Below are 144179 nucleotides of genomic sequence, written 5' to 3'. Positions count from 1 at the left end.
GTGTGATCACCGGATATCCTATCTATGATCATGCATGAGCACAGAAAATGATATCACGAAAGGAGTTAATCAATTTAACTAGAGTAGAATCTGATTACCGAGGACTGAAACTGAATAATGTCACTGATGCAGAACTTAAATTTGCAATTAGAGTAATTGGTTACTGTTTCTTCCAATCAGCAAGGGAAAACAGTGTACCCTGTGCAGCAGTTGACTTAGCCTATAAAATAGTGAAAAAGGGAATGAAAGTAGATTTATGTGAAGTGTTATTTAAAAACTTGTTTGAGAACTTGAACACAATAAGGAAGCCGAAAAAGAACAACTTGGCAAATACACTGAAGTTTGGTTCACTTCTTGTATGCATGTTTTTCTACTTTGAGAAGTTCTTTCCCTCAGTCGGTAAAGTAGTTTGGGAGCTACACTGACCTATCACTCATCAAATTAATAACTTTATCAAGAAATTGGGAGATAATTTTAATGACATCATGGATGACTACTTTAGCAAATTTCAAGAAAAGATGCACAACAGGTACCGGATTCCACCACAACTAGTAGAGAAATATAAGGATGATATATGTTTTGAGGTAGACACCGATTACTACTATGTGAATGTTGTAGAACCTAGGACTCAATCTTTGCCACCAATGGGTTACGAGATTGCCTATGATATCACACAACAACAAATTGATGCATATCTTACACTGCCAAGGCATGCTACTGAACTAAGATATGGAACTTATGAAGAAGTTAAGGAAAAGGTGAAAATGAGCATTGTAGTACCTAAAGCTACAAGAAAGGCTACAAAGATGATAAAGGTTTTATCTGATAAATTCAGAGAAGAATCCTCCTCTACACCTGTCAAAGGCACTCTTGCCATTACCGAAGAGGAATCTAAAGCTCAAGAGGTGGCAATAACATTGAGTACCGTGTTGCCTAAGGGAAAAGTTTTGAAAAGAAAGAAACTGGACACTACAAAGGCCCTACCGACTCCGCCAACAAAGAGACCCAACACTAGAGCATCAGCTGCATCACCAAGTAAGAAACAAAAGAGTGTTACTGTTCCCAAGGTAGCCAAAACCTACAAGAAATCTACTCGGAGACTCATTTTGGCAAAAGAGTCTAGTGATACAGAATCAGAAGATGCCAACAAATTCCAGATTGTAAAAAGCAAGAAGGTAAATATTCATAGTGTTGAAAACTTCTGTGCAAATCTGAAAGAATATGGTGGATTTAGTTCATTTAGATTTGTCAAGTATGAGACTAGGAACAATGATGAGAAGAGACAAATTGAAGAAGCTATCATCTGCATGCTTCTAAAGTTCTGATTAACTCCATTAGAACTAGCAAAGTCACTTCCAGATGAACTTTATTTGCATATTAACAATAGGTGGAAGTATGCAATGGACTCAGAGAAACAAATAAGAGAAAGAAGTCTAGTCCATCTCTTTCCTGATATGTCAGTAGCTAAAATAAAGGAAAATCTGACAACCTACAATTCAAGGTTTCTTGTCAAACAAAGAGCCCTAAAACTGATGAATGGGCTATACATTGACGTAGAAAATGAGACAAAAGCAAAGTGGAAAGAAATTTTCAAAATCAAGGATGTCAGTGAACAATCTCAAGTTGAAATTGTTGATGTCACCGAGCAAGGTCCTGATGCTACCGAGCAAGACCCAGTTGACACTATTCAAATTGATGAAGATGTCATGGATGTAGAAGCACTGAAGCAGGAAATGATAGAAGGCACTACCTATGCAAAACTTGTATCTAGTGAATCTGTTTTAGTACAAGTTCAGCCTTATCCACCGATTAATCAACCTATCTCTACTGAAGATCCTAAAGATACAGCACAAGGCACCGAAGGTCACAAGTCTGCAGCAGTAGAAGGTACAACTAAAGATCAGACCTCTCAAGCACCGTCAAGCACTGAAAATGTTACAGTTGAGACCCCCAGTATGAGACACCCAAGGACACCACAACGACTATAGGAACTGACCACAGTGTTGCGTCTATCGAGCAACCTATCGAGGGTCAGCAAGCCTCACAAGCAATTGTCTTGGTACAACCAGCCAAAGGTAAAGAGAAGAAAGTGAAAAAGCATAGTTTTAAAGTTGATTTAACTAAACCGATAGTGTTGCCCAATGTGGATATCTCAAAATTAAAGGGGCAAGCACTTATTGATTTCGATGAACTATGCAAAGCAAAGGCCGAACAAGAAAAACATATGGCCATTCAAAAGAAGAATAAAGTACTACAAAAGGTGAAAACACTGCTAACAGAAATGCTACCATTAGCTACAATGTCAACCGATGCAGCCATCCACATTCAACTAGATGAACTCCTTAATCAAATAGAAACATCTGGAGTTGATGCATCTGAGTACTTGAGCAAGCTAAAAGATAAAGAGCTTACTGCAAAAATGATAGAAGAGGTACAAAAAGCTCTAGCTATAGGAAAAGTCAAGCTTGTCAAATTCATTGTTGAGTTGTCCCCTCAACTCAAGCATATTCTTTATTTATTTCAGAAACTTTGTACATTTTCCTTATTCATTAAAGATCAAGAATAAAACTGATGCAATTGAGAAAGAGATCACCGATCTCTCAACTAAGTTGACCACAGAGCCAAATTCAGTTCAGAATTTTTATACCAAGCTTCAACAGCTCATGGCTCAATAGTTAGAACTCAGAAATGAAGAGCATAAGATTAGGATGGATATAATGACCCTCCAGACATTATTCCTTCCTCATCTTTCATCAATTCAAGAACAGATTCATCGAGCTACACGCCTATCTACTACACAAGAGGGAAACACTTTAGATGGCTTAATATCACTATTGGCCGATATTAATGCACACAATTCTTTAATGGAAAGTGTAAAGGATGCACTCTCAGTCGCACTCACCGATGCCCGAAAGAAGTATAAATCTATTTTTGATCAGTTACCGCCCTCGGCTAGAAATTAAGTTTTTAATGTTTGACAAAAAAGGGGAGTAATACGACATAAGGGGAGTAATATACTATATTTAGGGAGTGATACAGTTTTGATAATACAGTTTTGAGTATTGTATACAAGGGGAGTATACCGAGCAGAGTATACAGAGTATGCAGAGTAAGCAAAGCACACAAGCCACATAACCGAGATTGCAAAATCAAAGTTATGTATAGTATAATGATAAGGGGAGTATATCTGAATATACTATTTCATTGACTATTGTATATATTCTCAAGTATAGTCATTTTGCAAAGTATATAGATTTTTGAGTTATGACTTTGAAAGTAGTTTTTGTCAAACATCTCAACTAATGTCAAAAGGGGAGATTGTTACTACTTATCAAGTTGCCATTAGTTTTATATTCAAAGTCATACTATACATTCTAGTCGGTTAAGTACTATCGAATCATGCAGTTGGTATACACACAAAGAAGTCGGTATGCACAGTCTAGTCCGTTATAGAAGAAAGCAGTTACAGAACACGTATACACCGAGCTGTCTACCGAGTATCTTTTTGAGACTACCGAGTTGACATACACCAAGTGAAACGTGTTACCAGATACATTGAACCTAGACATGCATATGAAAACATGTTACAAGATCGAGGCACATCTAATCATTATTACATTGGAAATTGAACCAGAAGATTGTGTATGATTACAAGGACAATCTAACTAATGAAATATTTTGTATGGTTAGTCATTCAATAAATCATGTTTGTAAGATCGAAGCAAGGAATTGGATCACCATTTTAAGAGATCTATTTATACAGCATGAGTTAAGAGCGAGGTGTGTGCATGTATGAGTATGAGAAGACTGTTACAGAGACATAGAGGTCACTGAGAAGGTTTTCAGAGAATAGTTGAAGAACAGAGTAAACAGAAGGGTTTACCGAGTTACTATATGGGTTATCGAGGTATGCTATAAGCAAGGTAATATTATTCTGAGCACATAGAATCTGCTATAACATTTCAAATGTAAAGTTGCAGATATTTGTAATGATTTTATTGTAATATTGTGAAGTTGAAAGAGAAACCTTTAACAGGGTAAAAGACTCTAACCAAGTCTATAAATTGTAAAGCCTCTAACCAGGTGTAGCATTCAGAATAAATGTTGTAAAATCCTTTAGCAAGGTAGATCTAATAGATCTTAATACTCCTAATAGGGTAAGCTATCAGAAATAGCTAAATGTAACTCTAACTGGGCATCTTTATTATTGCAGTAGTGAAGTTGTGGGTGTCATCCCCACCGCAGTTTTTCTCTCTAACCAAGAGTTTCTACGTAACCAAAATACATGTGTTATGGAGTGAATCATGTATGATTGTTACCTATTTGTTTTAACTTTATTTTATGTTACTGCACTATTCGGTTTATGCATAACAATAAAGTTATTATTCAAGAAAAGTTTTGAAGTACTGATTCACCCCTCCCCTCTCAGTACATTAGCTTTCCATATTGGGCCTAACAATGTCCTATCTTATTGCAGGAAAAACATTTTAAAGAAAGCTTACCTCTATATTTTTCAATGCCTTTTGGAAGTCTCTTGGCAAGAAGAGCTTCAAACTCCATCAAAATCTCTTCATCATCCATACCTTTGCTTTGCATGGCTTCATAACTAGTACTTGTTTTCCCTTTCTAGTTGGTGCAACAGATGCTCTAAAAGTTGACTCAGTCTTCTGAACACTGCCATCATAGCTATTCAACTCGTATGTAGTCAACTTTGCAATGATAGAGTCTAAGGATACCTTGGTTTTGTCAATAGACCTTAGTTCTTAAATAGCAGCAACACTGATTGCATAGACCGGTAACAATGATCTCAAAACTTTACTGACAACAGTGGCATCATTAATTGTTCCACCTATGATCTTGATCTCTCCAACAACAACCTTGATCCTTATGCCATATTTCTGAATGGTCTCACCTTCAACCATCCCCATGTCTTCAAATTTTCCTCTAAGGCTCTCTTCCTTAGCTTACTTGACATGCTCATCACCGCCATAAATAGTTTCCAGTGTGTCCCATACATCCTTAGGAGTGTCCTTATCTTGTACATCAATGAGCTCAATATCGAACAAACTGCTAATAAGGGCTTCCATGAGTTGCCCATTTTCTTGAATCTCTCTTTTCTGATCATCGGTTAAAGTGCTAGTGGGGATTACATAGCTCCAATGTTGAGCACCCAAACTCTTGATATAGATCTTCATTCTATCCTTCCATATTTTGAATTTATCTCTATTGAACTTAGGACCTTCCCTCTTCATCATTAAAGCAAGATCTTTTACCTCAAGCAGTTAACCTTATATCACTGAGGACCTAGAGTTGCTTTGATACCAATTGATGAATAATGATGAACAATAAATATCCTAACTAGTACTGAGACGGGGGGGGGTGAATCAATACATACAAAAAATTCTCCACAACTTATCAAGTTAAAATAATGCTAACCAGTTATCTTCATTACTGAACTTAACCATTCCAATACCAGTTAAACACAGTAAGACATCAGACAACTTAAACCTATAAAACTGAATGCTTCAAATATCATTTAATACTTGATAACTAATTCACCCATACATATGTGCAAGTGTTGTATCAGTAATACCATAACCATTACCTCTACATGCATTGTCACTCAAACAAAGAATACTCAATCATCACATGAAAAATGCACAACTCATGACACACATATTTTTCACATGGAAACCCAAATGGGAAAAACCATGGTGGGGATGAATACCCACAAGCTTGTTTTGAACTCTTTTGAAGCTCGCTTTGTTAGGAGCCTAGTCCAGTTAAAGACTTAACAATAAGGTTCTGCTAGGAACCGATCCTATTAAAGATCACCTGGTTAAGGGATGGCTATATACCCTGTTAAAGGTTGAAACCCTGTTAAAGGTTACCTTGCTAGAGGATTTAAAGAACTCAATGAACTTGAGTCACCTAGTTAGAGGTTTTACAATAAGCATGTTAAAGCTACCCAGTCAAGGGATTTTCCTACTGTTGAAATAGTTAGAAGACAACATATAAAGCTCTGATCTGATAACAACACTACATACTAAGGTAGATCCTTTTCAGTTCCTATACTCTGCAATCACACTCTACAGTTTTCACTCACTGGTCTGGCAAGTATCTCATCACTCAGATACACACACAACTTTTTCCAACACTTACAATAACAAACATCATCAACCTTATAGACAACAATTAGGTCGATAACATAAACCTTAAACCCTAAGTATTTAGGTTTACTATTACAAGCGGTCCAATACTAACCGTCCAAACACATTACATAGAATGAAACAATCTCAAATAGATCACAAGTCATTCTGCATAGTCCATTCTTTACCGCACATAGAAATCAATAACCCATCATGCTTTCTTCTCATACCGCTAAGAAGTATGTTCATTCCCAAGATAGACATTAAATGTAGTCGATCTTCATATGCAAGATCCTCAAGGAAATCCTTCACGTGCACAAAAATGACGTGGCATCTCAATCTCATCCTTATTTCTTATCTAACTCATCACAAAATGTCACCAATTGCATTGCACAAGCTAGATTTCCAAACCGAAAACCCTAGAGCTAAGACTACCAACCGGTAATCACACTTAGCGAAACTCTGACACCAGTTCACTACATCTCTTCATACCGGTTCTCCAACTTGATCATCAATAACAACTTCTTCCAATCTTCATACCGGTTGACCTGTACTTATTAACATTAATGACAACATACATTATTATCATATTATCATACAAGTTCATCATATGCCAATAGAGTACACTCTAGGTAGTGTGTCTTCCTGCATGTGTAGGCCCCTTATTGTATCACATACTTTCTACAAAAGTATCATCTGACCGTGGGTAGGATTCCCACCATAGTTTTTCCCTTTATTGGGTTTTCCACATACAAATCATGGTGTCATGTGGTATGGTTGCATTGTGTTAATTCTCTATTTCATTCTTAACTTTTATTGCTTACTGGTATCTGTTTCTATTATTTCGGTATTCAATATTTATGTGCTCGGGTTAAAGGTTATAAAGTGGTTTGATTAATATAATTTGTTGACAACTGATTCACCCCCCCCCCCCCCCCCCCACCTCTCAGTTGTCCACTAGTTATCTTAACAATTGGTATTAGAGATTTGGTCATCTTTTGCAGAAGCTTAACCGCTTGAGGTAGATCCTGTGGCAACTAATACTTCAAATCCACTGGCAACTATTTTTAGAAGAGAAATCCCTAAGCTTGATGGAATAAATTATGGGATATGGAAAATCTGAATGGAGACTCATCTTAGATGTCTTGGCAAGGATATTTGGGAGATCACTGAGAAAGGATATACACCTTATGATCCCGCATCTAGCAATCCTGCTCCTACAGACTTGGACAAGAATATTGAAAATGATTGCAGAGCTAGAGAAGCCCTCATGTGCACTTGTTGATCAACAAATCATGGGATTGACTGATAAATCATCGGCAAAGTTTATGTGGGATAAATTGCAAACTTTGAATGGAGGTGATCCTACTGTCAAAATTGCTAAACTTGATGGTTACCGGGTAAGGTATGAGAACTTGAAGATGAAAGATAATGAAAGAATTGCTACATTTATGGAAAGAGTAAATGAGATTGTTATGGGAATTCAATGTTGTGGATGATCTCTGAGTGAAGATAAAATAGTTTCCAAAGTCTTGAGAGCCCTTCCACTAGCTTACAAGATGAAGGCTACCACAATTGATGAATTGAGAACAATGGCAAACACTTCAGTTAACAGAGACATTCTAATTGAGAAATTATCTGCTTTTGAGCTTGAAGAATTCAGACCCTCTGGAGCTGCAAAGTCTGAACCTGCTTTTCATGCATCATCATCTACCGACAAAAGTGATTGGAAAGCCTTATATGCAAAAGAATTGGAAGATATGAGGAAAGAGGATGAAGAATTTGAGCAACTTGAAGCCTTATTTGCTAGAAGAGTACTTGAAGGACCGACATGAAGTAAGTATGAAGGAAAATCACCTTTTAAATATTTTACATGTAATAACATTGGTCATTTTGCATCTAGATGTCCTGAAAGGAATGCAAGATTTGAAGAAAGAGTTAAGAAATTATTTAAGCCTAATCAAAATAGATATAGATTCAAGAAAAGAAAACAATGCTACATAGCGGATGAGGAAGGAGTAAGTGATTACTCTGAGGATGAACCGACAGCAGACTCTGCTAGTGGATCCAGCAATGGAAAGGAATGGGTGTTCTATGCTTTAAAAGAAGATGAATCGGAACCAGCTATCAAGAATGACGAAAAGGCCTTGGAAGAAAAAGTTGAAGACAAGGATGAATGGGTAATTGATAGTGGATGCTTGCATTATATGACTGGAGATAAAAGAAAATTTATGTCCCTGCAAGAATACAATGGCGGTCAAGTCAGATTTGGGGATGACAAAGCATGTATGATCAAAGGTAAAGGTATTATTTCTCTGGATGACAAGCATAATACTGATAATGTCTATTATGTAGAAGGTTTAAAGCATAATCTTTTAAGTGTTGATCAATTGGTGGACAAGGGATTCCAACTTCAGTTTAAAGATAGAAAATGCAAAATCATTAACAAAACTAGTTTGGAGATTGCAACCGGTACTCATACTGGAGGTAATATCTTTCACTTGAACACTGGTAATAAGACACGTTCGATTGCTCATATTGATGAGAGTTGGTTATGGCATAAGAGGTTGTGTCATGTTAATTTTGATTGTATTGTTAAGATCAGTTCAATAAAGGCAGTTAGAGATATACCTAAGATTATAAAGCCTCATAATCTGATATGTAAGGAATGTCAATTGGGAAAGAAAGTTAGAACTTGTTTTAAGAGCATACATGATAAATCTAATGATGTTCTTGATTTGATTCACACTGACTTATGTGGTCCAGTAAGGACTAGACGCTTTCAAGGTGATAGATACTTCATGCTGATAATTGATGATTATTCTAGAATGATGTGGGTGACTTTTCTAAGGGAGAAGTCTGAAGCTTTTGATAAATTCAAGATCTTTGAAGCAAAGGTAGAAATAGAAATTGGATTGAAAATCAAATGTCTAAGATCAGATCAAGGCGGTGAGTTCACTTCTCATGAATTTAACAGTTATTATGAGATAAATGGAATTAGGAGACAGTTATCTGCTCCCCGGAATCCTTAGTAGAATGGAGTAGTGGAAAGGGAGAATATAACCATTTTGGATGCAACAATAACTATGATGACGGAAGAAAATTTGCCTCACATCTACTGAAGAGAAGCAGTGACTACAATAGTCTACACATTCAACAAAGTTCACATCAAAGGTGAAACTGGTAAGACCCCTTATGAATTATGGTTTGGACATACACCTACTATTAAATATTTTAGAATTTTTGAAAGTAAATTTTATATCAAAAGGGATGATTCAATTGGGAAGTTTGATTGTAGATGTGATGAAGGGATATTTCTTGGATATTTAATTCAAAGAAAATCATATAGGTTTTATAACAAAAGATTGCAGAAAATTGTGGAGAGTGCTAATGTGAAAGTGGATGAGCAATACATAAATCAATATATATCATATGATAGGGAACTGACAGTGGAAATGATCATAACTGGACTGACAATGTCTCAACTGGTACAAGACATTGAGACAGTTACACCAGTACAATCAGAAAATTCAACTATGACTGATGATCAAAACAGTGAACCTGAAGTTCAAAAGACACCAAGGTATGTAAGGTTAAATCATTCTGAAGATCAAATCATTGGAGATAGGAACAAGGGAGTTATGACAAGAAGAAGAATGGCAAATGAAGAGGTATGTCTTATTCTCAAATTGAACCGACATTTATTATTGAAGCTTGTAAAGATAAACATTGGTTAAAGGCTATGGAAGATGAACTAGATCAAATAGAGAAGAATGAGACTTGGACTTTAGTTCCCCGACCTAAAAATAAGAATGTTATTGGAACTAAATGGGTTCTTAGGAATAAAATAAATGAGGATGGTCAAGTTGTAATAAACAGAGCTAGACTGGTTTGTAAAGGATATTCTCAAATGAAAGGAATTGATTATGGTGAGATATTTGCACCTGTAGCTAGAGTTGAAGCTATTAGACTATATCTTGCCTATGCAACATATAAGAACTATAAGGTCTATCAAATGGATGTTAAATGTGCATTTTTGAATGGCGAACTTGAGGAAGAAGTACACATTGAGTAGCCTGATAGATTTTCACTGACAGATGATAAAGATATGGTTTGCAAGTTAAGGAAAGCATTATATGGATTGAAACAAGCTCCTAGAGCTTGGTATGCATGGTTGGATAAATATCTTTTGAAGATTGGTTTTACTAAAGGCACTGCTGACAATAATTTATATTACAAGATCACTAATGATGATATTTTGATTATTGAAGTATTTGTTGATGATATCATTTTTAGAGGTAAAGATAAATTGTGCATGGAATTCTCTAATAATATGAAGAATGAATTTGAAATGTCAATGATTGGTGAGATGAGATTTTTCTTAGGTTTGCAAATTACTCAAACTGACAAAGGTATTTTTATCTATCAAACTAAGTATCTAAGGGAATTGTTGAAGAAGTTTGGTATGGATAATTCCAAACCAATAAGTACTCCTATGGTGACAAGTGAAAAATTATCTATCAAAGACACATCTACATCAGTAAATTCGATAAGGTATAAGTCTATGATTGGTGGCCTGCTATATCTAACTTAGACTAGACTGAATATTATGAATGCAGTAAGTATTGTTTCAAGATATCAAAGTAATCCTAAAGAAAATCATGAATGTGCAATAAAGAGGATATTCCGGTATTTGCAAGGAACAACAGAATATGGCTTATGGTATTCTAGAGATGATAACTTCACTTTATGTGCATACACAGATTTAGATTGAGTAGGAGATATTGATGACAGGAACAACACTTCTGGTGGAGCTTTCTTTCTTGGAAAGAAATTGGTTTCATGGATCAGAAAAACACAGTCATGTATTTCTCTATCTATTGCAGAAGTTGAATATGTTGCAGCAACAACTAATTGCACTCAAGTCTTGTGGATGAAGCAAATGCTTAAGGATATCAAGGTAAATTATAGTGAACCGGTAGTTATCTATTGTGATAACTCTGCAGCTATTGACATGTCTAAGAATCTAGTATTTCACTCTAAGATTAAACACATATCAATAAAATATAACTTTTTGAAGGACAACGTGGAAGAAAAGGAAGTCAAATTGGTCTATGTGAACACTAAAGACAAGATTGTAGATATATTCACTAAACCACTATCTAAGGAATCATTTGAGTATTTGAGAGATAGGTTAGGGGTATCTACCCCTTCGACAAAAACTTAATTGATGGAGCAGATCATTAGTTCAGTATGCATCATCAACTTTATCCTTTGCTCCGAGTTGATGTAGTGGTGCTACTACTTAGGGGGAGTAGTCAACTTTGAGATTCATAGAATTTTGATATCTATGTCATATATTTGGCATTGATGTCAAAGGGGGAGAGTTATATGTGAAAAATAATGTTTATGGGAGAAAAATTCAGATCAATTTTAGATTGGACTACACTCCTCGGGGGGAGTTGTTGGGATTTTTTCAATTTTTCATTGTTTAATCTTCTATGAGAAATGTTTGGCACTTTTTGGCACTTAGATGTTTTATTTTTTACATCTAGTGTTGCCATCAATGCCAAAGAGGGAGATTGTTGGCAATATAATGAATTGATTATGTGTTGCATTAATGTTTTGTCATTGATGTCAACACTAGCTGTTATGGTTGGTTTCCAGTAGACAGGTTTTGGTTACCGGTAGAAGAACTAGTGTTACCGGTAAGAGTTTAAGGTTTTACCGACAGAGCTTTTACTAAGAATCTTTGACAGGATGTATAAGTGGTGTTGGTGCGGCTTCTAGATGGAATTCAAGATGCAGAAGGTGATCCTTGATCATGCCTCGACTGATTGGAGACATCACTTTAGCGTGGTGGACCCAGATTAGGTCCACTACCTATCTAGGTTATGGACCGGTATCATGTTAACGTATTCTCTACAAGTTACCGGGATGATTTATGGATTGGTTAATGTTGTTTTGGTCTAAAGCCGACATGGCATATCATTGTAATATGGATGTATGTAATGATCTTATTGTAATATCTTTTAGGTGGCCAACCTAATTGGTTTAGGCCTTAGGGTTTGTATAAATTGATGTAAGATCTCATTGTAGATCATGGTGGAAAAATATGTTTGTGGTCATGGAATGAAATATCATATGCGAAGGAGATTTGGTCGATCATAGGTGATCAAATTGGGTTTAAGTAAGAGGTCAAAGGCCTCCGGTATTGAGCTTAACCGAGACTGTAATCAGGCATGGTAGATGCTATCTCTGGCAGTTCATTCTTCTGGATTGTTGTCCAATTATCTTGAGGTGGTTATAACCTCTCTATAGTCAGCAAGACTCCTTTGTAATGAGAAGTACACTCTAAGAAGTGTGCCTTCCTGCATGTGCAGACCCCTTATTGTATCACATACTTTCTGCAAAAGTATCATCTGACTGTGGGTAGGCTTCCCACCATGGTTTTTCCCTTTACCAGGTTTTCCACGTATAAATCATGGTGTTATGTGGTATGGTTGCATTGTGTTAATTCTTTGTTTTATTCTTAAGTTTTATTGCTTACCGGTATTTGTTTCTATTATTCTGATATTTAATATTTATGTGCTCCAATTAAAGGTTATAAAGTGGTTTGATTAATATAATCTGTTGACAACTGATTCACTCCCCCCCTCTTAGTTGTCCACCGATTATCCTAACAAGTATAAGGAGTACCTTGTGAAGTGGAAGGACAGACCAGTTGAAGATTCATCTTGGATTTCTCAGGCAGAGGTAGACCGCCTTGGTTTTCCTCTGACCCTAGCAAAGTGAGAGACTCACTTTTTTTCAACAATCTCAGATGTCTGATGCAGGAGTATCCCTCGTTCATTGCAATCTTGCATAAACCAAAAATATTTCTTTTCTATTTTTGCTTTTTGTTTGTAGTTTCAACATTTCTTTCTGTGTGTCTCGGATTTGGCTCACCGGAACCTGTGGAGTTGGATTTTAATTGAAGACCTAATCATCTTCCTTGTTTCCAAATCATGGAGCATTTCGATTGTTTTCCGACAAGTTATCGCTACCGATTTTCAAGATAGTTTCTTGTTACCGATTGTGTGGACCTATTTGTATTGGTGATCTATCGGATCCCTTCTATAGCTTGCAGAGCCCTAAGCGTTGATTCTGATGTTCCTTAGCATGTGGCCGACCTTTTCCCATGATCTACTCTTCATCCTTTGGATTTTCCAAAGGAACTTTCTTTGGCACTGGAGGCCGACCTTCTTGGTTTTGCACGTTAGGTCTTGTTCTTCAGGTTTTGATCCCTTTTTGAGCCAACTGGATCCCCTTGGATCGTATAAATCATTATAATAGAGCATTAGAATATAACTAAGAAGTGAGACTAAGCTTAGAAGATACATCTTGAGATTTGAGGTCCCGGTCATGACCTATTTTGTACTTTGAGCATGTTTTAGCAGGCCTGTGAGCCGGTTTCTGTAACCCGGCTATTGTCAGTTGGTTGTAATCAGTTTTCATGTTATAATTTAATCTAAACTGCATTGCCTCCATCATGTCCTTGTGTTTCTGTTGTGTTTACTCTTGCTAACCGATCCGGATTTATCTCTGTGAGGTCCCTCCTAACCAATGATTGCTTCAATATGATATCACTAAAAGGAATGTTATTCTAGAAGGAGATTTCAAACTAATCATTGGCTGCCTCAATAATGTCATATCTCCTCCTTGGGATATTAGAGAGATAATAGATAAATGTAAATGGCTAATTGAATTGTTTGAAAACATCAAAATACAACATGTCTACAAAGAAGGAAATAGGTAGGTTGACCTCATTGCCAACTAGAATCTTCATATGCTGGATGGGCAGGTCTTTAAGTTTGAGAATAGCTCTAGAGAGTTGAAGGAAATCCTCGCGCGGGAAAGAGGAATCATAAAAAAGAAAGCGGGTAGTGGGATTACTGACTTGTTTGAATGAGTTTTTTAATTATTTTATTTTATGCCCGCGCTTTCAAAAAATTTGAATTGTTAGTTGGGCCCAGACATGTGGAGGGCTTACAAGGTGATGACTCAGCACCTAGAAGACTAGGGTTACGTCAATAGCTGGATGGCCTACGTGGATAATGTTCTGGGATGGAAAAGTCTCGATAAAAGCATGATGGTGACAAATGATATCTATGCTTGGATTTGGGATGATAAAGTATGTATTACTAGGGTTGTGAAAAGGACTGATTTTCCACTTCTGAGAACATGAAAATGAGTGATTTTCACATCACCTTATGGGAAATGATGATCTCGGGTGTCACAATTGCGAGAAATATCATTTGAGGGATATCGGGAAAGGGATTTTTAAGTTCTTCCCTTCCAAAATAAGTAAGAGTTCTCAATTTTGTTGCTTTTTGCTCGGTCGCTTTCATAGAGTCTGGTATAGGTGTGCTTTTTCCTTTGTCAAGATGGGGGGCCCTCTGAAACGCACTGAACCGAGTAACTATGTAGATTTGAGAGATAACAAAGAGCTATGGGAGCTCTTTCAAATGTCGGGTTTCACTCCTTTTTTCCTGACCATGAAGGACTACAATAAGGAGCTCTCGGCTAGGGTTTGAAATTCTTCGCAGAATGGTGTGGTTACAGTGGGAAGAATTACCTTTACTATATTGCATGAGTACATAGAGAAGGTGATGGGATTGCAGAATGAGGGAGAGAAAGTTGAGAAAAAGAGCATGTGAGACTACAGAGGCTTCATGAAGAAATTCTTCAAGAAAGGCAAAAAACGGGTCCCTTTTCAAAATGGGTAATGATCATTCGACCCTTCCTAAGCCTTTTCCTTTGGTTAGTTATCATGTTATGAAATATTTTACCTTTTACCTTAGAGGGTTGTTATCCTACTATCCATGGCTACCACTTCCCCATTTTCAACCACATTAGATACCATGTTAAGATCAATATGTCGTTCTTTCCATTTTCATCCCTTGGTGCCTATATTCAAAATGGGGTGAATCTGCCTTTACATCAAGGTTTAATATACATAATGTACAAATATGTTGTTGATCATACCCCCACCGCAAGCTGTATTGCTTCGACCTCTGGTAGTTAGGGTAGCTGCAAGAAAACCCCTAAAAATACTCCCAGTTTAATTTCTAAGAACCCTAGGGATGCATCTAACCTCTCAGGTCCTGTTAAAAGCATGGGTAAAAGCCCTATTGTGACCCTGGAAAAAGAATTCCTTTGAGCTGACCTTGTTGGACTTAACCCTTGATAAGAGGAAAATTGAAATGCTTAAAAACACCTGGAGGAAAGAAAAGAGGTCTGGTAGTGAGTCAGTGAGAAAGAGCTTTACCATCGACCTGGAGATTTAGAACTCTGAAGATGAAGATGTGAAAGGAATAGAGAAAGAAAAATTTGAGAGAAGCTCAGGGAATAGAAGGTCTGCTAGGCTCTGTGCCAAAGAGAGGAAACAACCTACCAAGACTGAGGAAAACAGGACTAAGACTAATCTATATGAAATTTATGACATCAAAGATGAGGAAGACTCTAAGGATAACTCTAAGGATGAAGATGTCAATGTGGATGATGAGGAACATATCGAAAGACCTGATGAGAACATGGATGGAGAAGAGGAAATTGATGAAGAGATCAACAAATCAAAAAGTGAACAGGTGTCTCCTTTCAAAGATCACAATAGCCCTGACACCTTTGAAGATAAGGAAATGGTGCCTTGTTCACCTATGAGGCCGACCCAGGAGGCAAACAACAATGTTGAGGAGCAATTGAACGATATGAAGGAGAAAATGACAATGTTGAAAAATAATTATGATGAATAGGACAGGAAGATGAAAATTTTGTGTGACACTTTTACTTCTCTCTGCACTATCACAGAGGATAATGAAGAATGCGGTCCTAGGCACAGTTTCTGGTAAAAGTAGACTGAAGAAAATCAGGAAGAAGAATGGAAAGAAGGGTATAAAAGAGATGACCGATGAGGACGAAGAGGATTGGCTAGAGACATAGAAGCAAAATGTAGGAAGACTTGAGCAGGAATGGAATCTGATAAAGAAGAAGTAATGATCTCTTTGTTTTCTATGTGTGGTCTTTTTGTTATGTTTTTCTTCAAGTGGTTTCTTGGTGCTTGCGTGCCCAATTTCATAGAATTTATGTTAATCAATTATGCTAAGGCTGGCTCGGTTATGGTTGATAAGGATAATGCTAGAAACAACATTAGTAGTATAGTTTATGATAATAGTTACTATGATACTAGCATCCATAGAAATAGTTTCAGGGGTAGGAAAAATTTTGACCATTTTTTATTATTATTGGTTTCTTAATGCTAGATGTTTCATAGTTGGTGTTTGGTTAATGTTGTAACTCTATTTCTTTCTTTTCGGTCAAGGTCGTCTCTCTGCTAATCTAACAAAAAACATTGTTGCACACAACATATAAAATGTATTTTAGATCATCAGAGTTTTGTAGTAATGTGGATATGGATTAACATATAACTTAGAAATGGGACGCATGGTGTGAAAAAATTACATAAGTCATGTGTTTTTCTATCTCAAGTCAAAGAATTAAGACAATTTTCATAATCTAATTATATCCTCATGTAGAGTTTCATCCTTATTTTATGACAAGGGTTTCATTGTATACTGTAATCATAATCTCTAACATCAATTGAGTTCTCAAGTTTTGTAGAAAATCAATTATTATTCTCTATTCTGAGTTGCATGGAGCTGCATGCTAGAGCAGCATCACTTATCAACATTTTCAATATAGTGAATGTCTGCTTCGTGCTTTCCTTTGTGCGCACAAGATGCTCATGGAGGGGGATGCTGGATCACACACTGCTTATCAAAGTACCGGCACTTATTAAAAACATTGACTGAAGTTGTGCTTACTACTCAAAAATGTCGTATGGCACGCTTGGTAATTTGTGCCACATGTTGGTAGGTGCAATCTCACATCAATCTTCATTTCACACAGGCTGGTAGGTGCAATCTCACATCAATCTTCATTTCACTTATGCTCATTTTAGGCTGGTAAGTGCAATCTCACATCAATCTTCATTTCACTTATGGTCATTTTAGGTTGGTAGGTGCAATCTCACATCAATCTTCATTTAAAATCTCAGATGTGCTTTTTTTTGTTGTTGTAGCTATTGGGGCTACAAAACGTTATGCCCCATTAGGCCATTAAGCCTGGAATTTGACAGGTTAAATGATTGTGTTTTTACTTTTGAATCGTATTTGACAGCTTAAAAAATTAGTTGAACGTATGCATTGAAATGCTATTTTTTTTTTTTAAACCTTATAGATGACACTTCAAATTATAAATAAACCGTAAAAAAATATAGTAGGTAATATATATCATAGAATATTATAATTTATAATATTGATATATATTAGTTAGAATGTTTATTATAAAAATACAAATTTATTTAGAATATTTTGAAATGAAAGGATGTAGTTGTTTCTAATTTTATAATATTTTAATATGTTTTTTTCAGAATAGTTCTATTTTTTCATATGAATTTAGAAACTTGTCATAATTGAAATGATAGAATATAATTGATAAAATATTTTAATATGAATTTTTACAATATATTCTATTTTTTTATATTTGAATTTAGAAACTTAGTCAATTTAATTTTTTAAATGTATTTAATAAGATTGTTATAGAAACTTGTCATAATATATATAATTTTAAAATTTTAATATTTATTATTACTAAATTAGTAATTATTAATTGATTATCATTTAATGTTAATATATAATATATATTAATGTATTAATTTAGAAACTTATTTAGTAAATTTAAGTTTTTTTGCATATATTACTAATTTATCATTATTTTCTCATTAAGATAATGATTTTCATTTCTTCACAAGAAAGATGTGCATTGCATTTTGGTGTGGCTTCAATCTTCTATATTTATATTTTTTGACAATTGATATTTTTCTTAAAACGTCAAATGAAAGGCATTGAAAAAATTGTCATCAAAAATTCATATGACAGGTAGGGTTGACCATCAAATTCCAGGCCTGTGCCCCATGCAGTACATCACAGTAGTCCAGACAGAATCTCATAAGCCCAGTACTCGAGACCCACCCTTGACGTGGACAGAACTTGGGGTCCCATGACGTGGATGATGTTGTCATTTTTGTTTCGATGGAAAAGTTTCCATGAGGGTACCGCTTCGCCGACCCTTCTCGCAATTACAAGGACCCAGCTAAAATTTAAACCTCATTGCTCTCGTGGTTACAGGCACTGCGTCACGTATGCTGAAAAATTATATTTAAAAAAATATAATGTCCAACCGATAGAAAGAGTCAATAAAACAATCATTTGAAATTTTCAAATTATTTTCGTACGCATGTTGCATCCACGATGTGAACGTTCCATCACAAGGGATTTTGAAATCATCTCGATCGTTCAGGTTGAATGTCCCTGATTGAATCAAGAAGCCGTTGAATCACGGAGCAAGGGACCTGCGTATCCAGTGGAGGTATTTGCGAAGGTGAGGACAAAGTCGACCACAACAATAAGGCGAGTTGTATGAGATTATTGTTATCACCTGCTAAAACACGTGTTTTTCATGTGCAGGGAGGAGGTATTGTAGCGCAGGTCTGGGTATGAGGTGTCAAGATCGGCGATTTGGGTTTGGTGACAGTGGTAAGTTCAAACCCTAACAGATAACATGAGTATTACTCAAGTTGTGAGAAATCTTTTCGAGTAACACTCAAGTTGTGCAAAAATAGTTTAAACCATAGCACATAACATGACATTTTTTTTATTTTTTAACATTTACCTTACCATGTTCATAATGAATTTCATGTTCAAAGAAAGTAGTTGAAACCCTAATGGATAACATGACATTCTTTTATTTTCTAGCATTTACTTTGTTCACTGTGAATTTTATTTGTAATTTGAAACATTGAAGTGGAGGCGTGAGGAAGCTGAGCGTGCATGTTTGTCTGGTGTCTAGGTGAAGAAGAGTATAAAGGTGTGTATATTTGCCTAATCACATGTGCCAGTTTTCCATAGTGAGCGGAGTTGTGAAAGATGAAATGCCATTTTTTTTGTTTTCTGTATGTTAAAATTAAATTTTTTTGAAAGTGTCTACTGTTTCCTTGTGCCAATCAAACAGAATGATGTTGTTTTATTTGTCGAAAGGTTGGATGATAGGGCCCAACATGTTTTATTTGTTATATTGGCTTTGTATAGCTTTTAAATTGTTGCAATGCCTCATTTTTGTAAGTGTTATGTTCCTCTAGCCAGACAACTATGCATATGTTTGTGTATATGTGTATTTGTGTATGTTGTTCTTTCTATATATCATGCATACACACATAAACATACATATATACACAAATGAAACATTCCTCTTCAATCCGTGTGCTCGTTATGAAAGTTATGTTCTTTAATTTTTGGTACTTAAGAAACAAAATGCCACAGAAAAAATCATGTTGATGCATATGTCTGTGTGTATACGTGTTTATGTGTTTGTCATTCTTTCTCTCTATATCATGCACTCACACACACATAAACATGCATATATACACATAAATATCAAACTTCATGATCTCCTCCTTGCCTATGCAACACAATCCTTCACCGGTACAGACAAGTAACTCTCATATTAAAAGCCTACTTAGTAAACCCTAAAGCTTGACACGAAAAATGATTTAGTCTACCTAGTAACCTTGTTGTAATGTGTCATGTTTTTTAGTGTTCTATTTTTGTAGTCATACAATTATGCATATGTATGTGTCTATATTTGTGTGATTGTATGTCTTTCAGTCTCTGTCTATATATATCATACACACACCTGTGTCTGCCCTTGTTGTCACCGCCGCTTGCATAATGCGCATTTGCCCTTGTTGTCATCCTTGCTCGTATAATGTGTGTTTTCCATTGCCTATGTGCTCCAAAACAACTGGCTAACCTTCCTGTTCAATCCATTGGCACTCGTACTTTTAGTGTTCCATTTCTATACTCAGTCAGTTATGCATATGTCATTCTCTCTCTATATGTCATGCACATGGACATGCACAAACATTAACATACATATATACATAGGCAATTATATGTTGCATGTTATATGACATAGACACAGACATATGCATCATTGGATGACTAGGAACATTAAAAATATCTTGTTTTGCCTATCACAAACAACAATCTGTGATTTTTGGAAAAGCCAATAACACGAAGTTTCTTACCACTTATTCTAGACACTCCTCGGCTAATCTGGCTCAAAAAAGGCAAGAAGAGTCAATAACCCAAAATTTGTCAAAAGATTTGAGATGGTTGATTATGATCAGCAGAATTAGGTCGAAAATGGTGTTATAAAACTCATGTTATTGAGTTTTTCAAAATTATTTTAAAAATCAAAGTGACAGCTAATTCTGTCGATCACAATTAATGATCTGTACTTTTTCAAAAATTGCGCATTATTAATTTTTTTGTGTTATCGATGTGCGGTTTTGGAGCCACTTTAGCCTTGGACGACATAGCTATCCGGGCTCCAAAATGTTAGTGTCGTATCGATGGCATGCATAACATACATGAATACCCATGCCCAATTGCAAGTGGGTCCATGCACGGGTTGTGACGATGCGGACTCACGGGAAAGGACGTCCACACAACACGTCATGTTGCCTGGTTTGGAGGGGCGTATAACATAGAATCGATAAAATCATCAGGAGATCGCAAAGTGCTTTGTTGGGCGGGTGGGAAAGTAGTGGGAGATAGTTGTCTCCCACGGCTGATATCATACTATAACACAGGTAATTGGGGACAATAAATTGAGACTTGACTTTGTTAGGGTTAGTTCAATAACAGCGCATTTAATGTTTATCTCTTCATGTTGTGTGGTCAATAGCATGCAAATCCATTAGCTCGGAAGGAAAGAATGTCCATCGCATTTGCAGTGATGATGTGGACATTGCGTGGGCCCTAATGACATGGACTCGACATAAAAAACATCCACACCATACGTCAGGTTGTCGGATTTTTGGGTACGTATAACACACAATCGGTCTTTTGCAAACTGTCAGGGTTGCGACCGGAAATTGATGAGTTTGTAAATTATGGGATCTAGTGAAGCTGAATGTGGATAGATTGTCAATACATAATGTTGCATGATTGCAGGGGCAAAGGACTAGTTGCATTGCAAGTGGGGAAGGAAAACCCAAGATGGGTTACACAGAGACAATTGTGGTTTCGTTATTTTTGTGTTTACTTTTTTTAAATTATCCGTTGTATTCATTGTTCATGGATTGATAATATTTGTCTTTTTTACTCCTAGCTTATTAGGGCACATTAGATTTGTATTGTTTTAAGCACTTATAACAAATGCATTTGTATGTTATCTTCGTCATAGCTCTGGCACTATGGCTAACTAACACATATAATTTTAGTGATATGCATTACTTAGTGTTAGTTTATATTGAATGTTAAATGCAATTTCAGATTTGAACATGTAGGTTAATTCTGTGTGTCTTGAATTGCATTTACTTCCCACTGTAGACTACCACTAACACTAGTTATCCATCCAGGTTGTTCATTTTGAAGGATGATTAAGAAGTCCACCCAAACGTCCAAAATTTCTAGGTTTTTTCTCCCTCTATGTGCTTTGATATTACTTGCATTGTATTGTCTCCTTATTAATAATGTTCAGGGCTTGTGTAATTTCTTATAAGAGGCTTTTTTTATATATATTGATGCATATTATTCTTTCACACAGTAGAAATGTTTCAATAAAATTCATGTATTTTATCAAGTAATATTGATGGTCCTTATCTTAACGCGTTAGTGAATGAAGAAAATGATCAATGCAGTTATGTGTTGCCTTATAGTCTTTTTGGTACATATGCATCTTAGATAATAAGATATTATTCCCCATTTTGAAATCCGTAGAAATGTTATTTATGGAAATTGGCCTCATGAAACCAATGTTAGTTACATGAACCTTATATCTGAATTCCTGTAGATGATGTGTGCATTGCAACAGTTGTTCCGTATATATGATATTCATTTGGATAAGAGAGTTTACATTCATCTAACTATTTGTGTAAATATAGATTAGCATTTTTTCCTCAATGGAAGAGTACCATGTGTTTTTGACATTCCAATACCTATTTGAAATGATATGTGTAGTGCGGTGGGATATGAGGGGATATTGTATGCATGTTTTTGCAATAGTGGAGATCCGTGATCGAGCCCTTCTCATTTGTCTATCATCCTTGTTCTCCATTTTTCTACATTGAATCATTCATATCAGGTTATTAATAATATCCCCATAGCAAGTAAGAGATAGAATCTTTAGAATAGATACTTATTTCAAAAGAGACATGCCTTTCTAATAATGAATCAGTGCTCTTTATTGACATTAATTAGTGTATATGGTGAAAATGGATAACAATAATAATGATAATGAAAGGCTAAATGAATTCAACCACAAAAACCCTAGCCTAACAACAACAAAGATCCACCATAACATATGAAGATTACCTAAGACAATGCAAATCAAATGAAATCACAAAGATTATACCATCACATGTCCAATAGGGTTTTGGATCTCCATTCTTCCTATCTCCATTGATCTTGTTTGATGTATTTGCTCTCAGATTTTATGTGCACAAGAGCTCAACAAAGAATGGAATGTGGTTGCAAGTAGGATCGCATATGTCAAGTAGTCAATTGATCAAGTAGTTAGAATGATTGATTAGGGTTTGATAATGAAGGAAGCATCTCCTTATATAGAAGACACTATATGAAATGGAGGGATAAGATTGAGAGGTGTAAAAGGAGGTCGGCTATGATTAGAGGGTAGGTAAAAGAAATAATAAAATAATGAAAGGGATAGGTAGTGTATGAATTAAGAGATGAATGACATGTGTCATGGGTAGAAAAGGTTAATGAATTAATTAAATAAATAAAGATTTATTTAATTAATAGAAGAAGTGGGATAATTAAATAAATAAAATATTTATTTAATTTAGGAAAAGGATAATTTAAATAAATAAATGTATTTATTTAAATGAGAAATGAGGCTAGAAGAGGATAAATGAATTAATTAAATCAATAAAGATTTATTTAATTAATAGAATAATTAGGCTAAAGTAATTAAATAAATAAAATATTTATTTAATTAGACATGACAATTTTAGGTGTCTACATTTTGCCCCTCTTTGAGACAATGCGGCTTGTCGCGTTGTTTCAAAGAAGATAATATGAACTGATACAGAATTGCCCCAAGATGGGAATGATATGCCCCCTCGAGAGATTGGATGAAAAAAAATGTCTAAAAAGATCGCAGACAATCTCTCGATAAGAAAGATGGGATAGAATGGACTGAGCGGATAAAGTGACAGAGTCACGTGATAATGAAGACTGACTTGGGAAATGAGGGCTAGGGCAGTCTATAAGATAGACCACGAGGGAAATACATCCTCATTGTCATCTACACATCCAAGAGATCAGAGTGCAAAGTGATATAGAGCAGCAACAGTTAGCAGCGATGGCAATGGTTCACAGATTCGACCACGTTCACTGATTCTAGAGGCCAGCAGAGGCAGGAGAGCCAGTAAGTACCACAAAACCTCCTTGTACTTTGTTGCATTTATTGTTGTCATTAATGCATGCTAGGTAATGTAATAAATGCACGTTTGTGTCCAAAAATGTGAATTTGTGTCTTCTAGGTCAAATCGGCAGTTCTGTGATGAACATACGTTGTCGATTGGATAAGCTGCTGAAAGGATACACTCAAGCAAGTCCTCTAGGAAAGACTAGGATAACAAATAGGGCTAGGATTGACAATTCTATGATAGAACATGCGTTGCCAATTAGGAAACTACTCAAGAGGATTCACTCAAGCATAGGCCCTAGGATAAGATAGATCAAGGCACTTTGTGATGAACAGTGAGTACCAAGATATAGTACTTTGTGATGAACAGGGAGTACTAAAATATGAGCAGCACTTTGTGATGAACAGTGAGTGCAAATGTGAGCAGCACTTTGTGATGAATAGGGAGTGCCAAACACGTAGTACTTTGTGATGAACAGGGAGTACCACTAGGATAGAAGCAACACTTTGTGATGAACAGTGAGTGTCACTAGGATTGAGATGATTGATGAGTATTTGCCTGAGTTTTGAGTGAACATGGGATTGCTGACTACACTGGTAGAGAAGTGGCACTTTGAGACTTGCACTTTTCATTTGCCGATGGGGGAGATGATAGTCATCCTGGAGGATGTATATAGGATTCTATGGATACCGATCGATGGGGAGCTGATTCCGTACGATCAAGACAGAGACAGGGATGCCCTTAGATGAGTGTTCTAGGATCTAGGACTGGAGATTAGGGCTGGACACGTGGCATGGGACACGATGACACGGACAGGATTAGCACTACCAGTAGTATTGGCAAGAGTGATCAGTGGGTTTCTCTGTATCAATTTTGTACCATTTTTGTATGATGATGTAGACACCTGCGGGTGATTGTAGCCATATGATTTTGACATCATTGTATCATGAAACTTTATATATATATATATATATATGAGATGATTCATCTTTGCGACAGCTATATGCATGTGTACCTATGTGATAAGATGTTCTTATGTGATGCTTATGATATGGATGCAAATATGTATATGATGCAATGCAATATTTTTTTCTTTTATGTTTTTATATGTGTATGCATGATGTAAATGTGAATGTATGTAATGCAGATGAATATGATAATGCAAATGTAAATTGTGCTAACAGGTGTTGTGTGCAGGATGTGATGCAGTTGTGATATCTATATGTATGTATGAAATGCTAACATGTGGTAATGCAGGTGCAAAAACATGAAATGCAAATGTTTTTGGTGTGTCATTATACTCAGTCATGTGATAGCAGGCTACGCGGACTCGAGAAGGACGATGGAAGTCAATCAAGAAAGGGGGATGGAAGATAGAAGATATGAAAGTGAAAGAGCTTCTTGTGCTTTATCATCATTAAGCTTTATTATGGAAAAATAGGTTATGACAATCGAGGCATATGTTCGACCCAGAAAGTCATTGTACCTGTTTGCATGGAGATAAGATAGTCACAAACAAAGAATGCCCCAGTTCATACTAGACTCACAGTGTCCTCATATCCTTGGACAAGTCATAGCATTACTAAGAGACAATCCACAGACAGCAAATACAAATAGGTGACAATACCCCATCCTTGCTTTCTAGTCAAAGACATCCTAGAGATAAAATCTCTAGTCAGAGACATCCTGGAAAAGCTAAAAGATATGTCACCAAAAGATAAAATCAAAAGAAAACCAAGACTCGACACCAACATCCACTTTAGTCCTCAAGTTTAGTGTCTCTTGTCACTTGTATAAGTCTTATTTGATTGTGGTCACAATGTTTACTTTCACAGAAAGGATAGATAGCACTGAACCATAGGTTGTCTGAGTCTGTTGAAAGATTTGATTTGTTGAAGCCCATTGTTGCTGCTGTGTCTCATCTGAAACTGACTGAATCCATGAAACTGATACTTTATTGTGGAGAAGACAGAATTTTATTGTGGATCTGTGATGCAAATGTTGCTTTATTGCGGATTGTGTGCGGATAGACTAAAGAAAGCTAGAAGAAACTGTACTCCTCGAAACATGTGATGTTCTTAGTTCCACACCCATTACTAGACATAGGATTTGCCTTAGCCACAAATAGGAGCTGATTTATTATGAATGGAAAGGGATGAAAAGGAATATTTATTATGAATGGCGAACCAATCTTGGGTAGATCAATAACAAGCCATGATGGGAATGGGTAAGTTTATTATGGATGAAGAGGTTGTGAGTGTGTGCAAAGTGAAAGGATGCAAGTGAATCCTGAAGGAGGGAGGAACAATGTCTCTACACATGGTGCTGGTGACCCAGTTTTTACCATGGTACTTGCCCAGGGCGCCACCGAAGTGGTTTTCACTGTTGGACGAAATTATTTCTCTTTACTTTTTTTTCGATTTTTCAATGTTTTTTTTTTGTGTGTGTCACAAGGCGCTTGTTTGTCAGGTTTTCACCAAGTAACGATTTTTTTTGTTTTATAATTTTTTTTTGTATTTTTGAATTTTTTTTATTTTTTTGTATTTTTTTATTTTTTTTATTTTTTTGTATTTTTGAATTAGGATACTCTGAAGAGCTATGTGTAAAACCTACAAAGGTGCATGCTATTGATAGGATCCTCCAAAGGTTCACCTTTTGTAGTTGAGAGCTGATATGCCCCAGATCCATATGCTGCTGTAATGATGTAAGGACCAAGCCAATTTGGTTCGAACTTGCCCTTCTTCTCTCTGCCTTGCTGATTTTTGGGGTTTTCTCTGAGAACCAAATCACCTACCTCAAATGTGTCAGGCTTTATCTTATGATTGTAGCTGCATTGTTCTTTGACTGAATGATGTGTAACTCGAGTGACTATCTTCCTTGATAAAGGAATTGAGATAGAATTACTAGTGTGTGGACTACGTAGGCCCGTATGCGTGTCACCTGAAGAAGTTTGGGCATCCCTGATAACAAAGTCCTTCAAGGAAGCTCCATTAAAGGTCCATGATGTATCGCCAGAAGGAGATGGATGTGTGGAACAAGTGGATGAGTTATGAAGGCTTATGATTGCGAAAAGAAGTGAAAGTAGGATAGCATGATGGAGACTTAGGATCAACAAGTATGATTTTTGACTTAAAATTGTAGAACTTTTGCCCCCAGTTATTTTGATATTAGGGGAGATCAACTCTTGTTTTTTTTCTTTCATAGGATTTTTATCCTTGACTTTGATTTTTGCAGAGTCCAATAGCTTTTGATTTTGATTTGAACTAAAGGACTTCTCTCTATTTTTTACTTTTAGATTTTTCCTTTCAAAGCTTGATTTTTGATCCCCAATGAGTGAGGGCTTTTGTGATTCTTGTTGATCCAAGTCTGGGAGCGGAGTGGAAATGGAATGAGTGGATGAAATGGTAAGGCTATGTGAGTTATCAAGAGAGTTGGTGATAGACTCAATAGATTCTTTGTTGGAACCACTCTTAGGACTATTGATATCAAGAGTTGCTTGCACCGCTAGAGGAGATTTGCATTCAGACTTAGTAGCCACAACACTAGGTGGTTCACACCCAATTCCTTGGTCTTGCATATTGCTTGTAGATTGTTCTTGTTGACTGAATGGCTCAGGAGATAGTGGGAGTTGATCAACATGAAAGATATACTCACCACATCCCATGTCTTTAATCTTGAACTTGTCTTTGAGCTCTGCTTGTTTGGATGTAGAAGCTTTCAAGGATTCTGGATCCACATATGTCGATAAAGGAATAGCTTCTCGATTGACTGGTATTGTTATTTCTGATCTATGTCACATATTGTTGCAATATATGAATGGATTTGGATCCACTTTGACAGTCACTTCAACTCCATTGTGTGGAAACTTGATACATCGATGATATGTAGATGGGACTGCACTCATCTCATGAATCCAAGGACATCCTAGTAATATCTTGTATGTGAGATCCAGGTCTAGGACTTGACAAACCACATCCTTGGTAACCGGCCCAACTCTGAGAGGTAAGGTGATTGTGCCCTTGGATGAACACTCTTCATCATCATATGCCTTGATGGTAATTTTGTTTGTAGAATTCACAGCTTTGTCAGAATATCCCAATTGTTTAATAGTGTTCAATGTACAAATGTTTAGACTTGCTCCTCCATCTATCAGGACTCGTTTGATTTTATGTTTGTGTATGAAGGCTTCAATGTGTAATGGTGCATTATGTGGCTGACTTACAGAGGCATCATCGGCTTCTGTGAATGTAAGGGAGTGTGGAATGGAAAGGTATCCCACCATGGCTTGAAACCGGTCCACGTTCAGATCAATAGGATCAGGAGTGTCTCTCAAAATTTTGTTAAGAATGGCTTTATGTGCGTGGGATATGTGTAAGAGCTCAAGTATGGAGATGAGAGTGGGTGTCTTCCCTAACTGTTCTACAAGGTCATACTCAGGTTTGGTTGATGAGGAAGTGGTGTTTTTAGCTGGAGCACCTTGCAAAGTGAATTTACCTCGGCGGGTTGTAACATGACATTCAGAGGTAGGTTCGGAAGAAGATCCAACGCCTTTTAGAATGATCTTGGGTCTCTGGGTAGAATTCTCAGGGGCTTTGTCCTTGATGATAATGGTAGAGACATAATTGTCCATCGAGATGTGATTGATAGTTGAATCATAGTTATAAGATGCTCTAGTATAGTTGGTTTGGTCATCTGTGGCTACAGCTTTTCCCTTGTCATGCTTTGGGAATGGTTCCTTAAACATTTCATGTTTTTTATTGGATGAGTGTCCTTCAATCTCAATGTCACCTCTATCAATGAGATCTTGTATGATGTTCTTCAGTCGATGACAATTTCCTATCTTATGACCCTTGCTCTTATGAAATTCACAATATTCATCATCATTCCACCAATTTGGTTTAACCTTTGGTTCATATGGAGGAAAATCTGGAATTGTGATTACTTTGTTTGCCACTAGCTTCTTGAAAATTGACTCAAGTGGTTCTCCTAATGGGGTGTACTTCCTTTGTGATCTAGAAGTTGTTTGAGTATTCAACTGATTTAATCCGAAAAAAATGAATTTGGATCGCACTGTATTGGCATCCACAACACCATCATTGACTGTGTTCTTGTTTTTATTCCAAAATCTTGGCTTGTCTTTTCCTTTAAAGTCATCTTTGTTTTCCTTGAATATCTTAATGACTCCTTGTTCAATTAGGACCTTTTCTATCGCTAAGCCTTTTTCAATGACGTCCTTGAAGGTGGACAAACAAGCTTTCCTTAGATCATAGCCAATGTCTTTGTTAACATTTTGGGTGAACATTTCTACCATTTGTTTTTGTGGAATTTCACAAGAGCATCTGCTAGCTATATTCCTCCATCTTTGTAAAAATGATGAAAAAGACTCTCCATCTTTTTGCTTGGTGTTGCACAAAGTAGTGACTAATATGTCTGACTCTATGTTGTAGGAGAAATGTTGAATAAATGTCTCTGCTAGATCACCCCATGACTTAATACTAGGTGGGAGTTGGGAGAACCATTCCATAGCTTGATCACCTAGGCTTTGTGGGAATAATCTCATCAAATATGTCTCTTTTGCTGCTACCTCAATGCAAGCTGTGAAAAATTGTCTTATGTGTGCCTTAGGATCCCCTTTTCCTCTATACTTATCAAACTTAGGTGTCAAAAAGTGTGTAGGAAATGGAGGCATTGGAATGCTTTTGTCAAATGGATAGGGACATATGTCTCTCATTGTGTATGTTGGCTTTGGTGTATTTATGTCCTCCATTTTCTTTTGTAAGTCCCTGATTTGTTGCTCCAAATTGCTCTTAGGTGGAGATCGACTTCTCGGACCATACCCTATGCTTGAGGCACCAATTGGAGGAGGAGCATGTTGCATATATGGATGATATTGATCATACACATGTTCATATGGAGGAGGTCTATAATGATGCTACATATATGGACCACTTGGTATAGATTCATGTTGAGAAACGAAATATCTGCTTTGTCCATGTATACCATACTCTACAGGCATGTCATGTTCTAATGTGTTGCCCCCAAATTTGACACGGGGTTTCCTTGTGTCCAAATTTTGAGCATGCCTTTGAATATCCAATTGCTTTGGTGGTTTATCCTTAGCATTGGTATGTGATTGAGCATATTTTTCTGCATAAGACTTCCATAATGGTCTGCGAAGGTGAGTATCATATGCTTGACCATGTGTATGTGGGACCTCTGGTTTTTGAAACAAAGATGATGGTGATTTAGGCACCATATGTGGTCCTCTATTGCCTCCACTATTAGGCCTCCTTTGAGCCATGTTGGAGTGAGTTTGTTGCAAAGGTCGATTTTCCATTATTTGAGACATGTCAAAATCATGAGGTATCTTGGCTCCACTTTGTGCCATCATTTGTAAGAAGTATTGTCTATCTCTCCTCATTATTTCCTCAATCAGTCGATTGAAGCAAGGGTCCATAATGGATTCTTCCACATTTGCTGAATGTACAAAAAAGTTGTCCATATCATCATTGTGTGTATCATTGTTATTTGTAGTGTCCATGCTCTCAACATTTGGAATGTTTCTATAGGCATCCATGTTAGGTAATGTAGTATGATTAGAATTGAAAAAGATATCATTGTCATACTCATAAGAACTCATGTTTGCGAACTCTTGAGCCTCTTTAGTTTCTCTCCTAGATTTGTGAAGACGGGTTTCAACCATGAACTAGGTATTGACCGAGATGTGTGAGACTAGATGAAAAATGGAAAAAGTATGGAAGACCAAGAGTTGGATGGAATGTAAATGAATCTGAAGTGTACTTGCAATGTCCAAAGTGTAAGACCAAGTATGTATGTAGTAGAGTAGGTGTGACTTCCAAAGAGAGGATAGTTTCTCTTGATGAGGTAAGTTGACCTTGACTCTAAGTAAGACCAAATGAGACCCAAAGGTGAGAGACCTTGATGAGGGACCACTTAGCAAAATGTTGTTGTATGTAGTGTGTTGACAAAGTATAGTGAGGACAAGCAAGTGACCTTTTGACTCAAGTTTAGACAAATGTGAATGTAATATAAGGTGTAAAGCAATGATGGATTTTGTGAGACCCAAAGACAAGTTGAATGCTAGATGAAAACTCAGAGAAACAACCTAGGAAGCTCAAGAATGCCAAAACTGACTGTGTTTGTTTGCTGGACTGTAAAAGTTTTGTTTTTTTTTTTCAATTCTCAACACAGACGTGCCTGTATACTACACAAATGTGATTTCTTGACACAGACGTGGTTCTGTTTAACATAGATGTGCTTCTGAGATTTTTGTAAAGTGCACTGTTGATTCTGGAAACACAGACGCGTTTCTGCAAAAATTGTGCAATTTTTTCCAATCTGTGAAGTCATTTTTGTTGTGACCAAATTTGACTGTTTGACTATTTTTCGTGACAAGAGGACACAGTGTTGATGAAGACCCAATGTTTGCAAGTGTCTAGACTCAAAATGACTCCAAGAAAAGTGTGTTGTTTGATTTTTAAAAAAATGTTTTGCATACACTTGAAGACACAAAAGACACAATGTTTTGTTGTTTGGTCTTGAATGTTTTGAATGTTTAAAATAAGTCAAGCACAATTCTTATGGCTAGCCAAGACAATAGTTGTTGATCCCACATGGGGTTTTACCCCCGAGGCTATGTTATTCAGAGCGGATACTTAGATGCTTGACCTCACTGGCTCCACCCTCGGCACTCACTTCTCAGGTCAGCTAAGCATCAGTCCCCACGAAAACTCCCCGTGGTGAAATTTCTATCTCTACTAAGAACCGTATGTGTGTGGGCCGCTACCAGAGGTTCGACCTCCTGCCCCAACAACTAGAAGGATTTGGGCTTCTAAAACAAAAAGGTGCTAGTAAGGGCATCCGCTCGTGTGGCAATACATGCGGCACTTTCAGCTCTGTAAATACAGAAGGCTCCCAATCAGTAGGGGTTACGCCCTACAAATGATCAAATAAATTTGATCAAACGGGTTTATGGGGAGACATAGTGTCGGTATGAACTAATCAGCATACGTTATCCATAGTTTTCACCATGAATACAGTTGTTTATAGTGGTTCGGAAGAGGTGGGTTTTCCTCACTACCACTTGCATCGTTCTCTTCTCACTAGTAGTCCTAATGACCACACGGGAAGACAGGCCCTCTAAAGATTAAACAAAAAGAGCCTATTACTCAAGACACAAAAGACAATGATTCAATTTTAGTGCACCAATTGAAGTGTTTGCTAGTCTATGAAAACAAGGCACACAATAAAAAAAATCCAAAAACCCTTTGCCAAGAACCTGCAATAAAGAGTTGTTAGTAGTTTGGATTGTTTGAAATAATTACCCCTTCCTGCAAGCACACAAGTTCGGTAAATTTTAAATCCAAAAGACTTTGTGAAAATAGGGGCCTTCAACCAAACGATTTTGCTTTCAAGACAAGCTGCACCAATTTCGTTAGCTAGATCTGAAAATGTTAGCTCAAAATAAACTAGATGTGAAACCTTAAATGCAAAACCCAAAACTAAATCAATAACTCAAAATTTGAAACTGGTGCACACAGACGCAATTACCTTAGACACAGATGCGACTTTGTGATGCAGACACGGTTCTGTGAGACATAGACGCGTCTCTAGAACCCAGACATGACTTCTGGACACAGACACGTCTAAAAACACTGCAGATGCGCCTTAGGAACACAAACGCGATTTCTGAAATCTGCAAAATAAAATACTATCGATAACATAGACGCGGTTCTAGATGTCACAGACGTGCCAGAAAATCAAAAACACGATCCGAAGGTATGCAAACGCGAAAATATCAAAATGCTACCGAAAATGTTAGATCTGCAACTTCAAAACACAAAATCTGCAACAAAGATGTTAAATGCAAAAGGGACAAGAGTCCCACCAGGCGTGCCAAAATGTATATGGTGAAAATGGATAACAATAATAATGATATTGAAAGGCTAAATGAATTCAACCACAAAAACCCTAGACTAACAACAACAAAGATCCACCATAACATATGAAGATTGCCTAAGACAATGCAAATCAAATGAAATCACAAAGATTATACCATCATATGTCCAATAGGGTTTTGGATCTCCATTCTTCCTATCTCCATTGATCTTGTTTGATGTATTTGCTCTCAGATTTTATGTGCACAAGAGCTCAACAAAGAACGGAATGTGGTTGCAAGTAAGATCGCATATGCCAAGTAGTCAATTGATCAAGTAGTTAGAATGATTGATTTGGGTTTGATAATGAAGGAAGCATCTCCTTATATAGAAGACACTATATGAAATGGAGGGATAAGATTGAGAGGTGTAAAAGGAGGTCGGCTATGATTAGAGGGTAGGTAAAAGAAATAATAAAATAATGAAAGGGGTAGGTAGTGTATGAATTAAGAGATGAATGACATGTGTCATGGGTAGAAAAGGTTAATGAATTAATTAAATAAATAAATATTTATTTAATTAATAGAAGAAGTGGGATAGTTAAATAAATAAAATATTTATTTAATTTAGGAAAAGGATAATTTAAATAAATAAATTTATTTATTTAAATGAGAAATGAGGCTAGAAGAGGATAAATGAATTAATTAAATCAATAAAGAGTTATTTAATTAATAGAAGAATTAGGCTAAAGTAATTAAATAAATAAAATATTTATTTAATCAGACATGACAATTTTAGGTGTCTACAATTAGCATCAAAGAGTGTTTTTTGAGTTTGGACGTTGTCGCGATGGACACTCCTATTATGTTGGAATCCACAAAGCAGCAAATGCCTTTTTTGGGGAATATTTTGGACAAGTGTTTGTTGATGATGTTGGAGTCAAATCATCCTTTGGTTCTTCACATCATCAAAAAGGTGCTAGGGCAGGAATTTCTCCGTGCCAAGCATAGATACTGAGTGTGTTAATCTTAGAGGATCTGATTAATATTGAGAGGGGGGGTGAATCAGTATTAACAATAATTTCAAACTTAAAACTTGAACTTACAAAACTTCACCAAATCAATCATAAACCAATAATAAACTCTTTACCATTACTGGTAATCACTGATAACCAACTGTTAAACCGGTTTATCAAAACTACTCATTAAGTTTTCATGAACATGCATACACTGAAAGTAAAACATAACAGCACATAAAAACATTCACCATATGAACACCATGTTTTTCACGTGGAAACCCAAATAGGGAAAAACCACGATGCGAATTGGTAACAATAAAAATTGTACACTCTTTCGAAATGTGCCCTATTAGGAGTCTAGCCTAGCTAGAAGCTTACAAAGATGCCCTGTTAGGAGCAGACCCTGTTAGGAGTCACCCGGTTAAGGAATTTAGATGATGAGCCATGTTAGGAGCTTTGACCTGTTAGGACCAACCTCGCAAGAGGATTAAGCACTTAGATGTTGAGCTACCAGGTTAAGGGATTTACAATGAAAGGCCTGTTAGGATCTACCCAGTTAGGGGATCTTGTTGTTGTAATTGTTAGAGAACAGTGAATGATTTGGGTATAGCACTTAACTGCTTGCTTGATCAAATCTAGTTCTTGCTGCAAATCTTTTTCTCTCTGGCAGATCTCATACTCTAGTTCGGCTTCACACTCTTCTCAAAACCACCGACACAACAAACATCAACTGTATCAACATAAATAACCTTCTCAACTTGGTTGGTTACAAAACCCTAAGACTTACAACATAGATCATCACATATTTTTACAACTCATTGCAAATCATCATTGATCATCATATGGATCATTATAATCAATTACAACTGTTGAAAGATCATCACATCTTGATCTGGTACAAAGGAAAACCCTTAGAACACTTCGCTAAGAACTTTGCATATTCCCAAAAAATTCACTCAACAAACATGCCAAAACATCTTTCAAACACTTCATGTGGTTTGTACTACGTCATCACTAACATTTGAGCTTGATGTAGATCACCACCAAACCAAAAAATCATTACTGGTTAAGAGAATTCTTTACCGGTCCTTGAACCCTTCTTAAACCCTAGCAATAATACAACAGAAATCATAAACATGATTTTCAATATCCAAAACATGATGTGGTTCTGGTTAGATACATATTACAATGATACAAACTCACATTCCAAACCACGACACTTAAATCATCACCAATCGCCAGATCTAATCAAAACATTCCTCGTTTACTGGTTAAGGTCCTAATTCCTAGTTCACTGTCCTCAATACCAGTAAGGCATTTTCGGTAGACCAAAAAGACTTAGATGACAAAATACAACATAGTAAATATCAGTTGCCATCAGTTACAACACAAATAACTGATCAAAGTCATCCAATCATGCAATCTCAATCTCTTCATCACAATGTCATCACAAACAGTCCTTTACTAGTTCAGTCATCATTCTTCATCTGCATCAGTTATGTCAATCATGCCAACATTCTCCCCCTTTGACATTGATGGCAACACCAACATAAACACCAACATATTCAATTCTCTCTCCCTTATAAAGTGATATTTCAATTCTATGTGCTTTGTTCTTGCATGTAACACAGGGTTTTTTGAAATATTAATTGCACTTATAGTCACAACAAATAGTTATTGGTTCAGACATATCAAGTTTAAAACCTTCTAACACATATCTCATCCAAATTTTTTGTGTGCAATTCATTGATGTTGTAACATACTCTTCTTCTGCTATTGATTGTGAAATACAAGTTTGCTTTTTACTTGTCCAAGCAACCAATCTACCTCCAAGAAGAAAATCTCCACCGGTAGTACTTTTCTAGTCATCAACATTGCCTACCCAATCTGCATCAATAAAGAAAAATCATTTTTATAAGGATACCATAAGCCATAATCTATTGTACCTTTCAAGTACCAGAATATACTTTTCACTGCTACCAAGTGAGTCTCCTTGGGATCCTTCTGAAACCTAGCAACCAAACCAACAACATGTGCAATATCAGGCCTACTGTGAACAACATAATGCAACTTACCAATCATGGACCTGTATTCTTTTTCATCAACAAAAGGTGAATCATCTTGTTTAGACAATTTACAACCTGTCAACATCGAAGTACCAGCTGGTTTACAATCCTCCATGCCAAATGTTTTCAATAGTTCGTTTACATACTTACTCTGACAAATAAATATTCCACCGTCCAATTGTTGGACCTGCAACCCATTAAAAAACTTAATCTCACCAATAAGAGACATCTCAAATTCTTTCTTCATCTCCTCAGCAAACGCCATACATAAATCATCATCACCTCCAAAAAATTATATCATCTACAAATACTTCAGCTATCAACACTCTGTCTCTATCAGTCGTAAGATATATGCTACTGTCCTCACTAGTACGATAGAATCCTATCTTGATCAGGTGTACATGCAGTCTTTCAAACCATGCTCTCAGTGCTTGCTTCAATCCATACAGTGCCTTATGTAACTTGCAGACCATATGTTTATCCTCAAACAAAGCAAATCCATTTGGTCGTTCTATGTACACTTCTTCCTCAAGGATGCCATTAAGAAAAGCAAATTTAAGACCATCTAGTAGACCTTAAAGCCTTTAAATGCAGCATAAGCAAGTAGCATTCTTACTCCTTCCAATCTCACCATCAGTACAAAGGTTTCTCCATAATCTTCTCCTTCTTCTTGTGCATAGACTTTTCATACCAACCTTGCTTTATTCCTCACAACCTTGCCTTCTTCATTCAACTTGTTTCTAACGACCCATTTAGTGCCAATCACATTCTTGTCTTCCGATCTGGGAACAAGTATCCATGTCTTGATCTTCTCTATCTAATCCAATTCCTCATTCATAGTATTAATCCAATCATCATCCTTCAATGCCTCTCTTACTATTTTAGGCTTTATAGTTGAAATCAAACAAAAGTTTTCTCTTATTTTTCTTCTTGTTTGTACACCAACATTTTTATCTCCTATAATTTGTTTTTCTGAATGATTTGGTTTGACATACCTTGGTATTACCGGTTCCGGTGTCGTTCCTTCTGCTTCATGTTCTTCATCTTCTTCATCACTTTCTTCATTTACCAGTTGAGCACCTATTTCTGCACTTACCTGTTCATCATTCTTTTGTACTTTTGGTTCAATAAACGCAAGTTTTTCTTCATCTAGGTTCAGATCTATTGGTCTTATCAGATTTCTCAGAGAGTTCATTTACCTTCACATTTTCACTCTCAATGATCCTTTTTGTTCTCTTGTTATAACATTTGAAAGCTTTACTCTTTGTAGAGTAACCAAGAAAAATACCTTCATCACACTTTGTATCAAACTTTCCAGTGAAATCATCACATTTAATAAAACATTTACTCCCAAAAATTTTAAAGTAACTTACAGTAGGAGTCTTTCCATGCAATAATTCATAAGGTGTTTCATTGTTACCTCTCTTGAAAAGTACCCGGTTCAAAGTGTAAACAACAATGCTAATTGCTTCTCTCCAAAACATTTTCAGTACTTCACCTTGAATCAACATGGTTCTAGTAGCTTCAACCATTGTTCTATTCATTCTCTTTGCTATCCCATTTTGTTGTGGAGTTCTAGGAGCTGACATCTGCCTCTTGATTCCCTGTTCATCACAAAACTTCACAATCTCATCAGAAGTAAATTCTCCTCCCTGGTCAGATTTCAAACATTTCAAATTCTTCCCGGTTTCTTTCTCAACTAATGCTTTGAATTCTTTGAATTTACTAAATGCCTCATACTTTTCTCTTAGAAAAGTTACCCACATCATCTTTGAAAAATCATTAATGAAAATCATGAAATATCTATCACCAAAATAGCTCTTAGTCCTCATAGGACCACAAAGATCAGTATGAACCAAATCTAGAATATTTTCTGAAGAGAAAGACTTACTCTTAAAAGATACAAAAGTCATCTTACCCATCTGACAATCCTTGCATAACACATTATCCGGTTTAACAAGCTGGGGCAAACCTCTCACAATACTTGATTTACTATCCTTTATCAAATTGTCAAAATTCACATGATAAAACCTCTTGTGCCATAACCAGTTGTCTTCAATCTTTGCCACCAAACAACTATTCACATTAGTATTTAGATGAAATACATTACCTCTTGTCTATTTTCAAGTAGAAACCAATTCTCCATTATTTCCAATAATCCTGCACACTCCACTTTTAAATTCTAGAAGATATCCCTTATCATTTAATTGACCAACACTCGAAAGGTTATGTTTTAATCCATCAACCCAAAAGACATCATTTGCATTGATTTTTCCATTTAATGAAATAATTCCTTTACCTTTAACCATGCAGGTTGAGTTGTTACCAGACCTTACCACACTGCCATCAAATTCTTCAAGACATAAGAACTTGTTTCTATCACTGGTCATGTGGTGTGAGCAACCACTATCTATTATCCATTCATCACTGCTATCCATGTGAGACACCAATTCATTTTCATCAGTCGGATCTTCCTTCATAGCAACAAACACTTGTCCTCATTGTCATCTTCTTCTGATTCTTCATAAGTCACACCTTCATCTATTGCAACATAGTAATGTTTATGTCCCTTTCCTTTAAATTTCCTGAACTTTTCCTTTTTATCACCGTTAGGACAATTTGCAACAATGTGTCCAATCTCATGCAGGAAAAAAACTTCAAAGGCAATTTACCTTTATACTTACTAGTGCATCTAGGAAATCTTTTAGCCAATAGTGCCTCAAGTTCCATCATATGATCTTCATTATCATCCTCACCTCTGCTATTGCCATGACTAGACCTGCAGTCATGATTATGACAAATATCATTTCCTTTCCTAACAGATGTACTAGTTACAGAAGCTTTAAAAGCAGATTCAGACGATTTTGAAACACTATTATCAAAGTTGTTTAACTCAAATGTTGTCAACTTTCCAATAAGAGAATCAACAATGACTTTATCTTTAGAAATAGATCTCAGTTCTTGAATTGCAGAAACTCTAATAGCATATTGTGGTAGGAGAGTTCTAAGCATTTTACTAACAACAATATCACCATAAATCTTACCTCCAACACTCTTATTACCACCTCCAACTTCTTTAATCCTTTGACCATATTGTGCAATGTTCTCACCATCAACCATTTTCATGTCATCACATTTACCTCTTAAACTTTCTTCTTTTGCTCTTTATACATGTTCATCTCCTCCATAAATCAATTCTAACTTCTCCCATACCTCAAATGTTGTTTCTAATCCATGAACATCTATATACTCGGAATCAGATAAAGTACTTACAATTGCTTCTAAGGCTTGAATGTTTTCTTGTTGTTCTTTAAGCTCATCCGGTGTCAAGGGGCTGGTAGTAGGAGCAACATACTTGGTTAACACATGATTCCAATACTGAGCACCCAATCCTTTAATGTATATCTTCATCTGGTCTTTCCATATCTGATAGTTATCCTTGGTAAACTTGGGACCCTCCTTCTTCATCATCTTTCTTCAAGATATTTTCCTCAAGCTGTTAAGCTTTCTGCACACATAGGACCAATGCTCTGATACCAATTGTTAATCTTAGAGGATCCAGTTAATACTGAACACCATATGAACACCAAGTTTTTCACATGGAACCCCAAATAGGGAAAAACCATGGTGGGAATTGGTACCCACAAAAATTATGCACTCTTTCGGAATGCGCCCTGTTAGGAGCCTAGCCTAGTTAGAAGCTTACAAAGATACCTTATTAGGAGCAGGCCATGTTAGGAGTCACCCGGTTAAGGGATTTAGATGATGAGCCCTGTTAGGAGCTTTGACATGTTAGGATCAACCTTGCAAGAGGATTTAAGACTTAGATGTTGAGCTACCCAGTTAACAGATTTACAATGAAAGGCCTGTTAGGATCTACCCGGTTAAGGGATTTTGTTGTTGTAATTGTTAGAGAACAACAGTGAATGATCTGGGTATAACACTTAACTTCTTGCTTGATCAGATCCAATTATTGCTCCAAATCTTCTTCTCTCTGGCAGATCTCATACTCTGGTTCGGCTTCACACTCTTATCAAAGCCACTAACACAACAAACATCAACTGTACCGACATAAATAACCTTCTCAACTTAGTCAATTATGAAACCCTAAGACTTACAACATAGATCATCACAAATCTTTACAACTCATTACAGTTCATCATTGATCATCATATGGATCATTACAATCAATTACAATCATTGAAAGATCATCGCATCTCGATCTGATACAAAGTCAAACCCTTAGAACACTCTGCTAAGAACTTTGCATATTCCCAAGAAATTCGCTCAACAAACGTGCCAAAACATCTTTCAAACACTTCACGCGGTTTGTGTCACATCATCACCAACATTTAAACTTGATGTAGATCACCACCAAACCAAAAAATCATTACCAGTTAAGAGAATTCTTTACCAGTCCTTAAACCCTTCTTAAACCCTAGCAAAAATACAACAAAAATCATAAACGTGATTTTTGATAACCAAAACATGATGTGGTTCCATTAAGATACATATTACAATGATACAAACTCACATTCCAAACTACAACATCTCAATCATCACCAATTGTCAGATCTAATCAAAACATTCCTCATTTACCGGTTAAGGTCATAATACCTAGTTCACTATCCTCAATATCGGTAAGGCATTTCTGATAGACCAAAAAGACTTAGATGACAAAATACAACATAGTAAACATCAATTATCATCAATGACAACACAAATAACTGATCAAAGTCATCCAATCATGCAATCTCAATCTCTTCATCGCAATGTCATCACAAATAGTCTTTTACCAGTTCAATCATCATTCTCCATCTACATCAGTTATGCCAATCTCTATGTTTTTGTCTTTGTGCATCAAAATGGGGGTCGGTAAACCCAAAACAAAGCTATTGTGCCTTAAGCTTTTTTGCCACTATTTTTTGGGGGAAATTGACTCGGTGTTGGACAACATTGATGATCAGAAATGTATTCCCATGGCTAATCAGTATTTAGACCAAGGAACTGGAGGATTTCAACCGGAACAGGCTAGAAAGACAACGTAATTTGAATTTCTTGCTTTATGTGGCAGAGTGTATGATGCACCCGGATTTCTTTGACATGGGGCAGTTTGTTTGTAATGAAAAACTTCAGGGGAGGTAAGATATTGGTGTGATTGAGGATGGTCAGATTGAGGAGGGAAACAATTGGGGTTTGGGCCTAGGTGAAATGTGGATACCCAAGGACATGAGGCTCATTGAAGAAATTGCTACTGGTCCGGCCCATGTGAACTACAGAATGGATTGCCTGGTGATCATGGAAGCTCATGTTGCACAGATGGTTCATGAAGCTATATCTTACTCTCCCGGAAGAGAGAAATGATGTTGGCCCTCTCTTTCCCTATGTTTAGATCTATTACTGTTTCTTGTTGTTTGGTTTTAGAAATTTTTTTGTAATCTTTGGACTTTAAGCGATTAACAGTAGATATGGAGCATGTTGGCTCTCTTTTTGTTCCCTATGCTCACTTTGAGTAGGCAAAATGTTATGGTTTCTTTTTGTTTGTTTTATCGTGTATGTGACAGAGGGATAACAATACATAGACACCTCTGCTAAAATTTAATAATCTACAGGATACAACCTGCACAAGGAGTCTGTGGGCATTTTTTCTTTGATAGAGGTTTTAACAACATAATATAATTGGGTCCCAATACCTTGGGACATGTTTTCCTAAGGAAGTTGGATGCAATTTGAGCTTTATCATCTTGCTATAGGCGCCAAATCACCATAGGCTCTAGCTCTCTCATTGGCAGAGTGACCATATGTTATGACTGTCTTATAACACTATAGCTAGGTGATCTTTGAGATAAGTCATGTGGCTCATTGTATTGGCATACACATTGTTTCTATCTTATGGTAGGGATCTACTTTGTAGTTGGTACCTATAATTAACCTTCTTTTCTTATGTGAGGCATTAGTACTTGGAACATTTCAAAATTGGTAGATGTTTTTTGTATGTCTTTTGGGGACCTAGTGTGTTTATCAAATTTATGAATTTATTTTGTATTCTATGTTTATTGTATGCACTTGCTCTATGTGTATTTGATTGATATGTATTTTCTCCATGTGTGCATGCTTTAATTATGTTTTTTTTTTTTTTTGTGTGTGTGTATACATATTTGAACTATTAATACTAGTACATTTGGATAATTATATGGTGCAAAGATTAGGATGAGTGTAGTTTTATCTTTTCCATGTTCTCTTATGATGACACATAATCGCATGGATTAATCTTTCATAGCATGGGATGCGAGTAGTAATTCATGTGAATGTTATATATTGTCTAGGATGTGTTATACCAAGTCTTACTTTGAGAGGTTAATTTAAAAGGACTAGTAAATTTTTATTAATGGTTTTATTTAGCTTGACTATGTTCATACACTCATATGTGTATTTAATGTGGGAAATGATATGTTATGAGAATCATTTATCTTAGAAGATTTTAGGGAATATGCATGTTATTAATAAAATGTATTAACTGAAATTTATTCCATGTTATTTTTTTTGGATATATCATTTCATGGTATGGCATTTATTACTAAAGTAATGAACTAAGAAAGATCAAAGTTAAAATTATGCTCTACAATACCTTTGGATTATGGATGGTGCTTCTTCACTTAACTAATGAATGGGAAGGGAAGGGGCATCCTCATGGAGAGTATAATCCTTTCTTGATTAGTAGAATAAGCATGGTATTTTAGAGGATTAGCTTGTAGAGTTGAGATTTTTAAGGTGATTATGGACCTAGGATTAGCATGAAGTTATAATAGTATTGGAAAAATGGGTCCTCCTACCCATTTCATTTTTAATGTTATTGGTAAAATGAGTCCTCTGCCACAATAAACTTTTAATGTTTTTAGGTGAAATGGGTCCTCATTCATTATAAGATTTTAATGGAATTAACATTTATATGTGGGTGAATTAATACATGCATCCAAAATTTCAAGTGAAGATATTCATTAGAACATTAGAAATACATACTTGTTATTGGAAAAAATATTAATTACATATGCCTCATTAAGAAAATAGAGGCAAATTGAAATTCATTTGACTAATAATTCATAAAAATAAGGGTGATTTGGCCACCCTATTGATTGTACTTTATTTGCTAATTTTGAATTGATCAATATGAACTATTTGCCAATTGACAAAGATTCACCACTAAAATAATTCTTGATCCAATGATAATATATATCAAAAAAATTCCCCTTGCATTAAGCGTTGATGGATGTCTGTATCCTATTCTTAAGCTCTTGTATTAGTATAGGTAGGGGGTATGTTGCCAATTTATTTTTCTTGAAAGATTTTGAAGTCTTGTTAACAAATCTATTTTTAGGATGTGTGATGGTGGAAATGGGGGTTCACTAGCCTAAACATAGATACTAGGAAGCAAAAACCATTCACAACATTACATTAAGGGGAACAAAATTTGACAAGCTTAACCTCAAGCCAATTTACAAGGGCTAAGCAAGCTACTGAATTCTACTCTTCTTGTTTGAGTTGAAATGAATTTATGATAGAAAATGATGAAAACTATGTCAAATGATGTAAATTTGACAACGATCAGTATAAATAAATATTTTCAAAGTATATATGCAAAAATCAAGTACAATTTGGAAATGAGAAGTAGAGAGGAACCTATGTCTCAAAATCTAGGCTCAGAAATGTGGGTTAGTGTTGCTAGGTGACCTTGACCTAAAGATGCCAAATGTAGATATCGAAAAGAATTCTAGAATTAGGATATCACTATGAGTATCTCCTTGATATTTCATTGAAAAAGTGATAATCAATGTTTCTAGGACCTTGACCTAGGATTTTTCCTCTTTCAAAATCTAGTCTTGTGTGTCTCATTCTACATTTCCTAGATCTATATTTATTTTCTCTAGAATTTGTCACCTGCACAGACAAGAGAGGAGAATGGTGTTGGGTTGATAGGGGTTTGCCTTAGTCAAACCTTAGGTTTGAAATTAACCCTTAATAAAATATATAAATGAAAGGAAAGATCAAAAGTAAAAAAAATTATTAAAGTAAGTGGGCAAGGGACCTAGCCTATTAAAAATATTGCATTGACCATAAAAACTAAAACTCGACCAACCAAACATAAAGACATTGAAACAGAGCAACCAACAAAACAACAAAGCTAGAGGTAGAAAGATTACAACTTAATTTGAAACTGAACTTTGAGACTACTTATCAACCATCCTAACCTTAGATGCCTTAAGAAATAATGTAGGGGAGAGAACCGAGTAGTTGAGCACCCTAACTTCACACTTCTCAAAATCCTACATGGAAATTTCAAATCACTCCCAATTTTTTACAACAACTTACTTGGCAAGTCCCCTACTTATATATATAAATAAGGTTTTAGGGCCACGTCAGCATCCTTTTTGACAAGGTGTCCAACACAGCCCAAAAAAAAGGTGAGACCAATGATCGTGTAAAAGGGAGACCGATACTTGTACAGCTGATGTGGCATCACATGATTGGTTACTTTTAAAAACTATGGGCAGTAAGCATCAACAATAACAACTTTAAAGTCACAACTATTAGTTCCATGTTGTCAAAAAAATTGGACATTAAATCAACAAATATGGGTATTAAATCAACAACTGCTACCACAGCCATTGGAACGTGGTCTGAGTCCTCTCCCCTAAAGCAGAAGTAAAAATTAATGTTCAATCTGAGTTAACAGCATTTACAAAGACCAACTAAATTTCTTATCAATGTTACTAACATTATAACAAAAATTCACATACAATAAATTAATATAATCTTTTTCTTTAAAATGCAATTAACATTAGAACTATTTATTGTGACAGTAATAAACATCATTAAAAAAAAATTCAACATCCAATATTTACAATTAATGCTTTGAAGAAAATAGTATGAAAAGAAGAGTAAGAACCTGTGACATACAAATACGCTGAGCTGTATTCTTAATTGATATAACTAATTATCTAAATACAATTAAATATACTGACATCCTGTCGCACACCCAATTATCTAAATATCATTCAAGACGCTCCACCTTCCCTGTATAAAAATCCATTAAAGAAAATAGACAGAAGTTGCACAAAATTCCTCTTTTAACGGTGCACATAAACTTTGAGCTCTATCGATTCAATCTTTGCGCCGTAGCAACTTATTTGGAACGTCCCATCAATCTTTATTTCACTTTTATGCACGGTCAAGTGTGCAGGGTTATGATACAGTCCCTACCAAAAACTTACTAGTCGGATGGTTCATTATAAACTTCCTAGCAGTCAAATTTTGCTGCGTTTTTTTTTTCATAAATTTAATCATGCTAAATGTAGCCATTTTTCATGAATTTGTAGTAACCTTAATAGTTAGAAGTTGTTTATATTGTTTATTTAAATTTTGAAGACTAAGTCTGTAATTCTTTAGTGTGTAGGAAGAGTTGAGAGGCAATAGGAAACAGAATTGTAGAATCTGCCTGCTTGGCATTTTAGCAAATATCCCAGGAAAGACAAAGGATTCGCTGGAATTGGAACTGGAAATGATTTGCAGCATCAAAATCATACAAATTTACAGTTAATGCTTTGAGGACAATATCTAGCATGGAGAGAGAAGTAAGGACCTGTCACACAGTACATGATTATATAAATAGGCTGAGCTGTGTTCTTAATTGTTATAACCCAATTCTTTAAATATAATTATCCTGGGATCCTGTCACGAACCTAATCGTATGAATCCCATATGAGACGCACCTACCTAGATCACACATTGCATTCTATCAGTCATTAAAGGGCTGTATCTATTCTGGTTCCAAAATGGATCTTTCGTACAACATGTTAGCGACAAGTTAGTCAATCGCAGCCGTTAATTGCAAAATCCACGATGTAAAACGCTTGACTAACATGCATGTTAGTCAATCCGTACTGTCGTTTTGAAACCAAAATAAACGCATCCACATTAAAAAGTATAAATAGACCGAAGTTGGACAGATCTCCTCTTTAAGTTGTTGTAACAAGCGGTGTAAATGAACTTCAAAGCTTTGTCAATTCAATCTTTCCATCGGACCTTATTTGGATGGAATGTCCTATCAATCTTCATTTCATGTCTGTGCACGGTCTGAATGTGTTCAGGGTTATGATGCGGTCTCTTCTGAAGGACCACAACTATTATTAATTTGTCCGACAATGTAATAATCGTGCAATCTGATTTTGCAAATATGTGGTTCGTTCTCACCTTGGTAGGGAGAGGGACCAGTAATCTTACCAAGAGGGACCAGTAATCTTGCTGGTTCGGTAACTATGTAGTATGGAATAAGGTAAGATTTTTGTTTTTTTAGAAATGTAAAATGTACATTTAATTATCTACAATTAAGGTTTTAAGGTGTGACTTATCATACAATTTGTTAAAATAATACGTTTAGTGTGAAGTGTCTAAAAAATGATTTTTTAAAGATTTGACCAGAACTTAATCTAAAAATCTCTAATAATTGACTAAAAAAGTTCATTTGTAATTAGTATAATATCTTATTTTTATGTGAAATATCATTGTTGTTTCATGAGTTGGTTTGATTTAGTTGATTGTAAAGGTTTTCAATATTTAGTTGCTGGTACTCATTGTATAATTGGTTAAAATAGTGATAGTGTCTTATTGTTTTTTCTTTTCTTTCTTGCGCAATCTCTATCTACCCAACCTCTCCCTCTCTCCCTCACTCCAACTCTCCCCTCCACTTTTGTATATCTCACCTATCTCTATCTCACTCCTTCCCTCTCCACCGCTCTCTATATATTTCCTCCCTCTCAACTTATCACTCTCGCTCCCCTCTTCCTCTCTCTCTCTCTTTCTTTATCTATATCTCCCTCCCTACAAGACCTCTATTTCAATCTTTTCTTCTATCTCCCATACCTTCCCTTGCCACTTCTATCACCCTCACCTCTCTCCCCACACTCTCTCTCTATTACCTTTTTCTCAACCTACATCTCTCTCCCTCCCTGCCTATATCTCTACCTCTCTCTCTTTCCATTTCTCTCTACTTATCTATGTCTACCTACCTCTCTTGCACTCCCCCCATACACTATTTATCTAAATACCTAGATAGAGAGGGGGAGAGAGGTGCAGAGGGAAGGAGAGAGATAGAGAGGTGAGATAGACAAAAATGGAGGGGATATTTAGAGCAAGGGAGAGAATGAGAGGTATTCCAAGAGAGGGAGGGTAGATGGAGACAAGTGGTTAGAGAGAGAGAGAGAGAGAGAGAGAGAGAGGGGAAGAAGGTAGAGAGTTAGGGGAGCTAAAAGTAGAAAGGGACGAAGAGAGAGAGGTAGGTAGAGAGAAGGAGAGGGAATGGAGAAGAAGAAGAGGATAAGGAAGAAAAGAAGAAGAAGGAAGAGGAAGAGAAGAAGAAGAAGGAAGGGGAAGAGAAGAAGAAGAAGGAAGAGGAAGCAAAGAAGAAGGCCGAAGTAGAGCAGAAGCACATAGAAGAGGAAGATGGAAGAGGAAGAGAAGAAAAAGAGAGAAGAGAAAGAGAAAGAAGAGAAGGAGAGGAAAAAGAAGGAAGAAGCAGACAAGACAATTGAAGCAATGAAGAGCACACAGATGGAGACTCCTAAGGCAACCGGGAGCCAAGCCAAACCGGCTGCTATCTCGAGTCCTATTGATCTCCAATCTACAAGTGAGTCTGAGCTTATGCAGAGCATCAAGGTTGGCCAAGAGCGCCTTGAAGTCATTCGCAGGAAAAGGGAACAAGATATTATTGGAACAGAGAGCCTTAAAATTGATGAATGGGCTATACATTGATGTGGAGAATGAGACTAAAGCCAAGTGGCAAGAGATCTTCAAACAAAAGGATGTCGGTAAACAATCTCAAATTGAAATTGTTGATGTCACCGAGCAAGATCCAGATGTCATGGTGGCTTCACCAGTGGATAAGGTTGAACTTGTTCTAAGACAGATTCACTAGAGACAAGTTTTGCATAAGTAGTGCCTTCAATCATCTCCTGCTTCGGTGCTGCTTCATCCATTACATCTTCATCAATTTGTATAGTGTCAACCGGGTCTGGACCTTGCTCGGTGACATCTGGATCTTGCTCGGTGACATCAACAATTTCAATTTGAGATTATTCACCGACATCCTTTTGTTTGAAGATCTCCTGCCACTTGGCTTTAGTCTCATTCTCCACATCAATGTATAGCCCATTCATCAATTTTAAGGCTCTCTGTTCCAATATGGAAAGCTAATGTACTGAGAGGGGAGGGGTGAATCAGTACTCCAAAACTTTTCTTTGATAATAACCTTACTGTTATGCATAAACAGAATAGTGCAGTAACATAAAATAAAGCTAAAATAATCAGATAACAATCATACATGATTCACTCCATAACACATATATTTTGGTCACGCAGAAACTCTTAGTTAGAGAGAAAAACTGCAGTGGGGATGGCACCCACAACTTCACTACTGCAATAATAAAGAATGCTCATTTAGAGCTACATTTAGCTATTTCTGATAGCTTACTTTGTTAGGAGTATCAAGATCAGTTAGATCTACCTTACTAAAGGATTTTACAACACTATATAAATGTTGCACTTGGTTAAAGGATTTACAATTTATATACTTGGTTAGTGTCTTTTACCCTGTTAAAGGTTTCTCTTACAACTTCAAAATATTATAATAAAATCATTACAAATATCTGCAACTTTACATCTAAAATGCTATAGCAGATTCTATGTGCTATGAATAAGATTACCTAGCTTGTAGCATACCTCGGTAACCCATAATGAAACTCGGTAAACCCTTCTGTTTACTCTGTTCTTCGACTATTCACTGATAACCTTCTCGGTGACCTCTCTGTGTCTCTGTAACACTCTTCTTTCATGCATACACACACACCCTTATATCTAACCCTAAAATCATGCTGTATAAATAGATCTCTTACAGCGGTGATTTAATTCATTGCTTTGATCTTACAAAAGATTCTTCGAATGAACAACTAAACAAAATATCTCATTGGTTAGATTGACCTTGTAATCATACACAATCTCATAATGCAATTTCCAATGCAAAAACGGTTAGATGTGCCTCAATCTTGTAACACGTTTTCATGTGCATGTCCAGGTTCAATGTATCTGGTAAAACGTCTCACTCAGTGAATATCAACTCGGTGGGTTAACTTTACCACTCGATAGCCATGAAACATTACTCGGTAAACAACTCGGTGAATACTGCGTTCTGTGACTCCTTTCTTCTGTAACTGACTTGACTGTTCATACCGACTTCTCTGTGTGTACCGACTGCATGATTCGGTAATACTAACCGACTAGAATATAGTATGACTTTGGATATGAAACTAATGGAAATTTGATAAGTAGTAACAATCTCCCCTTTTGACATTAGTTGAGATGTTTGACAAAAACTACTTACAAAGTCATAACTCAAAAACTATATACTTGCAAAATGACTATACTTGACAATATATACAATAGTCAATAAAATAGTATATGCAGATATACTCCCCTTATCATTATTCTGTACATAACTCTGAATTTTGCATGATCGGTTATGTTTTGTACTTGTGTGCTCTGAATGCTCTGTATATTCTGCTCGGTATACTCCCCTTGTATACAATACTCAAAATTGTGTTGTCAAAACTGTATTACTCTCCAAATGTAGAATTACTCCCCCTTTGCTGGGTATTACTTTCCTCTATGTAGTATCATAATATTACTCCCCCTTTTTGGAAAATATTAAAAACTTAATTTACATTCGGAGGCGGTAACTGATCAAAAATAGTCTTATACTTGGTTCGGGCGTCGGTGAGGGCGACTGAGAGTGAGTCCTTGACACTTTCCATTAATGAGTTTTGTGCTTGAATATCAGATAAGAGTGATATTAAGCCATCAAAAGTGCTTCCCTCTTGTGTAGTTGATAAGCGTGTAGCTCGGTTGATCTGTTCCTGTACTGATGAGAGATGAGGAAGAAATAATGTCTGAAGGGTCATTATATCCATCCTGATTTTATGTTCTTCATTTCTCAGTTCTAACTGTTCAGCAATGAGCTGTTGTAGCTTTGTATAAAAATTCTGAACTGAATTAGGCTCAGTGGTCAACTTAGATGAGAGATCGGTGATCTCTTTCTCAATTGCATCAGTTTTATTTTTGATATCTTTAATAAATGAGGAAAATGTACACAATTTCTGGAATAAAGAAAGAATGTGCTTGAGTTGAGGGGACAACTCAGCAATGAATTTGAAAAGTTTTACCTTGCCAACAACAATTGATTTTTGTACTTCCTCTATCATTTTTGCTGTAAGCTCTTTATCCTTGAGTTTTCTTAAGTACTCAGATGCATCAACTCCAGATGTTTCAATCTGATTGAGGAGTTCATCCAATTGAATATGGATGGCTGCATTGGTTGACATTGTTGCTGATGGTAGCATTTCTGTGAGTAGTGTCCTAACCTTCTGAAGTACTTTATTATTTTTATGTATGACTAGTTGCTTCTCTTGTTCGGCCTTTGCTTTGCATAGTTCACCGAATTCAGTGAGTGCTTGCCCTTTCAATTTGGAAATGTCTACATTGGGCAACACGATCAGTTTAGATAATTCAAATTTAAAACCATGCTTTCTCACCTTCTTCTCTTTTCCTTTGGTCTATGGCACTAAGACAAGTGCTTGAGAGGCTTGCTGACCCTCGGTAGGTTGCTCGGTAGATGCAACACTTTGGTCGGTTCCTGTAGTCGTTGCAGTGTCTTTGGGTGGCTTGGTGCTAGGGGTCTTAGTTGTAACATTTTCAATACTTGTCTGTGCTTGAGACGTCTGATCTTTGGTTGTATCTCTTGTAGCTTCAGATTTGTTACTTGTATCTCCTGCAGCTTCGGATTTGTTACCTTCGATGCCTTGCTCAATGTCCTTGGGAGCTTCGGTTGAGACTAGTGGCTTCACCGGCAGATAAGGCTGAACTTTTACTAAGACAGATTCACTAGAGACAAGTTTTGCATAAGTAGTGCCTTCAATCATTTCCTGCTCCGGTGCTGCTTCATCCATTACATCTTCATCAATTTGTATAGTGTCAACCGGGTTTGGACCTTACTCGGTGACATCTGGATCTTGCTCGGTGACATCAACAATTTCAATTTGAGATTGTTCACCGACATCCTTTTGTTTGAAGATCTCCTGCCACTTGGCTTTAGTCTCATTCTCCACGTCAAGGTATAGCCCATTCATCAATTTTAAGGCTCTCTGTTTCACAAGAAATTTAGAATTGTATGTGGTCAAATGCTCCTTGATTTCAGCTATGGACATGTCAGGAAATAGATGGACTAGACTTCTTTCTCTTATTTGTCTCTCTGAGTCCATTGTATATTTCCATCTGTTATCAATGTGTAAGTAGAGTTCACTCGGAAGTGACTTTGCTAGTTCTAATGGTGCTAACCGAAACTTCAAAAGTGTACAGATGATAGCTTCTTCAATCTGTCGTTTCTCATCATTATTCCTAGTCTCATACTTAACATATTTGAATCCTGCAAATCCACCGTATTCTTTAAGATTGGCACAAAAGTTTTCAACACTGTGAATGTTTACCTTTTTGCTTTTCACAATTTGGAATTTGTTTGCATCATCAGACTCTATATCACTCGACTCTTTTGCCAAAATGAGTCTCCGAGTAGATTTCTTGTAAGTCTTAGTTACCTTAGGAACGGCAACAGTCTTTTGTTTCTTACTTGGTGATGCGGCTGATGCTCTGGTGTTGGGTCTCTTTGTTGGTGGAGTTGGTAGGGCCTTTGTGATGTCCCGTTTCTTTCTTTTCAGAACTTTACCCTTTGGCAACTCTGTGCTCAATGTTATTGCAGCCTCCTATGCTTCTGATTCCTCTTCGGTAATGGCAAGATTGCCTTTGATAGGTGTAGAGGAGAATTCTTCTCTGAATTTCTCAGATAAAACCTTTATCATCTTTGTAGCTTTTCTTGTAGCCTTAGGTACTACAATGCTCATTTTTACTTTCTCCTTCACCTCTTCATAGGTTCCATAACTTAGTTCAGTTGCATGCCTTGGCAGTGATAAATAGGCATCAATTTGTTGTTGTGTAATATCATAATCAATCTCATAACCCATTGGTTGCAATGATTGAGTCCTCAGTTCAACAACATTTACATAGCAATAATCAGTGTTGACTTCAAAACATATATTGTCCTTGTATTTTTTGACCAGTTGTGGTGGAATCTTGTACCTGTTGTGCATTTTCTCTTGGAATTTGCTGAAGTAATCATCCATGATATCATCAAAGTTATATCTCCTAACTTCTTGATGTAGTCATTGATCTGATGGGTGATAGGTCGGTGTAGCTCCCATACTACTTTACCGACTGAGGGAAAGAACTTCTCAAAATAGAAAAACATACATACAAGTAGTAAACCAAACTTTAGTGTGTTTGTCGAGTTGTTCTTCTTCGGCTTCCTTATTGTGTTCAGGTTCTCAAACAAGTTCTTTAGTAGCACTTCACATAAGTCTACTTTCATTCCCTTCTTCACTATTTTGTAGGCGAGGTCCACTGCAACACATGGTACACTGTTTTCCCTTGCAGATTGGAAGAAATAGTAACCAATAACTCTAATTGCAAACTTTAGTTCTGCATCAGTGACATTATTCAGTTTCAGTCCTCGGTAATCAGATTCTACTCCGATTAGACTGATTAGCTCCTTTTGTGATATCATTTTCTGTGCACGAGCATGATCGTAGATGGGATATCCGGTGATCAGGTGAATGACTTCCTTCATGATCTTGAACGGTTGCTCTTGTAGCCACATGAAATCATCATGTACTCTGCTCAATACAAACTTAACCCACTGGGGTTTGAACACACGGGGATAGATTAGGACTTCAGTTAATCCCTTGATTTTGATATGTTCAAATTTGCTATCCAGTTTGCCATCAGTGCACAGTTCATCATATGTGTCACTAATCTCTACATGACCAAGTTCCTCAACACGACATTTGGTAAAGAATCTGACATCTTCCACTAACAAGACTTGATCCAGGATGAGTGAAAATATAGTTTTATCATCTGGTTCTGAGGCAACTTTGGGAGTTAGAGAATATTTCAGCGAGGGCTTCTCCACATTTTGGACAACTACAGGGTCTTGGATCTTGGGTGCCATGGTAGGTTTCGGGTAAGATTTGACAAGTTATCCTTAGGGTTTACAAGTGACTGACTCTTCACACTCGGTAGACAATAGCAATTTGACTAGATCGGAAAATAGCTTAACAGTGTGAATAGATTGAATAGATTGATGTAAATACCTCGAAATTCGCTTTGAATGAAGTTTGATCGCTTTGATTCACTCTGCTCTGCTTCTCAAAAACTTGGGTGAATGAAAATGACTGCGAAAACACTTTTAAGTACTCAAAAATACCTTATCGAGCTCCGTGCAAGTTAGGTCAAGATATTAAATGCACTCGGTTCACCTTTTACTGATTTACTCCTTTTTTCTGTTTTAACCGAGTACCCAACTTTGCTTCATTAACCAACTTGACAGGTTTCCTGTATGCACCAACTTGACAAGTTTCCTGTATGGTATATAAACTGACTAATTGCATCTTAACTATGCATATTTTGAATTTTATATATAATAGAATAGGAACTGTTATGATTTAACTTTTAAAGAATGCAGTCCCTTCATACCTTTTTTTGACTAATTTGAAATAGGTGCACCAAACTCAGTAGGTAAGGTGCTTTCTTCATTAGACATAATTTCCTTCTTTTTCCAAATCATCTTGAATTTTTCTTTTATCTCTTCAGTGTCTCTTCTCAGTTGATCTCTGCAATCTCCAGCTAAATGTCCAGCTTTGTGACAATGAAAACATGTCATACTAGGATTTCTCCATGATCTCCAGTTGTTCATTCCAAACCTTATAAAACAGTTGGCACTTACATGTCCATATCTTCCACAACATTCACACCATATCCTTGTATTGTAATCCCATGGTACTGTTGCATATTGTCGGTAAGGATCTGTGTGAGTTCGGTAACCTCCAGTGTTTGCTCGGTGTGGATACTTCATGTAGTTCTTTTGCTTAAACCAGCACTTCTCGGTACTATGTCCATATCTATTGCAGTTTTTACAAAACCCTTTGAATTTTGCCTTCTGATAGTTGTTAACAAACTTTGTCCTACATTGGTTAGGTGTGTGACCATATTTATTGCAATTATAACAATATCCATTGGACTTAGAGATATTCGATTGCTTACCTTTTCTGATCTGGCATATGTTGGCAGTATGACCTTGATTTCCACAGTAGTAGCAAATAGGCTTCTTCCTTTTGATGTTATTCCTTTTTCCAGCTTGCTTTGATGATTCTCCTCTCTCAGTAGTATGAATTCCTTTCTCGGTTGATTCTTTTCCTTTGTAACTGAGTCCTCCTTCTTTGTAAGGTCTTCTTATGTTCAATTTCTCATCCAACATCTTTGATGCTTCATAACTTTTCTCCAATGATTCTTTGTATTTCTTCTATGTTTCAAGTTCACCAGTCAACCTTGATACTTCAAGTTTCAATGATTGATTTTCATCATTCTTTAGAATTGCTTCATGATGTGCATAACCTAGTTGATCTGTCATATTTTGTTGAATACCAGTTAACCTTATGATTTCATCATCCTTATCAGATACTAGAGCTTCAAGTTGTTGTTTCTCTCTTTGTAGATCTCTTGCTTTATCCTCAGCTATCCTTAATGCATCTAGATTTTCAGTCATCTGTGTACCGAAATGTTCATGTTCTCTTTTCATTGCTTTTAGTTGATCAACCAATGCTTTGTTCTTTTCTTTCAACATTCCAATCATTTCTTCAATCTCTTCAGATATACTGTTCTCAGATGATGTCTCGATTTGTTCCACTAGCTCTTGAGAATCCTGCAAGTCATCAGATAATCTTCTCCTTACTTTTAGAGATTTTTGCATTTGCCTCTGCATGTCTGCAATCAATTGATTTGCATTATCTAGCTCTTCTTGAAGATGCACAATCCTCTGAGATTGTTTGTAGCCTTCCATTGCTAAGATCTTTCTCTTTAGGTAGTTAAACCCTTTTCCAAGATTCAAGCTCTGATACCAATTGTTAGGTCCAATATGGAAAGCTAATGTACTGAGAGGGGAGGGGTGAATCAGTACTCCAAAACTTTTCTTTGATAATAACCTTGCTGTTATGCATAAACAGAATAGTGCAGTAACATAAAAAAAAGCTAAAATAATCAGATAACAATCATACATGATTCACTCCATAACACATATATTTTGATCATGCAAAAACTCTTGGTTAGAGAGAAAAACTATGGTGGGGATGGCACCCACAATTTCACTACTGCAATAATAAAGAATGCTCATTTAGAGCTACATTTAGCTATTTCTGATAGCTTACCTTGTTAGGAGTATCAAGATCAGTTAGATCTACCTTACTAAAGGATTTTACAACACTATATAAATGTTGCACCTGGTTAAAGGATTTACAATTTATAGACTTGGTTAGAGTCTTTTACCTTGTTAAAGGTTTCTCTTACAACTTCAAAATATTATAATAAAATCATTCCAAATATCTGCAACTTTACATCTGAAATGCTATAGAAGACTCTATGTGCTCTGAATAAGATTACCTAGCTTGTAGCATACCTCGGTAACCCATAATGAAACTCGGTAAAACCTTCTGTTTACTCTGTTCTTTGACTGTTCATTGATAACCTTCTCGGTGACCTCTATGTGTCTCTGTAACAGTCTTCATTCATGCATACACACACACCCTTGTATCTAACCCTAGAATCATGCTGGATAAATAGATCTCTTACAACGTTGATTTAATTCATTGCTTCAGTCTTACAAAAGATTCTTCGAATGAATAACTAAACAAAATATCTCATTGGTTAGATTGCCCTTGTAATCATACACACTCTCATAGTGTAATTTCCAATGCAAAAACGGTTAGATGTGCCTTGATCTTGTAACACGTTTTCATGTGCATGTCCAGGTTCAATGTATCTGGTAAAACGTTTCACTCGATGAATATCAACTCGGTGAGTTAACTTTACCACTCGGTAGCCATGAAACATTACTCGGTAAACAGCTCGGTGAATACTGCGTTCTGTGACTGCTTTCTTCTGTAACCGACTTGACTGTTCATACCGACTTCTCTATGTGTACCGACTGCATGATTCGGTAATACTAACCGACTAGAATATAGTATGACTTTGGATATGAAACTAATGGCAATTTGATAAGTAGTAACAGTGAGAGAGAGAGAGAGAGAGAGAGAGAGAGAGAGAGAGAGAGAGAGAGAGAGAGAGAGAGAGAGAGAGAGAAGGTAGAGAGTTAGGGGAGTTAAAAGTAGAAAGGGACGAAGAGAGAGAGGTAGGTAGAGAGAAGGAGAGGGAATAGAGAAGTAGAGGTAGAGAGGGAGAGGGGATGTATGTAGGGAGACATAGAGAATATATATATATATATATATATATATATATATATATATATATATAGAGAGAGAGAGAGAGAGAGAGAGAGAGAGAGAGAGAGAGAGAGAGAGAGAGAGAGAGATTTAAATCTTGGATGAGAGGAGAGAGTGAGATAGAGAGATGGGGTAGAGAAGAGGAGATGGGGAGTGATAGGAAGAGTGATAATTCTAGAGACAGAGGAAGATAAAAAGAGTGAATTAGAGAGAGAAAATGATAATAGGAGCTTAGTGATTACTAAAATCTAATTAGGTATGAGAAATTATAAGATCTAGAGCTTGGGGAGAGAGGAGAGAGTGAGATGGAGAGAGGTAGAGAGGGAGGAGAAGGAGAGATATAGGAAAATAGATAGGTCTAGAGATTAGGGGAGACAAAGAGCATGAGATGGAGAGATAGCAAGTGAATGATGATAGAAGCCTACTGATTATTGAAATTTGACTAAGTTTGAAAAATTACAAGATCTCCTAAAATATAGAATCTGTATTATGACTCCTAGAGATATGAAACCACTCTCAAACATCTTGACAGTATATACATAAAATATAACTTAAAGTATAAGAAAGATAAAAGACAAAAGACAAAGAGAAAATATAACTTAAAATGCAGCCACACTTTTATTTTTAAAACACAATCACGTTTTTTATTTATTTTTAAACATGATCATGTTTTTATTTTTAAGGACACGATCATTTTTTTATTTTTAAGAATGTGTAGGCATTTTGGTTTGGATTTTTCGAGCCTTAACACGTACACGATTTTTAAATTTATTAAAAACACGATTGCATTTCATCCATTTAAGGCATTTTTTTTCTAGTGTCCATTTTATTGTTCACAACTTACCCAACTATGTTTGAATCGCCCTCAAATGTGACTTAGGGATTTATGAAATTAATATTTTTTAAATTATATTAGGTGGGAGAAATGTTAAAAGCTCTATTGCTGATGTACGGAATGGATTCAAAATGTTTGTTTCTATTTTTGTTGTTCGCATTTTCGTTTTTGTCCTCCATCTAATTTCATGCATCCAATGTGATGGTATCATGTATGCTATGCATGATCTTAAGAATGCTATTTTTTCAATTGGATAGCCGCTTCCCATACACAAGATGCCTCACACTATATATATCATCCCTCGACTTTACTAACTTCATACAAAAAAAAAATTAAAGATATATACATCGAATTTAACTAGGAAATTTTTAATGTATAAAAGATGCCACCACCACCCTTATTTCACCAACTTCAAAGAAATATTTATAGAAGAGTCCACCATTTTTACCCAACTTTAAGTATGACATTTAACTCTAAATCTTTCACTTTAAAATCTATTACTATATCTTCCATAAAGATGCATATTATTATGATTTTGTAAATATCTTGTGTGTGCAACAAATTGAATGCAGTTACCATGACTCTAATAAAATCAAAGAGCTTCTCATTTGTAAACATTTGAGAGACAAATTCAATGGTTGTTTTTTCAAGGAGTATGGTATCTAGTGATCTAGATCAATTGATAAGCTATGGGGTCCTATCCTAAAACAATTGTTTCTTTTATTAAAATTTTTGACTATTCACAATTCACGTATATCATTAATTATTTATAATCTAAGCAGAAGCATCTCAAAGTAAGTCTACATTAGCATAGAAAGAATAACAAATTAATTATCAATCTTTTGATGTTTTGGATTGGCTTGCATTTGTTAGCATCGAATTTAGCTCTTTCCAATTATGCTTGAATCCTAGCACCCTTATGAATTATGGCTTTATTATGTCCATCATAAATAACTAATAGATCTACTATGATAAAATTTGTCTAAGTTTTCTCCCTCTTCATCCCCATGTTTGATTTGTGATACATTTTGTGTCATGTTTTATATGTGGCATTTCTTATGTCACAACTATTTATGTTTATTTGCAACTTCTTTTATGTCATCATTCTACTCATTATAGTAGGGTGTTATCGAAAAGGATAGGGTGTATAAGAATTTTATCTCATGGATTTTATTGAAAAGGATGGAATGTTACCTCATGGGTTCTATTTGAAAGAATGGAAAGTAATTTTATGGAAGATTTATCTCATGGGTTCCATTTGGAAGAATAAGAAGTGTGTTTTTGTCCTAACTTTAGGATGGTTTAAATTTTATTTCCTATAATTGGGTCCCAATACCTTGAGACATTTCTTCCTAAGGAAGTTGGATGAGATTTGAGCTTTATCATCTTGTTATAGGCGCACATCACCATAGGTTCTAGCTCTCTCATTGGCAGAGTGACCATATGTAATTTATGTTATGATTGTCTTGTAATACTAGAGCTAGGTGATCTTTGAGATAAGTCATGTGGCCCATTGTATTGGCATCACATTGTTTCTATCTTATGGTCATAAGGGCTTCACTTAGTAAACCTAGGTTACAACACGTGTGTTCATGGCATACTAAAGAATCCACCTATTTTTTAAAAAAATTGCCCTAAACTCCTTTTTTGTCACCCCCTGCCAATACACAACCTGAATTAAAATGCCCCCTATTTTCACCAAATATTGTATTTTTTTCCTAAGTTCGGAATTAAAAACCCCCTATTTTCACTGATATGCAATATATTGCACCCTCATTTTGGGGATATTAAACCCCCCGATATGAATGAATGTGATATCATATTTCCTAGCCAGTGAAGGCCCCGTGCTTATCGTAGGGATCTACTTTGTAGCTGGTACCTATAATCAACCTTCTTTTCTTATGTGAGGCATTGGTACTTGATACATTTCAAAATTGGTAGACACTCCCTGGATGTGTTCTGGGGACCTAGTATATTTATCAAATTTATGAAGTTCTTTTATATTTTATGTTTATTATATGCACCTGATCTATGTGTATTTGATTGATATGTGCTTTCTCTATGTGTGCATTCTTTAATTATGTTTACTTTTGTATGTATGCATATTTGAATTATTAATATTCGTACATTTGGATAGTTATATGGTGCAAAGTTCATAATGCATGTAGTTTTATCTTTTCCATGTTCTCTTAGAAAGACACACAATCACATGGATTAATCTTTCATATTATGGGATGTGAGTAGTAATTCATCTGGACGTTATATATAGTTTAGGATGTGTTTCACTAATTCTTACCTTTTGAGGTTAATTTAAAAGGACTTATAATTTTTTATTGATGGCTATATTTAGCTCGATCATGTTCATACGCTCATATGTGTATTTAATTTGGGAAATAATATGTTATGAGAAACTGATATCTTGGAATATTTTAGGGAATATCAATGTTATTAAGAAAATGTATTAAATGAAATTTATTCCATTTATTTAAATTTTTTTGGATATATCATTTCATGGTATGATATTTGTTACTAAAGGAATGAACTAACAAAGATAAAAGTTAAAATTATGTTTATTGGACATTGTTGCTACTAGGATATGTTGTTGTCATTGATGTCAACATATTCCTTCTCCGGTGCTTGCAGATTGGTTTATTGGGTTTTTGGTTTGGTGTATAGAATATTTTTAGTGTTATTACATCTTTCTGTATTGGTTTTGGTAATCGGGAAAGCTTAATTGATCATATCATATGATCTGATTTTGTGGTTTTTTTTTTTTCTGATCCGTGCTTTGTAGAGTTCAATATTTCCTCTGGTATATTCTGGTGGGATCAAAAATTGAGTTAATATTTTGGGAGATTGTTTGGAATGGTCTTGTGCATCTTCTTTTCAGATGGTTCATGATTCGATGCTCCACAAGTTATCTTTCTTCATGACAGTTGTTGTTGTTTGAGTGTTCTTGAGTTCCAGATGTTGATTAATGAAGATTTGATTAGTGGTGTTGTTGCAGCTGTTACTAATGATTCTAATGTGCTTTCTGGTGTTTCCTAATTGTGTCCTATTTGTCTTGATGATCTGCATTGATCATTATGCGATTTTTGTTGATTTTGTTGATCTGGTGATGTTCTTAGTGTTATGTGGTTTTCCTGGTGGTGTAGCGTGTTGTGGTTGATCTTGGTGTGATTACCAGTAGTGTTGAGCATTTGGAGATTTTATTTAGGTCAGTGTTATGTCATGTACATCATTATATTGGTCTGGTGGTCGATCTTTGTATCATGTGATGTAATTTTGTAATTGTGAGTTAAGGGTTTAGCCCACCTTGTTGTCAAGGGTGATGAATGGTATAAATAGGTCAAATAGTCATGTAATTTAGGTATTTAGGTTTTTGTCTGCATTATCAAAGATTGGTGTATGTATGAACAAGTGATTTATCATTTGGTATTGTGATTGGGCAGAGATTAGTGTTGCAGAGTAGACAATTGTGCTTAATTGAAACTGTCATCAGGCATTTGCAAATGCTATTATTGCAGTTCATTTCTTTCAGATTGTAGTCTGAATCTTTTTGTAAGTCAGTGAGACTTCCCTGAGGGTTGTATCCTTCCAAGTTATTGTATTTTGAGCAGTGAGCTCTAGGCAATGTGTTTGAATGCATGTGCATTCCCCATTGTAATATTTACACATACTACTGTAGGGTATCATCTTATTGTGGGTAGGTTCCCATCGTGGTTTTTCCCTTAAATGGGTTTTCCATGTCAAAATCTTGGTTTTGTGTGTGTGCTATCAATTTGCTTATCTTTTTGTTGTTGCAGTTTATCAGTTTTGTATTTGTGGTTAAGTTTGTAGATTCAGTGAAAACTAATTCACCCCCTCCCCCTCGCTCTCTCTCAATTTTCCTTCTATGTTGTTGCCAACAATGTTCTACAATACCTTTGGATTATGGATTGTGCTTCTTCACCTTAACTAATGAATGGAAGGGAAGGGACATTCTCATGGAGGGTTTAATCCTTCCTTGATCAGTAGAAGAAGCATGAGATTTTAGAGGATTAGCTTGTAGAGTTGAGATTTTTAAGGTGATTCTGGACCTATGATTAGCATGAAGTTATAATAGTATTGGCAAAATGGGTCCTCCCACCCATTTTATTTTTAATGAAATGAGTTCTTCGACACGATGAACTTTTAATGTTTTAGTTGAAATGTTGTCCTCATTCATAATAAAATTTTAGTGGAATTAACAAATATGTGGGTGAATTAATACATGCATCCAAAATTTCAAGTAAAAATATTTATTAGAACATTGGAAACAAGTACTTGTTATTGGAAAAAAATATTAATTACATAAGCCTCATTAACAAAATAGAGGCAAATTGAAATGCATTTGACTAATAATTCATAAAATTTAGGTAATTCGACCACCCTATTGATTGTAATGTATTCGCTAATTTTGAATTGATCAATATGAACTATTTGTCAATTGACAAAGATTCACCACTTAAATAATCCCGATCCAATGATAACATCTTACAAAATTCATGAAAAATTCCCCCTCCATTAAGCTTTGATGGATGTCTATATCCTATTCTAAAGTTCTCATATTGGTACAGGTAGGGAGTATGTTTCCAATTTATTTTTCTTGAATTTTTTAGAAGTCTTGTTAACAAATCTATTTTTTGGATGTATGATGGAGAAAATGGGGGTTCACTAGTCTAAACATAAAAACTAGGAAGCAAAACCCATTCATAGCAAGATCACATTAAGGGGAACAAAATTTTATGGGCTTAACCTCAAAGTCAATTTACAAGGGCTAAGCAAGCTACTGGTTTCTACTGTCCTTCTTTGAATTGATTGAATTTGTGATTAGAAATGATGAAGACTAGGTCAAATGATGTAAATTTGATAATGATCAGCATAAATAGATAGTTTCAAAATAGACATGTAGACATCAAGTACAATTTGGATATGGGAAGTAGAAAGGAACTCATGTCCCGAAATTTGGGCTCGAAAATGTGGGTCAATGTTTCTAGGTGACCTTGATCCAAAGATGCCAAATGTAGATATCAAAAAGAGTTCTAGAATTAGGATGTCACTATCAATATCTCCTTGAAATTTCATCGAAATAGGGACAATCAATGTTTCTAGAATCTTGACCTAGGTTTTTTGCTCCTTCAAAATCTAGTCTCTACTTTCTCTTTCTGCATTTCCTAGAGCTATATTCATTTTCTCTATAATTAGTCACCTTCAAAAATAAGAGAGGAAAATGGTATTGGCTTGATAGGGGTTTGCTTTAGTCAAACCTTGGGTTTGGAATTAACCCTTAATGAAATATATATAAATGAAAGGAAATCTTAGAAGTAAAATGCTTTTTATTAAATTAAGTGGGCAAGGGACCCAACCTATTACAGGTCTAACACTGACCATCAAAATTTAAACTAGACCAACTAGTCACAGAGACAAGGAAACATAGCAACTAACCAAACAACATAGCTAGAGGCAAAACGACTACAAATTGATTTGAAATTGAACTTTGACACTCCTTATCAACCATCCTAACCGTAGATGACTTAAGAAACAATGCAAGGGAGACGAACTAGTCGTTAAGAACCCTAACTTCACGCTTCTCAAAATCCTACGTGGAAATTTCAAATCACTCCAATTTTTTTACAATAGCTTACTTGGCTAGGGGAAGAGCATTAGTTATCGTTCATGTATCAATAATTGTTCACTCCTTGCACACCCAACCCCACCAATTACTAACTTTAAAAAAAGAAAAAAAGAAATTACTAAAAGCTCATTAATAAATTGCACTTGTTCTAATAGTTGCTCATTTGTTAGCTTTTTTGGATCATAATTGGTCCATTTGTGCACCTTTATTGGTACCTATAGACACATAAATCTGTCCACTTAATTAAATGAATATTTAATATTTATTTGATCAATTAACCATCACTCAACAATTAATTAAATTAATAATTAATTAATTCATCTTGAACCCCTTCTCCTATTAATTAAATAAATTATTGAATTTATTTAAATTAATTCATTAAACCATACTCTAACAATTAATTAAATGAATAAAGCATATTTGTATAATTAAAAACCCCCTTTCCTCATTTAAATAAATATATATTTAAATTTTTAAACACCCCCCCCCCCCCCCCCACTTGCATTCTCCTACAAATGCAAGTTGCACAATTTTAGTTGAAATAAATGAATTTTATTTTAATTAAAATCCTATTTTCTCTCACCCACCAAACCCATTTGCATCCTAAATCCTCTTCTAGACTCTTCTAACCCCTTCTAATTAGCCTAATCCAACTCCTAATTATTTTCACATTCCTAAGCAAAGAGAAGTCACTTCTCAAAGCCTCAAAGTCTTTGAAATGCATTAAAGGCTTTATGTCTTCAACAAGTTAACCCTCAAAGTCTTCCAAACCACTTATGGCTCTTACATAACCATTAATGTTTAACTCAACTCACCCACATGGTTATAAACTTTCCCTTTAACCTAACCCCCATCTAACTCATGTGTCTCTTCAAGCATTTATTGTGTTGACCATGTTTATCCCCACTAACTCTTGCACATGAGTGTATCCATTGGATAAAAGCTTTATCCTTTAACTCAAGCCTAACCAAACCCTCCTAGGGTAACCCTCATGTCATCTCAAGCATTTAATGTTTATTCCCTCTCCTCTCAAGCCATCTCATGTTGACACTTGTCATCATGGGATTGGGTTGAAAGCCATCACATGGATCACAAACCCATCAATCCTGGCCCTTGTTGAGATTACTCAATCTCAACCATCCATTTCTCTATTTTCCCTATAAATATAGCCCATTCCTTCTTCAAAAGGATCTAGAAATCTTGTATGCATCAAACTTATAGTTATTTTGAGAGAGCATTTTAGAAGAATTTGTTTTGTTTTTTTGCTAAAATTAACATAGACTAATTAAGGTGCTTTCTCATATTAGCTTGTTTACACTTGCATAGGTAGTTATTCTCATTTTCATAATTATCTTGAATCTTCATAAGACATCCATAGATAGTGTTAAAGGCTGAGGGATACACTCATGTGGAACTTGGAGAGGAGAGGAACAAGGGAGGACTAACTATGAGCATTGTGGGGAGCATCTTAGGGGGTTTCCTTTCCCTCTTTCATTTTTGCATGCTTCTTCTTATATGCTTTTTATCTTTCTGGATATCCATGTTAAGGATCGTAGGTTCATTTGTATTTCATTTTGATTATCACTAACATACTAACGATATTGAACTTGTGTGTGCTCTGTGTGCCTCCTTTTTAGCGCGCATCAATACCCATACCATACTACTACTGGGGCATTTGTGCATTAGTATTGGCAAATTTTAGTGCACAATTATTGGGGCATCTTTAAGTAGGCATCAAGTGACACTTTACAAAGTGTACATTTTGACCTATGTGTGCATAACAGATCCCACAATGTGCCTCATTGCTACCCATAAGCCAAAACAACAACTATAAGTAGTTAAGTCGCATACGAAGGCAACAACAAAAAAATCATCAAAATTTGATGTGCCATTTAGAAATTGTGGGTGCACGAAGTTAGCCATAATGACCACTGGTATGCTTCTCCCAATCCCCTACTTATAACTAAGGTTTCATGGCCACATCATTAAATATGATGCCACATCATCATGTTTTTTGCCAAGGTGTCCAAAATAGCCCAAAAAAGGGTGAGACAAATGATCATACAAAAGGGAGACCCATACTTGTACAATTGATGTGACATCACATGATTGGTTACTTTTAACAACTATGGGTAGTAATCATCAGCAATAACAACTTTAAAGTCACAACTGTTGATGCAATTTTGTCAAAATAATTGGTCAATAAATCAACAAGCGTAGGTATTGAATCTACAAATATGGGTATTAAATCAACAACTACTATCACAAAGATTGAAGCATGCTAAGTCCTCTCCCTTAGAACTAAAGATGTAATTTTAGATAACAACTTTTACAAAGAAAAAAAAAACATTATAACAAAAGTACATATACAATAAACTGATATAATCTTTTACTTTAAAATGCAATTAACCTTAGAACTATTTATTATAACAGTAATAAACATCATTAAAAACAATTCAATATCCAATATTTACAATTAATGCTTTGAAGAAAACAATATGGAAAGATGAGTAAGGACTTGTGACATATAAATACATTGAGTTGGATTCAAATATTCAAATATTCAAATTTAGTTAGCAATTACATACTAGATATAAAAGAAACGCCACATGACAAGGGCATAATGCAGGTGATTTACCTTTAGGAAAACTAAATTAGGAAAAAACTCTAATAAATAATCTATTATCATCAATATACTAGTAAGATCCCCTCTAGGAAGAAACTCTAGACACCTTATAAAGTTCAAACGTGTCCTCACTTCTCCAAGTAATTTTGTCTTACTTGTAACATAGTGAATTACTAAAATTATGAGTTCATTCCATTCTCAAGGATCACTATGAACACCTTAAGGCACCCTCTCACTTATATAGAAGGTGATAATTTCAGTGATCAGAAGTAATAATAAAACTCAGAAATAAATAATACAAGCAAAAACACAAGACAACACATGCAGATTACCCTGGGAAAAACTTCAGATTGGAGGAAAAACCCAACATTAAGTTCAGATCAAAGCTTTCAATATAACGTTCAGATTACATGAGCAAATATCATATATACTTATCTGATTGGTGACTAATCACAATCACTAACTGAAGTCTAATATGAAGCCCTACGTTTAGTGCCTAATCCAACGGATCCAAATCTGACTGTTGAATGAGTTGTCCTCAATGAATCTGCCCGATTCACTCAAGTTGACTGCACTCAAAATAATTCCAATGCACAGTTGATGGTGCTTATAATTATCTCACTCCAACTGTTTGCCTCCTTAAGTACTTTTTTAGACACCATGATGAGGGCAGTTTTGTCGAAGCCATTTAGTATATTCACTCAACATCTTTTGCTGGGAGGGAGAGAAAGAGGGAGGGAGGAAGAGTTGGTGGGAGAGGAAAAATAAATTATGTTGAACATCTAATTATTGAACATCTATCTCAAAAGAATTTGTGACCACTAGCTACATTAAATATGTTATCTATTAATTTTAATATTTTAAGATGAAAAAGAAGAGTTAAATGGTTTTGGTTCGATTTGCAATTTTTCCATAGCCTATTTTTTTTGCCTGTGAAGAAAGACCATGTCAGATAATATTGGCAAAGAAAAAAATAAGGGGAGAATAGCTAGATTGTGGTCTAACTTGAAAAGAAAAGGTTATGGAAAATGTTATTGTCCCTACAAAATTTGTAAGGGCTTAAAGACTAGAAGACTTCTAATCGAAACAACTAAGAAACATTATAGGCAGCATGGTCACATTGAAGGGGGACATGATTGTCATCCATTGGTAAGTTGTTCATTATAGCATTTTAACAATTTGTATACATAAAAAATCACTTGATGATGAGATCATGATCATGGTTTATTTATGTTGACCATTTTTATATAGGTCGAGCATCCCAGGGCACATGATATGGACCAACACAACCCAAAGAATATGGTTTTCGAAGTGGAGGAAAATGGAGGTGTGAATATCGTGATGGGTATGATGAAAGAATAAGGATCCAGTCAACTACTGAGAGGGGGGTGAATCAGTAGATAGAAAAAGTAATATTAACTTCACCAATCTCAGAAATAACCTCTCAAGTAAACTTAGAACTATCAATACAATATCTATGTCAAGATAAACCGGTTGATTGTTTACAATAGATAACAGTAAATAACTTGTAACTCACAAACTTCCATATACTTTTACTGACATAAGTAAAACTTCATTCCATATTGTTGTTACTAGTTATCATAACTTATCAAAGTGAAATAAGTAGTTTAGCAATTCAATCACAGAAATGTAACCACAAAAAGATTCACAACTTGACATAATAATTTTTGACGTGGAAAACCAAATGGGAAAAACCACGATGAGATGAGACTCACAAGATAACTATCTGAACTCTTCTGAAGTTCTCCTTGTTAGGAGCCAAGCCTGTTAAAGCTTTTACAAAAAGTCCTATTAAGAACAGATCCTGTTAAGGACCACCCGGTTAAGGGATTGACTACAATGCCTTGTTAGAAGAAATACCCTATGAAGAGTAACCTTTGTAACTAATTTAGAATTCAAAGTAATGAATTACCTTGTTAGAGGATTTGAATAACACCAAGCTTATTAGAGCTTACCTGGTTAGGGGATTTAACTATTGTAATTGTTAGAAAACAATAGGAGGGTATGTACACAAAGATGGTGGTTAGAAAAGTGGACACCACTAAAAAAAAACATGGAAAAACAAGCAGTGCGTACGCGGTTATAAAATTTGAAATCACCGCATACGCGCTTAGGTCCGTTGTTCTCGACCCTAGAAAAGGTAGCGTGTATGCGCTACTTTTAGGAAAGTGAGCATGTACATGCTACCTTTAGGAAAATGAGCATATATGTGCTACTTTTAGGAAAATGAGTGCGTACGTGCTAATAAGTCCTAAAGGACTGCGTACGCAGTACCTGTAAAAAAAGTTAAAAAAAAAAAACTGGGTCTTATTTTCTCGTGACAGCCACGTTTTTTCCTCATTTTCTCCACCAAACCATGAATGGGGTGCCATATTTCTCCTCCAAATCATGAACGGGGTGCCACATTTCTCCTCCAGACACTATGGATCAAGGTTAGTTTTTGTTAATTTTTGTCTTTCTTTCCCGTTTGTTCAATTTGTTTTACGTTTTGAATTTAATTTCATTAATTTTGATTAGGTTTTTTTATTTTTTGTTTCAAAAACCAGATTCTGATAATCCACAACAAGAACAACAAAATGCACCTCCTGAAAACCCACAAGATACACCCCCAATTCCTCCCTTTGACTGCACACCTAAAACATAGGAGCAATTAATTAATCAGTTAGGGCAAAATAACTCTAAAATCAATGGACTGATTGATAAATTGAAAACATTCGAACTTGAGCATCATAAATCCCTCGCCACTAGCCTAAAAATATTAGCTAGTGGTGCCATAGCTGTTTTTACACAAATTACAAAATGGGGAAACTTTAGGGATAGGTGTCGTCAATACTATGCTGATGGGTTATCATACAAGGGAGTGAAAAAAAATATTAGTAAACAACAAATATGTGCCCTTTTTGTTGATCCTAAAACTGGTTAGTCGTTACCTCTTAATGCAAAGAGGTTTCCCATACATTGGTGTACCAATGTGCAGATGAAGAATCTTTTTTGGCAAAGGTGGTGGATGGTCTTTAATGATCCACCTTGTAATAATTATGAGGTGCCATTATATTTTTTGAGAAAAGTATACTATGAGTTTGTACTCAATGTGCGGCCAAACTATTTTGACATGAGAGAGTTCCATGGTAGAGGTGGCGGCTCTACCCAAGATAGACCTAGAGCCTGTAGGCGATTAGCCTCGGAGAGTTGTCGCCCCCTAGCACCCAAACCCAAGGTGTATCGGGTTGTCCCAGTAGATTTGAAAGATTCAATGGAGCTACAGACTCTTCGGGCGGCCACAACATTGAATAGTTCCATCATCCAGCATGGGACATCATTAGCATACTCTATTGTACTGGATGATGAGCCATTAGTTGCTCCAGCGATAGAGAGCCCATTCAGCATATGTGTGTCATTTTCTCGGGGATATGCTCAAGGATAGATGATGCGGCTAGTGTAGATAGATCCACATCTCATTCATGCATGATTTGTGGGAGTAGATGTCAGGCCCGCACGACCGAGGATTTCGTAGTGACAGATGAGTTGATTGACATGGTGTTTGGCCATCAGCAATAGACACAGGTGTGTTGATTTGAATTCATAACATTTTATTTATCAGTCACCTTAAATTTGTAATTACATAAATGAATTTTCATTTATACATCGATTTAAATTGAGACAAATAATATGCATTTCAGGATGGAGCAGCAATATCCCATACTCCTCCCCCAGTTACTACAATTGTAACTTCGATGCCTGAGGTATAAAGTTTGTAACATGTTAAAATATAATAGTACACTTTGAATTCAAATATATTACAAGATATACTAACTATATTTAACGCTTGGTCTAATTTTTGGTTTGTAGGTGTTGACAGGGGACCAAATGTCCCAGATTGATGATAGCACGCTCTCAGCGATCAATTTTGGCGTACAAGGTTATACGGTATCATATTTTGTACAACCCTTTTTATGTATTATTTTGATGGAACATGCAAGTCATTTCATTTTAGATTTTTTAAATTATGTTTAATATATTATCTGTACTAATATCTCATGTTAATTTTTTTTTTTAGGGTACCCCCTCTGCGTCTAGGCCTTGTCCTAAGAAAAAGAATTCCTTGAAGACGCCAAAATGTGGGAAGAAGGTAATTGAACATATTTTTAGTAGTACAATTGTTTGAAAATGTTGAAATCAAGTATTAGTTGGGGTTTGTAGATTGATTAGTGTTTTTTTGTCTATTTTACATGTACAACGACCATTGAGCTATGTTGATTTGTTGAAAACACCTGATTCGTCCATGGATCAAGAGAGGGCAGATGTATGTATCTCTACTTTATTTTCTTGATTTCATGATTATATGCACGCGTACATGTGAACTTGTGATATATTATAATCTTATAATTTTTTCATATAGGAAATATCCATAGTTGTTTCATCAATGACGAGCCCTCCTCCGTGCACTAGAGAAGCATCTTAGGATCAGTTACACTTTTGTTTTATTACATTAATTATTTTTAGCCTACAATACTTATCATTATATTAATTGTACTTAATATTTGATCATTTTTTGTATAGGTAATAGCGATAGTTTCTCCATCGATGGTGAGCCATCCTCAGTCTATTGGAGAAGCATCTCAAGCACGGGTATGTCATTGTTCTCTATATTATAGCTTTTAAGTTTTTTTGATAGATTTATTCTAGTAAATTGCATTAATTTAACATTTAATCTACAATAGACCCCTTTGCGGTACGGCCACAACATTGATCCTTTTAAGTATGTCTTCAAGAAAACTCCTAAGAGTGACAAGGAGAGGAGAGCAAAGATATTAGCTCCTAGATCAACTGATGAGGTAATCTACATTTCAATTGCAAAGGAATTATAGTTAAATGCATAGTTATGTTGTTAATTGTGAACTATTTTCTACAAAATAATTCTAACTTGACTTTTTGGTGCAAGAGCACCCTTCCAGACTCCTCTTTCTTTGTCTTGTTGGTTTTATGCTTCTTTAGAAGCCATTGTACATAAAATAATGAGCCATGTGCTCATATGTCCTAGGTAGGGTCCTAAAGGAGATCTTAGGGGTCATAAGTCAAGATTGTGATTTTCTTGAAAATGGAGTGTATGTGTGTCCTAGAGGTGTTTAGGGGTCCTTCATATCATGGTGGTGTCCTTAGGTTGGCCCATTTTGGGTCTAGGAGTCATGAAGAGCAACATTGGGAAAGTTGCTCAAAAGTTGCATGACAACTTTTAAAAGTTGTCAAGCAACTTTTCCACCATGATGTTCAAAATCCTTAGGTTGGTGTGGAAAAACCTAAATGTGGCACACTGACCAAGGTATGGGTAGTATAAGATGTTACAAACCCTAAGTGAAAGGGTTGGATGTCAGAGATTGTATGACCTAAGCAAGAAGAGCTTGACTGTGACTGTTTTTGTGTTACCAGACAGTTTGAAAGAAGTTACCGAGAAAACTAATGGATTGATTTGTGAGAAAACCTATGCGAAATGTCTTCTTTGGTGTATGTATCTTCATTGTGAGTGTTTAGATTATCTTTTTGTTTACCGGTTGAGTATGTTTGTAAATAATTTGTAAGTTGCAGTTTTACTGTCCAGTGTTGGACCGGTTGAGTAAATGAAGACTTAACTCCATTCCCCATTATGGAACCACCATGAAACCATGGGGAATGGAATTGAAGACCATGTACTATAGTCCCAAGCAAGTAGGGCCCTTGAAAATGCAAGGAAGCCAATTGGAGACCCATTCCTAGGTGAGACTGGACAGTGCCCGATTAGGAATGGTTGTTGTTGCAGAGCTCTTGGAGAGCAAGGTTGAACAGAGGAGTATGCACCCTTTGGAGGAGGTGTAAAGGAGTGTGTGAAGCACCACTGGTGTGAAAGAGAAGTCTCCACCAATTCAGACAAGGTGGCTAAACACAAAACACTCACTGTGACCCAGGCAGACCCTAAAAACCCTCACAAAACCCTTAAAAACCTCAAAATTCGCCCAAGGCACTATACGGCCACTTGGAGGCCCAAAACCAAAGAAATCCTTGAGCCCTTGCCAAATGAATGGCAGTCCATTTTGGGAGTTTGGGTAGTTTGTGCATCATTTGTGAGAGGGAGCCCTAAAAGACCGGTTAGGAGGCCTAATTGGTCCTAATCCTTGTAGCCCTATTTTGTAGGAAAAACACAAAATGGTGAAATCAGTAAGCGGTTAGAATCTTGAAACCTCTTGAGGGTTCATGAATGGGTGGATAGACCATGAAATAGACCTGAAACAACCTTGCTAAGACCTTAGTAGGTGTGGAACAAGATTAGCCCTTATTAGCCATAGTAAGGGGTTTTGAGTCTCAAGAGTAGGTGACACCTTAGGAGCAGCATGGCAACTCATTGGTGGGTGGATTGGGAAAGGTCAGGGGATTTCTCAAGCAAAGGAAGTCCTAGAGACCCTAGGGTGTGAGGAGAACACCAGGTGATCCAAGGAAAGGATCCAAGAGCATAGACTAGGCTAGTCTATCCCAAGCACCAACCCATCAGATTGGTATCAGAGCAAGTTAAAGATTTGTTGGACTATGTATGTCTCTATATACTAGTGAATCAGTAGGGGAGAGAAGAGTGGTCACTAATGCAGAGCTAGCTAGAGAGGTAGAAGAACAAAAGGAGAAGAATAGACTCCTTGAAGAATCTATGAGTGAGATAAGGGATAAACTGCAGGAAGTGGTGGATCAGAGGACACAAGGACCTTGGGATGAAGACACCAAGGGTAAAGGCAAGAAGACTATAGACATAGATGATTTTATCCCTGAACTAGATCCCTTGTTCAATGAAGAACCATTTGTAAAGGCTATCAAGGCTTTGAACACCAAAGCTTTTGAAGGATTGCCACATTTCAGTGGAAGAATGGACATAGACACTATTATGGAATGGATTGAGGGAATGGAAAACCACTTTGAGTGTGAGGGAGTGATAGAGGCTCAAAAGGTTAAAGTTGCTAAATCAAGATTAAGGGGAGCAACTTTGACATGGTGGAAGTACCTGCAAGAAGAGAGAGTTAGTATGGGAAAGCTACCTATTGCAAATTGGAAAGCTATGGTGAGTAAGGTAAAGGAGAACTACTTACCAGAGGATTATGAAGTCCAACTTCATAAGAAGAGGCAAGGATTGAAGCAAAAAGATCTTGATGTGACCTCCTACACAGAAGAGTTTCAAAAGCTATGTCTTAGATCCAAAGTCCAAGAAGATGTATCCATTAAGGTGGCTAGGTATCTAAGCGGCCTAAAGTGGAACATTCAAGAGGAGATAAGCCTATGGACTCGTACTACTGTTAAAAAGTGTCATCAGCTTACTGTCAAGGTAGAAGAGAGGAACAAGAGGAAATGAGACTCCAATAACAAGGGTATAGGCAGAGGTAGAGACCAAGTGAATCACCGAGGTGGTTACCAAAGCAAGGAAAATGAACAAAGAAACCAAGGAGAAGCCAAGTTGACTGAGCATGGCAGTGAAACCAATCCTAGAGGAGGCCAATCTAGAGGAAGAGGTGCACAAGGTGGTTCAAATAGGGGCAGAGGTAGTTCCTACTTTGCAACCATGAAATGTTACAACTATGGATAATTAGGATACCCGGCTTATAGATGCCCTGAGAAGCCTACCTCATCCAACAGTGGAAAGAGAGTTGCATATGCACATGAAGACTCTTCAAGCAGCAAGACACCGGATGTGGACCAGATTGAATCAGAAATTGGTGAGAATCTAATGTTCAATAGGATTTTGATCAAACAGCCAGTTAAGGAAGAACCCAAACATAAAAGAGCATTGTTTAGGGTGAGATGCAAAGTTCTTGGTAAAGTGTGCAAGGTGATAGTTGATTCAGGCTCAACTGACAACATCATATCAGAAGAGGTAGTTAGGAAGTTGAAACTCAAAAGAATACCCCACACTAATCCTTACAAGGTGACTTGGTTGAACAAAGGACAAAGTGTGCTTGTCAATGAACAGACTTGGGTAGAGTTTGCTATTGGAGGATATAAGGATAAGATCCTTTGTGATGTGTTGCCCATGGATGCTTGTCATCTGCTGCTAGGAAGACCCTGGCAATTTGATTGGAAGATGATATATGATGGAGCAGAGAACTCTATTTCTTTCAAGAAGAATGACAAAACCTTCAAGAATCATTCTTTGACAGAGGATGATGAAGGAAGCTCAAGGACACCTAGTGTCTTGTTGAACACTAGTAAAGAGTGCTTACACTTGCTACATGAGGAAGAGACAGTGGGATGTGCCATTTTTGTAAAGCCTAAAGAGGAGGAGAGTAAGTTGCAGACAGAGGTACCTAAGGAGGTAAAACAGATGTTGCAAAAGTATGAGGACATAGTAAGTGATGGAGCACCTACAACTCTCCCACCTAGAAGGTCTATTAGCCATAAAATAGACTTTGTTCCCCGAGCATCCTTACCTAACAAGGCTACATATAAGCTTACATCTGATCAAAATAAGGAGGTAGCCAGGCAAGTGCAGGAGTTATTGGACCAAGGGTTAGTTAAGAAAAGCATCAGCCCATGTGCAATTCCGATAGTGCTAGCATCCAAAAAAGGAGGTAAGTGGAGACTTTGCACTCACTCAAGAGAAATCAATAGGATTACCATAAGATATAGGTTTCCAATTCCTAGAATAGAGGATCTAATGGATTGTTTAGGAGGGGCTATGTATTTCACCAAGCTAGACCTTAAAAGTGGTTATCACCAGATAAGAATTAAGGAGGGTGATGAGTGGAAAACTGCTTTTAAGACCACATAGGGGTTGTATGAATGTCTTGTGATGCCATTTGGGCTTACTAATACTCCAAGCACCTTCATGAGGTTGATGAATGAAGTGTTGAAGGATTTCATAGGTAGATTTGTGGTGGTGTACCTAGATGACATTCTCATCTATAGCAAAACCAAAGAGGAGCACCTTGAGCATTTGAGGTTAGTCTTAGAAAGGTTGCATGAGGAGAAGCTATCCATCAACCTAGAGAAGTGTGACTTCTTGAAGCAAGAGCTGGTCTACTTAGGATTTGTGGTGTCTAAAGGAACCTTGAAGATGGATCCAAGCAAAGTGGAGGCAATCTTGAATTGGCCTGCACCTAAAACAGGGACTGAGGTTAGAAGTTTCCATGGATTAGCTCAATTCTATAGGAAGTTTGTGAGGAACTTCAGTGGCATATGTGCACCAGTCCTTGACACCATAAAGGGAGGCCTTTAAACTAAGTTTATATGGACTGAGCAGGCTGACAAAGCATTTCAATTGTTGAAACAAGAAGTAGCCACAAAACCTATCCTACTCTTACCTACGTTTGATAAGCTATTCACTTTGGAGTGTGATGCAAGTGGAATTGTAGTAGGGGGTGTGTTGAGTCAAGAGGGAAGACCTATGGCATTTTTTAGTGAGAAGCTTAATGAAGCAAAGAAGAAGTACTCACCCTATGACCTAGAGTTGTATGCATTAGTGCAGTCACTAAAGAAATGGAGGCATTACCTACTCCCAAAGGAATTTGTAGTGTTCACAGACAACCAGGCATTGAGTTACATCAGCACTCAAGAGAAACTAAGCAATAGACATCTGAAATGGATGGAATACCTCCAATCCTTCACCTTCACCATCAAGCATAAGAAGGGGCAACTTAATAAGGTGGCAGATGCCTTAAGCAGGAAGTTGTTGACAGTTCAAGAGTTACAGTTGCAGAGCATAGGCATAGAAGTTTTCAAAGACCTCTATGAAGGAGATGAAGACTTCTCATTAGCTTATAAGGTTTGTAAAGAGTTTGAGAACCATTTACATGGTGAGTATGTAGATTACACTCTCCAAAATGGTCTCTTGTTCAAAGGTAGCCAGTTGTGTGTACCTAGAGGATTCATGAGGGAGAACCTCATCCAAGAAAAACATAATGGCAGTTTAAGTGGACACTTTGGAGTCAACAAGACCTTGGATTTAGTACAGAGGTACTACTATTGGCCAAAGTTGCCAAGAGATGTAAAGAGGTATGTAGAGCAATGTGGAGTGTGTCAAAGAGCAAAGGGAGGATCAAGCAATGCTGGTCTTTATCAACCATTACCAGTTCCTAACAGATCTTGGGAATGTATAAGCATGGACTTTGTAGTAGGACTTCCCAAGACTAAAATAGGTATGGACAACATCTATGTAGTAGTAGATAGATTTTCCAAGATGAGTCATTTCATACCATGCAAGACTACACATGATGCTAGCTATGTTGCACATCTCTTCTTCAAAGAGATTGTTAGGATTCATGGACTCCCTTTAAGAATTGTTTCAGACAGGGACATCAAGTTCATGGGTCATTTTTGGCAAACATTATGGAGGAGACTAGGAACTAACTTGTCATTTAGCTCAGCTTACCATCCACAAACAGATGGTCAAACTGAATTCATCAATAGAGTGTTAGGCAATTTGTTGAGGTGTCTAACTAAGGAGTATGGTCAAACATGGGACCTTATCATTCCTCAAGCAGAGTATGCATATAATGACAGTGTGAATAGGACCACTAGTAAAAGTCCTTTTGAGGTTGTGCATGGCAGACATCCAAGGGGAGTATGTGAGTTGAGAGATCTCAATAGTTTGGAAATGAAGAGTGGGCAAGCAGAAGACTTCACCCAAACCATCAAGGAAGTTCAAGAGCAAGTTAAGAAGGCCATCCTTGAATCCACTCAAAAAATGAAATCTAAAGTGGATGAGAAAATGAGAGAAGTTTAGTTCAAGGTGGGTGACTATGTGATGGTACATTTGAGCAAAGCCAGGATGCAAAGTGGTAAGCCTACCAAACTGCAAATGAAGAGAGTAGGACCTTGTCAAATTCTGGCAAAATACAGAGAGAATGCCTATAAGGTGGATTCACCTTCAGACTTAGCCATTTCACCAGCCTTTAATGTTGCTGATCTGGTAATGTACAAGGGAGAGATAGCAGGGCAGACTGAGAACCAAGCTAAGGTATTACAAGACTTGGATGTAAATACCTTACCTCAAGTGAAGAAGCCTAAAGCAGAGGAGATCTTGGAATCAAGGGTGAAGAAGTCTACTAGACAATAGGTCTACATGGAGCACTTAGTGAAATGGGCAGGCCAACTAGTCTCTGAACCTACATGGGTGGAGGAGAGTAGGTTCAAGACCCTTGGAATAGACCCAGCTCTCATCTCTTCTTCTATTTCTTAGTTGTGTGCAGAGGGGGAGTATGGTGCAGGAGCACCCTTCCAGAATCCTTCTCTTTCTTTTTCTTGTTGGTTTTATGCTTCTTTAGAAGCCATTGTACATAAAATAATGAGCCATGTGCTCATAGGTCCTAGGTAGGGTCCTAGATGAGATCTTAGGGGTCATAAGTCAAGATTGTGATTTTCTTGAAAATGGAGTGTATGTGTGTCCTGGAGGTGTTTAGGGGTCATTCATATCATGGTGGTGTCCTTAGGTTTTCCCATTGTGGGTCTAGGAGTCATGAAGAGCAACATTGGGAAAGTTGCTCAAAAGTTGCAAAAGTTGCATGCCAACTTTTAAAAGTTGTCAAGCAACTTTTCCACCATGATGTTCAAAATCCTTAGGTTGGCGTGGACAACCCTAAATGTGGCACACTGATCAAGGTATGGGTAGTATAATATGTTACAAACCCTAAGTGAAAGGGTTGGATGTCAGAGATTGTATGGTCCAAGCAAGAAGAGCTTGACTGTGACTGTTTTTGTGTTACTAGACAGTTTGAAAGAAATTACCGAGCAAACTAATGGATTGATTTGTGAGAAAACCTGTGTCAAATGTCTTCTTTGGTGTATTTATCTTCATTTTAAGTGTTTAGATTAGCTTTTTGTTTACTGATTGAGTGTGTTTGTAAATAATTTGTAAGTTGCAGTTTTACTGTCCAGTGTTAGACCGGTTGAGTAAATGAAGACTTAACTCCATTCCCCATTGTGGAACCACCATGAAACCATGGGGAATGGAAGTGAAGACCATTTAATATAGTCCCAAGCAAGTAGGACCCTTTAAAATGCAAGGAAGCCAATTGGAGACCCATTCCTAGGCGAGACTGGACAGTGCCCGATTAGGAATGGTTGTTGTTGCAGAGGTCTTGGAGAGCAAGTTTGAACAGAGGAGTATGCACCCTTTGGAGGAGGTGTAAATGAGTGTGTGAAGCACCAATTATATGAAGGAGAAGTATCCACCAATTTAGACAAGGTGGCTAAACACAAAACACTCACTGTGACCCAGGCAGACCCTAAAAACCCTCACAAAACCCTTAAAACCCTCAATATTCACCCTAGGCAATGTACGACCACTTGGAGGCCCAAAACCAAAGAAATCCTTGAGCCCTTGCCAAATGAATGGTAGTCAATTTTGGTAGTTTGGGTATTTTGTGCATCATTTGTGAGAGGGAGCCCTAAAAGACCGGTTAGGAGGTCTAATTGGTCCTAATCCTTGTAGCCCTATTTTGTAGGAAAAACACAAAATGGTGAAATCGGTAAGGGGTTAGAATCTTAAAACCTCTTGAGGGCTCATGAATGGGTGGATAGACCATGAAATAGACCTAAAACAACCTTGCTAAGACCTTGGTAGGTGTGGAACAAGATTAGCCCTTATTAGCCATAGTAAGGGGTTTTGAGTCTCAAGAGTAGGTGACACCTTAGGAGCAGCATAGCAACTCATTGGTGGGTGGATTGGGAAAGGTCAGGGGATTCTTCAAGCAAAGGAAGTCCTAGAGACCCTAGGGTGTGAGGAGAACACCAGGTGATCCAAGGAAAGGATCCAAGAGCATAGAATAGGCTAGTCTATCCCAAGCACCAACCCATCACTTTTGAATTATGGTTTTGCAACCATCTACAGAGCCACGTACTGCATCGAAGAGGATTGATTTTGATGATCCACCACAAGTTTAGGGTCATATAGTGTTATTTTTTGTCATAGAATGACCAATACATGTAGATATATTCTACATTTTTATTGTATATTGATTTGGACATGGCATATGCCATATTTTTGTAATACTTGTATTGACTTGGCAGACATGCCTTTTTTTGATATATATAAATGTTGATATTTGATCCAATAAATGTGTACTGAGTTCATTATTTATATTTGTTGTATTTCATGGTTATCCTTTTATAAATTTAATTGATCATTTTCCTATGTAATCAATGATATGAATGTTGAAATGTGGCAACTGATCAACAAAGTACTGTACACTCAGCATGTATCCTCGCCGAGGTCGGGCCCTAGGCAAGGGTTTGGGGGTGGAAGCCCCTAAGAAATTTTTTTTTGGGTATTTTTTGATGAAAACTGACATTGTAATAAAACCCTAAAAAGGCCGACTTTATTTTTGCCCTAAAAATGCATGTTATAAGCGAATGGGATGCTTAAGACATTGTAAAGTTGATGTACTATTTTTGCTGGATAATAAGAAAGATTGGACGATTGTGTATGGTGGACGTAACCCATTATGGGTGAACCACATTAAATCTCTGTGCTATCTGTGTCCCATTTTATTTCTTTATCTTTTGTATTTAAATCTGCATATAATTGTTAGTTCATATTTGCTTCAGATCTACTTGAAACCCTAACAATGAATATAAACAACAAAAATATATGATATAAAACATTTCAATCATGGAATATGTTTTGATAAAATTTCTAAAATGTTGAATTAACCCTACAAAACTCCTTGTATTCAGTTCATTATTGTGTATTTGTTGTATTTGGTGGCAGCCCTTTTATAAATTTAAATGAATATCTGTATATGTAATCAACAATATGAATATAAACAACAAAAATCAACAATATGAATATAAACAACAATATGTGTTTGGTGCGAGAGCACCCTCACACTCACAATGGTCAAATTTTGGTTGTCGTGTGCACAAACCAACATTACGAGCATGTCCGGGTGGGAAGTTTTACGCTAGGCATGCTCCTCTCATGCATCCCAAAGTGCCAAAACGTTGAGAGTCATAACCTACCAGCACGATCTCTCAAGTGCCCTGAGTCCAAAAAATTGTCAAACTTTGACGGACTATTTCTTCCAATTCAAGACACATATGATCGATCCATTTGAACCTATGGGGTCACATGAGGCTCCTCTATAATTTCCTATCTTGGTTTTTGACGGCTCGAAGACATTTTCAATCAGTAGCATTTTTTCACCTGCTGCAAAAACTACCAGTTGCATGTAATGCAAAGTTGCAGGTTTGGCTAGAATTGATTAGGTTCATTGTGTGCACAAACCGATGCCATGAGTGCTATAATTGATTGGCTAGAATTGACATCTTGCGGTTTGATGTAAGTTTGAGAAATAATTTTTCCATATTCTTTTAACCATTCTCCTACAAGTTTGTTCATTCATTTTATCGAGCATTGGCTTCAATATATTCTCATCAATGTCAATTAGATACTTTGGTTTCCTATGAATGATTCTAGGAGGTGTTAACATTGGTGCATTATATACATTCAATTCATCAAATAGAGAAGGGGTATGTTCATCATTTAATTGATTATTCAATGTGGTATCTTCTTCAATTGCATTAGGTTTATACGGTAAATCAAATGTCTCTTCTTCAATTGCATTAGGTGCATTATGTTCGTTTGGTAAATTGAATTGAGATGTTGAGGATGACATAACTTCTTCTCCTATTGTTCTTATGTCACATAATTTCTTCATACGCTTCCTTTGTCTTTCCTTTTTAGCCTCTCATTGTTCCATCGTTGCTCACTTGTTCTTTCCCATGGTTGATATTGGTTGTCCTAAATAGAATCATATTACATATTTATGTAAACAAAAGTTCATAAACAAACAAATAACCATAAATATGCATCGTATCATTATTTTTTTGAATCAAAACTATTAAACAATCACAATAATATTGAAAAAACTAATAAGAACAACAATTCATTCATTTGAAATCATGCAAAAACAAAAATTGACTTACTTCTATGTATAAAGCAGTGATAGAAGTGCAGACACGGTTGCAGTGGGGCCTTCAACGACCTCAAAAACTTCTTTTGAGGCCATTGAGGCTCTTGGGCAAATAAAACTATGTCTAAATACCTCGTACGCACTATATTAATAACCGCATGCACACTGTTAGTCCATAAAATTTTGGCAAGCCCAATGGTATTTTTTTTCCACTCTCTACTAATAAGTAGCCTGTACGTGCTCCTATGACTTAAAAATGTTATGGCAGGGCAGCGAACTAATAGGCTAAGTACCCAGTATGCGCTTACAAGTAATAAGTACCGTGTACGCACTCCTACACCTTAAAAATGTTATGGCAGGGCAGTGAACTAATAGGTTCAGTACCTCATATGCGCTATTTGTAGTAGAGAAAATGTGAAGGAAGAGAGAGAGAGAGAGAGAGAGAGAGAGAGAGAGAGAGAGAGAGAGAGAGAGAGAGAGAAGGGGTATGGAGGAAGAGAGAAGGGGAGAGATTCAAGTCTCTATTTTTCACTTAAGTCTCTCTCTCTCATTCTTTATCTTTGAAGTCTCTTCCTCTCATCCTCTATCTCTTTATCTTTGAAGTCTCTTCCTCTCATCCTCTATCTCTCTATCTCTCTATCTAGGAAGGGATATTGGAATGAGAGTACAAGAGATTAGAGAGAGAGGTGCGAAGAGAGGGAGAGAGTGAGAAAGAGAGCTAATGAGAAAGGGAGAGAGGGAGGGGGAGGAGAGAGGGAGAGAATGAGAGAGAGATACACCTGAGAGAAGGGGAGAGTGAGATAGAGAGATAGAGGATGAGAGGAAGAGACTTTAGAGATAAAGAATGAGAGAGAGAGAGACTTAAGTGAAAAATAGAGACTTGATTCTCTCCCCTTCTCTCTTCCTCCATACCCCTTCTTCTCTCCCTCTTTCCCTCCCTCCCCCTTCTTATCTCTCCCTTCCCCCCCTCCCCCCCCCCCCTCTCTCTCTCTCTCTTTGAGTCCCCTTCTCTGTGTCACTCTCTATCTCTATCTCTCCCTCTATTTCCCTCTCTTTATCCATCTCTCTCTCCCCCTCCCTTTCCCTTTCACTATCTCTATCTCCCCCCTCTCTCTCCCTCCATCTCTCTTTCTCTCATTTATCTCTTGTCTCTCCCTCTTAGTCTCTATCTATCTATCTCACTCTCCTCCTCTCTTAGGTGTATCTCTCTCCCATTCCATCCCTCCTCCCCCTTTCTCCCTCTCTATGGTCATATGGTATCCTAGGGATCCATGCATGTGTCCTAAGGGGTCATAGGACACCATATGACCCATAACGACACATAAGAGGTCATATGGGGTCCTAAGGGGTCATGGGACACCATACATGACCCCTTAGCACACCATATGACCTATAATGACACCAAATTATGTCCTAAGGGGTCATAGAACACTATATGACCTTTTAGGACACCATACGACCCATAACAACACCATATGGAGTTCTAAGGGGTCAAATGGTGTCCTAAGGGGTTGTTGGAGACCATATGACCCCTTAGGGCACCATATGACCCCTAATGATATCATATGGTGTCCTAAGTGGTCATAAGGTGTCTTAGGGGTCATAGGACACCATAAGACACATAACAACACCATATGGTGTTGTAAGGGGTCATAAGACACCATATGACCCTTAGAACACAATATGACCCCTATCAATATCTAAGGGGTCATAGGGTGTCCTAAGGGCTCATAGGACACTATATGATCCCTTGGCACACCATAGGACCTATAACGACACCAAATAGTATCCTAATGGGTCATAGAACACCATATGACCCTTTAGAACACCATATGGCATTGTTATGGGTCGTATGGTGTCCTGAGGGGTCATATGACATCCTATGACCCCTTAGGACACCATATGGTGTCATTATGGGTCGTATGTTGTCTTAAGGGGTCATATGTTGTCCTAAGGGGTCATAGGACACCATATGATCTCTTAGGAAACAATATGACCTCTAATGACACCTAAGGGGTCATATGGTGGGCTAATAAAATGATATATTATTTAAAGTTATGACTAGAACATCATACAATAGAACATTGGTATTTTAGTTTTGATATAGCTAAGTTAGACCATTGTTAGCATAAGAGAAACTCCAAGCAAACAAACAATGAGGCTTCACTAAAAGCAAGTGTAAGAGCTTGACCTAACCCTAAGAGTATTGCCTTTCTAAAACATATGATGTTATTAAATTTGCAAGGTTATAGGACTGATCTTGATTGTCACTATAGGAATTACACACTTGATTTATTTCGTGGGTATGTACCCTTCCAGGCCTTTTCAAAAGTGATGATCATCATATACTACCATTGCCATGCTTACAACAAACTTTAATTTCTTTAGGTGATAGGTATTATGTAACAACATGGGAACTCTCGCATACCCACCACTATCATTCTCTGTGACATCATCTGTGTTACTCTCCCTCTTTCTCTTCCTACTGGTTGTTTCCTTGTGAAAAACATATTGTAAGTAGTCTAACTCATCATTTTTCTTTGTTAACACTATTTTCCACATCTGCTCTGCTCATTAAAAACACATTCGAGAAGACTATTGCTGCAGGTTTCCTTGTTTGTCACGATAATGCACCTGTGGTTCAATTTAAAACCCTTCCTCCTCCTATTCAATATACACACACAAATCCATCATTCAATTTTCTCAGGAGAGCATACATGATAAAAATCAAAGAGGAAGTTGCAAACAAGAAATAAATTCACTTACTTCTATAGAAGTGTAGACACAATTGCAATGGGGTATGGAGGGAGGGAGGGAGAGAAGAAGAGAGAGAGGGATGGGGTATGGAGGAAGGAAGAAGGGGAGAGAGAGAGAGAGAGAGAGAGACCTTGTACATGCTTGAGAGGGGGAGACAATACACTTATATGTGTGTATATATAATTAATATATTATATATATATATACAATATCATATTATACACACCCAAAATTTAAACAAATGTAGCGTGTATGTGCTCTTTCTAGTAAACATATTGCGTACGCTCTTCTCACACCATAAGTACCCTATATGCGCTTTTTCTACCATAAGTACCCCGTACGTGCTTTTGACTATTTAGGCTTAGAAATAGGCCTAGATGACAAAAATACAGTTTGGAAGTTTGATTTCCCTCCGTTTCCCCCATTTTTGACGTGTTTTATTTTATCAACTTGGTTTCTCGACTTTTTCATCATCAGCTTTACACTTCATCAAGTGGGTATTTCTAAAATTGACACCATATTTTCACCCATCTTCTGAGATTTCTAACCATATAATTTTTTTTAAAATTGAACAACAATAACATATTATTATTGAATTTCATTTACCAGTGTCTCCATAGTTCTCACAGACATAGGTGCACCATTTTTTTAATAACTTTTGATATACTTATCCAAATTTTAAAAAATTTATATATTATTGTAGTGCACCTGATTCTTTACAATTCAAAAAAAAAATTGTATTTTTGATTTGTTTAGTGCAACTTATGCTTTGCGCACGAACATGTACCTAATTTTTCAGGATGTGCTCGATTGGAAAAATCATAAAAAAGAATACTCAACAAAAAATTACAAAAAAATACACATCTTCTAGTGCTCACTCTTAACTATCTTTCTGCCAAAGGATTTGTCATAATACTAAATCTAACTATGACTTTTTTGATGCGCACGTCAGACACTATGTTATGTTTTTCAGAAAAAATCAAGATTTTTTTTTCATGCATGAAGGATTTGACCCCCTTAATCTTATCCAATTTAAATTTTTTTAGTAGTTTGGAAACTATATTCAGAGTACTACAATATTTGTTCTTTGATTATCTTCATATATTGAGTGAATAACTTTCAAATTTTGCCTCCAAGTTCAGGTTCACCTAATTTCAGAAAAAAAAGTGTCCACTTATACCCCCCTTTTTTACCACCATCTTTGTGCACTTACTCGAGAGTTTGTTGATCTGTTTTAATATAAATTCACTTGCTTGTACAGATCCTTTTCATGCTCCTATTTTCCTTTACTCAAACTACAGATACATCATCCTAGTTTGACAATCACACACTCCCTTCAACTTTGCCAACACATAAACTAAAACAATTCATCAACCTTATATACAAATCAACTAGGTCGGTAACACAACAAAAACTTAATTCTTATAGATATTACAAAAAGAATCGGTTTAGGTATGACCGTTGGATTACATAAAAAACTCTACACATCATTCAAGAAAGTCTCAACTGCTCCTTGATTACTGCTTTATCAAACTTAGTAACTCATCACGCACTTTGCATTAGATCCAATATACTTTCTCATTCCCTAGACAAAAATCTTAACTCAATGCACCAAAAAGTCTTTGAAACTCTCTTCATACATTATGCATATGTGTCATAATCATTTCTGCTCATTACTAGATCATAAACCAATATATCAAATTCACCAAACTTGATCGATTAGGGTTTATAAAAAACAATAGGTAGGGTTTACCGGTTCAACTCTCAAAACTTAGCAATACCAGTTCACTCCACAAACTTAACTACTGGTTACAGTTTCCTTTCACTTATCTCTTCGTACCGGTTATAAGACATTATTACAACAATAACATTACCAGTTAATTGACATCAATAACAACATAACATATCATCAATGCAATCTTCATGCAAAAGCCAACAATCTCCCCCTTTGGCATTGATGGCAATACAAATATCAATACCATTGATTGTTGTGATTGTGAATAGGAAGTGAATAGGAATCCTGGTTTACATTTCACCATGAAATCTCATTGTCTTCAACTTGTCTCTGGATCTTCTCCTCATAATCACATAGTTCTTCTCCCCCTTTGACAACAATGCCAAATTAAAAGTAAAACATGCAAAATAAAACTTCATTGCATCAACAACATGCAACTTGATGCTCCCCCTATGGAATAACTCCAATCCTACATCAATCCTGCTAAAAAATTTTGCAAGTAGCTCCGAGACTGATGTAATCTAGATCATGCTCAATTTACCTCGTGAAGGGGTACAAACCTTAGTTGACTTCTAAGATACTGAAAAGTAGTCTTAGGTAGAGGTTTGGTAAAGATATCTGCAAGCTGCTCCTTGGTAGAAACGTGCTCTAAGATCATATATTTATTCTGTACTTTTTCCTTCAAGAAATGATACTTCAATTCAATGTGCTTGGTTCGTGAGTGCAAGACAGGGTTTTTTGAAATATTTATGCATTGGTATTGTCACACAAGATCTTTACAAGTTCTGTAAACTTCATCTTAAAACCTTCCAAAATGTGTTTTATCTAGATAGCATGGGTACAATTCATATAAGCAGCAACATACTCAGCTTCAGCAGTAGACTATGAAATACAACTATGCTTTTTGCTACTCCATGAAATAATTCTTACTCCAAGAAAGAATGCTCCATTGGTTGTTCTTTTCCAGTCATCAACATTACCTGCCAAGTCTGCATCTGTGTACACCTTCAAATCAAAGTTTCCTTCATATGGATACCATAATCCATAGTTGACAGTACCTTTTAAAAATCTGAAAAATCCTCTTGGTTGATATCAAATGTGTTTCCTTCAGATTCTTCTGGAATCTAGCAACTAGACCAACTGCATAAGCTATATCCGGTCTGTTGTGAACAACATAGTGCAATTTTCCAATCATTGACCTTTACTCCTTCCCATCAATAGATTTGGCCTTATCTTCCTTAGACAATTTACAACCTGTAACCATTGGTGTCCCAACTGGTTTACAGTCACTCATGCCAAATGTCTTTAATACCTCCTTCACATACTTAGATTGTGTGATGAAAATACCACTCTTCATTTGTTGTATTTGCAAACCTATGATTTTTTTTTTCTCTTCAACTAGAGACATTTCAAACTCACTTTTCATTTCATTTGCAAAATCATTGCTCATTTCGTCATGTCCTCCAAATATGATATCATCTACAAACACTTCACTAACCAGTATCTTATCTCCTTCATATTTGAGATATATGTTACTATCTTCACTGGTTCACTAAAAACCTATCTTCATCAGGTGTGAGTGAAGCCTTTCATACCATGCCCTCGGTGCCTGCTTTAATCCATATAGTGCTTTATGCAACTTACATACCATGTCCTTCTTATCAGTCAAAGCATAACCATTTGGCTTCTCAATGTATTCTTCTTCTTCCAGTATACCATTCAAAAATGCAGATTTCACATCCATCTAATAAACTTTGAATCCTTTATGAGCTACAAAATCCAATTAGGTTCTGACACCTTCCAGTCTTTCCATTGGTACAAAAGTCTCTCCATAATCTTCTCCTTCTTGTGCATAACCTTTGCAAACCAATCTAGCTTTGTCATGAACTACAAAACCATCTTCATTCAACTTGTTCCTGAAAACCCACTTAGTACCTATAACATTTTTATTTACTAGTCGAGGTACCAGGATCCATGTGTTGTTATTCTCAATATGTTTAAGCTCCTTCTCCATAGCTTTAACTCAATGATCATCACCAAATGCTTCCTTAGCAGTTCTAGGCTCCATAATGGAGATCATACAAGAATTTTCTCTGATTCTTCTTCTTGTTAGCACTTCAACATCCTTATCTCCAATAATTTGTTCAGGATTGTGATTGAGTCTCACATACCTCAGAATAACATGATTATTATCTTTAGGTTCATTTTCTTCATTATCATCTTCTTCCTCTGAGTTTGCCTATTTCGATTGAACTAGTACATCATTATTTGCTATACCGGTTTCAGGTTTCATAGGTGTTGGTTCCAGAAACAAAATACATGGATCTTCATCCTTTTCTCCATATTGGTTTCTCCTGAGGCTTCAAGATACTCATCCACTCGAACATCAACACTCTCAATGATTTTCTATGTCCAGTTGTTAAAAAATTTGTAGGCCTTACTCTTGGTGGAATAGCCAAGAAATATACCTTCATCACTTTTAGCTTCAAACTTGCTAATATAGTCACCTCTCTTAATAAAACATTTTCTGCCAAATGTCTCAAAATGACTAACATTAGGTGATCTACCATACCTGTATTCATAAGGGGTCTTGTCCTTACCTCTTTTTACTAAAATCTTGTTCATTGTGTGGATAGTTCTGTTGATAGCTTCTCTCCATAAATTCTTTGCAACACCTCCCTATATTGACATTGTCCTAGTAGCTTCAACAACTAACCAGTTGTTTCTCTCTGCAATACCATTTTGCTGTGGTGTTCTTGGTGCAAAAAGATGTCATTTGATACCATTCTCTTGACAATGTCTAGTGAATTCTTTGCCTTGATTAGTCCTGAGACACTTGATTTTCTTTCCACTCTCCTTTTCAACTAAGGCCCTGAATGCCTTGAACTTACTAAATGCCTCTTTCTTATCCTTCAAGAATGTGACCCACAACATCCTTGAGAAATCATCAGTGAAGATCATGAAATATCTATCACCATGAATACTTTTCGTCCTTATTGGTCCACATAGATTAGTATGAACCAAATGTAACAGATGCTCCGTTGAAAAAGATTTTCTCTTGAAAGTTGAGGATGCCATCTTTCCCAATTGACATTCCTTACACAAAGCATTAACCAGTTTGTCCAACTGAGGAAAACCTCTCACTGACTTAGACTTACTCACTTTAACAATGTTATCAAAATTGATATGACAAAATCTCCTATGTCAATGCCAACTATCATCTATTTTAGAAATTAAATAGTTGCTAACTTTAGGATTCAGGTGAAATAGGTTACCTTTAGTCTGTTTACTGGTTGTGATCAATTCACCTTTGCTCCCATAAATTTTGCGCATACCATTTTTGAACTCCAATGGGTATCCTCTATCATTGAGTTGGGAAACACTCAAAAGATTGTGCTTTAGACCTTCAACCCAATAGACATCATCTGCATTGCTCTTTCCATTAAGAGAAATAGTTCCCTTACCTTTAACCATGGAGGGTTAGTCATTACCAAATCTTACAACTCCGCCATCAAATTCCTTCAAAGAAATAAATTTTCTCTGATCACTAGTCATGTGATGTGAACATCCACTATCAATGATCCACTCATCATATTTTTCCATGCAAGAAACTAAAGCTTTCTCATCAGATGTCTCCTCTTTGATGGCTACAAACATAATGCCTTCATTAACATCACCATCAGATTCATCATTAGTGACACCACCATCAAGAGCAATAAGACAATCTCTTTTTCCTTTGCCCTTGTACTTCTTGAACTTGTCTCACTTGTACTCATTATCACCATTAGGACAATTAGCAGCTATGTGTCCAATCTTGTTGCAAGGAAAACATTTCAAAGGCAATTTACCTCTATATTTACTAGTACCTCTGGGAAACCACTTAGCCAACAATGCTTCAAGCTCGACTAAACTATCTTCATCTTCAATTTCTCTGCTAGATCTAGATTCATGATAGTGCCTAACATCTCTGCTTTTCCTTATAAATGGGTTAGAAACAGAAGCTCTAAATGTTGATTCAGATTTCTGAACACTACCATCATAACCATTTAGTTCAAAAGCAGTAAGCTTAGCAATAATGGAGTCAAGAGTTACCTTAGTTTGTCGATAGATTTCAGCTCCTGAATAGATGCAACTCGGATAGCGTAGACCGGTAGCAGGGTTCTCAACACCTTACTAACTACTGTGGAATCATCCATTTTACCACCAATGCTCTTAATCTCGCCCACTATCTCTTTTATCCTCTGATCATACTATTGGATATTCTCACCTTTAGCCATCTGCATGTCATCAAACTTCCCTCTTAGTCTCTCTTCCTTGGCAATCTTCACATGTTCATCACCGCTGCAAATCTCTTCAAGTTTCTTCCATACTCTCATGTGCACTTTCCAAACCATGAACATCAACATATTCAACATCAGACAAACAACTGATAATGGCCTCTATTGCTAGGTTGTTCTATTGTTGCTCTTCCTTCTGATCACCAGTCATAGTCCCACTAGGTGCAACATATTGAGTATTCACATGTTCCCAATATTTATTTCGAAGACTCTTGATGTAAATTTTCATTCTGTCACTCTGTATCCTATACTTCTCTCTATTAAAATTCAGACCTTTCTTCTTCATCATGATCTACAAGATCTTTACCTCAAGGTATTAGGCTTAGATATTAGAGGACCTAAAAAGTTGCTCTGATACCAATTGATGGGTATAATGAAATAATAAGGATCCGGTTAACTACTGAGAGGGGGGGTGAATCAGTAGATAGAAAAGCTAATATTAACTTCACCAATCTCATAAATAAGCTCTCAAGTAAACTTAAAACTATAAATGCAATATCTCTGTCAAGATAAAAACTACCAAGATAAACCAGTTGACTGTTTACAATAGATAACAGTAAATAACTTGTAACTCACAAACTTCCATATACTTTTACTGACATAAGTAAAACTTCATTCCATATAGATGTTATCGGTTATCATAACTTATCAAAGTGAAATAAGTAGTTAAGCAATTCAATCATAGAAACATAACCACAAAAACATTCACCACTTGACACAATAATTTTTGACGTGGAAACCCAAATGGGAAAAACCACAGTGAGATGAGACTCACAAGATAACTATCTAAACTCTTCTGAAGTTCGCCCTGTTAGGAGCCAGGCCTCTTAAAGATTTTACAAAAAGTTATGTTAAGAACAGATCCTGTTAGGGACCACCCAGTTAAGGGATTGACTACAATGCCTTGTTAGAAGCAATGCCCTGTGAAGAGTAAACTTTGTAAAGGATTTAGAATTCAAAATAATGAATCACCTTGTTAGAGGATTTGAATAACACCAAGCTTGTTAGAGCTTACCTGGTTAGAGGTTTTAACTATTATAATTGTTAGAAAACAACAAGAGTTTGTTGATCTATTTGAATAGCACTTCACTTGCTTGTTCAGATCCTTTTCATGCTCCTATCTTCCTTTACTCAAACTACAGATACATCATCCTGGTTTGGAAATCGCACACTCACTTCAACTTTGCCAACACATAAACTAAAACAACTTAGCCACCTTATATACAAATCAACTAGGTTGGTAACACAACAAAAACTTAATTCTCATAGAGATTACAAAAAAATCGGTTCAGGTATGACCGTTGGATTACATAACAATCTCTACACATCATTCAAGAAAGTCTCAACCACTCCTTGATTACCGCTTCATCGAACTTAGTAACTCATCACACACTTTGCATTAGATGCAATATACTTGCTCATTCCCTAAACAAAAATCTTAACTCAATGTGCCAAAAAATCTTTGAAACTCTCTTCATACATTATACATGCGTGTCATAATCATTTCCACTCATTACCAAATCATAAACCAATATATCAAATTCACCAAACTTGATCGGTTAGGGTTTATAAAAAACAATAGGTAGGGTTTATTGGTTCAACCCTCAAAACTTAGCAATACCGGTTCACTCCACAAACTTACCTACCGATTATAGTTTCCTTTCACTTATCTCTTCCTACCAGTTACAAGACATTATTACAACAATAAAATTACCAATTAATTGACATCAATGACAACATAACATATCATCAATGCAATCTTCATGCAAAAGCCAACATATCGAAGTTGAAGATTATGATCCCATGGAAGATGATGATCATGCACCAGAAAAAACAATTGAAGATGATGGTACAAATACATTGATCCATGACATATTTAGTACCAACACAGGTGATCATGATGATCAAGATGACCTTGATGTTGTTCATGATTTACCTCTACTTGAGAAGGCATGTGAGGCCCTTTACAAAGGCTCCCAAAGAACTCTTCTCTCCACTGTACTATTGTTGGTGAACTGGAAGGTTACGAATAGTTTATCCAACATAACAATCTCATGTATGTTAAGGTATGTCATATATGTCATTATAGTTAGTAAATGGTGAATCATGTATAATTAATATTCTTTATATTAACAAATTATATTTTTTTTCATTAGATTGATAGGTGAGTTTTTGTTACCACCGTCAAATATTCTACCTCGCTCATACCGAGAATTATCTATCATTAAGTAAGATATTTGAATAAAGTATCAAGCAATAGATGCTTGTCCCAATGATCATATTATATATCATAAACAACATGAATTTGGAACAGAATTCCATTAATGTCATATCAGTAAATATCAAATAGATCAAATAACAAAAAAGGTGTCTCGCAAGGTTCTTCGTTATATTCCCATTATTCCACGTATGCAATGATTATTCAGGTGCACTAGCTTGGCACAATTTATGGATTGCCATGCACGCAATAGAAATCGAGATGACATTATTCAAATGCCTACAAATGGTTCAACATTTATGGACATAGAGAAAAAGTGACCACACTTTAATGAAGAACCTTGTAATCTCAGGCTTTCATTGGCAGCAAACGGTGTCAATCCATTTGGAGAGTTGAGATTTGTTTAATCGGCGTGGCCTGTTTTGGTTATCAACAATAACATTCCTCCATGGATGTCAATAAAGAGGGGGCACATAATGTTGGAAATGATTGTTCCAGGTATTTTCTCATTTAATAGTTATCTACATTTAATTATAAATATTGCAGTAAAATGGTCATAATAATTATGTAATGTTTTTGTTCATTCAATGAGGTAAGTACCAAGTTAAAGATATGAATGTATATATTGAGCCTCTTATCGATGAGTTGCTAGAGTTATGGAATGGTGTCACCATGTATGACATCTCTAGAGCATTAGGACAAAGACAATTTCAATTCCATGCAATACTTGTATGGACAATACATGATGCCCTAGGGCTAACACATTTGTGTGGTATGTTATAGTGTTCAATTTGCACATGATAATTATAATTATAAAAATTTACATATTTAATCAAATTATACATTATCTTCTAGGTCTTCAAACAAAGGGAAAATTTGCATGTCTAGTTTGTGGTCCAAAGAAGAAATCTTGTCATTCAAAAAGTTTAGGAAAGCAGGTGTTTGATGAGTATAGGCACTTCCTCCACAAAAATCATAAGTATCGAAATACTGAAAAAAACATCTTTTCAATGGGAAAGAAGAGACTACATCAAAGTCTCGAAGAATGACACCTCACCTATGGAATTTGGAATATAATATAATTAATCGTCAAGGTAATGTCATTCCATCTAATGGTTTATGTTTGGAATTTGTATTTTTCTATTGCGTTTTGTTTACAGATGATGTAATTGATGACCGTGAAGGTCGTCAAGGCATGGATGACCACCTTCCAAAGGGACTAAAAATTTATCCTAGACAATTTAGTAGGTTGCCCTACTATGAGCAGCTGCAAATTGTGCATTTGTTTGATACTATGCATATTGGAAAGAATATAACATAGACGTTATAGAAACCAAAAACACCTAGGGTTTGGAAACAGATAACAAGGCAACAAATGAATATCAAGGCATTTTATTACAATTGAATCATGAAATTCAGGAAATGAACAATCAACCAACAAGTAATGAAATATTATCAATGATCATTCATCAAGATGATTATATCAACTAATGGCCATGAGAACATTTGAATGACATACAAGATTTAGTGTTTATATCTTGATTTTATTGCTAATCATGTACTCTATGTGACTCAAGGATGTCCATGACTAGAGAAGCTATGATGGGGCATGATTATTTTTATTTGATTGTTGTTTGTGGTTTATCTCTTATTAAGGTATGTACTTGTCTAAGGATATGATCAACAAAAGATCAAGGAGGACATTCAGAGTCATGCATGAAAGGAGATAATCCTTGTCTGTTCTGCAAGAAATACTCAAGTTAGCTTGGTTCATTATATCAAGTTGCTTGTATAAACTTGCTATATCAAAATACATGTAAGAAATACTCAGGTCAGCTTGGATCTTTATGTCAAGTTGCTTGTATTTTCTTACAACATTTTAAATCTCAATGATGAAATCAAGCACTCTTACAAGATAGCATATAAAGAATGGAAGTATCATTTTAGTTAGATCATTTTTTTAGCTCATTATTTATTTGCATTATAAGCATTCATTGTTAGTTGCATTATAATATTTTCATTTCATTCATGGATCAACAATCATAAACAAAGATTGAGTATACTTGGAAAAACAAAAACAATTGGCATTTGATCATTGAAGGTGCATTTATCTTTAGAATCATTCCAACCATCTTTCATTTCATTTAGTTGCATTCAATCATTGCATTAGTTTGCATTCCATTAAGTGCATTTCATTAATCATATAGTATATCATCATTATTATTTGCATTAGGAAGATTATCATTGTCATTATTTTTATCCATTAAGGTCATTTAGTTGCATCTTTGAGCTTAGATTCATTATAATCATAAGCATTACATATAAACATCCATAAACTGCACTTCATGATCATCATTTGCATGTAAAATCATCAAACATGAAATCAAAAACATTCCACGTTGATCATTTGCATTTCAAAATCATTATATACACAAAAAATATACAAAAATCATCATTCATTTGCATTCCCATATAGATCATTGCATTTTCATCATTTGAAGTTAGTAATCATTCTCATTTGCATCCAAGGTCATCAAAATAAAAAATAAAAAACATTTTTAATTTGATCATCATTGGATCATATATAACATCATCATCATGAAAAGAAAAGAGAAGATCATCATAACATCATTTATGTAATCAATGCATATAGATCATCATCATATAGAGTAACATGCATAATAAAATATCATCATATAGAGTCCATGTCTGCATATAGATTATAATAAAACAATAAAAAGTTCAAGTATACAATGATATCAGATCAAAAATACAAGTGCCTCATCAATATAAATCAAGTCAAGGTTGTCCTGTGCCACTACCACCTGACTCTATCAGCCTCTGTGGGTATGGGTGAGAAGATCCTCCATATGCCTATCTCACACGATCACCACTCCTTTGAGGAGGTCCCCTGACTCCTCCACTGCTAGTATCCATCCTCACAGTGGTATGATAGCTACCTTCCCTCTGTCTCTTTATGACTAAATCCTCATATAATTGTCTCTAGTGTGTTGTCTCCTTCTTGGCCTGAACTAGTGCTCTAATGGTATCAGCAGAGAGAGTGTCCGATCCAATCTGCTCAATGTGATAAAAAAGACCCTGAGTATCCTGTTGTCTCCTAACAGCCTTGTCCCTCTCTGTCATGAGTGTCTGTACCTGTGCTCTGAGACTATCCAAGGTATCCTTCTCTGACACATCCTACTAAGGAACATGACCTTTAATCTCCTCATTTCCACCTCCCTATCCACTTGTTGGAATCTCAGCCTGAGTATCTCTCACAACTCATCATCTAATGAGAGGAACATGACCTTTAATCCTCCTCCTCTCCACCATGAGCTGCAATAACCATAGGGTCTAGATGAATCTGACCAAAATCAATGCCTCTCCTGCAACCCCCATCCAGTCCAGTAATCCTGCCTCCTCTTGTAGAGGGTAAACCTCTCATTGATCTCATACCTGCCCTGCCAGTGTCCCTCCCAATCCATCCTGCATCTCTCCCACCCATGGGAAGTGGTCTCCCAATCCTGCCAACTGGTCCAAAAGGTCCTCCACAGACTCTCAATAGATCTCCTCTCCGTTCGAGTCTCCTACCACCTCTGCCTCCATCTCCTCCCTCATCTCCATCACCTTTGGCCTCCTGAGAAGCTCTAAGCTCTCATCTCCATCTCTGTCTTCTAATGATGGGATCATCTGAATCATCCTCCTCATCTCCTAAGCTGGGAGGAGGGCCTGTTGGATTAGTAATATGAGGAAAAGGGTGTGCAAGTATGTATTGAGCATAATCTACAGTCACCTTAGGATCTAGAATGTGTAATCTCAAATCATAAGCCACCCTAGGAGTAGCCAAAAACTCTGCACGTGCTACCTCAAAATAAAATGAAGGTCCCCAATCTTGCCTATCCTTGTACCGTCATGCATATATAGTGACACCAATAGGCATATGCTGAATGATACCAAACTGTCTCAAAATATGACTAATCAATTGCTGCTCAATAATGTATGGAGTACGACCAATGATATATCTACTCTGCATAATATATGGTAATGTGCATGCATCATCCATCCATGGCTCACAATCAATAAATGGTGTTATCTAATGAATCCAAAACCCAACACCAATACTCCATCTTACCGAGCATATTGTTAGTGAACAAATTTTTACCTCTTTTTTAATTAAATTGATTCAAAACCCTATCACCTTCTTTGAAAGACAAAAGTTCAACTAAACAGTTCGGTAAGTGTGACATACACCACTTCCCTTTGAATTTTTGATAGGTATAGCTCCCTCCATTAGTTATTCAGGGAATAATCTAATTAAATAAACTGGTATGCTTTTAACCTGAAAGTACATAAGGCTACCTACTTCATTCTTAGATAAGAGGCTAATGGTTTACAAAAAATTCAAAGAAAACTATTCTCCAAAATGCTTCAACATGAAAAATGAAGGTGATTGAAACAAAGTTCAGAAACACCAATTCAGCACTTCGTAAAAAAAATAGGTAAGAGAAATAAAATCTCTTTTCAAACATATATCTTTTTAAAATCACATAGAAAGGAGCCCTAGACTAATAACAACATTAAACATCAGAAAGGTAATCATAGTCATTTAATTAGATTAATATTTTGCAAAGAAATACCACTCCACGGAGTCAAAACTCAAAGGTTTTTCCTCTCCAAAATGCATATGATCTTTATATATATATATATATATGTATTTCATGTGACAAAGACACAATAATACACGTATAAATTCTTTCCAATTTCAGATTTCTAAAGACTGAAGACTTCCTTCAACAAAAACAACACTTTTGAAAACAAAATCTAAGTAACTTATTCTAACCCCTTCTCTATCTATCTTAATCTAATTTATAATAGTCTTTAGAGAACAAAGGAGGTCTCCCTCACAACCCGACCTCCTCTAAAACAGTTATAAAAACCAACAAAGTATTTTAGGGATAGGTGTCTCGAAGTCATTGCAAGATTATGAAAAACACATAAAATAAAAACAGAGCATTATCATTATGTCATGCTTCTTTTCCATCGTCATCCTCTCCTCCACTTTTATGGGGATCATGGGTGGTTGCAAGCTCCTGAATTATAGACTGGCTCAGATTTTTCATGGCATTGATCTTTGCTTTTACGGCTTCTTTGTCCCATTTGTGCTTCACCATTTTCTCGGCATGCTTAGGTAACTGATCGTTACCGATAAATGTCATGGACTCAATTCGGGTGACTTGTGTTATATCTCCGGGAGTGAAATTGCCTTTGCCCTTAACTTTCTCCATGTGCAGTCTAAAAGCCTTTACTGTGTCCTGCGTGTTCAATCCACAAAGTCCCAGTTGCCAATCATGGTCCGGATTAACCACTTTATTGTCATTAACCAAGCTACGTTGAAGGTCCTGAAGCTCATAAATAGAAGTCTTGGCATCAAAAATCACAGACTTGAATGTGATTACCTGCCACATTATAGTCTTCTTCAATACGAAGAGTTGGCACTCATCAGCTACCAGCTTGATTGACTTTTCTGTCAAAAATTTTGTGGCTTTGTACTCTTCTATCTTGGTGAGCATGGGCAATACATTTTCCCATTTGTGCTCTTCTTTTTCCCATGGCAAAATCTAGTTCTGAATCTCTGCAATGAGGCTTTGCATCACATTGCATAACTTCATGGAGCTTGTGATATACTTTTTACCATGTCTAATCACTCCTTCAATCCATTTCTCCATAGCTCCCGCGATGCTTTTGGCTCGTTGAACCTGACTCATTATCATTTGTTCTTTGGTGAAGTAGGGTCAAAGCTTTCTGAAGCATGGGATATTGGAAGTGCTCCAAAGCAGCCGATGCTATCAATGAATTGAGCTAGGATCTTGATATGTCGTTTCAGCTCTCTTTTATCTTGCCCATCTTTTTCTGACTTGGTGAGCATCTTCTTAGCCGATACTTGGAAAAGGTGATTATCCGAATCCCTACTCATGTTCCAGAGCTCCACTTTGGTAATCTCAAAGTCCTCTGCATTTACCTCCTTATTCTCATCTTTGGGCTTATAAGAAGAAATCTCGACAACCCACTTTCTAGTCCCTTCATCAGCATCCAATCTGGTGGTTGTTTTGAACTTCTTTTGTTTGGGACCCTTCTCTGTGTATTTAACCACCATGTCCTGAATTGGGATGGTCACTAGAATGAAACTCCATTTTTTGCTTACTGAAGTGGTTAGCCATTTAGGAGTTGCACTTGAACTAGTTGTTCCTTCGATAACCTTAGGTGGTGGCGTCATGGCTATTGTGACCGCATGAGAATCCATGGTGTTGACAATGTCGCTTTCAAGGTCCTTGACTTTGAAAATCTGAGCATCAAGAATTTTGTCCTTTGCCTCTGTGTCTTTGACCAGGTCCATTCTCTTCTACGCAGCACTCCGTGATCTTATATATCAAGGAGTAGAAAAATCTAGAGCCGGATTGGGCTTGTGCTTGGTGTGAGATGGCTTCTTATCTTTACCTTCACAGTTGAGACCAATCGAATGACTATCAGCAAACAAACCTTCCTTCAAACACTCCGCAGCAATGAAGAACAAGTTTTAGAAATTAATCACTTCATACCTTATAGCAAAAGAAGTGATACAAACTTATTTAGTGCATTAATTCCGATCATCAACTCAAATGTGTTGAGCGTTGGGATTGGACATCACACGCGTGCATTGAATGCATGGCGGCATTTTTGGAGTAACCGCCAATTCCCAAAAATGATTACTTGCCTTGAAAACTCAACCAGTTGACGTCACCCGAGATATGGTTCAATCTTCATCATACTTGGAAATAAATGCACCATCATATCCTTCAATCCATGGGACCCACCTATTTTGAACACGCATGAACAATTTGAACTGACTTCACAAGAGTTCAGGTAGTTCAAAGTGTACACTGTGCCAAGAAAATGCTCTTTGAAAAGATTAACTTTGTTAAGTTTTGCTGGTCTTTTGAACCTCATTGAACATGTTGAACAACACTAAACTGTTTGAACTAGGTTCAAAGGGTTCACGGCTTGGAGAAAGAATATATAACACATCATACGCAACCATGAAAAGAACTGCTGCAAAACACTTTGAGTGAACGTTAGCATGAAAACCTTTTAGAGACCTTAGAACCTGCAGAACCTAAATGAACATTATGAACTCCCTTCAAAATCATTCATTGAGTTCATGGGGTTCAAACAGACCATTAAAACTTGGTGTTACGGATTAAGAGACAATTTACAAATGGATTAAGGATTGAACCAAGGAATTTCTAGAAAGATAAGGACTCAAATAAATTTTTTGGAGGGTGACTTACTCCTGCTATGAAGGATGAATGACGAGATAACACATATGTTGAGTAAAGATACCTGCATATAAATAGACATATGGCTTCCTCTCACCATGAACTCTATGATGGATAGGCCGAGTAATAGCAATGTGCTCCCAACACCAAATCTGTAAAAGTGAGCATCATGTAGATAAACTAGCGCTCCCATTGAAAACAACCTGATGAAGATCATGATACAAACGAGAAAGCATGCAAACACCCCAAGAATATTGAGTCCGATGCTACATCATGCTCTGAAGAATCTCACCCCAACCAACAGTAATACCTCGATATCTCTTGTCTAGATAGATAAATCCCCCAATCAAAAATGTAAGAATTACGAGGAGAGTCTCGTAATACATGATCAAATACTCCCATTAGATCTCTCCTCTGGAAATTATCTCATCACCAAATACAGCTCTGCAAGCCTTTATCCCTCCATGATCCTGAAAATCATAGTAGACTAACTCACCGGTCAAGAGGATGTGGAGAATCCTATAGACATCCTTGAGTGTCATACTAATCTCACCAGTGGTAAGGTGGAAAGTGTTATGCTTGCTATGCCATCGATTTGCTAAGGCAGTCAACAATCCCCTATTATGGGTAATATTGGGCATATATAACAAATAGCGTAATTCGTAGGCATCTATGTATCTAACCTCAGCTTGTGTAAGCTCTAGTACTAAGTGGCGCATGGCTGGAAATTTCTCCCGACATTGGAGAACATCAAGTTTCTCCTATTTAACAAGAGAATTTGACCTCTATCAATCATCAATCATCTAGCTAATCTATCACATCAACAATTGGTACATCTTTTCAAATGAAGCAAATCAGGCTATCAAATCAATCTAAACCTATCAATCATGGTTTTCTATCAATCAATAAGTTCAATCAAACTCTGTTATGCTCTTCATCAAAAATTGAATTAGTTTCTTAGAGCTAATCTATCAATCTACCAATCCAATCAAATCAATCAATCGTTTATCCTATCAATCAACATTATCAAAATTTTTATCAATCAAGACATCATTCGAATACCTATCAATCACATTTGAGCAACAAAATACCTAAATCAAATCATCAAAATTAATTTTAACATGAACAAAATCAAACAAATTCATTTGCAACAAAAGCACTAACCTTTTTTACAAAAGCGCTATTTTATTAAAGATAGATGCTAAACCAAGTAAAAGTGCTAACCTTTTAAACAAATGTGCTACCCAATACGTCAAAAGCACTACAACAATCAAAAGCGCTAACCTTTATCATATTTGCGTGAACACATGAAACGAAAGCACGAATTCAACAAAAATGCTAACATAACAAGCAAAGGCATAAACAAAACATTCATATGCGCAAATTTAACGAAAGCGCTAACATACAAAACAAAAGCGCCAACCAAAAAAATGAAAGCACTAACATGCAACGCCGAAAATCAAAAAATTCAAAAACAACCTAAAATGTGCCAAAAAGTAAGGAAATTTGTACGACAAGTTGACAAGCTTGGAATAAGGTACATACCGGATAACCATAGTTAGGAGGTCGCTAATATTGTCGAATGCGCTCAAATAAATGGTTCTCGAAGGGAATCACCAATTTGCCACCTCACCAAGACAATTCTTTTCACTCCACAAGCTGACAAGGATGCAAATGAGATTAAAATTAACTTTGGTTAATTTTATATTTACCATTTGGAAGGGTAATTAATGCTTTTGAAAGGGGCAATTTTATTTATTTTTCACAAATAAATTTAATTTAAGGTTCTTTTCAATTATCGTGAGATCAATCGCTTATCCAATTTTTTCAACAATTTCACGATCAATCTCCTAAGGGGGCACACAATCAGGATTTTTATCTCCAACAGGCGCATTATCGAGACTTGATTTAATCTTTGAAACAATGTTGTCTCGACATCATTTCAAAGAGGGACAAAATGTATACACATCAAAATGGCTACGAGCGATTAAATAAATATTTAATATTTATTTAATAATTATTCTTCTATTAAATAGTTAATTTGAAAAGATTAATTTATTTAATTCATTTCATGTCTTTCTATTAATTAATTTAATTGAAATATTTATTAATTAATTCATTTATCCTATTCCTCAAATCAATTAATTAAATATCTAATATCTAATTATTCCTCTAATCAATTAAATATCTAATATTTAATGGTTATTATTCTATCCTATAGTCTTAAATATTAAATAATTCCTAAATTATTTAATTTCATTTCCAACTCATCCTTCCATCTCCACTTCATCTTTCCTTTGCCAAATCATCCATCATGTGGCTAAATTAATTCAACAAAATTAAAATAAATAAAATATTTATTAGCCACTTATCTCCAACTTCCAAAATAAATGAAATATTGTGTACATACACATATTTCTTAACCTTCTTCTATATTCTTTCCAACATCCCTACATCTTAGGAAGGACTTGGGTCCACTTGTCCTCTCATGCCTAAATCTTCTCCAATAATCCCTAGATTCCCTCAGTCAGCAACCCAGTCAAGGTGAGATGAGTGACACTTGTCTTCTCCTTCCCCCTTTCTCTCAACCTTCACCTTTGTTCACAATCATCCAAATTTACAGTTTTGATCATGACCGTTGATCCAGGACACATCATCTTATCCTCTCAAAGTCTATAAATGTGGGAGTTTGAGTTGAGAAAGAGTGAGTCTTCAAGTGAGTTTTCAAGTTAACAATTTGAGTAAACTTATGCATCTAAGTTTTATCTTGAAGCAAATTAGCATTTTAACATTTCTCATTTTAGCATAATCAATTAGCTTTAAATCATTTGCATTGCATATCATAGTATCAGTTAACTATTAGTTATCAGTCCATTCTTCATATGCCATCTTGGAAGCTATATGCCATCTTCGAAGCTATCAGTGCTTGTCTGCAAGCAAATCATCTGCAACCAAGAACAGTGGAGTTAGGACACAATGAGACATAAATCATGAAGGTAATAATAGTGTTTTTATTTTATATCAAATTCATGTAGTTTCATTGGTTGAGTTTGCATTTCTTGTAGCATTTCCTTTGTATTTTGTGAAACTAACATGTTGCAGGTAGTATTCTGACGATGAAATTCAATTCGACACGAAGATTATTTTTAGTTTCCTTCATTTATAAGGATTTATGGTTTCTAATAATTAAATGTTAATTTTTTTATCATTAAAATTATTTAATTATTTTATCGTTCTTATTCTAAAGTTAATATTTTTTGGTGATTTCTTATTTCTCATTTTTATTTTATTTGTTATAATTTTTGTATTAGTCTTCATTATTAATGATATGACATATATACAATATAAGAATGGTCAAGTAATAAAAAACTCCTTTGTCTTTATATATCTTTATTTTATTTGTTTAACATAAACTAACTTTTTATTGTCTACAATTATGTCCTTAATATAAGACCACACACCTATTTATCATATCCGATAACATTTTGTTACAATGTGCAAGAGATAAAAAATAAACAAGCAAAAAGATCATTTGATGAAAGCAAACAAAATTGTGGACTGCATTCCAAATAAAATTGAAGTTATCACAAATCATTATTTGAATTGGCTATATGTAAATATTAATACAAACATATTTCAAATGTCATAGATAATATTGTATGTTTTGCATGTTGGCAATATGAAGGAATTGATTATGTGTTGCATTGATGTTTTGTCATTGATGTCAATACTGGTTGTTATGATTGGTTACCGACAGATGAATTTTGATTACTGGTAGAAGAACTAGTGTTATTGCCAGAAGGGACTATCAATTGGATACTACCAACATGTTTGGAGCAATGGAATATGTTTGGTTTGATGTGTTGCATGTTTCTCGAGTATGTTTTGGTCAGTTGGTATTGACTTGATGATCGGATGGTATCATACATTCTAGTAAGCCTATACTGGTAAGGGTTTAGGGTTTTACCAGCATAACTTTTACTGAGAATCTTTGACAGGATGCATAAGTCATGTTGGTGTGGCTTCTAGATGGAATTCAAGATGCACAAGGTGATCTTTGTTTGTGCCTCGACTGATTGGAGACATCGCTTTGGCGTGGTGGATCTATTTGGGTCTGATAGCTATCTAGGTAATGGATCGGTATCATGTAACGTGCTATTAAGTGTTCTCTACACATTACTGGGATGATTTATGGATTGGTTAATGTTGTTTTGATCTAAAGCCAACATGGTATATCATTGTAATGTGCATGTATGTAATGATATTATTATAATATCTTTTAGGTGGCCAACCTAATTGGTTTAGGCCTTAGGGTTTCTATAAATTGATGTAAGATCTCACTATAGATCATAGTCATGGAATGAAATGTAAAAATAATGAATGAAATCATATGTGAAGGATATTTGGTCGATCATAGGTGATCGAATTGGGTTTATGTAAGAGGTCAAAGGCCTCTGGTATTGAGCTTAACTGGGACTGTAATCAGGCATGGTAGATGCTATCATTGGCAGTTCATTCTTCCAAATTGTTGTACAATTATATTGAGGTGGTTATAACCTCTTTGTAGTTAGTGAGACTCCTCTGTAATGAGCAGTACACTCTAGGAAGTGTGCCTTCCTACATATGAAAGCCCCTTATTGTATCACATACTTTTTGCAGAAGTATTAGCTGACTGTGGGTAGGCTTCCCACCGTGGGGTTTCCCTTTACCGGGTTTTCCACGTACAAATCATGGTGTTATGTAGTAAGGTTGGATTATGTTGATTCTCTGTTTCATACTTAAGTTTTATTGCTTACCGGTATTTATTTTTGCTATTCCGATATTCAATGTTTATGTGCTCCAGTTAAAGGTTATAAAGTGGTTTGATTGATATAATTTGTTGACAATTGATTCACTCCCCCTCTCAGTTGTCTACCGATTATTCTAACAATTAGTATTAGGGCTTTGGTCCTCTTTTGCAGAAGCTTAAGTGCTTGAGGTAGATCCTATGGTAGCTAATAATTCAAATCCACCGGCAACTATTTTCAAAAGAGAAATCCCTAAGCTTGATGGAACACACTATGGGGTATGGAAAATTTGAATGAAGACTCATCTTATATGTCTTGGCAAGGATATTTGGGAGATCAATGAGAAAGGATATACACCTTATGAACTAGCATCTGGAAATCCTACTCCTGTAGACTTGGACAAAAATATTAAAAATGATTGCAGAGCTAGAGAAGCCCTCTTGTGTGCACTCACTGATCAACAAATCATGGGATTGACTGATAAATCATCTCAAAAGGTTATGTGGGATAAATTGCAAACTCTGAATGAAGGTGACCCCTACTGTCAAAATTGCTAAACTTGATGGTTATTGAGTAAGATATGAGAACTTGAAGATGGAAGATAATGAAAGAATTACTACATTTATGGAAAAAGTAAATGAGATTGTGATGGGAATTCAATATTGTGGAGGATCTCTAAGTGAAGATGAAATAGTTTCTAAAGTTTTGAGAGCCCTACCACTGGCTTACAAGATGAAGGCTACTGCAATTAATGAATTGAGAATAATGGCAAACATTTCAGTTAACATAGACATTTTGATTGGGAAATTATTTGCTTTTGAGCTTGAAGAATTTGGACCCTCTGGAGTTGCAAAGTCTGAACCTGCTTTTCATGCATCATCATCTACTGGCAAAAGTGATTGGAAAGTGTTGGATTTTGCCAAGATCAAGAGGTCAATGAAATGTACAAAATAGAGACATAATATGGGACAAGAATAAACTGTATTCTCATTAATAGAAATGATCAACAATAATGATTCAATAGTTGTTCAATAGTTACATACAATGAATAGAGGCCTGCTTATATAGGCAAGGCCATATGGATGTATGAGCACACAAATATGACATGTGGCTCAATGAGAAACAAGGGTAGGTAGGAAATAGGTGTGGGTGGGTAGGAGAAATAATATAATATTCCACATGAGGTGGATCACCCACCGAAGGTGGAATTATCACTCCACTATAAGTGGATGTGATAGTGTAATAACAAGATCAACACCATAAAAGGTGGAATTTCTCCTACACACACTATCCCAATGTGGCACAAACACCCAAGTGTCTCATATCCAAACTACTATGAAATGCATTATCCTAAGTAAACTTAAGTAAGTGTAATAATATCCATGATGAATAATTATTTACACCAACACCCCCCCTTAAGTGCAACTTAGGGGAATGCACTTAAGTCTACAATGAAACTAAGCAATGCAAGATGGGTCCCGGCTACGAGGCCATGTTAGGTACCCATGTACAAATGCAAATGCATGCAAACCAATGCAATGAAATCTCTCACAAAGTGGGGAAAGAGAGAAAAACCCAATGGGAAAAAACCCTCCCCCAAAAGAGAGATGAAAAAACATAAAAGAGAACTCTCATAGAAGAATGTGAGGAACAAAACCCAATGTGAGGAAAAAGTCCCCCCCATATGAGAGAAGAAGAGAAGTCAAACTGTGATCCTCCCTTAATGAAGAATCTGCACCAATGGAAGAAGCTCGATGTATGAAGAAACTGCTCCACGAACGTCGAACAACATTCCTCCCCTTAGGAAGAAACAAAACCAAAGGTGTATCCATGAAGTCTCCCCAATCATGAAGGGAAGATGTATGAAGAAAACTCATGATGAAAGGAATCTCTGAAAACTGCTCAAGTGTCCCCATGTCGATGCTGAAAGATACCCCTTCCAAAGGTGGTAAACTATGCCACACTGCTGAAAAAGGCACTCCAAGATCTAGTGGAGATGGATGTAGAACATGTTCCAAAGACTCACATGTCTCCTCAAAACATAAAGAGACCTCCTCCAACTGCTGTACATAAGTATCCACAATCATGTCAACCTTGAAAGAATGATCATGTAGAGAATGAACAAGAGGGTCAGAGTGTGCCCTCGCAACAATCGAAGAAGGATCACCTTCATCAAAGAGAAGATGAATGTCATCAATGATGTCTCCCAAATCTGCAATGTAGGATTCCACAAACAAACCTCTAATATCTGTCATGTAATCATCCCATGAATCTGAAGCTAGAAGACAATGAATATCCTGCTGCATTGAATCACATGAAGGCAAAACTGTCGCACTATCTGCATCATCAAGTACAATAGGTGATGTGATATCAATATGAGAAGATGAAATACAAGACTCAAGAACGGGGTCACATGTGAGAATCCCCATGTTCAAGTGTCCAAAGTTCTCCTCAAAATCTGAACCATCACAAGAAGTGTGATCATCATGTATAGAATCATCAATTGTGAAATCATCATCAACAAAATCTGAAAAGGAGTATAACCGAGATGCATGATCAACCAACCCAGTCGCAATGATAGCTCTAGTCTCCATGTCTCTAATGAAAACTGAGTCAGGTGTGAACTCCACAACTCTCTTAGTTGCGCCATGTGTGATTTGATAGATAGAAAGGAGATTGTTTGTCAAGTGGGGTACACACAACACATCATTGAAGGAGTTATCCCCAATGTCAATAGATCCTTTCCCAATCACATCCATGTATGTATGATTGCCCATCAAAATCTGTGGCATGGTGCAAGGCTCAAATGTAGAGAACATAGAATGCGAAGATGCCATTTGATGAGAAGCCCCTGAATCTAGAAGCCATCTCTCTGAATCATGACTGATAGTAGCACATAGAGCTTTTCCTTTTCTTGTTCCAAAAGAGTGAGTTTTTCCACTTGTAGAAGCCATGAATGCTTGCCCTTTTCCTTTTGAATGTGAGGAAGTGGAAGTTGATGAATCATCCTTCTTGTAGACTTTAGGCAAATCAATGTTATGCTTTTTGATGATATGTGTAAGCTCATCAATCTTCTTAGAATGGCAGCGATGCTCCTCATGACCAATCTTTTTACAATAAGCACAAGTAGGTCTCTCTCTCTTTGGTGAATTATCTCTCTTGGAAGAGAATGAATCTCCTTGTTGTGGAGAAGATGGTGCTTTTTCTTTAGGCTTTGATTGCCATTTCTTCTTGTTTGAGTTGTCCTTTCCTTGATTTCCTTTGTTCCCTTGATTTGCCACTAATGCTTGAGACTTAGAAGCCTTAAGAATGCCCATGCTTATCAACTTAGTTTGTTCCATCATCAACATTTCATTGAAAGCATCAAATGTAGGCATTTTGTAGCTTGAACCCATTGTCATCCTATGGGTTTGGAAACTAGAAACAAATGCTGCATATTCTTGTGGAAGCTTGCCTATCAAGTTGAATATCAATTGAGTATCCTTCTTATCAATGCCACAATCTTTGAGTTGTGCCCTCAACTCATTTTCCTTAGTGACATAATCTTGTATAGTATCAAAGTTCTTGGGATCTAACATGGTGAGATCACTATCAATTTGATATCCCCTAATCTCATCAACTTGACCATACAAGTCTTGAAACTTTTGCCAAGCATCCTTGATTAGAGTACATTTCTCAATATGAAAAATGAGATCCTTTGATACATACTTTCTTAAGGTACCAATTGCCATGATATTTTTAGTGAGCCAATCTAAGTGACCAACTAGATCAGCCTTAGGATCAGCTGGAGCAACAATAGTTCCATCAATGTAATGAGTGAGTCCTTTTTCCATAAGTTTACTCCATGCATCAATTTTCCAAGTAGCATAGTTATGTGGAGTTAAGAGAGGAAACTTAGAAGAACCCATAGCAGCAAAAGAAAGAACACAAGAGCACAAAAGCACAAGAGACACCCCCCCAAATTCACTCAATCAATGTACCCCCCCTAAAGTGATGATTTTGGCACTTTATACTTAGTGCGATTACAATGAGCCACTTGCAAAACAAGGCAAAGTGGACTTATGATGCAAATTTTACAACTTCTCAAATGAGATACAAGAGACTTCTATCAATAGTGCAATGAATCTAACTGAGATTCAAGCAAATATACAAGTACCAAGAAAGCCAAAAATGGTCAAGATTTGAAAGTACAATTTCTACTTACAATGGCATCAATCTGATAGAATCATGTGAAAGTAGACAAAAAAATACGAACTTTCAAAAAAAATGGCACCTGAAAAGGAGGTCGTATGACCCCAAACGAAGCCTCTGAAGTTGCAAAAACTGGGATTACTCAGGTATAGTCATCAAAAACTGCATTTTCTGAAAAATCCGTGCATCAAAATCAAAAAATTTCTTCACCACTACGGAGAGCACAAATTCTAGCCCATTTCAAAAACAATTGCACCCAAAAAGGAGCAAAAATGAGCAAGTTATGGCCATTTGAAGTTGAACTGCAAAATCAAAAATGCAAATGAGAGGGGGTCCAAAATTTTTCAAACCCTGCTGATGTGGTGCTGACGTCAGCAATTCACTGGGTTAAATTTGATGGCCGTATGACCATCGCACAAACCTTCACCCTCTACTGACTGGGCGTCCATACTGTACGGACGGATGACATGGACAGCTGGCTGTGTATTCCGTACTGTACGGATTTGCTGACTGGGCACAAATGATGTGGCGGATGACTCATCGTACAGTCAGCTGACTGTGTGTACAAAAGATCTGATTGGGTAGTGTACGGAATGCTGCATGGCAGGTTTGTACCGCGGGCCAGTGGTCGCCTGCCACGTGGCGGGCGCGGTCCTCTGGTCTGGTTGACTGGTCAAATTGGCCGGAGGCGGAGGTATCGGGCGCCGAAGGTGGTGCCGTGCAGAACGAATAGCCAGAGCGGGGCAGAGGGTGTCGGAGGCCGCGGTGCTGGCAGAATGAGGCGCGGGCTGCCGGCGGCGGACTACGCTCCGGAGTAGTGGTCCCTGCGGGTAGCGGAGGCGCTCGGGCGTGGACTTGGTGGTGGTGTAGGCCGAGGGCACCGGGAGTTGCAGGCGGGAGCGTCTGGCGGCTGCCGTCGAGGTCCCGGTCGGCGGGAGTTACGGAGCACCTGCAGCGAGAGCGTTTACGGTGGGTACCGGCGGGTACGACTGACAGACCTGCAACCTACAGGTCACGGGAGCACAGGGGTGGGGGGGTCTGCGGACCCCCCAAAAAACAATTTTTTTTTTAATTTTTCCTCTCTTTTTTTTTGATTTGATTTTTTTTGCTTTTTCAATTTTTTTGATTTTTTCGAATTTTTTTTTATTTTTTCAATTTTTTGAAAAATATTTGTCAGAAAATAAAAAAAAATTTCCGAAAAATATAATAATATTCCGAAAATCCGTACGATTATAGCAAAATTGGAGAAAAAAATTTTCTCACCAAAATAGGTCGACTTTATAACCAAAATTCATGGAAACGGCCTTCTGGACACAATGGCGGGGTCGGATCTGGTCTAGGACGCCTCCAAAAGATGCTGCTCCTCAGATCTGCCTCTTGACGTCGCAATAATGCCTCTTCAAGACGAATCAATGAAGCCCCAATGGCTCTGATACCATGTTGGATTTTGCCAAGATCAAGAGGTCAATGAAATGTACAAAATAGAGACATAATATGGGACAAGAATAAACTGTATTCTCATTAATAGAAATGATCAACAATAATGATTCAATAGTTGTTCAATAGTTACATACGATGAATAGAGGCTTGCTTATATAGGCAAGGCCATATGGATGTATGAGCACACAAATATGACATGTGGCTCAATGAGAAACAAGGGTAGGTAGGAAATAGGTGTGGGTAGGTAGGAGAAATAATATAATATTCCACATGAGGTGGATCACCCACCGAAGGTGGAATTATCACTCCACTATAAGTGGATATGATAGTGTAATAACAAGATCAACACCATAAAAGGTGGAATTTCTCCTACACACACTATCCCAATGTGGCACAAACACCCAAGTGTCTCATATCCAAACTACTATGAAATGCATTATCCTAAGTAAACTTAAGTAAGTGTAATAATATCCATGATGAATAATTATTTACACCAACAGAAAGTCCTATATGCAAAATAATTGGAAGATATGAGGAAAGAGGATGACGAATTTGAGCAACTTGAAGCCTTATTTGCTAGAAGAGTACCTAAAGGACCGACCTGAAGTAAGTTTGAAGGGAAAGTACCTTTTAAATGTTTTGCATGTAATAAGATTGGTCATTTTGCATCTAGATTTCCTAAAAGGAATGCAAGATTTGAAGAAAGAGTTAAGAAATCTTTTAAACCTAATCAGAACAAATTTAGATTCAATAAAAACAAACTATGCTACATAGCAGATGAGGAAGACATTATTGATTAAGATGATGAACCAAAAGAAGACTCTACTAGTGGATCCAATAGTGGAAATGAATGGGTGTTCTATGATATAAAGGAAGATGAACTGGAACTGGTTATCAAGAATGAAGAAAAGGCCCTGGCAGCAAAAGTTGAAGACAAGGATGAATGGGTAATCGATAGTGGATGCTCACATCATATGACTAGAGATAAAAAGAAACTTTCTGTCCTTGCAAGAATACAATGGCGATCAAGTCATATTTGGGGATGACAAAGCATGTATGATCAAAGGTAGATGTATTATTTCTCTGGATGATAAACATAATACTAATAATGTTTATTATGTAGAAGGTTTAAAGCATAATCTTTTAAGTGTTGGTCAATTGGTGGATAAGGGATTCCAACTTCAATTCAAAGACAGAAAATGCAAAATCATTAACAGAACTGGCTTGGAGATTGCAATCGGTACTCAGACTAGAGGTAATCTTTCACTTGAACACAAGTGATAAGACATGTTTAATTGCTCATATTGATGAGAGTTGGTTATGGCATAAGAGGTTGTGTCAAGTTAATTTTGATTGTATTGTTAAGATCAATTCGGAAAGCAAGTTAAAACTTCTTTTAAGAGCATACATGATAAATCTAATGATGTGCTTGATTTGATTCATACTGACTTATGTGGTCCAACATGGACTAGAAGCTTTCAAGGTGATAGGTACTTCATGCGAATAATTGATGATTATTCTAGAATAATGTGGGTGACTTTTCTAAGGGAGAAGTCTGAAGCTTTTGAGAAATTCAAGATCTTTAAAGCAATGGTGGAAACATAAACTGGATTGAAAATCAAATGTCTGAGATCAGATCAAGGTGGTGAGTTCATATCTCATGAATTTAACAGTTATTGTGAGATACATGGAATTAGGAGACAGTTATCTGCACCCCAGACTCCTCAGTAGAATGGAGTAGTGGAAAGGAAGAATAGAACCATTTTGGATGCAGCAAGAACCATGATGATGGAAGCCAAATTGCCTCATATCTACTGGAGAGAAGCACTGAGTACAATAGTCTACACATTCAATGAAGATCATATAAAAGGTGAAACTGGTAAGACTCCTTATGAATTATAGTTTTGACATACACCTACTCTTAAATATTTCAGAATTTTTGGAAGTAAATGTTATATCAAAAGGGATGATTCAATTGGGAAGTTTGATCCTAGATGTGATGAAGGGATATTTCTTGGATATTCAATTCAGAGAAAAGCATATAGATGTTATAACAAAAGATTGCAGAAAATTGTGGAGAGAACAAATGTGAAAGTGGATGAGAAATGCAGAGATCAATCTATATCATATGACAAAGAAATGGTAGTGGAAATGATCATAACTGATCCGATAATAATCATAATTGATCCGGTAATATTTCTTCATGCCTATTTTTCTTTCTTTGAATCGACGCAATATACTGCACCGTCTCAAAGAGGGGCAAATGTAGTCACATAAATCTGTCCATTTAATTAAATGAATATTTACTATTTATTTGATTAATAAACCTTCAATAATCAATTAATTAAATTAATATATAATTAATTCATCCTCATCCATTCTCCTATTAATTAAATAAATTATTCAATTTATTTTCATTAATTCATTAAAACCACACCTCTAAATCAATTAAATGAAAAAATCCTATTTATTTAATTTAACCCCTTTCCTATTTTAAATAAATAATAAAATATTTATTTAAATCACTAAACTATCTCCCCCCCCACTTGCATTCTCCTACAAATGCAAGTTGCAACCACAATTGAAATAAATTAATTTTATTTTAATTAAAATCCTATTTTCCCTCACCCACCAAACCCACTTGCAATCCTAAAACCCCTTCTAGACCCTTCTAACCACTTTCTAATCATTCCTAATTAGCCTAATCCATCTCCTAAATATTTTCACATTCCTAAGCAACTTCAAGTCACTTCTCAAAGCCTCCAAAGTCTTTGAAAAGCATTTAATGCTTTATGTGTTCAACAAGCTAACCCCTAAAGTCTTCCAAACCACTAATGGTCTTACATGACCATTAATGGCTCTTACATAACCATTTATGGTTAAATCCACTTTCCCCAATGGTTAGAGACTTTACCTCTAACTCAACCCTCATTTGACTCATGGTTCTCTTCAAGCATTTATTGCTTTGACCATGGTTATCCTCACTAACTCTTGCACAAAAGTTTATCCATTGGATAAAGACATTATTTATGGGATAATGGTTTTATTCATTCAAACATTAACCTTACCTCCCAAGTTAACCATCAAGTCATGTCAAGCATTTAATGCTTCTTTCCGCTCCCCTCAACCCATCTCATGTTGACATTTATCATCCTGGGATTGGTTTGAAAGCCCTCACATGGATCATAAACCCATCAATCCTAGCCCTTGTTGAGATTACTCAATCTCAACCCTCCATTTCTCTTATTTACCGATAAATAGAGCTCATTTCTTCATAATCCGGATCATAAAATCTTGTATGCATCTAATTTATAGTGAAATTTAGAGAGCATTTAGCATAATCATCCACATTTGTCTTTTTGAGCTAAAATTAACATTAGATAATTAGATAATATCTTGTTTTAGCTTGTTCACATTTGGATTCTCATAATTTTTTTATTCTACAATCTTGAACCTCCATACGACATCCAAAATAGTGCAAAAATCTACTGAGAGCTACACTCATTTGGGAACTTGTAGAGGAGAGGAACAAGGGAGGAGTAGCCACAAACATGGTGGAGGGCATTTGAAGATGTCTTATTGCATTTCTTAGATTTGTTAAGCTTTTTATCTTATGTTTTATGTCTCTCTTTATATTCTTGCTTAGGATAGTATTTGATTTGTGATTTCTAACACTAACACTTGGTTTGTTGCTTGTGTGTTTGTGTTTGTCTTAACAATATCCTAACAATCCTTTTTGCAGAGCATCAATGATAACTCTACAGCTATTCACATATCTAAGAATCTGGTATTTCACTCTAAGACTAAGCACATATCAATAAAATATAACTTTCTGAAGGAAAAGGTAGAAAAAAAATAAGTCAAATTGGTTTATGTGAACACTAAAGAACAGATTGTAGATATATTCACTAAACTGTTGTCTAAGGAATCATTTGAGTATTTGAGAGACAGGTTAGGGGTATCTACCCCTCCAGTATAAACTTAATTGATGGAGCAGAGCATCGGTCTAGTATGCATCATCAACTTTATCATTTTCCTTGGATTGATGTAGTGGTACTACTACTCGGGGGGAGCAGTCAGCTTTGAGATTCACATAATTTTGATATCTATGTCATATCTTTGGCATTGATGTCAAAGGGGGAGATATACATGATGTGAAAAATAATGTCATAATATATCATGTGGGAGAGAGATTCAGATTAGTTTCAGATTGGACTGCACTCCTCAGGGGGAGTTGCTAGGATTTTTTTAGTTTTTCATTGTTATATCTTCTATGAGAAATTTTTGGCATTTCTTGGCACTTAGATGTTTTCTTTTTCACATCTAGTGTTGCCATCAATACCAAAGGGGGAGTTTGTTGGCAATATGAAGGAATTAATTAAGTTTTACATTGATGTTTTATCATTGATGTCAACACTAGCTGTTATGATTGGTTACTGACAGACAAGATTTGGTTACCGACAGAAGGGACTATTAGTTGGTTACTACTGACATGTTTGGATCAATGGAATATGTTTGGTTTAGTGTGTTCCATGTTTCTAGAGTATGTTTTGGTCAGTTGGTATTGACTTGATGATCGAATGCTATCATACATTCTAGTAAGCCTATACCGGTAAGGGTTTAGGGCTTTACCGATAGAGCTTTTACTGAGAATCTTTGATAGATGCATAAGTGGTGTTTGTGTGGCTTCTAGATGGAATTCAGGATGTAAAAGGTGATCTTTGTTCATGCTTCAACTGATTTGAGACATCTCTTTGGCATGGTAGATTTATTTGGGTTTGGTATCTATCTAGTTTATGGACCAGTATCATGTAACGTGCTATTAAGTGTTCTCTACATGTTACTAGGATGATTTATGGATTGGTTAATGTTGTTTTGGTCTAAAGCTGACATGGTATATCATTGTAATGTGGATGTATGTAATGATCTTATTGTAATATCTTTTAGGTGGCCGACCTAATTGGTTTAGGCCTTAGGGTTTGTATAAATTGACATAAGATCTCATTGTAGATCATGGTCATGGAATGAAATGTCCAAATAATGAAAAGATCATATGCGAAGGAGATTTGGTTGATAATAGGTGATCGAATTGGGTTTATGTAAGAGGTCAAAGACCTCTGGTATTGAGCTTAACCGGAACTGTAATCAGGCATGGTAGATGCTATCATTGGCAGTTCATTCTTTCGAATTATTGTATGATTATATTGAGGTGGTTAACCTCTCTGTAGTGAGCGAGACTCCTTTGTAATGAGCAGTACGCTCTAGGAAGTGTGCCTTCCTGCATGTGCAAGCCCATTATTGTATCACATACTTTTTACAAAAGTATTATTTGACTGTGGGTAGGCTTCCCATCGTGGTTTTTCCCTTTACTAGGTTCTCCATGTACAAATCATGGTGTTATGTGGTATGGTTGCATTATGTTTATTCTCTGTTTCATACTTAGTTTGTATTGCTTACCGGTATTTGTTTCTGCTATTCCGATATTCAATGTTTATGTGCTTCGGTTAAAGGTTATAAAGGGGTTTGATAGATATAATCTGTTGACAGCTGATTCAACCCCCCCTCTCAATTGTCCACTGGTTATTCTAACATTGCAAGGTTGCAATTCAAAATTATATACAAAAAAATAATATTTTATATACAAAACATGATAAATTAAACAAATATATCTTCTTTACACAAGAAACTGTAAGCTTTAATATGTTAGCTTACATATGATTTTCTATCGGCTAAACTTTTGCACTTCCTTGCGATGCAAATGCCAATTAATAATAGTTTAAAACATCTCATATGCAATCTAAATAGACCAAATACTTACTGGTAACCACACATCTTTATTATGTCTAACTTTTATATGCAGCACAAATAAACCATTAAGTGAACACAAAATACCATATTTTGTTATAAAGAGAATACATTATAATTTACTAGCACTTACATCACATTTTATAACAAAAAAAATATTTTGTGTTCACTTATTGGTTTATTTGTGTTGCATATAAAAGTTAGAGATAATAAAGATGTATGGTTACCAATAGGTATTTGATCTATTTAGATTGCATATAAGTTATATTTTATATCAGAATATGATATTTTATAAATAACAAATAATATTTTGTTTGTTCTAGTAGGGATACCATGAGTGAGTTTTTGTCTAACCTTTAAAATGACAAGTTTTAGACACTTCTTAGTAGATATCATGATGTGACAAGTTGTTTGATGAGTTAGACCTCCAAACTTAATTATTAACAAATAAGAAGTCAATTCACATTGTAAAAAATTAAAAATCCTAATATATTTTGTGCAACCACCTAGGGGAAGTACCACTAGTGGTTATAATTAACTTCTCACATCCATAGATCCTAAATGGTACATTAAATTTCAACAAAAAAAAAATTGTTGTATTTGTATGCTACTTAACTATTTATAACTATTGTTTTGGCTTCTAGGTAGTAACAACACAGGTTGTGAGATTACTAATGCACACAAGGGATTAGTGATTATAGGAATGGGTGCACAACAGAAAGAGGACCTAGAAATTGTGCACCCTAACTCTGCACTTCTCAAAATCCTATGTGGAAATTTCAAATCACTTCCAATTTTTTTCAACAACTTACTTGGCTTGTCCCCTCCTTATAACTAAAGTTTTAGGGCCACGTCATCAAATATGATGTCACATCAACATTCTTTATTCCAAGGTGTCCAAAACAACCCCCAAAAAAGGTGAGACCAATAGTTGTGCAAAAGGGGCTCCAATAATTGTGCAGTTGATGTGGCATCACATGATTGGTTGCTTTTTAACTATTGGTACATTTCATTTAGTTATTGGTAGTCATCATTAGCAATAATAATGTTAAAGTCACAATTATTGGCGTAATGTTGTCAAAAAAATTGGACATTAAAACAACAAGTATGGGTATCAAATCAACAAGTATGATTATTAAATCAACTTCTATCACAACAATGAAAACACATTCAACTACTAAGTCCTTTCCCCTACTGGTACTCTTCACCTACATATTTTTTTATTGATCAAAACTATAAAAAAATTATATAAATAGCAATTGAAAAGAGATTGCATTGAAAAAAAAAGAAAAGAAAAGAAAAAGCACACAAGACAATATCACTGTTTCAACCAGTTATACAATGAATACAAGCAACTAAATATGAAAAACCTTTACAACCAACTAAATCAAACCAACTTATGAAACAACAATAATAAGAACTAGGTACATAACTGTCAACTAACCACATATTTGCAAAAATCAGCTAGCACGATTATTACATTATCGGACAAATTAATAATTTTTGTTGTCCTTCTGAATAGACCACATCATAACTTGGATCACTTGTTCGAAGAACAGAAGATAATAAGGGTTGTAGATTTTTTGGTCAAGTTATACAGTAGAAGATCCAAGATGCAGAAAGAAAAGAAAATATAGGTGTTGGATTTTGGATATACATGTTTCATCACTAATTATCTCTGGGTCCCATAGACTGCTTCATTCATTCAACCCTGAACGCATTCAGACTGTGAATAAAAATGAAATGAAGATTGACGAGACATTCCATCTCAATGCGTTTGGCACCAAGATTTGAATTGATAGAGCATTAAATTTCATTTACAACACTCCTTACAACAATTTAAAAATGCAACTTCGGTCTACATATTTCCTTGAATGAGTGGTACAATGCGATGGGTGATCTAGGTAGGTGTGTCTCGTATAGAATTCATTTGATTAGGTGTGTGATAGGATACTTAATTGTATTTAGATAATTAGGTTATAACAATTAAGAACACAACTCAACATATTTATATAATTTGGAGTGTGAGTACAGGTCCTTACTCCTCAAAGAATTTATTGCAAATATTGGAAATTGACTGTTCTCTATATGTTTTTATGTTGTAGGTAAGTCACATGACTATCACATTATCAAACAAATTAATAATGGTTCTAGTCCTTCAGAAGAATTTGCATCATAACTCGAAACACATTCAGACCGTGCATAAAAATGAAATGCAGATTGATGGGACATTCGAGCTCATTAATGCGTCCAGCTCAAAGATTTGAATTGATTGAGCATTGAACTTCATTTACATGCTCGTTTTGTACAAAAAATTAAAGAGAAAATCTATGCAACTTCATTCTACCAATTTTCTTGTCTTGAATGAGTGACTGTCTCGTATATAATTCATACGATCCAGGATACTTAATTATATTTACATAATTAATATATAGGAATTAAAAATAGAGCTCAACATATTTATATAATTCAGTGTGTAATAAGTCCTTCCTTCTCTCTCAAAACTAGGCATTATCCTCAAAGAATTAATTGTAAATACGTATTGGACATTGAATGTTTTTTGCATCATTTTGATGATGTAAGTCAATTCCAGTACCTATTGGAAATTGACACTCATTGGATTCATTTGTTATCATTGATGGCAACAAGATTTGATGGAAGTCATATACCGGAATTAGGAGGCATTCACCAGCAGACATCGGCATTGAGTATCCATGGTTACAAGTGGTACTGACACCGACATCCAACACTTCAGTGAAGCCAACATTAAGGAAGTTTTATTTGTAAAATCATTTTGTAATTATTGTATAAGGCTGACATTGTATATCTTTTGTATTGTAAGCCGACATAAGGCATATTATTTGTAAAGGGTATATAGGTCAGTGTGTTAGTTCATTATGATATGAAAGAATGGGATTATGGATTATGTGGATGGAATAGGAGAATATAGAACTGTGTAATGCGAAGGATATGTATGTAGATCATTTGTATGAGAATGATATGTAGATGTTTTATAAGGCATTCTTGGAGGGAAGGAGATATCGGTAGAAATGTTCAGGGTTTATAAATCGGTACAGATAAGAGTTATAATCAGAACTCTTTTGGCATTGCAAATGCATTTTGTGAGTTCATTATTATTGTTTTACCTTAGCAGAGGCTTGTAGTCAGTGAGACTCTTTAGTGATGAGCAGTGTGCCTTCCTGCATGTGCAGGCCCCCATTTCTATGTAATATATTTCATATGGCCAGTGAATTGATATTGTGGGTCACAAATCCCACTGTGGTTTTTCCTCTTTGAGGTCTTCCATGTATAAATTTTGTGTGTTATGGTGTTCATTCATATGGATGGTTTATTTGCTTCAAGTTATATGTTTATTCATTTATTGGTTTATATGTGTATGTTATAAAAGCATAAAATCTTATCTTACCGATAGAACACTGATTCACCCCCTCCCCCTCTCAGTGTTCTTGTTCTTGGATCCCAACAATTGGTATTAGAGCTTGGTACCTCAGAAGAAGTTTAACAACTTGAGGAAGATCCTTAAACCAAAATCTTTAGACATGGCTATGGAAAAGCAACTTGAGGTGGCTCTTGAGGATTATGATGCTAAAAGGTTGGAGAACTTGAAACTGCAAGATGAACTGAATTCTATAAATGAATTCACTCTTGTCCTGCAAGAAAGGTTATCATCAGTTCAAGCTAGGAGGAAGGAACTTTTGCAAAGATAGGATGATGAAAATGCACTCAAGGAACATTGTTAGAAACTGAGTCAAGCAAACATGCTCATGCAAAATAAAATTCAAGACCTAACTATGAGGATGTCAAATGATATTGAGGACAAAAAGAAGAAGGAAGAAAATCTTGCTATATCTCTAAAGAACAAATCTGAAGAATGTGGCAGATTGGCTCATGAGAATGATATGTTGAAAACTAGTTTGGTGCAATCCTGAAATAATGAACAAGAACTTGAAAGACAAGTAATAACTCTGAGAGATGATCTAACTACTGCAAGTGAGTACAAAGAAAAGTTTAGGATCCGTGCTGCACAATTGGATGACTTATTGAAAAGACAAAGGCAGAGTGATGATTCTAGAGGACTTGGATTTGTACAAGGTGAAAGCTCTGGTACTGCAAATAAAAATTAGACAACCGGTATGCAAAACTCATCAGAACAGAGGAAACCGATAAGGTAATCTAACGCTTATAAATTCAATGGTAGATGCTTTATTTGTAATTGATGTCATGGAAATGGGGACAAGGCAACAACAAAGTTCAATGTTAATAAGTTAGTTTCAACCATAAAAACAAAACAAAGAACTAAAAACCATTCCAAACATATCAAAAGAGATTTCAAAAAGCATGAAAGAAGTTTAACAAAATAAAAGAAAAGAGAAGAGCCTCCCTAAGATGCTTCCATGATGCCTTTTGATGCTTCTCCCTTTCTCCCCTCTCCAAGTCCCAAATGAGTGTAGCTCTCAGCATTTAGCACTAGCCATGGATGCCATATGGAGATTCAAGATGGTTGAATATGATAAGCAAATGCTATGCAAGTATAGATAGTGATGCTATGAAAAAGCTCTATGCTAATACCAATATAACAACAATACTCTAATGCTTCCTTCTTTGCTCGAGGAGAAGGGTTCTATTTATAGAAGAAATGGGAAAACGAAGGGTTAAGATTGAGCAATCTTAACAAGGGTTAGGATTGAAAGCTATTCAATCCATGTGAGACTTTCAACTCAATCCCATGTTGACAAGTGTCACCATGAGGAGGCTTGAGAGGAGAGATAAGGAGCATTAAATGCTTGAGGGGACATGATGGTTACCCTAGGGGGTTGGGTTAGGGTTAGGTTAATGGATATTCCTTTTATCCAAAGGATAAATGAATGTGCAAGGGTTAAATAGTTACCTTAGTCAAAGAAATAAATGCTTGAGGAGACACATGGGTTACATGAGGGTTAAGTTAGGGGTCAAAGTCCTTAACCATGGGTGCAAGTGGAATTAACCATTAATGGTCATGTAAGAGCCATAAGTGGTTTGGAAGACTTTAGAGGTTAATTTGTTGAACACACAAAGCATTAATTGCTTTTCAAATACTTTGGAGTCTTTAAGAAGTGACTCCAATTTGCTTAGGAATGTGACAATATTTAGGGGATGGATTAGGTTATCTAGGAAGGGTTTAGAAGAATCTAGAAGGGGTTTAGGTATGCAAGTGGATTTTGTAGGAAAATGCAAGTGGGAGGAATTTTAGTATATTCAATTAAAATAAAATCATTTATTTCAATTAAATGGTGTAAGTTCCATTTGGATAAATATTTAAATAAATATTAATTTATTTACATGAGAAAAAGAAGATAAAGCATTAAATGCTTGAAGACATTGAGGGAAACCATTAAAGGCTTAAGAAGACTCTAGAAGGAAGCCATTAAGTTTGAAGACTTTAAGGGAAACCATTAAAGGCTTAAGAAGACTCTAGAAGGAAGCCATTAAGTTTGAAGACTTTAAGGGAAACCATTAAAGGTTTGAGAAGACTCTAGAAGGAAGCCATTAAATTTGAAGACTTTAAGGGAAACCATCAAAGGTTTCAAGTGGGTGAGGATAAATAGGATTTTATATAAATAATTTTTTTATTTAAAATAGTTGTGCAACTTGCATTTGTAGGAAAATGCAAGTGGGTGGAGGATAAATGTGATTTAAATAAATGACTTATTTAAAATAGTTGTGCAACTTGCATTTGTAGGAAAATACAAGTGGGTGGAGGATACAGGGGATTTAAATAAATGATTTGTTTAAAATAGTTGTGCAACTTGCATTTGTAGGAAAATACAAGTGGGTGGAGGATAAAGGTGATTTAAATAAATGTTAATTTATTTAAATGTGAGAGGTGCGATTTTGGGGGATTTAAATAAATATTATGTGAGAGAATATTTAATTAAGTAAATATGATTTATTTATTTAATTAATGGTTTGAATTTGTTAAGTGAGTTAAATCAAATAAATTGAATAATTTATTTAATTAATAGGAGAAGAGGGTTAAGATGAATTAATTAAATATAGTAATTTAATTAATTATTAATTGATTGTTAAATAATCAAATAAATATTAAATATTCATTTAATTAAGTGGACAGATTTATGTGACTACATTTGCCCCTCTTTGAGATGGTGCGGTTTTATCGCATCGTTTCAAAGAAAGAAAAATAAGTGTGAAGAAATATGCCCCATAAATGTTAATTTAGTGGGTGGTATGCCCCCTCGAGAGATGGGCCGAAAAATTTCAAAAAATCGGGTGATCTCTCAAAAAAGAACGAGAAGTGGAGGGGAGGTAGAATAGAAGAAATTAGCAACAACGATGAAAGAGTGGAAGAAAAATAGAGTGAATACAAAGAAATGGCAAGCCAGTGAGTACCTATAGGTTATGCAGGAGATATGGTGCAAATGTGGTGTTGTGCTTTTGAATGATGCTATATAATTGATCAAAATGGTTGGACAATCTAGTGCAATTGGTTAAATTTCCCCGGTCGAGTCAAAGCATGACAGTTGATGTCAGTTGGTCGCTTGGACAGGATAAAGTCTGAGTAAGTGAATCAAAGTGACTTGATGTGACTTGGACAATTGATGTAATTTCTCGGTGAAGTCAAGGTATATGAAGCAAAATTCTCGTTGAGACGTAGACAATTGATGTAATTGTTCGTTGGATTGTGTTTGATTGGTTGATCAATTGATAGTGTGTGCGTGTGATGGATGGTTGTGGAGAATCATGGCAGCCTCGTTGAGACTAGGTCATTATGATAAATGCTTGATGTAGTCTAGGATTACCATGATCGATTACCTGTTGAGACCCGAAGATACTTGATTAGAGTATCTATTGATAGTCTAGGTGTGTGGGAGTCTATGTATCTATGTAGACAAAGTAACTGGCTTAATTTTGTGGATGAGTGAGGATGGGAAGCGATGAAGGGATTAGGATGATGTTGATGATCAAGATAGGGAGGGTGAGGGGGGATTCGATGTTAGATAGAAGATATGGAGGACTAGGACCGAGTCCTATGGAAGAAGATGAGTAAAATAGAGTATGCATTATTATGACTATGTATGCATGATATGCAGCTATTATGAATGTATGGATGGGTGGAATGCAATGAAATGCAATATATACAGATGAGATGAGATGACGATCCATAGTGCTCTATTTTCATCATTGAGCTTTAAAATGTTGTAAGAAAATACAAGCAACTTGACATAAAGATTCAAGATGACCTAAGTATTCCTTTCATGGATTTTGATATAGCAAGTTAATACAAGCAACTTGATATAATGGATCAAGTTGACCTGAGTATTGCTTGCAGAATAGACAAGGATCGTCTCCGTTCATGCATGACTTGGATCGTCCTCCTTGATCTTGGGCTGATCATATCCTGAGACAAGTTCATGTTGTAATAAGAGATAAAACCTTTATCCAGTTTGGATGAGGTAGGATAAACCAAAGAAAGAGCATTGTACCTACAAGCAAACATCATATATAAAGAATAAAGAATATGGATCCTTGACAATGGTTCATGCACATATGGTCGAGGTATACACTGTAGTCAGCAAGTCGTAGTGATCTATGACTGTATTTCACATAAGATCATGTAACTTAGTGAACTTCCCATGTAGACACCATTAGTACATGCCCCAAAATTTCATCGGAATAATTCATAGAATACATACAAACAATGTCGTAGGGACCATTTCGGCTACTCTAATCACTTGTGGATATCCTGGAGTAGTGTAGGAACCTGATATATATACATGAATGAATAACCTACAAAACAACCAAGTATTTGCTAGCTTAAACATAATTTTCTTGTCAAAGAAAATGTTATTTTGTCATTGTTTTGGTAAGGAAGGATGCATCCTTGTTGAAGACAGTTTGAGTGTTGATGTTGATTGTTTGGTTGATTGATAAGTGGGCATTTTGTGGAGTATATCACAATGTTTGCATGGTATTTGCCCAGATGAGTATGTATAATGTGGTGCCATGTTTTTGTTTGATTTTGATGTTTTCTATTGTTTTGGATTTTGTGATTTTGATTTCCAATGTTTTTGATATTTTGGTGATTGTTTTGAATGTTTTTGGATTTTGTGAGATAGTTCTGAATGAAGAACTCCATGAATCACAAGTAATGCAGAAATCCACTTCCATCAATAGGTTAAGGGCATTGCCCCCAGTATAGGCAGAACCATGAAAAAGTGGGATGCAAGACACATGAAGTACTATCTCTTTATTACAGATCAATAACCAGCCATGGTGTGGACGGATGGATGTGTGTGTAATGAATGTGATCGCAACAAGCCTGAAGGATAATGGAGCCATAGACTTTACAAGTGGCGCATGTTTGCCAGGTTTTTACCATCGTACTTACCAAAGGTGCCACTGGAGTGGTTGTTCACCATTTGGATGCATGATTTTTCTTTACTTTTTTGATGTTTTTATATTTTCTTCAGGACATTTATCTGAAAGTTTTTGGATTGTTTTTTTGGTATGTATGAGAGCTTGATAATCTATACAGCTTTACGTATAAAACCATTTGAGGTGCATGTTGTTGATCGGATCTGCTAGTGGTTCTCCTTCTGAATTAGCCAACTGATATGCCCCAGACCCAAATACAGCAGTGATAACATATGAACCCAGCCAATTTGATTCAAACTTTCCCTAATGTTCTCTGTTTGGTTGGCTATGAGGAGTCTCTTGAAGAACAAGATCACCTACCTCAAATGTACGAGGTCGAACTCGATGATTATAGCTTCTGCTCATGCGCTGTTGATAGGCTTTGAGGTGGTTGTATGCAGCTTGTCGTTTCTCATCAAGTAGCTCTAAGTCCTGGAGGCGTGAGACTCTTTATGCTTCATCATCTATCAGATTATGCAAGGAAACCCGTAGTGATGGTATCTCGACCTCAATAGGTAAAATAGCTTTTGCTCTATAGACCAATGAGTAGGGAGTTGTGCCTGTAGGGGTTCAAATACTAGTTTGATATGCCCATAGTGCTGGATTCAATTGAACATGCCAATCACGACCGACATCATTGACTGTCTTCTTGAGGATTATTAATATGTTTTTATTCAATGCTTCGGCCTGACCATTGCCTTGTGGGTAATAGGGGGTGGAAAAGCGGTGTTGGATGTGAAACTTCTCACAGAGTTCACTGACATCTTGATTTTTGAAAGGAAGCCCGTTATCTGTGATGATGGACATGGGTACACCATACCAACAGATGATGTAATTAAGGATAAATGAGGTGATCTGCTTGCAAGTGAATTGGGTAAGTGGAACAACTTCGATCCACTTTGTGAAGTATTCGGTAGTGGTAATGATAAATTTATGGCCGTTGGATGAAGGTGGATGAATTTTACCCACAAGGTCAAGTCCCCATTGACAAAAAGCCCATGGTGTTGTGATTGGTTGCAATTCCTATGCTAGTGCATGTATCAGGTCTCCATGAACTTGGCATTTCTTGCACTTTCTAACAAAGTAGTAGGAGTCCTTTTCCATAGATGGCCAATAGTATCCATCTCGCATGATCTTCTTGGCTAGTGACAGGCCACTTGAGCGAGTCCCACAAATTCCTTCATGTACCTCTTCCAAGGCCTTTTTTATCTCACCCTACTCTAAACATCGAAGGAGAGCACTCCATCGGTATAGGGTTTCAGCAATAATGGTATATCAGGTGGTTTAGCGAATGAAGGTTTTACGTTTGTTATTCTATTGGTTAGGAGGAAGTTTGTGATTGCGAAGATAGGTGTAAAACTCACTGTACCATGGGGATTTAGAACCAACAAGGTGACATATCATATTGGATTTAGGGATATCATAAGTGGGAATCCAAAGCTGTTCAACCAAGAACTCATAGCATGTTGAATTTTATAGAAGATCTAGGAGAGATGCGATGGTAGCCATAGCGTCAGCAGCTCAATTCTCATCTCTTGGTATCTGCTCAAAGTTGATAATAGTAAATGATGCCTTTAATTTGTCCACCATGTTTTTGTATGGCATGAGTTTGTCATCCTTGGTCTGATATTCATTAGTTGCTTGTCGAATGACCAGTTGGAAGTCGCCATATACTTGTAGTTCTTGTAATTTCCATTGTATGACTAGCCTGAGTCCTGTGATCAAGGCCTCATACTCTGCTATGTTATTGGTGCATGGAAATGTGAGCCTGTAAGACTTCAGGATGCTATCACCTTGAGGTGTGATAAATAGAATGTCGGCCACTGAGCCATGCCTAGTGTACGAACCATCAAAGTATAGTTTCCATGGTTGTGCCATTGTGATCATGAATATCTCTTCATCTGGAAAATTGGAAATGAGAGGATGATCACCTATGAGTGGTGCATCGGCCAACTGATCTACAATGACTTGTCCTTTGATAGCTTTACGGTCTACATACTTGATGTCAAATTCACTTAGAATCATCACCCATTTGGCCAAGCGGCCTGTCAATGCTGCTTTGCTGAGTAAATACTTGAGTGGATCAATCTTTGCAATGAGTTGTACCTTGTGTGTTAACAGATAGTGCCTCAGTTTAGTGGCTGCCAGGATTACTGCTAGGCAAGCTTGCTCAATAGGTGTGTAATTGAGTTCATAGCCCACTAGTGTACGAGAAATGTAGTAAACAACACACTCTTTCCCTTCTGCATTATGTTGTGCCAATAGTACACCCAATGTTGTACTTGTTGCTGATATATAGAGTAATAATGGTCTACTTGGATCTGGTGGGATTAGCAATGGTGTATTCATGAGATAATCTTTAAGCATCTCAAATGCTTGCTGGCATCTGGCATCCCACTGAAAGCGGATGTTCTTATGTAGCAGGTGTGTGAATGGGTGACATTTATCTACCAATTGTGCAATGAATCTTCAGATGGATTGAAGCTGCCCTTGTAATGTCCTTAGCTGACTGATATTCTTTGGTGGTGGTATGTCCATGATTGCTTTGACCTTTGCTGGATTGACCTCAATGCCTTTGCTTGAGACAATGTATCCTAGAATTTTCCTGGAGGTTACTCCAAAGACACATTTCTTTGGGTTGAGTCGAACATGATATTGTTCTAGTCTATCAAAGATTCTCTCTAATATTTCCAAATGACCTTCTCTTGTGAGTGATTTTGCTAGTAAGTTATCAACATAATCTTCCATTATGGTATGCATCATATCATGAAAGATAGTATTCATTGCTTGTTGATAGGTTGCTCTTGCATTCTTTAGACCAAAAGGCATTACATTCCAGTAGTATGTTCCCCATGGACATGTGAAGACTGTCTTATGTTGATCCTCTGGTGCGATCTTTATCTAATTATACCTTGAAAAGAATCCATGAGTGAAAGCATGGCATGTCCTACTGTCAGGTCTACTATGATGTCGATATTTGGTAGGGGGAAGTCATCCTTAGGACATGCCTTGTTTAGATCTCTAAAGTCAGTACAAATGCGGATGCCCCCTTTTGGTTTACCGATAGGAACAATGTTGGATATCCAATCTGCATAATCAATGGGTCTAATGAAACCAACATCTAAGAGTTTCTTAAGTTTTGCTTTGACTAGGACTGCAATTTGAGGATGCATCTTACGAAGCTTCTGCTTGACAGGTTTGGCTCCTTCTGCTACTATGAGGTGATGCATGACTAAATCAGGATCAGGTCCAGGCATGTCTGCATATGACCATGCGAAATTGATCTGGCATTTCTGGAAGAATTCGACAAACTTGGGTTGTTCCTCTGAAGTTAAAAGAGATGCTAGATGTATGAGGTGAGGAGTTTCAGGAGTCCCCACATTGTATTCTTTGGTTTCTTCAATGAGAATCATTGATCATTCCCGTTGTGTGCTACAGGGAAGGATGTCAAACCTTTCATCCTCAAGCGCCTCAGAGAGGTTTTCACCGTTGGATACACTCTTTCTTTTTACTTTTGTGGGATCAAACAGTGCCATAGTGTGGTTTTCACTAGAAGATCCATGTTTTATCGTTATATTTTTGCAGCTGAAAGGTTTGGCATCCGCCCCAAAGTATGCTACGCTATTAAGTTCTATGGCGAATCTGGCTTTGTGATCCCCGCTTGGTATGTTATCCCGTAAGTCCAAGAAGTCAATGATTGCCTCATCATTTTGGAAATGGTCAAGACATGGGGGATTAGGTTGGTTCCATTCGATGAGTTTAGGATGGATAATGGGCATTATCTCATCGATTAGGTTATGTTCATTAGATGTATTAGTGAGGGTTAAGACGTTGTGGTGAAGGGTGTTGATGGTACTCTCCCTATCAGAATCAGGCATAGGATGCAATGTAGGGTCTGTGGAAGAAGTTTCCAGCTCAGGAACCCAAGAGGTCTTTATCTGTGCTTCTTTGTAAAAAGGGATGTCTTTGCGGGGTGGAGGTAGTGATGTGTCTTCCTCATCTGAAGTATTAAGCTAGACAGAATCAAATTCCCACTCATGTGAGTCAGTCTCTGAGTCACTTTCTAGGATCCAGTTACTGTAACATACTGGAATATCCTTTGAGTTAAACATTGCAGGTGTGATTGGTTGATGTACCTTTGAGATGATCAGGGTTGTAGGAAGGATTATGGGGAGCAAGGAATCTGATATAGGGAGTATTGATAGTGTTGAGTCTGCCACTTCTACTGGAATTGCCAGTGTTGTCGATACTGCTGAGATTTCTGATATAGTTGCTGCTGCTAATGGTGCTATTGATGTTATTGCTGCTACTAATGGGATCACTGGTTTGATTGGTGGGATGATTGACATTGTAGATGGTTTTGTTGGGATCTGTAGCTTCAATGAGGCAGTTGTGATGTTCTAGGGTGCTGCTTTTATAATCAAAGGCAAACTCTTTGTAGTGGGTTGATATAGCGGTTTGTTGGGTTTCCCTTTGAATCTGAGCTTAGGAAAGATCTCCTTTTGAAAGCCTAAGCTTGCATTATCTTTGGGTTGTAATTCCGACAGCAACGGCTCATGTCGCCCTTGTTTACAATACCCCAAAGCACTTTGACCATCATATCCCATTCTTTTCATAATGAGAAGACCTTTGCCATATTGATCCATGGGAAGCTGAGCTTGCAGAATATCGGTAGTGATAGGATCCTTATATATCCATTCTGCTACGTCTTCATCTTTGGTTTCCTCTTCTTGACTCTTTCCAAGGATGAAAGGTGTTAATGCACATGCTGGTTTAACGAGTGCCGTTTGAAGTACTTGTTGAGGTTTGCCATGTGTTTTAGGAGAAGTAGGCATTTGTCCAACACAAAAGAGTTGGCTTAGATTGTATTCTCCCGGACCTTCCTCTGCAATTTTCATCTTAAGCTTCTCTTGCTTGGGTATAATAGTGTTTGAACTGGTGAGGGAAGCTAGACCTACGTATGATGTGGAGGAGATGGCTTCTCTATTATTGGGAACGGTAATCTCTGGTTGATGACTTATGTTATGACAATATGCAAAAGGGTTTGCATCACCCAGGATTGTAATTTCTACTCCATTATGTGGGAACTTGATACATTGATGGTAAGTGGATGGAACGGCTTGCATGGTGTGTATCCAAGGTCTTCCCAACAATAAATTGTATGGAAGAGGAAGGTCCAAAGCCTAACATATGATGTGCTTCACCACTGGGCCCACTTGGATTGGTAGTACCACAGCTCCTTTGGATGAATGCTCTGCATCATCATAAGCTTTGATTGTGATCTTCTTGCAAGGATCCACAGATTCAATGGCATATCCCAAAGCTGTGACTAGTTGCAGTGTACAAATATTCAGGCCTGCTCCATTGTCGATCAAGACTCACTTGATCCTGTGCTGGTTGATAAACCCTTCAATATGGAGTGAGGCATTATGAGGTTGCTGGAAGGATATGTTGTCACTTTCAGAGAAAGTGAGACAAGGTGATAATCTTAGATTTCCAACCATGGCTTGGAACTGATCTGTGTTCAAATTTGCAAGGACTGATGCCTCTTGGAGAGCTTGATCCAAGATTGTTTTATGAGACAGAGATAGACACAATAGCTCTAAAATGGATATAAGCGTAGACGTTTTGTCTAATTGTTCCACAAGATTGTACTGCTTTGGTATGGATGTGGTAGATTGTGGAGCTACTTTTATGGTAATCTTGCCGTGACGTGTAACAACATTGCAATTGGAACTGGGTGGATTTTTTTATGGTAATAGTTGCAATTTGTTGATTGGCATCGTGCAGGTGATTCACAATGTAATTATACACGGCCTGCGTATAATCAGTGGTATCAGTGTTTCTTCTAAAAGTGGAAGGACCCTTTTGATCTTGTGATGGCAGTGGATTTTGGAACATCAGATGATCATTGTTTGTTGTCTTTGGGTTGTGTCCTTCGATTTCAATATCACCTCGGTCAATAAGTTCTTGAATAAGATCTTTTAATCTATGACAATTTCTTGTCTTGTGTCCTTTTCCTTGATGAAAATCACAGTGTTCAGTATCTCTCCACCATGTAGGTTTGACTTGAGGCTCATAGTTTGATGTTTTGGGTAGGGTTACCAGGTTTTGAGAAACCAACTATCATAATACTGTTTCGATGGGTTCCCCTAAGGGAGTGTACGTTCGCTTTGGTTTTTGTTGACGCAGTCTAGGTTCATCTTGAGATTTGATGCGGCCTTGATTTGGAGGAGCAACTATGTTAGTTTTAAGTGGTGGATTCTGTCGTGCAAATCGAACCACAGGTTGTGCACTTTTGATAGTTCTAGCATCCACAACCCCGTCGTTCACGATATTCTTGTTTTTGTTCCAGAAGTTTGGTTTATCACTATTGAAGCGTGGACGAGGACCATCCTTTGGTTCATTATAGATTTTGATAAGTCCTTTCTTGATGAGGGCCCGCTCAGATTTCAAGCCTTTGGTGATCATGTCATTGCAAGAATCTGTGTCTTTGACATCGAGGTGAAACTCCATTTCTTCATTTAAGTTGGAAATAAATATTTCCACTAGTTCTTGTTTAGGTAACTGAAGAGAACGTCTGCTAGACATTTGACGCCATTGTTGCAGGAAGACTGAGAATAGTTCACCTGGTTTTTGTTTAGTGTTACATAGATCAGCCATGGTGATATCACATTCAATGTTATGTGAGTAATGTGCTAGGAACTTCTGGATGAGTTCCTCAAATGTCCTAATGCCACTTGGTAATCGGGAAAACCATGATGTGGTTGTTCCTCCCAAGATTTGTGGAAAAAGGTGCATTAAGTATGTATCCTCATATGCCACTTCGAGGCAAGATGAATGGAATTCTCTGACATCATCGTGAGAATCTCCTTTTCCTCGATACTTTTCAAACTTGGGTGTTTCAAACCCTCGCTGAAAAGGTGGCATATAAATATTCCTATCAAAGGGACAGGGACAAATGTCATTAAGTGAGAATTGATTAGTCTTCACACCACTACGAAGTTGTTGGGCAAGATTTTCAACTTGTTGCCGCAACATCTCTATGTCATTAGGAGGAGGAGGTGGTGGTGGATTACCTTGAGGAATGTTATATTTGATGCGATCTCTACCTCTATCGCTCTGATGCTTGTCTTAGTTGTGCAAGATCAAAGTCAAAGGGGAGTTTAGCTCCTTCTTGAGCAAGCTTTAAAAAGTGAGCATCCGCATTGCTCCTGAGTATTTCATCAAAAAGTTTGTTAAAGAGGGGGTTGTGTTGAGCCCTTTCTATGGTTGCAGGAGTAGGAGTGCTTGGGTTTTCGTCATTTGCATTTCCTCCAAGTGCTTCTTGAAATTCATTGAGATTTTCCTCTTCTTCTTCTTCTTCAATTTCTATTTCTCATTGTCTTGACTATGATCAGGTTTGGGCCATTTTGTTTGCAAGCTTTTATTGAAGTTGGGTGAAAATGATGATGAGTTGTTGATGAAATGAAAGATTGATGGTTGGTAAAGTGTTTGGCATATGGATCTCTAACACTTAAAGGTGGATGTGACCAAAATTATTTTTGGAATTGCTTGTTGTGTTTGATAAGGTTTGATGTGATAAGGTTTAGAGAAATCTAAGATGTGCTACAGATTTAACTACCTAGTAATGAGAGGATTCACTCGTACACTATTTTTAACCTGCATAGATATGTCTCTTAGGATGAGCTTATCCTAGATGTAGAAACAATCTAAAAAGTGATTTGGTTGTGTTTGATTCAAGCAATATCTAAAAGAGAACTTTAGGACAAGAACCTCTTAAAGTTTTGAGAGTTGAAAGATGGATTGATGATGTGAATGTGAGAATGGATGTTTAACTTCAATAAAAGCTTTGTGTCACAAATGGAACAAATTCTACCTCTTCCCTTTCGAGCGTTGGTGGCATTTCTCGAGCTACATTGTATGTGATACAAATGTCTGGGAAGAAGTTGGGATTGATCTTGTCTCCTTGGTTTTTGTGATAACTCAAAGCTCTATATTGCATAAAAGCTCTACGGTTCAATAATTCTGGATCAAATTCATTTGATTTTCCTTGAAGATAAAGACGCATGCAACATAGGAAGGTTCTATGAAAGACAAATATTAAGAATTTCCTTCTTTTGATTAAAACCTTGGAGCTTAATAGTCTTTTCTTCAATTTGAAGTGTTGATAAGAATTCTTCTTTCTCAAGATGTGAAGAATGGTCATATATTTTGATACTTTTTCTCTTTATTTTTGATCTTTTTTTTTATTTGGTTGTTTGGTTGGTTGCTGAAAGATGTTTGTGTTGGATGAATACTTGTTTTGATTTTTGGATTTGATTTGTTTTGATTTTTCTTTGACAAGAAAACAAAGAAAGCACATAAACACAAGAATGTTACCTCAAAAGGCACAAATAAGTATGGGTCTAGATCAACCCAATCTTGGACTTTGTATGACCCTTTTCCTTTAAGTGCTTTTTAAGGTGTTCTTCCAAAGCCTGAAGTCGGCTCAATTTGTACTTGGTCTTGAATCACAAATGAAAATACTTCAAACACTTTTTATCCCTAAGGTCAAATGGCCAGTTGTAATAAATTCAGCCCACATCTTGATATTTCTTCGACTTTGGTACTACATACCTTATGAATCTCGTCGTGGCAGGTAAGGATGTGATATACTAAGTCTTGCACGAGCATAACAAATAGATGATCCCTATGATGGGGGAGTCACCACTTTCATCAAGCCACAAGTGACTTTTCAAAAGCCTATGTTTCGACTCAAGGAAATATGTATGGTGAGTATCTTGGGAGAAAAACCATCTATGCTCTTGCATTGAATTGTATCTCAAATATTCTCAATCAATAGAAGAGGTGGGCTTCTACTTAGAGGTATTTAGTAATTTTTGATGTTTTTGGACATAAGTTCATTCTGCAGTGACTCACTTAAGAGCCTTGTAACTTGTGGTGGGGCCCATTTGTCCTTTCGACAAGTTACACTGTAGGAACAACTATACCCAAGGCTACAACTTTCACTCTCACCTGATTTCTATAGCAGCTTGAAGGATTTATTGCACGAGGTCGTTCCCAAGAGTGACGATCCCTTGGCAGACCTCTCTTAAAAATAGAAACTTTGAGTGTTACTAACACTTTTCTCTTGCACCTAGGACCACAAAAGCCAAGGGAGAGGATAGTGTGTGTTAGAAGTAGGACCACTCGACAAACTTTACACAAGTGTGCCAATCACCAAAAACACTTGTTCTTTTTAACTGATTTTCATTGCAATGTGATCTAACTATTTGGAGATGTTGCTCCAATAATCATGTTGTTCTCTTTAACCAAGATATCAAAATGTTTGACACTTGACAAACTTTTGGAAAACAAACCTGGTCAACAAAAATAAAGTCATGTAGCCTTTGTAGCAAAAAAGGTAAATGTGAGGTTCTTTTTATGCACCAAATGAAAATTTGAGTTTGTTTTAGTTGCACCAAATAGAAAATGTGAAATTCTTTTTATCCATTTGTGAAAAACAAGAAAGATGGAGTTTTTTGTTATACACCAAATGAAAAAGTTGAGTTTGTTTTAGTTGCACCAAATACAAAATGTGAAGTTCTTTTTATCCCTTTGTGAAAAACAAGAAAGATGAAGTTCTTTGTTATGCACCAAATGAAAAAGTTGAGTTTTTTTTAGTTGCACCAAATAGAAAATGTGAAGTTCTTTTTATCCCTTGTGAAAAACAAGAAAGATGGAGTTCTTTGTTATACATCAAATGAAAAAGTTGAGTTTGTTTTAATTGCACCAAATAGAAAATGTGAAGTTCTTTTTATCCCTTTGTGAAAAACAAGAAAGATGAAGTTTTAAAGCAAAGAAATTTAAAATGTTTTAAACTAACTCCTTCCAAAACCTGCACAAAAAAATTAGAAAATCTGCAACTAAAACATTAAAAAAAGTTAGTACACATAGTGGGCTCACGAGCCTAAAAAAGAATATCCTCGAAGTTACAAAAGTGTTTGATTCACGTCGGGTTCACCAAATGATGTCATAGAAATGGGGACAAGGTAACAACAAAGTTCAATGTTAATAAGTTAGTTTCAACCATAAAAACAAAACAAAGAACTAAAAACCATTCCAAACATATCAAAAGAGATTTCAAAAAGCATGAAAGAAGTTTAACAAAATAAAAGAAAGGAGAAGAGCCTCCCTAAGATGCTTCCATGATGCCTTTTGATGCTTCTCCCTTGTTTCTCCCCTCTCCAAGTCCCAAATGAGTGTAGCTCTCAGCTTTTAGCACTAGCCATGGATGCCATATGGAGATTCGAGATGGTTGAATATGATAAGCAAATGCTATGCAACTGTAGATAGTGATGCTATGAAAAAGCTCTATGCTAATACCAATATAACAACAATACTCTAATGCTTCCTTCTTTGCTTGAGGAGAACGGTTCTATTTATAGAAGAAATGGGAAAATGAAGGGTTAAGATTGAGCAATCTTAACAAGAGTTAGGATTGAAAGTTATTCAATCCATGTGAGACTTTCAACCCAATCCCATGTTGACAAGTGTCACCATGAGGAGGTTTGAGAGGAGAGATAAGGAGCATTAAATGCTTGAGGGGACATGATGGTTACCCTAGGGGGTTGGGTTAGGGTTAGGTTAATGGATATTCCTTTTATCCAAAGGATAAATGAATGTGCAAGGGTTAAATGGTTACCTTAGTCAAATAAATAAATGCCTGAGGAGACACATGGGTTACATGAGGGTTAAGTTAGGGGTCAAAGTCTTTAACCATAGGTGCAAGTGGAATTAACCATTAATGGTCATGTAAGAGCCATAAGTGGTTTGGAAGGCTTTAGAGGTTAATTTGTTGAACACACAAAACATTAATTGCTTTTCAAAGACTTTGGAGTCTTTGAGAAGTGACTCCAATTTGCTTAGGAATGTGACAATATTTAGGGGATGGATCAGGTTAATTAGGAAGGGTTTAGAAGAATCTAGAAGAGGTTTAGGCATGCAAGTGGATTTTGTAGGAAAATGCAAGTGGGAGGAATTTTGGTATTTTCAATTAAAATAAAATCATTTATTTCAATTAAATGGTGTAAGTTGCATTTGGATAAATATTTAAATAAATATTAATTTATTTACATGAGAAAAAAAAGATAAAGCATTAAATGCTTGAAGACATTGAGGGAAACCATTAAAGGCTTAAGAAAACTCTAGAAGGAAGCCATTAAGTTTGAAGACTTTAAGGGAAACCATTAAAGGTTTGAGAAGACTCTAGAAGGAAGCCATTAAGTTTGAAGACTTTAAGGGAAACCATTAAAGGTTTCAAGTGGGTGAGGATAAATAGGACTTTAAATAAATAATTTTTTAATTTAAAATAGTTGTGCAAGTTGCATTTGTAGGAAAATGCAAGTGGGTGGAGGATAAAGGTGATTTAAATAAATGATTTATTTAAAATAGTTGTGCAACTTGCATTTGTAGGAAAATACAAGTGGGTGGAGGATAAAGGTGATTTAAATAAATGATTTATTTAAAATAGTTGTGCAACTTGCATTTGTAGGAAAATACAAGTGGGTGGAGGACAAGGGTGATTTAAATAAATGTTAATTTATTTAAATGTGAGAGGTGGGATTTAAATAAATATTAATTTATTTAAATGTGAGAGAATATTTAATTAAATAAATATGATTTATTTATTTAATTAATGGTCGGAATTTGTTAAGTGAATTAAATCAAATAAATTGAATAATTTATTTAATTAATAGGAGAAGAGGGTTAAGATGAATTAATTAAATATATTAATTTAATTAATTATTAATTGATTGTTAAATAATCAAATAAATATTAAATATTCATTTAATTAAGTGGACATATTTATGTGACTACAGTAATAAATTTGGGCATATGGCTAAACAATGTAGAAATAGAGAAAATTAAAACTACAATTATGTTTCCGGTCAATGCACAAATTGCAAGAAATATGGTCATAAGTCAGAAGACCGCATAATGAATGTTAAATGTCATGCATGTGGAAAGTTTGGACATTTGGCTAATCATTGAAGGTTAAGGAATGACACCAGATATGTCAAAGCAATTCAAAAGAACAATGTTACATGTTATGCATGCAACAAAATAGGTCATATTGCTAAGTACAGTAGAAGAAAGACTCAACCAGTGAGCAATGATAAATAAAATGAGAAAGGAAAGTAGAAGGTAGATGAAATACAACAAGATCACACCAAGAGATGGGTTGGAAAATCTAAAGAACCAAGTGGACATGCAACTACACCGGTAATTCCACCGATAGAATAGAGCATTCCTCCACCGGTAGGAAATTCCACTGGTAACTGAGGCATAAGCCTTAGGGGTTGGCAAACTCATTGCAAATCTTGCATATTCCCCAGAAGAGATCTGAAGAGATCTGGAGAGTTGTGTTAATCATTGATGAAGGTTTATCCGACATATGACTGTGAAACCAGGATCCGGTAGGGTACATCTCAAAGCATTTATGATAGTGAAGGATTAGCGTTTATTCACTGATAAAAGGAGAAAGTGGATTCATTTTCACTCACCCAGCATTCAAGCATCCAGAGTGAAGCAAAGGTGAATCTCAGGCGATTAAGAGAGAGAAAAGGCATTTTGAAAGGATTTCCAGCAATTATGTGAGAAGCACTCAAATCTTCCAACCGATGATCATTTTCAGGTATTTCTTCAAAATGGCATCCAGATCATCTGCTCCTACTTTCATTGCAAATCCCACCATTGTTGAAGTCAAGGATAGGTTGAGACCCATTTTCAAGGAAGTTCCCCTAATAGCCAAGAAGGAAAACTCTACGAGAGCATTCTCTAGGGTTCCCGACATCGTGATGTATGTTAAAGATGTAAGGGCATACATTCACTGCACCTTGGAGGATCTAGGCATAGAGGAGATCAAAGGCATGTATAAATCTATGATACTGAGTAGCTCCAGAACAATCAAGCCATAATACAAAGCCATTGAGGATCTAGGGTTAACCGATATCCTATACATATCAAAATTCAAAGATGAGGTGATTAGATATGTTCTAAGAAGGGTTCACAACGAATTCATCTGGCTAGATCGACCCTACATTATCACAAAGAAGGCTATTCAAGTAGTCACTGACTTACCCAAAGTCGGACAAGAACCTAACAAGAAGATCTCCAACACTAAGGTTGAGAAGCTCACCGACACAACCCATGATGGAAGATCAATGAGGATCAACACAATCAATGACACAAATGTGAAGTTTGCAAGCATGATAATCGGTTACAAGGTAACTCAATCTAGTCGATTGAACTCTGTTGCTAGTTCTTGCATCCATGTTGCACATCAAATGCTAAGGAATGATGGTAAATATGACTTGTGTGAATGGCTGAGAAGTGAACCGATGTTGAATCTTGGAAAGATTAAGGATGTTAAGAAAGAAACCTTTAGGTTTGGAAATATCATTGTTTGTTTAATGATTTACTTCATAAATAAGCTACCTGGTCTAGGGAAGAAGCATTGGGCTCATGACATACTAGTAGGTATGCAAATCAAGGAAGAAATCATTAGTCTTGGTACTGGAAGAGATGAAAATCTTTGGGGCTATTTCAAAACATTTCAGGAAAATATGAGATAGAGGGAGAGGATTTCAAAGCACATTGTGGAGAAGTACTCCACTGATATTTTTTTATGGTGAAGACCGATGAAACCCTCATGGAGGTAGTGGAACCAAGGATCGTATGGGTCGTTGAGCTTGGATATGAGGTGGATGATAACATTCTGGATCTTTATGCAAAGATGCTGCTAGAAGCTCCATTCGATGACAAAACCAAACATTTTGGCACTGCAGAAGAAAAGGTTCTTGAAGTCAAAATTGGCTTCAACAAGAGAAGAGAGAAGAAAATTGACAAGATGTCTACATTTGTACAGAATGTAATTCATAGGATAGGTACTGAAATGGATTCTGGATCCAAACCGATAGGAGAACCAGTAGTGGCTAGTGCTCCAGAGGTGAAGAGGCTAGAAAATTTCATTTCTACTATCACTTCTGATTCTAATCCAGAGGATAATGAGCCTCTAGAATTCAAAAGGGTACAAAGAAAGAAAGAAGACTAGCCACCAATAGAGGAGAAAAAGGGGGAGACAAGGAGGAAGCTTGTAAGAAAGACAACAAAACCTACTGGCACCCCCACCTCCGGCAAGGAAACCTATTCAAAAGAGAAAACCAATCACATCCACTCTGACAACCGCCAGTAAGAAGAAGAAGAGTGATGATGCTACTGAATCTAGTAAGGCTACAATGACTGGTGTTGAATTGATTGATGAAATAACAAAGGATGGAATTTTTAAAAATGTATCTATTTACTTTCAAAATTTAGAGGATAATGAGCAGAATGACATTGAAGAGGCAATTTTGTTACACATAGATATATATAAGAAAGCCTTAGTAGAAATTTTGAAGGAAATTCCTCTATCACTATACAATAAATTAGATGCTAGAAGACTTTACGTAGTCAAGAGGGATAGAGAGATCAAGGAAGTAGAAATTTTGAATTTACGTGGTTTAACAAGTAATGAGGAAATGAAGAGGTGTATAGATGTTGCTAACATGATAGTCTTTAGTAGCAAACCCCGTCAAATAAGCCTAATGATGGGTAGGGTTAATGAGTTTATAAATGAGACCAGTGAGGGTTGGTCCAAACTCTTCCAAAAGAATCCAAACTTTCTCACCTCCCACGAAGAATTTGTTAAGGCAACAACTTCCACCATTCCAGATAAATCTAAAAGGAAAGGTATTTTGGGAAGTTCTGAACCAATTTTGGATATACCAGTAGAAAATAAGGGTGTACAAACACCACCGACTGCAAAGGAGAGTGTACAATTTATACTGGTAGAAACTATTTTTGAGCAAGGCAATGTACAAGTTATTGAGAATATTGTGGATAATACTCCACCGGAAGTAATTGATACTGCACCAAGTGGTGAAGCCACCAGTGCAAAGGAGGATAAGGTAAAGGGAACTGAGACTATACCGATAGTTGATATTGATTCCTCGACAAATATTTTGGCAATTGACACTTCTCAAGTTGAGAAGAAATCAATAACTAAGATGAGTCCTACTGAATTAATGATGGTAGCTACTCAAAAGCTATTAAAGGAGGGATCTGTAGATAAGGAAAGAATAGAAAAGTCAATTATAGTTTTGCACAAATTAATTCCTGATTGTATGATTGAGAATGAAGCAAGCTCTTCCGACAAGATTAAGACACTAACTGAACATATATCTAAAAACTTTCAATCATTGTAGCAAATTTCAGACCGACGGACACTTGAGAGATTTATTGTGGCTAAAAGAGTCACTTTTGACCAAATCATTGACATGGAGAAGAAGAAAATTGAAGATAAACTGATTCTTATTGAAAATTGTTTGAAACAATGTACAAATATCTACAGCGTCTGTTGTATCATAGAAATTCTTACAGCAAATGTAGATAGCAGATTAAAGGAATTACATGATAAGGTAGCTAACATTGCAAATTCTTTTGATGGATTGACCTCACTAACAACATCTGTTGATGGGCAAATTTTATCTTTGGAGAATCAATTTTTTTCTTTTGAAAAAGAGAGATAAAAGATCATTCGGAGCAAGGAGTATTAGAGGATTGGTGAGTCCAAGATTGGATTCACTCGGTGTACATAAGAGAGAATGTATGGATATCATTGCTAAGCCCACACCAACATAAGTCTCAGAGAAGGAAACACTTGCACACTTACTAAGTGGACTGGTATCCATATCTAAAACTTTCAAAATAGGTTGGGATACATATTTACAGTTGCTAGACAAGGCTTACCCAGAAATTTTGAAATTGATCAAGCTCTGGTAGAATAATCAGTATTTATTCATTTTTTTGTTCTGAACCAAATTCTTTCAATTCTTTCACCGCTCTTTGACATTGATGCCAAAGGAGGAGTGTATATATGTGAAAAATATCAGAAAAATATCATACAAAAAAATAGGGGAAGGATTTCAAAAGGAGTGTATTGCTCAGGGGGAGCATGTGTCATATTTCAGTTGGACCAATAGGGAATCAATTTTTCACATGAGTGTTGCTATCAATGCCAAAGGGGGATATTGTTGGCAATTGACACTCATTGGATTCATTTGTTGTCATTGATGGCAACAAGATTCAATGGAAGTCATATACCAGCATTAGGAGGCATTCACCGGTAGACACCGACATTGAGTATCCAGTGTTACAACCAGCACCGGCACCGGCATCCAACACTTCAGTGAAGCCGACATCAAGGAAGTTTTATTTGTAAAATCATTTTGTAATTATTGTATAAGGTTGACATTGTATATCTTTTGTATTGTAAGATGGCATAAGGCATATTATTTGTAAAGGGTATATAGGTCAGTATGTTAGGTCATTATGATATGAAAGAATAGGATTATGGATTGTGTGGATGAATAGGAGAATATAGAACTATCTAATGAAAATGATATGTATGCAGATCATTTGTATGTGAATGATCTATAGATGTTTTGTAAGGCATTCTTGGAGGGAAGGAGATACTGGTAGAAGTGTTCAGGGTTTATGAACTGGTACAGAGCAAAGCTATAACTGGAACTCTTTTTGGCATTGCGAATGCATTTTGTGAGTTCATTATTACTGTTTTACCTCAGCAGAAGCTTGTAATCAGTGAGACTCTTTAGTGATGAGCAGTGTGCCTTCCTACATGTGTAGGCCCCCTTTCTATGTAATATCTTTCATATGGCCAGTGAATTGATATTGTGGGTCACAAATCTTACCATGGTTTCTCCTCTTTGAGGTTTTCCACGAATAAATTATGTGTGTTATGGTGTTCATTCATGTGGATGGTTTATTTTCTTAAAGTTATATGTTTATTCATTTACCCATTTATATGTGTATGTTATAAAAGCATAAAATATTATCTTACCAGCAGAAAACTGATTCAGCCCCCCTCTCAGTGTTCTTCAATCCCAACAGTACCAATTCCAACGAATCCTTTATCTTTCATGGGATATTTGCTTTAATGCCAAGCTCTACGGTCTTGTTTCCAATTGCCTGTCAACTCTTCCCACACACTAAAGAGTTATAGACTTATTCTTAAAAATCAAATAAATATTGACGGGACGTTCCACATAAGTAAGCTACAACGCAAAGATTGAATCGATGGAGGTCAAAGTTCATATGCATCGTTAAAGAGGAATTTTGTGCAACTTCTGTCTATTTTCTTTAATTGATTGTTGTACAGGGGAGGTGGAGCGTCTTGAATGGAAGTTAGATAATTAGGTGTGTGACAGGATGTCAGCATATTTATTTATATTTAGATAATTAGATGTAATAATTAATCTAGTACTATTAAATTTATATTTTATATTTTCTTATATTATGATTGTAATATTAATATACTTCAATTATTTTGAAATTTTAAAATTCTCTGATTCCCAAACGTGTTCAAATATTAAAAAAGTATGAACTTTATATTCTAACTAGAATTGGTACCAAATATTTCTAATGCCTCAATTCTCTCATGAACAATACCAAATATTAAATAGATGTCTACTCAACAAAATAAACATAATAAGCTTTTTCAAAATTTCCACTATCTAGCACAAAAATATTTGTATCCCTTCAAAAAAAAGAAACGTCTATGAATTGAGAAACAAAATGCTAGTCAATACACTCTTGATCACTCCATAAAAACATACAGTTTTAACAGTCTTACATACACTAAATCATATTTAATTCCAAAGTGAGTCATACGTAAAATAATGAAAAATATTTAAACTATGATGAATGCAATTTTAGAGAGCATCGCATCCCTACTCTTACCAAAGTAAGCAAAGCATCTTAGATTATGTCCTACATTTGTAAATGAATGTAATGTAATTTTGAATTAAATGGAGCTTAACCCAAAATTTTGAGTGGTTAAGTTTTCCACTATGTTTTGAAAACCAATTAACAAAATTCCTTTTTTTGTGCCTTAACTTGTAAATAACTTTATATAAAGGCCTTCTTTCTATGTAATGTAGTTTAAGTATAAGGGCTTAACAAAACTGCTACCATTTGTCCCATAATAATCTGATAAAGTTTTCATGACTATCCAGACACATTCTTTATGAATTGAATAGTAGACACACAAATGTAGTAGTCATACTCCACAAATTGCATTGTCTATGGTATGCAATTTATTGTCTAAAATTCTGGTAGATTTTGGATGCAGGGTTCCATGTGTGACAAGATTAAATTTGTAATGCATATTTAATTATCATTACTTACAAGTGCATTTATCATCATGTGCACTGCATAACAAACAACATTCATAATATAGCTAAATGATTAATAGCTTTATTTAAATGTCTCAATCTTCAAATCTTTGAATGGCTTGGAGAGCATTTAACAAGAAGCTCAAACATGCCTTTTTTTTGGTTTATGATTTCCCATGGACTTGAAAGAAAAAAGAATCCATGATGCAGGAGCACTGGTGTAGCTCTTACCGACTGGGCAGTTAGCAATGGAATTGCTTGGAGATAGTGACACTCCATGTTTGAGAGTTTAGCATTGTGGTTTTAGATTTATTCCCTTGATTTTGTGGTCTTTGTCGTGTTCGAGTTTCATGGCATTTGGCTTTGATTTCAGTATTGGCCTGGTTGATTGTTGGCAATTGGAGGAATTGATTATCTGTTGCATTGATGTTTTGTCATTGATGGCAACACCGACTATTTTGGTTGTTTACCGGCTTCCGGTAGGTTCTGGTAGAGTGGTTGGTTTATGATATTGATCTAGTATGCTCTGGTATGCTTTGGCTTGTGGACTTGGTTTGGATCTATCATTCATGCAATTCAGATGGGTATCACAATCAACTAGTCTGAGATTTGATGACTCAGGAGCTATCATTTGTTCTAGTAAGCCTTTTGGTCACTAGTAAGGGATCTGCCGATAGAGCTTTGTTGAAGACCTTTTGATGCACGTGATAAGTGGTGTTGGTGTGACTTCTAGATGGCTTTCGGGATGCTGTTGATTGATAATGTTGGATTTGGGTCTAGACCTAATGCTATCTTATTCAGCTAGGTTATGGATCGGTTTATATAACGTGTTGGTGGATGATCCCGATGCATTACCGGTTAGGTTTATTGATTGGATTATTTTATTTCGGTCTCAGGCTGACATGGTTGATCATTAGATTGTGGATTTAAGTTATGTGTATTATCTTTTAAGTGGCCAACCTAATTGTTTAGGTCCCGGGTTGGTATAAATGTGATGTAAGATCTCTTTGTAGATCATGGGGATTAAAAGGGATTAATGGGATTATGGTTATGGGATTATCTGTGTGCGAATAAAGTTGTAATCATATGCAGATGTTTTTGGTCGATCATAGGTGATCGAATTGGGTTGGTGAAAGAGGTTTAAGACCTTTGATACTGAGCTTAACCAAAACTGTACTCACGCATAGGAGATACTATTCTTATAGTTCTTTCTTCTTCTGAATTGTAGTTTGGATTTATTTTGTAGTTAGTGAGGCTCCTTTTGTGATGAGCAGTGTTCTCTAGACTATTGGCCTTCCTGCACGTGCAAGCCCCTCTTATTGTAATCACATACTTACTGCAGAAGTATTATCTGACTGTGGGTAGGCTTCCCACCGTGGTTTTTCCCTTTACTGGGTTTTCCACGTACAAGTGTCGGTGTTATCTTTTGTGGATGGTTGGTAAATGTTCAGTGGTTTATAGTTGTGCTTAACTATTATATCTTCTATTCCAGTATTTAGTTTATGTATTCCAGTAATAAGGTTATTAATGCTTAAAGTTCTATAATCTATTGACAACTAATTCACCTCCCTCTCAGTTGTCCTCTGGTTATCTGAGTTGTCTAACAATTGGTATCAAAGCATATTCCTCTCTACAGAATCTTAACCGCTTGAGGAAGATCCTATGGCGTCTAATAGTGCAAGTTCATCAATTTCATCTATTGTTGTTTTTTGGAGAGAAATTCCAAGGCTTGATGGAACAAATTATAGAGGATGGAGACTCATCTAAGATGTCTTGGCAAGGATATTTAGGAGATCACTGAGAATGGCTATACACCTCATAATCCGGCATTTGGCAATCCTCCTCCAGTAGGCTTGGATAAGGACATTGAAAATGATTGTAGACCTAGAGAAGCCCCATTGTGTGCAATTTCTGATCAGCAAATTATGGGACTATCTGACAAATCAACTGCGAAGGCTATATGGAATAAATTGGAGACTTTGAATTAAGGTGACCCTACTATTAAAATTGCTAAACTTGATGGTTATCGGATGAGAAATGAGAACCTAAAGATAGAAGAAGATGAAAGGATTACTACTTTTATGGAGAGAGTTAATGAGATTGTCATGGAAATTCAGTGTTGTGGTCGATCTTTGAGCGAAGTGAAATAGTTTCTAAAGTATTGAGAGCTTTGCCACTAGCTTATAAGATGAAGGCTACTGCAATTAATGAGTTCAGAACTATGGAAAACACCTCTGTTAATAGGGATACCTTGGTTGGGAAGTTATTTTCTTTTGAGCTTGAGGAATTTGGTCCTTCTGGAGTTGCAAAATCTGAACCTGCTTTTCATGCATCTACATCATCTACCAGAAAGAGTGATTGAAAAGCCTTATATGCTAAGGAACTAGAGGAAACGAAGAAAGAAGATGAAGAGTTTGAGTAACTTGAAGCCCTATTTGCTAGAAAAGTGCCTAAAGGTCCTACAGGAAGCAAGTATGAAGGAAAATCACCTATTAAATGTTTTGCATGTAATAAGATAGGTCATTTTGCATCTAGATGTCCTAAAAGGAATTAAAGATTTGAGGAAAGAGTTAGAAGATCTTTTAGACCTAACGATGATTATCAGAGCAAGCATGAGTACAAGAGAAACAAAGAGAAATCATGCTACTATGCTGATGAGGAA

This window comes from Cryptomeria japonica, chromosome 2 (genome assembly GCF_030272615.1).
Source record: "Cryptomeria japonica chromosome 2, Sugi_1.0, whole genome shotgun sequence".
NCBI classification, from domain to species: domain Eukaryota; kingdom Viridiplantae; phylum Streptophyta; class Pinopsida; order Cupressales; family Cupressaceae; genus Cryptomeria; species Cryptomeria japonica.
This window is presented reverse-complemented; position numbering follows the sequence as displayed.